At 55.2% G+C, this 140,128-nt stretch overlaps 2 protein-coding genes, 1 long non-coding RNA gene and 2 other non-coding genes across 8 annotated transcripts; 2 read left to right on the top strand and 3 right to left on the bottom strand.

Annotated features, from left to right (window-relative positions):
- The first annotated feature begins 1,024 nt into the window (after positions 1 to 1,024).
- Positions 1,025 to 1,212, top strand: LOC127491258 (U2 spliceosomal RNA). Its single transcript, XR_016217184.1, has one exon. It is a non-coding gene; the product is annotated as a U2 spliceosomal RNA (small nuclear RNA).
- Positions 1,213 to 45,483: 44,271 nt separating this feature from the next.
- Positions 45,484 to 45,551, bottom strand: LOC127491244 (small nucleolar RNA SNORD77). Its single transcript, XR_007919830.1, has one exon. It is a non-coding gene; the product is annotated as a small nucleolar RNA SNORD77 (small nucleolar RNA).
- A 17,306-nt stretch (positions 45,552 to 62,857) lies between these two features.
- Positions 62,858 to 68,723, top strand: LOC149123338 (uncharacterized). 3 transcript variants are annotated; one of them, XR_016215801.1, is made up of 3 exons: positions 62,858 to 63,492; positions 64,272 to 64,433; positions 64,872 to 68,723. It is a non-coding gene; the product is annotated as an uncharacterized LOC149123338 (long non-coding RNA). The 3 variants fall into 3 exon arrangements; XR_016215799.1 differs by having other exon boundaries at positions 64,272 to 68,723; XR_016215800.1 differs by having other exon boundaries at positions 63,764 to 68,723.
- A 151-nt stretch (positions 68,724 to 68,874) lies between these two features.
- OCSTAMP (osteoclast stimulatory transmembrane protein) lies at positions 68,875 to 75,597 on the bottom strand. Its single transcript, XM_008274788.5, has 3 exons — positions 75,405 to 75,597; positions 73,333 to 74,335; positions 68,875 to 69,800 (listed from the first exon to the last, which is right to left on the bottom strand). Exons 1-3 carry the CDS (start codon positions 75,446 to 75,448, stop codon positions 69,402 to 69,404), a joined length of 1,446 nt encoding a protein of 481 aa, XP_008273010.2. The 5' UTR covers positions 75,449 to 75,597; the 3' UTR covers positions 68,875 to 69,401.
- Positions 75,598 to 83,623: 8,026 nt separating this feature from the next.
- Positions 83,624 to 139,193, bottom strand: SLC13A3 (solute carrier family 13 member 3). Of its 2 annotated transcripts, none has more exons than XM_002721218.6 (13): positions 139,035 to 139,193; positions 122,213 to 122,478; positions 120,788 to 120,951; positions 110,946 to 111,012; positions 105,979 to 106,164; positions 104,276 to 104,401; positions 101,987 to 102,082; positions 100,409 to 100,513; positions 98,204 to 98,301; positions 95,867 to 95,979; positions 89,263 to 89,424; positions 86,659 to 86,796; positions 83,624 to 85,175 (listed from the first exon to the last, which is right to left on the bottom strand). In XM_002721218.6, exons 1-13 carry the CDS (start codon positions 139,152 to 139,154, stop codon positions 84,999 to 85,001), a joined length of 1,818 nt encoding a protein of 605 aa, XP_002721264.1. In that variant the 5' UTR covers positions 139,155 to 139,193; the 3' UTR covers positions 83,624 to 84,998. The 2 variants fall into 2 exon arrangements, with proteins under 2 accessions (XP_002721264.1, XP_051700927.1); XM_051844967.3 differs by having other exon boundaries at positions 122,213 to 122,305; positions 139,035 to 139,188.
- Between the last annotated feature and the right edge of the window lie 935 nt (positions 139,194 to 140,128).

The following is a 140,128-nucleotide window of genomic DNA, read 5'->3' as shown; positions in this document are numbered from 1 at the left end:
CTTGCACCGATTTTTTTTTTTTAAAGCACCCAAAGGTTTTGTAAATTAAAAAGGAGATTTCTGAAATTAGAAGCTCAGTAGACGAATCCAGCGCCAGCACAGTGAACGGGAAAGCGAAGCTAAGGAGTTGGGTGCTGTGCAAAGGGGGACAGGTGGAAAGGATGGAGGATGATGGGAGCCGCGCAGGGCAGGTCCAAGAATCCCGCTGTGCGATCCCTGTGACAGCAACCAGGACCACCGAGGAGGGAGGGTCTCTGGAGCAGGCAAATAGCCCAAGGGAATGTCTCAGAAGTTAGGAATACTCGTGTTGAGAACACCCAGTGACCTTTTGCGGGACGAATGTGAAATGACCCGCAGCCCAGTACACTGGGATCCGGTTTCTGGACAGCAGGGCTAAAGAGGAAACCTGAATGTTTCCAGAGTGAGAAGCGGGAAGGGCATCGGCTTCGCAGTTAAGACGCCTGCATCCCCTGTGGGAGTTTGTGCTTCCCTGGGCACCCCGGGAAGGCAGCAGGTGATGGCTCACGTGGTTGGCTCCTTGACGCCCACATGAGAGGCCTGAATTGAATTCCTGGCTTTTGGCTTCAGCCTGGCCCAGTCCCAGCCATGGTGGACATTTGGAGAGTGAATCAGCAAATGAGAGCTCTCTCTAACTCTTTGCCTCTCAGTCCCTCAAATGATTAAAAAAATTAAAGTATCTTTTTTTTAAGATTTATTTTTTATTATTTGAAAGAGCTACAGAGAGAGAGGTCTTCCATCGCTGGTTCACTCCCCAGATGGCTGCAATGGCTGGAGCTACGCCGATCCGAAGCCAGGAGCCAGGAGCTTCTTCTGGGTCTCCCACGCAGATGCAGGGGCGCAAGGACTTGGGCCATCTTCTACTGCTTTCCCTGGCCACAGCAGAGAGCTAGATTGGAAGAGGAGCTGCTGGGACTAGAACCGGCGCCCATATGGTATGCCAGCGCTTCAGGCCAGGGCTTTAACCTGCTGCACCACAGCGCTGGCCCGTAAAGTATCTTTTTGTATCGCTTCTCAGCCTTTTGGCTAAGATCAAGTGTAGCATCTGTTCTTATCAGTTTAAAGTATCTTTTAAAAAATTACCAGGGATGGAATAAGAATACACTGACTTCAGACTTTTCGTTTGTGTAAGAAAATAACAGAATGACATCTTCAAAGTGTCCTGGTGTCCTACTGTGATGGAGGATGCTGTACCCAGTCAATGTCTCATAAGGACACTTGAAAACATGACCAAATGCCGAAAGGTTAGCACTCACAGTCCACGTGCAATGACGTCTCTCAACAGGGCGCTGTTGAGACTTGGGGCGGAACAGCCCTTTGCGGCGTGTGGCTGAGCCCTTGACCCACCGTTACCCGCCAGGGGCATTTTTCCTCACCCTGACTGTAAGACACCCCCATTGGGGGGGGGGCGCTGTACACCTCTGGTGGAGAACTCGCAGGAATAGAGGCAGAAAAGGAATCTTGGAAGAAATCGTGGGCCACGGGGAGCACAGGGGAGCAAGGAAGTCAGCAACACTCATTTCAAAGTCTACGTATCTCTGCTTACGTAATGAACCAAGACGGGAGATGAGGGGCCGGCGCTGTGGCGTAGCAGGTGAAGCTGCTGCCTGCAGTGCCAGCATCCCATTCCAGCACCGGTTCACGTTCCGGCTGCTCCACTTCCGGTCCAGCTCCCTGCTAATGCACCTGAGGGAGCAGCAGAGGGTGGCCCGAGTCCTTGGGCCCCTGCCATTCACGTGGGAGACCGGAAGAAGCTCCTGGCTCCTGGCTCAGGTCTGGCCCAGCTCAGACTCTTGCAGCCATTTGGGGAGTGAACCAGCAGATAGAAGATTTCTCTTTCTCTCTCTCTCTCTGTCTCTCCTTCTGTGTAACTCTGACTTTAAAATAAATTTTTTAAAAAATGCCTGGAGATGAGAATGTGGGATGGAGAGTCTGGAAGGGAGGCAGGAGAGCAGGAAAAGTGTGCTGAAAGTCTCATTTCTATTTAGAGAGAAAACCCAGATATTAATCGAGCCTAGAAGCTGATTAATAATATGTTTAACCAAGTGTGAGCACAAAATGTAAAGATAATAGAACAAATCATATATTTTACGAGTCATTAGAAGGAAAATTAATTGGGAAGCAAATAAAATGCTATCAACCAACCAACAAGCAGGGGCAAAAAAGAAATACAAAAACAGCATGTAAACTAGAAGGTGCAAGGTAAATGGGCAGAAAACGTGCTTACACATGAACTTGTGAAGTTCACTGTACAAAGAGAGAGACTAGGGGTCGGCACTGTGGCATAGCGGGTAAGGCCACCACCTGAAGTGCCAGCATCCCGTATGGGAGTCTCCGCTGCTCCACTTCCGATCCAGCTCTCTGCTGTGGCCTGGGAAAGCAGCAGAAGATGGCCCAAGTCCTTGGGCCCCTGCACCCGCGTGGGAGACCCGGAAGAAGCTCCTGGCTCCTGGCTTCGGATCGGCGTAGCTCCAGCCGTTGTGGCCATCTGGGGAGTGAACTAGCAGATGGAAGATCTCTCTCTCTCTCTCTCTCTCTCTCTCTCTCTGCCTCTCCTTCTCTCTCTGTGTAACTCTGACTTTCAAATAAATAAATCAATCTTAAAAAAAAAAAAAAGGAGAAAGACTCGAGTTTTAGAAAGCCACACTGGATGTTGTTGTATAAGAGACAGAACAGAGTAACATAGAAGCAGAGACGCGGAAAAAGGCTCATCAGGCAAACACCGCTGTCGAGACAGCAAGGGGCCCGTGCGGTCTTTGCGACAGGCCAAATGGATTCCAAGGCCCCAGCCAACAACATCATCTAAAAGACAACGGCCTTTCACAGCCGTCTTCAGCCTGCAATCAGGTTGGCCGTTTTGCTCTTCTGTGCGGGGTACTGTAGGGCTGAACTCTGTAAGACTGACGTGCTCCTAGCACGGCAAGGAGAGGACAACAAATGCATAGGCTTTAGATGGCTACAGGACACGTGGTCCAGAAAATCAAGTAAGGCACACAGGGGGTTTGAACACGAAGATTGATGAGCTTTATCGAGTAGATTTATATAGAGATACAGGCTGGCCCTTTTCAAACACACCTGACAACTTTGCAGAGCCTGTCCTTGGTTTTTCCCTCCATCAGTACCACCTGCCTTCCCAGGTAACCTTGCGAGCAGTGATTACAGCCTCCCATATTGTCGCTCCCCGTCTTTGTGGAGGAACGACACAGGACCCTGCGCTGTTCTTTTGTCTGCTCGGCCCTCCCCGGGTTTGCTGCTGGTTCTTCCCGGGTTGGCTACCGTCCCTTCCGCCTCCGTGGAAGGGCGGTTCCCCCTGCCACTTTCCCCACTTCCCCCGGGGAGCGGCACACCGCCGGCCGGCTCTCTCGGGGGCTGCACAGGTGTTCCTTCAGATAGATGTTCCCCTTAGATGTTCCTGGTGCATGTTGTCTCCCTCCTCCTTTATAGTCCTCTTCCACCAATCCCAACTCTGCTACCCACACACCGAGTACGCTGCTCTCCTCCAATCAGGAGCAGGTCCTACAGTTTATTGGTTGAACTGGAGGCAGCTGTGTAGAAGCTGTTTCTCCCTTCTCAGCGCCATATTGTGGGAGAGCAGATGCATAGAATAAGTCTTAATTCCAGTAACTTAGTCTAGTCCGAGTTGCTCCCCACACCATATCTTTCTTCTGGTTTATAAAACCATATCTAAATATCTATTTCTATATCTATCTATCCATCCATCCATCCATCCATCCATGCAGGGTTCTCTCCCCTCCTCCTAAGAAATGGAATCGTAGTTTATAAATGTCTCTGCGTCTTTCAGAAAGTGCCCCGAGTGAGCAGAGGTTTAGGTTTTTCTCGTTTAACGACTGCATAATACGCCGTGATGCAAATGCACCACGATGTATTCAACCCTCGTCTCCCAAGAGCATTCACTTTGTTTTCAGGGTTTTTCCCCCTACAGCGGTCAGTATCACCATGGATGTGAACATCCACACCCACATCCCTCCTGGGGCTTTGGTTCCTCCGGGACGGATCGCAGGGGGAGCGACCATGTGGAGTTGTTTCACTTCCATAGCTGTGGTCAGACTGCTGTGCGACAAGGTCAGGGCTGCAGGCCTGGAGGAGAGTGCCCCCCCACCCCAGGCTGCAGCAGGTGTTACTGTGAGGGCGTCGGGGAGAGTGCCCCCTCCCCACCCGCAGCAGGTGTTACTGTGAGGGCGTGGGGGAAGAGCGTCTCCCCCCCCAGGCTGCAGCAGGTGTTACTGTGAGGGTGTGGGGAGAGCGTCTCCCCCCACCCGCAGCAGGTGTTACTGTGAGGGCGTGGGGGAGAGTGCCCCCCTCCCCCAGGCTGCAGCAGGTGTTACTGTGAGGACATGGGGGAGAGTGCCCCCTCCCCACCCACAGCAGGTGTTACCGTGCTCCTGACTTGCTGGGCTGGTGTCAGTGAACTGATGTCTCAGCATCGCTAAATTTGCATTTCCGTACCTCCTAGGGCAGCTGAACATCTTTCTGCATTTATTTGCCTTTTGGGTTTGCTCCTCTACGAGTTGTCTAATGATGGCTTTGGACTGTTTGTATTCCAACACCAGCGTGGAAGAGCTCTCTGTGGGTGTAGACATCAACTCTTCATCTGCTGTCCAACTTGCAGATGGCCAGAAAGAGCTCACTGTATGCTCAGGCGACACGATGCCAGCTATTTTTCTGAAATCATAATGGTTTTATGCTTCACAGTTAAATCTTTAGCTCGTCTGGAACTTGCTTTTGTTTAAATGACATGAAATAGAGCCCCAGTTTTATCGTTTTTTCTCTGCAGTGTCCAATCTAGTAGCCACAAGCTACATGTAGTTGTTGAGCACTTGAAATGTCACTTGTCTCAGTTGAAATGGGCTGTAAGTCTAAAATATATACTGGACTTCCAGGGCTTAGCAATGAAAAAATAAAATAAAAAAAAGCCAGAAGGTAAAAGATCTCATTTATAACTTTTATATTGACTGTATGTTGAAATGATAATGTTATTGATGCTTTGGATTAAATAAAGTATCGCAGGCCAGCGCCGCGGCTCACTAGGCTAATCCTCCGCCTAGCGGCGCCGGCACACCGGGTTCTAGTCCCGGTCGGGGCGCCGGATTCTGTCCCGGTTGCCCCTCTTCCAGGCCAGCCCTCTGCTGTGGCCAGGGAGTGCAGTGGAGGATGGCCCAGGTGCTTGGGCCCTGCACCCCATGGGAGACCAGGAAAAGCACCTGGCTCCTGGCTCCTGCCATCGGATCAGCGCGGTGCGCCGGCCGCAGCGCGCTGGCCGCGGCGGCCATTGGAGGGTGAACCAACGGCAAAAGGAAGACCTTTCTCTCTGTCTCTCTCTCTCACTGTCCACTCTGCCTGTCAAAAAAATAAAAAATAAAAAAAAAATAAAATAAAGTATCGCTAAAATTAACTTCACCTATTTCTTCTTCACTCTTTCAAGTGTGGCTACTAGAATAATTAATTAATTATGTAGCATACATTATATTTGTATCAGACAGTTCTATTCCAGGTAATCAGCTTTGCCAGAATTATTGCTTAGACCTTTTGTTCTCTTTCACTTATTTTTATCTGCCTCACGGTGGATATATCTATTTTACTGCCTAGAGCAGACATCTGTCTTACCCGGCACTTGCCTTCATCTTTCGAATAGACCTTTTCTATCGGGGGAAATTCACAATCATGAGTTTTGCCTCTCGAGGGTAGGAGTCGGGCTTCGAATTCCCAGCCGCCTGCGCAGTTAAGATGTGCATATCTGACCTTGGTGGAGTGAATTGTCAGGGGGCTACCCGAGGCGTCAGGTTCGGTGTGGAGTTTCCACTTTCACAGGCTGGGGGAGCGGTGGCTGCCCCAGGAGGGGTTGTGAGGTCAAGGTGCTCCCGCTGGGGAATGGTGACAGCGGTTCTTCATCAGGCCCGCACCGGGCAGGGTTCCGGGCGTTGCTTAACCTTGAGTCCGGCTTTGCAGCCCTTCCGACAACGCGCCGAGCGTGTCAGTATCTTTTTTAATAAACTTGCTTTCTGCTTACTCGTCTGAATCAGCTTCTATTGCTTGCACCATAGAACCCTGACTGATGTATTATGGCTCCCCTCCCCCTCAAAGAAATGGATTTTGGATTTATTTTTCTGGCTATCTTTCCCTCCTACTTCTAAAATCTCATCTCCTATTTTCCTGAGTTCCCTCTTTCATGTCTTTTTTTCTTGTTCTTTTCCTGCCGCCCCAGGAGAGTGTTAGCAGCCTTAGCCTGCGAACTTCAGGAGGCAGAGCCTGCAGGGGTGTTTCCTGTGTCCAGAACCCAGGCAGGTGAGAGAACGGCGAGGTGGGAAGCAGGGGGCCACGCTAGGGGGCAGTACTGAGGCGTCAGGAGTTCTGCAGCCGGAGCAGCTCCCTCTCAGGCTCACAGCTGAGGTTCGGGGACAGCCTGCCCGTCAGCACCCTCAGGGGGAGAGGCGGCTGCACCTGATCCCTGGCTCCTTCCTGTCCACGTTGGCATCTCCTTTGGCCCAGCGTCAGCCCCACAAGGCGTTAACCCTAGCATTAACGTGTGGAGGCTGCATTACCCAGCACCCCAGCCTGCAGCTGGCAAAGCCAGAGCCTCCGAGGCCGTTCCGACAGTGGTCTCCTTCTTCCTTTCCTACACTGCCACCAGGACGTCCCTCAGCTTTACTGGAGTCAGCGACTGTATTTGAAAACAAATATTTATTTTTCTGAGTTTAAGGATTTGTTTGCTTTTAATTCTTTTATGCACCAGTTTTCTCTATCAGAGTTACTGATTTTGAAAGATGTAGAAGTTCCCCACTCAAGTGATATTTTGTGAGATTCTCTGTGTTTCTAATACTTTCTGCTTTCTCTATTGACCTGCGGTGTTATCTGGTGCAGCAGGTTTTCCGCGCATTGCATCATAAATCAGGTAGCAGTACTGGCCCTCTCTGTCCAGTCTGGAGCTTGAATCTTGAAATCCGGCACGTCTGACGTGACATCGCTATTCATGCTCTGGGTCCCAACCACACTGAATGACAGGAGCATCCTTGTGACCCAGGGACCAGCTGTACCCACAGGGCTTGTAGTTCGTCTGATTTCCCCCAAGGAGGGTGCCCCCTGGAATCCCGGGCTTGTAGCTCCTGGAGTCTAACTGAGGAAGTGGTAAAGGAACTGCCGTGGACACCTGCCACGCTGTGCAGACCCCTCTGAGAGCGGATGGCTCAGTCCTGCGGCTGCCGCGGTCCTCAGCACGGTCCTTCAGAACGTGCCTGGGCTGAGGACTTCCACTTCAGCCAAGGTCACATCCTTTCTCAAGGTGGTCCAAGCCCCGTTATTGTTAGGCTCGGCCTCCCCTCTCTCCAACTTGGGACTATTCTGAAGTCCCACCACAGCTCCTCGGGGAGCTGGCACTTGCTGTTGTAGCCTTGAGATCACAGCATCGAGATCACAGCCCTCTGCCTCGCCCTGCCCGCTCCTTCTTCCTTCCCTTCTGCAGAAATCGACCTCAAGAGGCTTCCTGGTACGTCTCCCACTCTGTGTCAGTCTCCTCCAGGGAAGCCAGTGACAGGAGATAGCCCCGGGGGATGCATGCGTACCAGCACCATGTCCTAACACAGGTTACTTATTTCCAGGTGATTCTGAAACAAAGTGCATGTGTGTACAGATAAACCAGAGCCAGAGAGGTAACTAAGGGTGCAAACTCTGAATGCTGAATCTGGATGGCTCATCCAGAGCTGTTTATTGGAGCCTTCCTCTGGCTTCTCCAGGGACTTGACATTTTACAAAACACAAAGGTGGAAGCAAAATCCCTTTGCTCTGTTTTGATAGGTGCGTCGGTGAGAACAAGGTTAGACTTGTTGGTTCAGTCTGCTGGCACTACTTGGACCAGTTTCAGTCTCCCACTTGGATTTTCTAATCCAGTTATTTGAATCTGTGTATCTTCCTTTGAATTCGTCCTTGGCTGCATCTCACAGTTTAAGGTTTTGTGTCCTTTTTGTTCATTAGAAATAATTCATTTTCCGTTTTGATTTTCTCTTTAACCCAATAGGTAGTTGAAAGAGCAAGTGCTGGATATCGGTGCGTCCGGGGTTTTGTTGGCCGTAAGGCTGCTGGCGGCTTCTTGCTTCCTTGCACTGTGGGCTGTGAAATGGCCTATAATTTTTCTGCCTTTTGGAACGCAGTGAATTTTCCTCTGAGAATTCCAGGGACATGCCTGCTCACTGCCCTCATCCTTCCACTTAAAACCGGCTACTGAGCCTTTCCTGAGCCAGGCAGCTTTGAGGCTTAGAGGGGAACAGAGGCAGTGCCTCTCCGCAGTCCCGGTGGAAGGCAGGCAGCAGAGCGACTTTCCGCCTCTGAACCCAGTGGAAGCCCAGGGACCAGAGGCACAGGACCCAGGAGCAATGGCGGGAGGAAAGGAGGTGAAATCCAGGGACCCGCGACTTAGGGAAATCCGGGGACCTCCCGTGGAGAGGCTGCACCTGCCTCCGTGGACATCCTTGGGCACATCGCTCCAGCACTCAAAAGGCCGCGAGGTGTAAACAGTGGACAGATCCTCCCCTCCCCAGGAAGACGCCAGGCTCTGCAGCTGGGGAAACTGGAGAGCAGAGGGAGACTCTGGGGCCCAGCCACCTGCCGGCCGGGGCACGGACACCTAGCGAGGCAGAGGTCGCTGGGTGTCTGGGACTCGAGAGATGAGCCCTTCTGTGGGCAGCTGAACGCGGGCCTTGTGTGCCAGCACAGGGAAACAGCAGGGTCTCCGGAGGGCCCAAGCTCCGAGGCCACCTGCACTGTAGCTCTTTCGGCTCTGGGTGCCTTTGTGCTCCCCAGGTATTTGGGACAGAGCCGTGTTCCCAGGGTCTCTAGGACCCCACCCCCTTCTATCAACCAGGCAGGATGGGAGAAGAAACAAGAGGTCGCTTTCTCCTTCCTTTGGAGGGGATGTCCTAGCATGTTGGTTGGAATCCTGCCCTCTCCGGATTGGGCAGCCCCGCATCTTTTTTTTTTTTTTGACAGGTAGAGTTAGAGACAGTGAGAGAGAGACAGAGAGAAAGGTCTTCCTTCTGTTGGTTCACTCCCCTAATGGCCGCTACAGCCAGCGCTGCGCCGATCCAAAGCCAGGAGCCAGGTACTTCCTCCTGGTCTCCCATGCAGGTGCAGGGCCCAAGTACTTGGGCCATCCTCCACTGCCTTCCCAGGCCACAGCAGAGAGCTGGACTGGAAGAGGAGCAACCAGGACAGAATCCGGCGCCCCAACTGGGACTAGAACCCGGGGTGCCGGTGCTGCAGGCAGAGAATTAGCCAAGTGAGCCACGGTACCGGCCAGCCCCACATCTTTGAAGAGCTTATCTCACACCCTTGGAGTGCTGTGTCTTAGCAGACCTTCACATCCTGGCCACATCATCCTGTGTGATTGACACGTGTCATCCACAGCCATCAGCAACATGCCATCTGTGATCAGCAGACCCGTGTGACGTCCTGTGGATGGCCGGCCAGCCCAGGTCTCTCTAGATTCCATCATGAGCGAGAGCTAACACAGCCCTGCGGCAAGGCCATTCATGGACACGCCCACTCCATCACCACGTGACTGGTTGCTGCTGCTCTTTCTTGATGGTGGTGAGAAAGCTCACCTGAGCCAGAGCAGTGTCTGCGTACAATGGGCCTGTGTCACACACCCTACACTTCAGGCCTGGGACAAGGAAGCCCCCTCTTCATTCATCCTCCCCATCTTGTTCAGTGTTTCTCAATCTTTATTTTATTCAATATTTATTTATCTGTTTGAAAGACAGAGTTACAGAGAGGGAGAGACAAAGAGACCTTCCATCCTCTGGTTCATTCCCCAAATGGTCACAAAAGTTGGGGACTGAGCCAGGAGCCAGGAACTCCATCTGGGTCTCCCACACGGGTGGCACAAGTCCAAGCTGTTGGGCCATCTTCCGTTGCTTTTCCAGATGCACTGGCAGGGAGCTGGACAGGAAGTGGAGCAGACAAGACTCCAACTGGCGCTCTGATGTGGGATGCTGGCATTGCAAGCATTGGATTAACCTGCTGCTCTACATTGCTGTGCTCTCTCTCTCTCTCTCAAGATTTATTTTATTTATTTGAAAGACAGAGACAGAGGTAGAGTCAGAGAGAGAGAGAGAGGGAGAGAGAGAGAGAGAGAGGTCTTCCATTCTGTTGGCTCACTCCCCAAATGACCACAATGGCCGGAGCTGAGCTAATCAAAAGCCAGGAACCAGGAGGTTCCTCTGGGTCTCCAACATGGGCACAGGGGCCCAAGCACTTGGGCCATCTTCTACTGCTTTCCCAGGCCATAGCAGAGAGCTGGATAGGAAGAGGAGCAGCAGGGACTTGAACTGGTGCCCATATGGTATGCCGGCGCTGCAGGCTGGGGCTTTAACCCACTGTGCCACAGCGCCAGCCCCCACTGGCCCCTCTTAGTCTTTATTTTCAAAGTACTAGCTCCTCCAGGGAGTCTTCAGTATTTCCTCCCTAACTGTCCCTTTCTCCATCACATTTCAGTATCATAAACGTCTGTGCACATCTGTGCACTTGTGTCCTGTGGTTCTGCAGAGGGCCACAAACCCACATCATGGATAGCTTCTGGGGGTCAGGATCTGAGACCCTACTTTTGAGGGGCCGTGACTCCTATTGCTGCTTCCCTTCAGAAAAAAGCAGGTCTGTGATTAAGGTGTGAGGCTCCCCGATTTCATTCTCTCCCAGAAGCGCAGAGACGCATGTAACTGGAAAGTGTGTGCCCTGCAGGGCGCTGGTGAGGAAGAGTGGGGGCTGTCCAAGCGGCATAGGCTGGGCTGCGAGGTGGCTCCGGCATTCACAAGCGACCAGAGCCCTCTGCTGGGCACATGGGGAACACCCTCCCATTGATCAAAGGCGGCTCATTCTTCAGCAGCGTCTGACCTGGGCCGTGCGCTGCCAGCCAGGCTAGGACTTGAGGCTCAGCGAGGCTCAGCCATGGAGTCAGAACCACCCAGTGTGAGCAGCAACCCCGCCCGAGCCCTGCTCTCACCCTCGCCTTGGGGACAGGAAGGAGGATCAGGGACAGGCAGGAGGGGATTCGTGAAGTTTGGGGCATTGGGCATGATCGCCTGCTCCCTCTTCTCCTGGAAGACGGAGCAGGAGAGGCTGAGGATGGGTCAGCTCCTGCCCAGCTGGCTTTCTGCACAGGACTGTTCTACAGAGATCGGCAAAACCCAGGTAGGGGCGGTGGAGGAGAGCCTGCAGACCAGCACGTGCTAGATCCCCAGGTGGGGCTAAACCAGATGAGAGGAACTTGGGGCTGGGGTCTGGTGAGTCCAGGAGGAATAGCTCAAGAGGGCTGATTCCCTCGGGGAACCGTCCCTTTTTCTTGGAGCAGTGTAGCCAGGTGTTAGGGAAGAGCCCAGCCTCCCAGGGGCTGACTCTAGTTGCCCAAAGCAGACTATGGATGAGAGCCAGTTCATCCCTCTAAGCACAGCCAGCAGCAGGTGCCTCTCAGAGCTGTGCAGCTCCCTTGCCGTCAGGTCCCTTGGGGCAATGCCCAGGCTCATGCGGATGCTGCCCGCACAGTGGGCTACCACAAAGCAGAGGAAATCAATGCCAACAGCTCACCTTCTGTGCGGCAGGCAGGAAACCCTGTGGCAGGCAGCAAGCAAGCCTTCCCAGCAAGCAGTACACAGCAATCAGCGGAGGTCTCCTCACCTATATGGCTGCCTGCAGGACCTGATATGAGGTGTTTATTACCCCAGAGAAGTTATGGGGTTTTGTTTGCGGTAGGGGAGGAACTAGCAGTGCAGATTTAAAGGCATAGTGGAAAATAAAAATAAAGCTGATTCATAATTCTTTCCTGTTTGTCATGCACGGTCAGGGTATGGCAGAGACAGTTTCACTGATAAGTAATTGGTGATGTGGCTCCATGTCGTGGATCATTAGCTCCTGTGGCTTGAATGTGTCACCTAACAAGCCTGTGTTGGAAACCTCATCTCCAGGGCAACAGTGCTGCAACACAGGGCTCATGGGAGGTGGTTGGGTCAGGAGAACACTACCCTGCGAATGGGTTTATGTTGTTAACACAGTCTTGAGCCCGTGGGTTTGACCTCCTGGTCTCTCTGATGCCCTCTCCTGCCTTCCCACTCTCTGGGATGGGATGGTGCAGAAGGCCCTCACCAGACACCCACCCCCACTCTTGGACTTCCCAACATCCAGAACTGTAAAAAATAAATTTCCGTTCATTATAAATTACCCGGTCTCAGGTGCTCTGTTATAGCAGCACAGAATGTTCATCCAGGCACTATCCAGTGAGCATGCGCACCAGCAGGCCCAGGAGCAAGAGGCCAGATAAAGCCTGAGACAGCATCCTCTGCCCAGGCTGCCTCGGCAGTGCGTCCATGCATTGCCGCCTCCCATTCACGAACTGAGAGAGGAGCAAGTGGACAGAGAGAAAATAAACCTGAATAGGACTGAGTTCTCAGCGTGAGAGGACTGAGACGTCACAGAACTAGAATCAGTTTATTTGAATGGGATTGGGCTAGATTTTCTTTATTGAGCAGAATTCTGTTGTTATAGAAAAGAAAGTCATTTGGGGCAGGTGCACACGTGATGTTGAAAATCTGTACTCACTACAAACATCAGGTGGTGGCATTTCTCGGTCTTCCTCGTCCCTTCCCTGTCCCAGAAGGTCCTGCTATCCCATGTGCTGTGTGGATCATTCCCAAGCTCCTTTTACAAATTAAACTTTGAGGTAATTGTGGATTCCGGTCCCATCTCTCCTGCACCTCTGGCAACCATTCACCTGCTTTCCACCGCTACAATGCTGTCACTTCCAGGATGTTATGCAAGTGGAATGATGCAGCATGCAACCTCTGGGAACTGGAATTTTCCACTTAGCACAATTATCTGGGGACTCCCCCAGGCTGTTGTGTGTAACAATAGTTTATTCTCTATTATTTCTGAGTGGTCTTCTATGGCATGCGTGTCCATAGTTTGTTTAATTGTTTATCCAATGAAGGACACTTAAGTTGTTTCCAGTGTTTGGCTATTACAAATAAAGCTGCCATACACACTCATGTTCACAGTGTGGTGTGAACACAAATCTTCAAAGCTCTGGGATGAGTGCCAGGCGTGCAGTGGCTGGGTCAAATGTTAGTAGCATGTTCAGTTTATAAAGAAAATGCCACACCATTCGAGAGTGGCTGTGCCTTTTCACATTCTCGCCAGCAGTCTGTGAGCACCCCAGTTCCTCTGCATCCTCATCAGTGTCTGGTGGTGACCCCCATGTTTTAGTCCAACCATTCTGATGGGCGCACAGTGACATTTCATTGTGCTTTTAATTTGCACTTCCCTGACGGATAATGTTAAGCATCTTTCCATGTGCATATGTGCTATCTGCATATCCCCTTTTGTGAAATGTCACAACACTCCTGTGTGTTTTTTCGGACTGAGGCTATGGGTTTGGGGGAAGCAGGCCAGAGCTGATGCACCGTCTTCATCAGTGATGTCAGAGAGTACACGACATTAACACGACTTGTCACGGGTGAGACTGACTTACGCTCCACCTCCTTGTATCAGGGTGCATCAAGATCTCTTGGGTTTTTTCATCTATAAATTCTTATTCCCCCTCTCCCAATCATGTCTCCTAAATTTATTTGTTGGAGAAATTAGGTCCCTGGCCCTCCTTCCCCACAGTCCAGGTTTGCAGACTGCATCCCTGTGGCGTTTAAACCATTTCTAATCATAATCTCTGTGGGTATGGAAAGGTGCACACACTTGTGAGAAAGGAGAAATTACCTTTGAGACCAAGCAGTGTACCCAACACAGCAGACACCCTTGCGTAATCACTGGAAAAGGGGCCACAGAGGCTTATGGGAAATGGAGTCTTGCATTACCCAGAGGAAGCCACTGGGGGCAGTGCTTCAGCAGCTCTTTCTGCACCTGTGCGGGGTAACAGTTTTCCTTTGGTTTGTCTACAGCCTTATGGGGGAGGCTCTACATCTTTGTGGTGCTGGGAGCTAGACTGAAAGGGAAGTGGCTTAAAAATGACTCCTGCCATGCTTGGGGGCCAAGGTGCTCATGGGATTGATTTGTGCTCCTTTAAAGCAGAAACAAGATACTGAAGAATCTTAGTAAGTGCTTCCCAGGCTGTCTTGCATCCGGCTTTAGGGAACGGCAGACACGAGATGGTCTTGGTTCCAGATCTGCTGTTCTAGGGTTGGAGAGTGACAAGGGTTGAATGGGCTGGGCCTGCGTTTGTTTCCTCCTCTGGAGCAGACGCTGGATAGGAGCTTAGGAATCGCATCAAAGGGCACAAGAGATGATTCTAGAAACGCTGCTTTTGCCAAGTGTGGCCTGGTCAGCGTGCAGCACGGAGCTCTAGGAGATGAGTCCTTGGAAAGCAGCTCAGGAGAGAATGAATGTTATGTGCTGACCCAGCAAGGACAAGGCTGGAGCAAACGGGCAACTCAGGGTCTCCGTGGGTCCCTGACTCTAGGGATTTTAAGGAACTCCTAGAAACCTTGCTTTCCTCGTATTTAAGATGAGCACGGAAAAAGAAGCTCTCCCATAGGGCTGTTTGAGGATGAAATGTGATGACACACACCTTGCTTCATTGCTCGCTGCATGACAAGAGCCTGATAAAAGCCATTACACTCCTGCTACTACAAGTGCTTTGCTGGGGTCTTTTAATTAAGCGTAGCAATAAACCCTCCTATCTACTGGGGTGCTGCCATCCTTATTTGAATGAGAACATGGGTGCTCGGAGGAGGGAAATAAGTCATCCACCATCAAGCAATGGCTGTTGGCAGTGCTGGAGTTAAAGACCAGAACTACTTTATGAATACTTCAGATTTCATGCTTTTCCCTAAACCACACTGCACAAAACCCAGACTTGGACTTCAGCCGTTCTTCAATCTTGAGCACCGGCCCAGTGCGGTGCCCTTAAGCAATCTCAGGAAATGAATGTTGAATTAAAATGGACACCTGCCAACTGGTCCCGGAATTTCTTGGTATTTCTTCAGTGTCTGGGACAAACGACATTGCTGCAGCTTCAGGATGACTCATGGCTCCTCATCCTGTTCTCGTTCTTGGTGGGATCTGAGTTTACCAGAAGCCAGCTGGAGACTCCAGGAGCCGGCCATCGAGATGGAGTTTCCATTGACGGTCAAGTTGTTCTTGGGACTCCGTGAGGCCACATGAGTACAATCTTTGTACTTGAGGAGACTCCAGGAAGGGAAACCAACAGGGGGCGCTGCTGAGATGAGATCTTGCACTTGAGGTCTAGGCAGAAGCAGAAAGGCCCGACAGGGGGCTGGACCCAAAGCAATGCTTGAGCCTTCTGTTCAGGGCATGCGAACTGTGTGCAGTGTCTCTCTCTCTGCAGAGACTGTCAGGCTGGGCGAGCAGACAGGGTGCAGGGCAGCTTGCAGGGCAGGCGCTGAGCTGGGATCGGCAGGGGGCAGACTCCACAGGAAACGGCTTATGATGTGGACTGGCTGTGAGGGCACCATCGGGCCCAGCAGAGGAGATTCCACCTTGACCTTCTCTAAAGATGTGGTCTGTGTTTATCCTCCACTTCAGCGTTCCAGATCTGAGCTGACCCCACACTCATACCATGTTCCTCACTGCCTCTGGCCTCTAACGATGGCTGATTGCTCTGTAGGTTGACACACAGGTTCAGAATGCTGATAATGGAAAAGCATCGTAGAATTATATAAACCTGCCTCCCCGTTGTAAATACAAGTCGGCTAGACGAGGTCGCAGAGTTGGTTAGAGGCCGCATCAAGAAGGGAAATCAAGTTGCCCCGTCCTTAATGCCCTGTGCACCATCCCAAATACAACCCAAACGAGGAAGCTTTCAAAAAGCTTCTTGGTTACAGCCAAGACAGCAGCATCAACCAAACAGCAGATGTGCCTGAAAGTCCCTCCCCCGCTCTGCCCTTTCCCAAGTTTCCTGTGGGTTCTTTGACCACGAGGGGTTAAAAATGGTAATTGAGATAGGAAAGTAGCATAACACAAACACAGTTTCACATCAGTGGATATTTTCCTACAGGACCATTTGAAAATTATTTATTTAATTAAGGAGTGAAGGGACAGAAACACACACACATGCAGAGAGAGAGAGAGAGACAGAGAGAGACAGAGAGAATGAATCAGCTTCTGTTTCAAATGCCAAATCATTGCAAGTGGGGCTTGGCCAGGCTGGCGTCAGGAGCCTGCAACTCAATCCAGGTCTCCCACAAGGGTGGTGGGAACCCAATTTCTGAGCCATCACCATGCATCCTAGAGTCTGCATTGGTAAATTATAAAGTGCGGGAGATAAAGTGCAGGACCCGGGCTGGGAATCAAGCCCGGGCATTCCAACGTGGGCCCTGGCATCTTAACTGCTCGGCTAAATGCCTGCTCCCCAAGGTCATTGTTGATGGAGGCTGGAGAAGCTAGTGGTTTATATCAGACTCCGGAACCACCTTGCCTAGAACGCAACTCCTGGCTCCGTGTTTTCCAAGGTCTATGACCTTGGGAAAAGTAACCTTTGTGCTTTGGTCATCCCATCTGTAAAATGACAACACCACCTCCTACATAAGTTGCTATGAGGATCAAATGACAGTTCAATCATGCCATGTAACATGTATGAATTACTTAGCACGGTGCCTGGCACATAGTAAACTGTACCAGCTGACTACTGATGAGTAGCAAGGCATGGTGTTCTTCGGATGTGCCAGAATTTATTTAGCCCATCTCCTGTTATTTGGTGGCTTTCAGTTTTTTGATGTTAACCACAGGGGAATAAATTCACTGGAAATAAACACCTATGTTCTCCCAGCAAGTCCTTCAGAGTTACAATGGACAGGCAGGTGCCACTTCCTGCTTGCCCCTTCTGGCGGCAAACTAGCCCATGATCACATACCTTGCTGACATTCGGTAGGGAGTTCTGCAAAAGGACAAGCGGGGACAAGGCTGCCATAGGACGATTGGCACTGGGTCACAGCTGCTATGTGACAAATGCAAGTGGAGTCTTGAATGTTCACCCCCCCCCCCAAATCATTGTTTAACCCATGGAAGTAGGGTTAAACAATAACCACAGGACTGACCCTTACACAGCCACATGCCAGCAAATGGATGTTAAAAACAACGGCTCTGCCAGCCCTTAACTTCCAAACACCCTCTGTCCTCTGTTTTACAGACACTTTCGAAACTACACAGAGTTTGGTTTTGTCACTTACCATTCAACTCCCTCTGCTCTTGATGTAGAAATCCAATTGGTTCATAATTTTACTATTGATTTTTCATGTTTACTTGATTACAGTTTATTGTACTTTGATTTTGTTTCTTTTCTGCATTCTTTACTTTTTCCATCGTGGTCAGTGTTCACTTTATTACTTAAACAAACTTGGGAGGCGAGATTTTTACTAGAAAACAAAGGGAAACACACATCAAGGAAATCCGGAAGGCTGGGTCTCGATGCCTAATGGTGTAGGCGCTTGAAAAAGTCATTAAAGAAAGGTTAGAAAAACAAAAGAAGAAAACCTTTAACTATGATTCTTACACCAAAACATCACCTTTAATGCCCTAGTGCGACTATTTTAATCCTTTTAGCAGAAATGAGTATAAATATGAGTACGTTCTCTAAAGACAAGTGAAAGAGCTACTCGCGTACCGTGACTCATTCCAGAACTGAGCCCCTGCTCCCCACACTGACTGCGCCCCTGGATTCCGTGTCACTCACTCACTTTCTCTCCGGCTGACGGCTTACGTAGGCAGCTCTACACAATGTGCTCTTTCCTCTTCTTGCACTCTGACAGATGAAATGACATGGTGTCTATACTCACATACTTCCTGTTGTTCATGCAGCATTGTTCCCAAAGCAAAGCCGCGCTGTAGTGCTTAATTAAGGGCACCTCGTCTTCACTGGTGTTGATGATTTCCTTTGTACAGCCACTGCAGCATTTACTCAGCTGGTTTACCGTTAATAGATACTTGGGTATTTTCTGTTCTAAAAATAAACCTGTTCTTATGAAATTACTCAGTGTTGCTACAAACATCCGTGGACAGGCTTGTGGGCACAGACGGACAACTTTTCTGGGGCAAAGCTTTTCTCGGTGGAGCGGCCGGCATTCCGCTTGAGACTCTACTCCCTGTCCCCGCACTGCCACACTGCACGGCAGACGGCCCCTCAGGCCCCTCCTACTCAGTGTCTCTACTGCCGATCAGAACTGGACTTCCAAACCTCTTCAGGATGTCCAGCGGGGAGCTGTTACTTCATGCTAGACAGCCAGAAGTGGACTTGTTGGGCCACAGTGATGCGACTGTTCAATTTTCATTTATATATTGCGTGGATGTGATTCAGAGACAGTGTTGTGTTCCTTTATGTAAATTCAACACTCACAATTTCTGTTACGTAGCATTCACAATGCTATATAATCTATAGGTAGCCCAAGAGATCTTGGGAGTCCTCAGATACACATATTTGACTTAAATTACTTATAAGTTCTACAAAAGACCCTTTCCCATTCTATTAGTAACATCATTTCTTCCTGCTGTCCTCTCTGTGATGAGCCTCTGTATCACATATCTGAAATGCAATTTCTAGTTAAGCAATGTTTCCACAAGAACATTTTTACCAATATTCCTTAGAATGACACATTGTCCATCAACTCTGGATGCTTGTTGAAAACTCTCACAAGTTCAAAGCAGCCACATTTCGGTCTTAGATGAACTCCCTAGTCCCTACTATCTATAACTTACCAACAAGATCTCTGATTTTCTGGCCGTTCGGTGACTTGGCCTGGGGTTGCAGGCTTCGGCACATGGACGGTGTTGGCAGGAGTTTCCTTCATGTGTGTTTTTCTTTGGTGTTTGGTGAGCGCTGACCTCTGGCTGCAGGTTCTCTGCATCCATACTTGCACAGGGTTTTCCCCAGTATGGATTCGCTCATGCTTTGTGCGGGCTGACTTGGCATAGGAGGTCTTGCCACACTCGGGACACGTGTAGGGTTTCTTTTGTGTGTGAGTTCTCTGATGCACGGTGAGGTTGGATTTCATGCAGATCAGCTTCCGCACGCGTTGCAGTGCCAGGGTTTCTCTCCTGTGGGTGTCCGGTGTTGAGTCAGGCTGGATTCCACGCAGGTTTTCCCACACTCCTTATCGCGGTCGGGTTCCTCTCCCGTGTGAGTTCTCTGATGTGCGGTGAGCGCTGACTTCTGGCAGAAGGACTTGCCACATTCACCGCATTCAAAGTGCTTCTCTAAGGTTTTGTAATTTTCGTTGTGGAGATCTTTAACGTCCTTGGTTAAGTTTATTCCAAAGCATTTGATTGTTTTTGTAGCTATTGTGAATGGGATTGATCTTAGAAGTTCTTCCTCAGCTGTGGCATTGCCTGTGTATACAAAGGCTGTTGATTTTTGTGCATTGATTTTATATCCTGCTACTTTGCCAAACTCTTCTATGAGTTCCAATAGTCTCTTAGTAGTGTTCTTTGGGTCCCCTAAATAAAGAATCATATCATCTGCAAAGAGGGATAGTTTGAGTTCTTCCTTCCCAATTTCTATCCCTTTAATTTCTTTTTCTTGCCTAATAGCTCTGGCTAAAACTTCCAGAGCTATATTGAATAGCAGTGGTGAGAGTGGGCATCCCTGTCTGGTACCAGATCTCAGTGGAAATGCTTCCAACTTTTCCCCATTCAATAGGATGCTGGCCGTGGGCTTTTCATAAATTGCTTTGATTGTATTGAGGAATGTTCCTTCCATACCCAGTTTGCTTAGAGTTTTCATCATGAAAGGGTGTTGTGTTTTATTAAATGCTTTCTCGGCGTCTATTGAGATAATCATATGGTTTTTCTTCTGCAGTCTGTTAATGTGGTGTATCACATTGCTTGTTTTGCGCACATTGAACCATCCCTGCATACCAGGGATAAATCCCACTTGGTCTGGGTGGATGATCTTTCTGATGTGTTGTTGCATTCTATTGGCCAGAATTTTATTGAGGATTTTTGCATCTATGTTCATCAGGGATATTGGTCTGTAATTCTCTTTCAATGCTGCATCTTTTTCCGGCTTAGGAATTAAGGTGATGCTGGCTTCATAGAAAGAATTTGGGAGGATTCCCTCTTTGTCAATCAAAGCGCTTCTCTCCCGTGTGGGTTCTCGGTGTTCGGCCACACTGGGCTTCACAAAGAAGGATTTTTCACACTCATTACACGCGTACAGCTTTCTCCCGGTGTGCACGCTCTGATGTGAGCCAGGTCTGTTTCCCAGCGGAGTCTCTCCACATCATCACAGTTGTAGGTCTTCTGGGCTTTGTCAGCTCTGACCGAGAACGAGGTGTCACTTCCTCCCTGAGCTCCTCCCACGTTCAGTACAGGTGTTGCTTTTTTCTCACGAGTGCGTTTTCTGAGTGCATTCTGACTCCCAGAGGAAGGGTTTCCCTCCGTGGCTACCTTCACTGTCTTCCTCTCGTGTTGATTCTCTTCTCGAGATGGACGTGTGTGACCCCTTTTTAAAGGCTCTCCTGCCACATCCCTGGGTTTCCTGCTGTGTGAGTTCTCTGATGTTCAGTAAGGCATGGCTTTTCCTGAAAAATCTCCCCCCACTTTTCACAGTGATAGATTTTTTTTTAATTTTATTTATTTATTTATTTACAGGCAGAGTGGACAGTGAGAGAGAGATACAGAGAGAAAGGTCTTCTTTTTGCCATTGGTTCACCCTCCAATGGCCGCCGCAGCTGGCGCACTGCGGCCGGTGCACCACGCTGATCCGATGGCAGGAGCCAGGTACTTATCCTGGTCTCCCATGGGGTGCAGGGCCCAAGCACTTGGGCCATCCTCCACTGCACTCCCTGGCCACAGCAGAGAGCTGGCCTGGAAGAGGGGCAACCGGGACAGAATCTGGCACCCCGACCGGGACTAGAACCCGGTGTGCTGGCGCCGCAGGTGGAGGATTAGCCTAGTGAGCCGCGGCACTGGCCCACAGTGATAGATTTTCTCTGCTGCACGAGTTGTCTCGTTCTGAGGACGGAATGGCCTCCTTAAGGTCTTCTCGCTGTCATTACACACCCCAGGTTTTCCTCGGGGTGCACTCTCTGATGTTGGGAAGGCCGGGCTTCTTGTGAAAGGACCTCCCCAACTCTTTACATTCATGGTGCTTCTCCACTGTAGGAGTTCCTGGACTGTGCGTTTTGACCTCACACAGGATTCCCGTTTTTATGGACTCGTAGCTTCCTGGGCTGGAACTGAGCTTCACCTGTGGGTGGTCCCGTCCGTGCTCACAGCCTCCAGGGGGCCTCTACTGCAGGGGCTCGCCCCTTGCAACAAGGGCCCCTCTCTGTGCAAGCCTGCCCCCCAGGGAGCAGGGTCAGGACACCGCCCCCCAGGGAGCAGGGTCAGGACGCCGCCCCCCAGGGACCAGGGTCAGGACGCCGCCCCCCAGATGTGCTCTTCTGACGCTGAACAGAGCCCTTGGTGCAACAGTGGAATTTCCCTCTTGGGTCATTTCACAGGGTTTGTTCCCTGAAGAGATGTCTCAGGCTTAGCCTCGAGGGACCCACATCCACTGAAATCATCATCAGACTTTTCCCTTTTCGATTCAATTCTGATGCACGCTTCAAGTTTGCTGCAAGTGAGTCACGTGTGTGGGCTGCTTGTCTCGTGGGCGCTTGCTTGTGGCCACAGTAAATGCTTCCCTTGAGGTTTTACGTCTCTCCTGGCCGTGCTTTGTCGCTGAGGAATGAAGCTTGCCTCCAGTGCTTGTCTTCACTTTCTTGACTTTCTTGCAAATAACTGGCTTTCTTGACTTCTAGAAATGTGAAAAAATAACTATACATTATACATCTTAACACATTTATTTTAAATATTATTTATTTATTTGAAAGAGTTACACAGAGAGAGGAGAGGCAGAGAGAGAGAGAGGTCCTCCATCATCTGCTGGTTCACTCCCCATTTGGTCACAACAGCCAGAGCTGCACCAATCCAAAGCCAGGAGCCAGGCTCCCACGCGGGTGCAGGGCATCTTCCATTGCTTTCCCAGGCCACAGCAGAGAGCTCGATTGGAAGCGGAGCAGCCGGGACTCGAACCGGCACCCATGTGGGTTGCCGGCACTGCAGGCAGCGTCTTTACCCACTACACCACAGCGCCGGCCCAAACACATTTCTTAAGGCAAGGAGTTAAACACAAGTGCCTGTGCCGAGTTGGTTCTTGAGTTTCAGGCACAGTCTCCTGGGCTGACAGAAGTCCTCGTCAAATATTCCCTCCAGTCTTTGAGTGGGAAATACAGACTCAAAGACACAGAGAGACTTAGCAGAAAGGAGGAGAGAGAGCTGAAAGTTAAGCTAAGTAGCTTTGACTTGTTACAAATATGACACAAGATAGGTCGAGGGCTTCAAATAAAGATAGGTGAGGGCTCCAAACACAAATGGTGAACTGAGAACAAAGGCTAAAGGAAAATGCTGAAGGGTGAAGGACATAAAAAAAAAAAAAGGTACTGAAAGGTGAACAAGGCTCGTAACAGACCGGGAATTAGGTTCGGAGGCAGAGCAGAGACTAAGTCCCCAACCTTAACCACTGCAGGTGATCCCTAGTCCACTCCACGTTCTCCTAATCTCTCTCTTCCCTTCACATTCTTCACGCTGACCCCCAGTTACAGTGGTGAGATGCTTTCCTTAGGTCTAAAGGTCAGTCCTATAGTTCAACCCCACTGCTCCATATCGCTCTGGTATGGAGGAGCAGTGTCCACGAGCAAGTTAAATTAGTTAAATTACACGGAAGGACAGGCCATGCTGGCCGCAGGAGCCCACAGCCACCTCCATGGCCTTGTGGGTGGTATCCCTGGGCTCTGTCAGTGTTGGCAACAATCCTACTCTCCCCTCTTCCCATCTGCTGCTTAACAACTGGTTGGGACCTGTCACAGCACTGAGTTTTTTTTTTTTTTTTTTTAATTTTAAATAGACTTTATTTTTTAGAGCAGTTTTAGAGTCATGGCAAAACTGAGTGGAAAATACAGTGAATTCTTATTCACCCTGACCCTAAATATGTGCAACCTACTCAACTATCAACAAGATATTATCTATCTATCTATCTATCTATTGTCCATTATCTGTATTTTTTCAAACCTCCATTGACATCTCATTGTCACCCAAAGCCCACAGTTTACATTAGGCTTCATTACCCTTTAAGGGTCTGGACAAATTCGAATGACATGCACCCCTATCACAGGGTCACACGGAACAGCGTCATTGCCCTAAAACTCCTCTGCGCTCTGCCTGTTTGTCCCGCCCTGCCCACGCGCCGCTAGGAACTGCGATGTTTTTACCAGAACATCATCTCCTGGAATCACACAGCACGGTGCCTTTCCAGGCCGGCTTCTTTCACCTGTTAACACACACGTGAGGGCCTGCCGTGTCACGGTGCCTTTCCAGGCCAGCTTGTTTCACCTGTTAACACACACGTGAGGGCCCGCCGTGTCTTTTCATGGCTTGATGGCTCGTTATTTTGAGCACCGGTCTGGCTGTTCCACCGTTTCGTTATCTCTTCATTGCTTCCAAGTTTTGCTAACTGTGAACAACGCTCCTGTGTGTGTGTGTGTGTGTGTGTGTGTGTATCCTTTATTTATGGACATAACTTTCCAACCAGCAACTTTAATTCTGCTGTCAGAACACGTTTCCTTCCCCTCAGGCTTCCCTTCTGTGAGAACAGGAGCACCTGGCTACTCAGCAGGACCCCAGGAGCTGCCGTCATCTTTGTCTTTATTGGCCTGAAACAATTTCGGGTTTCCCTCTATTGCTCTCAGTTTATGCATTAATGTTCACTATATGCCTAAAACATGCGTGAACTTTCTGTAGTAGACACAATAAACACGCGTCGACATAACAAAGAACACTTGAAATTCGATTTTCATGCCCAGGTTTTATGCTGGCTTTTTACACCCAGAGCCTCCATACAGGTTCAAACGATCATCTCCCCAGTCCACAGTGCAGCCAGCTCCTACCAGACCCGGCTGCTCAGCTCCCCGGGTTCTTCATCCCCAGCCACAAAGCACACGGCTTTCGCTTAGGTCTCTTCAGAGCCTCGTCTCCACAGGACAATGCTGCTGTCCTGTGGCTTAACGAAGTCTCCCGGGCACCGTGCGCGGTAAACTGTGCAAGCACGCACTGTCCAGGCAGCGAACTCTAACACCATTTCCCCGTCGCTGGCTGTGTGATGGCTCCTCTACTGCTTCCCTGAACAAGCCTGGTTTTCATCTCCTTTGGCAGCTTTTCACCTTAATTTTTCTTTTAAGATCCATCTATTTATTTGAAAGGCAGAGTTACAGAGAGGCGAAGGCAGAAGCAGAGGCAGAGGCAGAGAGAGAGAGAGAGAGGTCTTCCATCAGCTGGTCCACTCCCCAAATGGCCACAACAGCCAGAGCTGGGCTGATCTGAAGCCAGGAGCCAGGAGCCTCCTCAGGGCCCACACGGGCACAGGGACCCCAGCACTTGGGGCCCTCCTCCACTGCCCTCCCAGGCCACAGCAGAGAGCTGGACTGGAAGTGGAGACCGGAACCAGCGCTCACGTGGGATGCCGGCACTGCGGCATCACCTCCCTGTGCAGGAGCCTCTTGGCAGCGCCCAGCAGTGGCCACTCCTTCTGGCTGAAGTCCCCGTTACATCCTGGATCACCACTGAGGCCTGCAACACACCAATCCAGCTCCAGTCACACCGCTCGGGACCAGACGGCACAGGAAAAACAGAGGGCAACCAAGTCCCGCTGCGCTCACGGTTAACGAGCTCACCGGAAAACGGTACGGAGGGGTCTCGCATGCACCTTTCTCCACAGCACGCTTTGTGGGAGAGACGGCAATCACAGTGGAACTTCAGGCCGCCACACGGTCACAGGAACTCAACCCAGATCTTCTACGTGGGCAGGACCACTTCACCGGAGCCATCAGTGCCGCCTCCCGGGAGGTCCCGGGAATCCAACCTAGGCACCATGTGGGCCACGAGGGTCTCAATCTCAACCAGGGTCCCAGCCAGACGCCCACCCTGGAAACGCCTTTCAAAGGAAAGTCAGAGAGGAAGAGGACCCCGGTGTGGGAGACGACACCGACCTGGCCGTAGCAGCAGTGACTACAGGAAACGAAGCTGCAGCTGGCTGTGCAGAGGAGAACTGAGCACCCTCCCGGGTCACCCCAGAAGCAGCCAGGCCGACGCCAGTGCCATCCACTGAGACTTGTGGACAAAACGGGCAAAAGAACGCAGTGGGCAGAACAGAGAAAGGCACAAACCTGGGTGGGTTAGAGTTAAGGCACCGCGAGCCCGGCAGGTGGGGAAGCCAGGCAACTGTTGGCCACGAGCTCCGGGAGCTCAGGAGAGCGACAGGGCAAGGACGCACCTTTGGAAATCGGGCGAAACTGCGTGGAGGCTGCAGCCGGCAGAGGAGGGAACCTGCCCACAGCAACGGGGCAGGCCGCAACGGCCGGAGCTGTGCCAATCCGAAGCCAGGAGCTTCCTCCAGGTCTCCTATGTGGGTGCAGGGGCCCAAGGACTTGGGCCATCCTCCACTGCTTTCCCAGGCCATAGCAGAGAGCTGGATCGGAAGAGGAGCAGCCAGGACTAGAACTGGTGCCCATATAGGATGCTGGCACTTCAGGCCAGGGCATTAACCCACTGCACCACAGTGTTGGCTCCTAAACATTTAGATTAATGTCCCCAAGTTGATATATGAGAGTCTTACTTCCATAAAATAAGAAAAGTTGGCTAAGAAAAGAGAAAGAGGGCACAGATATTAAATATTTTGTTACTGATTCACAAGAACAAAAACCTAAAGACTCCAAGGGGAGGCTTGGAAACAAAACAGCTTGTGTGACAGATGTGAGCCAATCTCTCAAGCCCAGAGCAGACAGAAAAACGTAAGTGATGAAACAGACCACAGACGGAGGATCAAGGAGAGGGTTGGCCGGGATTTCCGGAGGTGTGAACAGAAAGAGCAGAGGGAAGGAAGCAGCAGCAGAGACACTGAGAACAGCCCCAAGCACGCGGTCTCCCCTGTGACAGGACACAGTCAGCACCAAGCAGGCCGCTTGAAGAATGACGAACGACCAGACGCCGCCTGGGGAAATACGTGGAACCCAGGGCTGGCGTCGTGGTGCAGCAGGTTAAGCTGTGCCTTGCAACGCTGCAAACCCAGCTCGGAGCCCAGGGTGGAGTCCTGGCTGTTCCGCTTCTGGTCCAGCTCCTTGGCAATGTGCCTGGGAAAGCAGCAGAAGATGACCCAAGTGTTTGGGCCGCCGCCACACATGCGGGAGACCAGGATGGTGTTCCAGGCTCCCAGCTTTAGCCTGGCCCAGCCCAGATGTTGTGGCCATCTGGGGAGTCAACCAGAGGATGGAAGATCTCTCATGCATGGTCTCTGTCACTCTGCCTTTCAAATAGAGAAAGAAATCTTTTTTAAAAAAGGAAGTACATGAAATCCAAGGCCAATGAAAAACTTGCAAGAGGAAAAACAGGAATGAGAATCAGACGGCACACAACCTCTGTCTCTCGGTGCTACAGGATATCTGCAATAGCGAGAGAGAGAGAGAGAGAGAGAGAGAGAGAGATTTCAAACCAGAACCCTCTGGCCAGCTAATCATTCATGGAGCCGAGCAGAATCAAGGCACTGCAGACATCCAGACCCAGGGGGCTCACTAACTCCTGCCATTCTGCACAGTATTGCAGAGGCTTCCGTCCAAGCATGACACAGAGTGCCGGGTGCTCGGTCTGGCAGTCAGTGTGTCGCTTGGGATGCCCCTTCCGTTTCAGAGGGCCTGGGTCTCACTCCCAGCTCTGGCTCCTGACTCCAGCTTCCTGCCAGGGTGCACCCCGGGAGGCAGCAGGTGATGGCCCAAGTAACTGGGTCCCTGCCACTCCCACGGGAGACTCAGACGAGTCCCCAGCTCCTGGGTGCGGCCTGGCCCAGCCCCAGCTGTGTGGGCATTTGTGGAGTGAACCAGTGGATGTGAGCTCTTTCTGTCCATCTGTCTGTCTCTCTTTAGAATAAATAAAAACTTTTCAAAATGTCAAGAATGCCAAATCTTCTAAGCAAAACTATTAAAAAAAAAAAAAAACTAAAACATGACATAATTGTGGTGGCTCAGACAAAAGGGACCAGTAAGAACTGTTATTTATTAGGGCTCTTGGGCAGTGTTGGTGTTTTATGTGTGTGGGCTCTGGAATGGAGCAGGTGTCGTGGGTTCCCCAGCGGGCCTTCTGGGAGGAGGTAATGAAACCGGCCACTGAAGATCAAGGTGGCCTGCTCCCCAGGGAGGGCGGGCACTGCCAGCTCTGGTGGCCAGCAGAGGGCGCCCCAACCCCTTTTCTACCTGGTGGGGACACCCAGGTAAATTTGAGCTTCAGGGAACCAACAAATCTTGAGTGTAATCATGTCCTAGGCTAGATTTGCTTGGTTTCCTGTGCTCTGTACCTAGGAGATCTGCTATTCCAAGGTCTTGGGCAGGTTGGAATATACGAAGTCAGTGATTTACTCCTCAAAATGGTAGAAAACTTGCCGTGGACTTGCACTTGGGGAGATCCCCCCCGGCCAACACCTGATGATGCATCCTTGGAACACTTCTGCTACAGGCTCCTGAGAGCTGCTTACGTAAGTATCTGTCTCACAGCGTTCTCGTCAGGACGACGTAATCCAGTGAGGGATAAACAGTGACCGGAACACAATATATAGCCCCGAATGGTAGCCACTGTCACAGCGCACCAACGATTTTACCACTCTGTCTTCAAACTCGGAACAGCAAAATAAAAAGAAAGTGCATATTTGAACTTCAGTGATTATTTTCCAAGTAGCTAGAAGGTATGATACAACTGCTAACAAAAGAAAAAGATAAATAAAGGGGCCAGTTCTATGGCAGGGGGGTTAAGCTGGCATCGCATATGAGTGCTGGTTCAAGTCCCGGCTGCTCCACTTCCAATCCAGCTCCCTGCTAATGCACCTGGGCAAGCACCAAGTGCTTGGGCCCCTGCACCCATGGGGGAGACCCCGATGGGAGCTCCTGGCTCCCGGCTTTGGCCTGGCCCAGATCTGGCCATCATGGCCATTTGAGGAATGAATGACTGGCAGATGGAAGCATGCTCTCTCTCTCTCTGTCTCCCTCTGTCACTTTACCTTTCAATAAACAATATTTTTTTTAAAAGAAATAAATGAAACAGAAAATAAAACAAGAAAAGCATTGAGAAGATTTCCACAAATATTGAGATGGGAAGGCTGCGTCTTGTTTAGATTTTCTTAGAGATGAAAAAAATTCCTGTGACCAACAGAAAAATATGTTCCATACATGTGAAATGATCGAGAATGATCAATAATGGAACAACCGTAAGACACGGGCCTTCGAACCACTGGAAAAGAAAAAAAGAGAAAGCAACAGAACAATGCAGAAGATGTCAACAGAAAAGTCAGGAAAGGAGCAGGAAGAAAAACAGTGGACAAAAGCGTCTGGTTATCGAAAGGCAAAGTGACCCTTCGAGTTCACGAGTAATAAACAAACAGTTCCCCTGGGAGGGATTCACTCTCTACTGCTCCTGGAAAAGCTGGGAGGACCGTGGAGGCAGAGCTGGACGGGGGGAAGCCAGCCCCAAGCACGGCCTCCGGTCATCCCCAGGTGGGCGTGGAAGACCGCAGCCAAGGAAGAAACGGCTGCTGAATTTACCCTGGACAAATTAAAAACCCTACTTTCGGGAAAAAAAAAAACCCAAGTGATAACACACTTGGAAAATATATGTGTTAAGTATATGAAAGAAACCATTTATTGACTTCATTTAATTACCTCTTACACATTTATAAGAAGATCATGCTACTATAAAGATGATCTATGGATAAGAAAGGCAAGCAATAAAAGGGAAAATGCAAATGAAGAATGAATATGTAAAAACAGTCCATAAACTACAAATAAAAATGCAAATGTTTGAATACATTTTTTTGGCCTTTATCATTGGCAAAGATTATGAAGAAAAATGATATGCAGGGTAGGCATAAATTTGGGGAGGTGTTCATTCTCGTAAATTTCTTTGTGGAAGATCATTTACAAAACAATTCGGAGGCTGCTCCACGGCAGGATTTGTCAGCAGCATGTACTTTACCGAGCAATTCTACTTCTAGGAAGAGGACCAAGGAACAAACGGTCCAGAGTGCACGAGGTGCATGGCTCGGTTTGTCAACAGTATACACCCTACAAAATCTAAACACACTAAAACAACTAATAGCAGTTCATCGCTCCGGATAGGAGCTGGTCATTAAAAATGATAACACCGGCTACACTAACTGATGTAGGTGGGGCTTACGATAAATTTTAAAACACAAATCTCTTTACCCGAGACTATTGGGCCCTGACTTACTCTTTGTGAAAACTATGCACATCTCCTAAGGGTTTAAAAACAAATGTAAGCCAGCGCCGCGGCTCACTAGGCTAATCATCCGCCTTATGGCATTGGCACACCGGGTTCTAGTCCCGGTCAGGGCGCTGGATTCTGTCCCGGTTGCCCCTCTTCCTCTTCCAGGCCAGCTTCTGCTGTGGCCCGGGAGTGCAGTGGAGGATGGCCCAAGTGCTTGGGCCCTGCACCCCATGGGAGACCAGGAGAAGCACCTGGCTCCTGCCTTTGGATCAGCGTGGTGCGCCGGCTGTGGCGGCCATTGGAGGGTGAACCAACGGCAAAGGAAGACCTTTCTCTCTGTCTCTCTCTCTCACTGTCCACTCTGCCTGTCAAAAAAAAAAAATGTAAATATCAAGTACAGGAACAAAACTGAATGTTTAAAAATTCCACTCTCGCACATAACAACAAAGCCGCCTGTGCAACGAGTTTGTTTCCAAAGGCCTGGAGAAAGTCAAAACTTGCCTCATGGAATGCTAATTTCCCATAGGAACCCACACGAGACAGGAAGACGCATCGTCCACGAGGGGAAGTTTGTATCCCTGGTGCGATGTATCCACTCTGACGCTGCAGTGAGCGTGCTCTGCTAAATTAGCTCTACCTTACACTGCTGTTTCTTTACACTGTTTTCTTGGGCATTAAAACATCTCGTTTCCACTTCTAAATTATTGGCCGTCATGAATTTTTAAGACCCCTAAAAGCCCTACCACTTAACAGATGAGGCTGGTGTAGCTGACAAGCATCAGAATCCACAGCATCGTTCTTTGGCAGCGTTTCGGCTGCGTCTAACTCAGCCCCTAACCTCGGGGTGGCCCGGGGTGGAGATCTGCTGGGGCTGCATTTCACAGGGAGGCGCTGAACCGCCTGGGAGTCAGACAGGAGGAACAGGTGCTGACCTGGTGACGGCACTCGGTGCTCTGGAGACGTCGCCCGCTGGCCGGGGTCAGAGCACACTGACTGCCAAGGATTTGATTTATTATCATAAAATGCATTCATTTAGTTGACACACACCATCAGGGTCTGCGGGACAATGTTCCAGTCCAACACGCTGGTGGTCCCTGCAGGCTGTCACCCTGGGGCTGAGAACTCCTACTGCCCTGCACTTTCAGGACCCTGTCTAGGTGTAGATGCAGAAGCACTTACCGCTGCCTCACAACCGCCCACAGTACTCAGTACACTAACAGGCTACCCAGGTTCCCAGCCTGGGAACAACAGATCGCACTGTACGGTTCGCGTGTGTGGCAGGCGATACCGTCGAGGTTTGTGTAGATCCGCGGTGGGACGCTGGCACGATGATCAAACAGCCCAGGACTTACTCCCACCCTAAGCAATGTGCAACGGCACATGTGGATTAACAGGTGGACCCTGGGGTCGGCAGGCCACGCCACACCACAGCTGTTCATTCACAATGTGAATGGGCCGGGAGACGAAGCTGGCCTCGCCTCTGGGCAGTGATGGCTCACAGTTCCTCCCTCCAAGCAGGGGCGATGTTCTATCCCATCTGTACGGAACACGGAGCTCGCGGTACAACGTCTCTCTGCCGCAGAACAGGTGTTTCATAAGAGACTTGGATTTCAAGTCTCCTCCTTGAACAGAGGAAAACTAGGGCCAAAAAGGGGACGTCGGTTTCCCAAGCCTCATGGTAATTTTATGAGCTGAGCAGACGCCTAGGGCTCCTGACTGGGCTGCCAATTCCCTCCCTCTGGGCAGCTCTCTCCGCCCCCACACTGCCCTCATACTGCCCCCTCCTACGTCACCCTGCACCCAAACGGCCTTCAGATGAGGCGAGCACACCTGATTCCAGGTCTCGGCTGACTCCGTCCCCGTCTGTTCCATGCCCCACTGGGGTGGCCAGTCTCGCAGTGCCAGCTGGAGCAAACACTGTACAAGGCCTGACGCCTGCACCTGCTCCGCGAGACTCCGGCTTTCTGCGGGAGAGGCAGGGAGAGCAGTTAACGGCTCCTGGAGCCCACAGCCTCATCACAGGCACGGGTTAGATGGGACTCACTGTACCCATTTTATAGGTGAGGACACGGGGCGACAAAGTGGGCTGAGACAGGTCCAAAGACAAACACCATTTTCCGACTTACGTGATAATCATATTCTTGCTTTTCTTTATACTTTTACCACCCAAGTATGCATCCATAAATATTCCACTTTAGTTTTGCCCATGTTACGTGTTTCTTGTGTCTGGCTTCTTTGGTTAATATTCTGTTTGTGGGGTTTGTGCCTGCTATTGTGTTTAGAATGCTATGTTCCACCACTGCACAGTACCTCGGTATATGAATGCAGTGCCACGTATTTATCCACTCTCTCCCGATGGATGTGGCATTTTCCAGCTTATGGATACCACAGTGCTGCTACGAACATTCTTTGTTAAAAATTTTATTTATTTATTTGAGAGATAGAGTTGCAGAGAGTGAGAGAGAGAGACAGCGAGAAAGGTCTTCCTTCTGTTGGTTCACCCCCAAAATGGCTACAATGGCTGGAGTTACAGTGCTCTGAAGCCAGGAGCCAGGAGCCTCCCCCGCCCCCCCCCCCCGGTCTCCCACGTAGGTGCAGGGGCCCAAGGACTTGGGCCATCTTCTACTGCTTCCCCAGGCCATAGCAGAGAGCTGGTTTGGAAGAGGAGCAGCCAGGACTAGAACCGGCGCCCATATAAGCTGCTGGTGCCGCAGGCAGAGGATTAATGTTCTGCACCCTGGCGCTGGCCCCCAAAATTCTTAATTTTAATGTATTCCAACTAATCAATCTTTTGGATTCTAAAGTGAGGTTTTTCATTATTGCATTTTTGAACATTTTAAGATTCCTTCCCTACTTTGAATTCATGTAAATATCATGTCATCTACATGCCCTATTATTTTACTTTTCACAATTAGACCTAAATCCACAAAGGACTGATTTATGTGTATAGTGAAAGACAGATCTATGCATTCATTTATTTCTCACTTGAGTGCCCAGCTGACTCAATACCATCTGTGGAAAAGACCCTGCCCTCCCCACTCCCTGTTTCACAGCGCTGTTTTTCTCACACAGTGTATGAATCCTTTTCTATATTCTGTTTCACTTGTCTATCCCTACACCAATAACACTTCAGTTTAAAAGTAAGCCTTAGGGCCCATGCTACAGCACAGTGGGTTGAGCCACTGGTTCTGACGCCAGCACCCCGTATCAAAGCGCTAGCGCAAGTCCTGGCTGCTCTACTTCTGAGACAGCTTCCTGATAGCGTGCCTGGGACAGCAGGAGATGTGGCCCCAGTAATTCTACCTCCGACACCCATGCGGAGACCTGGATGAAGCTCCTGGACCTTGGCTTTGGCCTGGACCAGTCCTGGCTGTCGCGGCCATTTAGGGAGAGAACCAGCAGATGGAAGATGGATCCCCGCCCCCCATTCTTTCTCCATCACTCTGCTTTTTGAATGAACAATCACTTTTTAAAAGGCGAGCTTTCATCTCTGCAGTCCAAGCCTTTCAACGTGGTTCTTCGAGGCTGCCTGAGCTGTTCCTGGCCCTCCGCATATTCCCTGACTTGTAGAGTTGGCTTATCCATTCCCACAGAAATCTTGCTGGGGTTTTGACAGGGATTGCATTGAACTGATCCAATATTTTGCCAATTCTTGACACTTTTACAATTTTTAGTCTCCTAACACGAACACAGTAACCTCTACCTTTCAGATCTTCCTTGGTTTTTCCACCCTTGCCATCCAGAATAAAGGCCTGCGTCCTCCCTTTGCCTGATGAAGCCCTAGGAGGCGAAGCTTCCCTGGTACCCCTGTGGACGCTGCGCCCTGCCACTCCCCCGTGCTGAATATCGGGTGGGGCGGCCTCTTTGCTACTCTAGACTCGAGGGAAAGAACAGTGAGCAAAGCTTCTGTCCTAGTGGGGAAACGAGAAAGTAAGCGGACCAACAAAAGATACAGCAAGTGAAGTGGTGCTGTGCACGGCAGGGAGGAAGAAAATGGAACAGCAGGAGGTCAAACTTCTGGACTGGGTGGCCAGGGAAGACTTAGGCAGAGAGCTCATAGGTGACATCTTAAGAAAGTCAGGGAAATAAGTCACGTGGAAGTTAGAAGAGAGTCTCTAAGTAGAGAAATCAGGACAAGGAGACCCTAAAGCAGCCTCGTTCACCTCTTGTGGTCAAGGACCACAAGAAAGCTGTAGCCGGAGCAGAAGAAGAGGCCACACGGTTAACGGGAGAAAAGCTCACCGAGGGCCTCACAGACACTGGAGCTGGGGTTCCTGGGAGCTCGGACTGGGTCTGCGGGCAAAATGAACCCGATGTAGAAGCGACCTCTGACTCGGGCCCCAGGCACAGGATCAGACTGGCCATAAGCCCTACGCAGGGGTGCTGAGGACAGATTCTATCGTTAGGAGACACCCATGTTCCTCCCTCCGAGAGGCAGTCGCCCGACGGCAAGGTGAGTGCTTTCTCCACGCTGACTTGGGAAGGACACCTCGTTGGTCGGAACACCCTCATAAACACTTCCTTTACTTCAGGCATCAACATATGGACAAGGCAATGACGTCTGGAGTGAGATAACTGAGTCTGAATCTAACAACCCCAGCCAGCAGCTACAGGGTTTCCACTTGAACTCTGGGGGCCTCGGTTTCCTTACTCACTACCGGGAGGACCGACGTCAGGATTCGGCAAGGCCCAGAGAGCACAGCCTGGGGGTGCTGCAGGGCTACTCCGAACTCCGACTGGGCCTGCCGTGCCTCTTACAGCCCAGGTCACGTGCCTGGAGCTCCCTCCGACCCTTGTTCAAGTGAGGCTCTCACTCAGCTGACGTAGGGCAGGGCACGCGGTTTGTGCATTCCTACCAGTATCCTGGTGGTTCCACGCTGCCGGTCGGTCCTCCACCACATTTTGAGTAGCAAGCTGCTAAAGCTTTGCCTTCTAATCTCACTTTATCTCCCAACATTCATTCTTCTGCGGAGGCAGCTGAGAAGTACACAGATTCAATAACTTGTTCAAGATCAGACAGTGCCGCGGCAGCAAAGCCGGACGGGAAGCCAGGTGTGTTTTGTTCCATCAATACGGACAAGCACTGCAGCCCGCCGCGAGGCCGCGCTTAGCAGAGGGGCTTCAGAGAGAACCCTTTCCAGCTGCCTTCAAACGCTTCGCTGTCAGGCACGCTGTATTTAAGGAATCAATGCTGGCAAAAAAAAAATTCTGTTTTTTCTTTACTTTTTTACATTTGTGAATCATAACGTATGTATGGAGAAGTGTGTAAAACCAACAGACACCTTACCAAACTAGTGTGACAGAAACACTGGTCTAAGCACATCACGTCGGAAATGCAGCTGTCACCCGGCCACCCACAGGGTACGCCTGGAGAAAGAAACAGGCAGGAGGGGAGCTCACCCAGCCCTGGCTGGGGCTACCTTGGTCGGTCTGCCTTTCTCTGGGGAGACTTTAGGTCAGGCCAGGACACAAAGATGTAGGGTCCTTGCTGGCATGGGACCAGCTCGGAATCCTGCCTTCCCCCCCATGGGGCCGACCTGGCCCCTGCCTCCCTGCAGCACCAGGCTGCCCCCTGCTGCTTCGGGGCGGGCTCCTCTTTCAGTGCTGTGCGCACCGGTGCGGACGCATTGCTCTGATCTTCCACACGGGCACAGACATGAGGGCAAAAACGCACCGTGTGAAAAACTCAGCATGCGGAAGGAGCCGGTCTGGGCAAAAGCCATCAGAATGAGGACGCTGTTTCCCACAAGCCTGTGCGCCCTGGCAGTCGGTCACGGGGTCTCTACTTCTCTAGGGGCCTGGTCAGCTGCTGCCCAAGGTAATTCTTCACCCCTCCTGGGGCCCAGCTCCCCACTATCTCTACAGGCGAGGGATTAGGTGCGGCACAACCGTGGGCTGCTACAAGGAGGAAGGGCTTATTTATAGCAATTTCACTTCTCCACATAGATGAGAAAGCGAAATGGAATTCAAGGCATGGAGTCCAGAAGCATATTTCAAGAAAAGGACATGGTCAGCAGGGTTTCAGTCTGAAGGTCTGCAACAATATGTAGATTTTTTTAAAACACACAAATAAAAGAGAAGCAGAGATGAATGAGAAAGATGTATCTGCCAACAAAAGAAAGCAAACATCACCCACGGACCGGCACCCACAGGGAACCTTGTTTACTCTTGGGTGAGCAGTCTTTGAGCATTTTACAAAACGACTCCTATTTCAGGAGTAATTTTACCCTTTTTTTCAGCATATGATGACAATCTTCCTCATTCAAGGTATTTTATGACAGCACCAGTATCATATGCAAAAGATACAAACAGGCAGTTAATTCCCCTTTATACTTGCAAAAGAGAAGAAACAAAGGTGAAGACCCTGCGTGAGGAGACTACACAGCTTCAGAGAGAGAGAGAGAGAGAGAGAGAGAGAGCCGTTAGCACCCACTGATAGATTTCCCGGATCTGACGCAACCCCAGCCAAGACCTCCCTGCCTGAGGGTACCAGGTTGCCTCTCCTTTCCTACAGCCGCCTTGCGAGAACAAAGACCACCAGGTGAGACTCTTCCTCCTGAAAGTCCAGTGGGGAGGGGGTCAGCAGCCCGCTGGGCTGTGCAGTATATGGATCATAACTGAGGCACATGGCCGCCTTCACTAAACACTCAGACTTTCAGATGAGCCTTGTTAATTCCCGGTCCACTGGCTCCCAACCAGCAGAAGCGGTATCACCTGGCAACTTGTTAAAAATGCAGAAAGTCTCGGAGTGGGGCCCAGAAGTCCATTTTTTAAAATATATTATTTTAGAAGATCTATTTATTTGCAAATCTGAGTTAAAAAGAGAGGTAAGGAGGAAGGGAGGGGAAAAGAGCAAGAGTGAGAGCGAGAGAGAGAGAAAGAGAGAGAGAGAGAGAGAAAGAGAGAGAGAGGGCTCTTCCATCTGCTGGTTCACTCCCCAGATGGCTGCAACAGCCGGCAGCGGGCCAAGCTCAAGCCAGGAGCCAGGAGCCTCATCCGGGTCTCCCATGTGGGTGGCAGGGGCTCAAACACTTTGGCCACCCTCTGCTGCTTTTCCTGGGCCATCAGCAGGGAGCTGGGTCAGAAGTGGAGCCGCTGGGAAGGGAACCTGCGCCCCTGTGGGGTGCTGACGGCGCAGGCGGCAGCTTTACGAGCTGTGCCGCGACGCCGGTTCCCAGGAGTCCGCGTTTTAGTAAGTGCTCCAAGTGACTGATGCACGTTTGCTTGAAAACTGCGGCCCTGATTTCCTCTTCGCAGTAACTCTGACCAGAAGGGCTGGGAGAAATGCAGGCAGGTGCCTGGCACCGGTGGAGAACCCAGATCCTGGATACGTTCATCCAAGCTCCAGGCAAGCAGGTTCAGGTGTGAGCTGGTCTTGCTGCAATACCCGGGAGAAACCTCCACCTCTGGGGAGGAAGCCCACTCCGTGTGTTAGGCACCAGAGGCAGCTTCATTCTGGGGCAGACTTGGCGAGGACAATTGCAGACTCTGCATCCCTGGGCACTCCCTGCCCATCCCCACATGGCTGCCACGTGGGGCCGCTGTGAGACCTGGACAAAGGGGAACCAGGAGGTCAGAGTCGGGGGGGGGGGCTGCTGCAGTCTCAGTTTCCCCTCTGTGTGCTGGGGAGAGAGCCACGGAGCTGCTGCTCTTTTGTGATTCTGTTTTCAAGTCCAAAGTGCGATTTCTCAGAGTCCTGTGATTTTCTAGTGAGGAAACGCAGAAGAGGAGGAGGAAAGGAGAAAATGACTCTTTCCTTCTTGAAAATTATGCCCCACGTGAGGTTCCAGGCCAGTTAACTTCTTGTCTCCTGCTTTTAAAGTTTATTTTAGAAGGGAGAGAGTGAGAGCGAGAGCCAGAGCGTGCGCATGCGCATATCAAGTGCAGCGCGCTCTTATCTGTTGACTGATTCTTCCAGTGTCCTCAATGGCTGGGGTTGATACCGGGAGCTGCGGCTGCAAACCAGCTCTCCCACATGGAGGCAGGAGCCCAATCACTCGGACCATCATCTGCTGCCGCCCAGGGTCTGCATCAGCAGGAAGCTGGAGCCAGGAGCCACAGTGGGAAATCGAACCCGGGGATTCCAATCTGTGTCTTAACCTGCTAAGTCAAATGCCTGCCCCCCAATGTTTCTTCATGGGTAATTCTGAAGAAAATTATTCTAAATTCAAGGAAATAATAGTGTCAATGCCTCCTTGTTTATCATTTAAAGAATACTGGTCATGGATGCACCCCTCACCCTTCCCTGCCATACACTGCTATGTCCCAACCCACACTTCTCCCCCTTGTGTCCCCTGTGCGCACCTGCGCACAGACAGTGACCTGCAGCTATTCATATCACAATGTGAAGTCTCCCCTCTTTTTTTCTCTTATTGTCTCCCCAGTAGATGTCAATCAACTGTGGATTTTTCTCCTGACCTTGAGGAACCCACGAATGCCTTCAGATGGAAGTCACACTCGACTCTGCAGCAAAGGGGTCGCCCTGTGAAGCGGAGCCGTGAGTGTGCTGACTGTGGGACCCAGCTCTCATCTCACACTTGACATGAGACCGTCCATCCAGTAGGGAAGCCATGCAAAGATGTGGGTTTTCTTTAGGCATCCTTCACCATTGAGGACTGCCCACCGTAACAGTCACGTGTTCGAGAAGTTCTTTGAATGTGATGACTTGTAGCAATACTTTCACCACAGCTTCAGAGTTCAGGCAACTTCAGAAATGCACACAGGACCAACACTACCCAGATGTGATGCATCTGACGAGGCCTTTCAATTTTACTCCTTATTAAACATCAGAGAGTTCACACTGGAGAGAAACTCTTTCAGCGGGATCAATGCACAGGGCTTTTAGCCAAAAGGTAATCTTGAAGCAACATCAAAGAATCCAGACTACCAGGAAACACGTTACTTGTAATTTATGTGGAGATACCTTTGACAAAATTTCAAAGCTTATTGGACGTCCGGCAATTCATACTGAACCGACATTATACAAGTACAATCAATGTGAAAAGTCCTTTAAGTTTTACGCAAAATTTAGCTGCCATCAGAGAATTCATATGGGAGAGAAATCCATCAGTCGTAATCTATCTGGCCTGAAGTGGTGTACACATTCGCGCTGGAGAGAACTCTCTCCCCCACCGAGAGCTCGGATATGACTGACCGCAGGGATGAACTTAGGGAGTGTGAAAAGCCCTCCGGGTGGTACTCAGTGAAACAATGCCTGTAGAAGCACACCTAATCTCAGCTATCCTAAGAGGACTCACTGAAAAGTGAAACCCATTGCTTGTAATCAGTGCGGAAAAGCTTATGCAAGCTTATGCAACCTCGCTAAACATCAGAAAATTCACAGGGAAGTAGATTTCAAAAATAACATTGATTGGGGAAAATTCTGTGGGTATCACATCTTTTCTAAACGCCAGAGACTTCATCCAGAGAGCTCCTTTCTATAGTTAAAACCATCCCAGATAGACTATAATCCTCAATTCTTACTCATCAGAACTCATCTATATGCAGAATCTTAGAAAAAGATGGACCGTGAGATTGAAGAACATACTTGCCTATGAAACAATGTGATATGATTAGAAAGGTATTTTCTATCTACCGTGATGGTGATTTTTTGCAATATCCACCAAAAAAATGAGAAGATCCACCCTAGAGCCTGGGATAAGCTGAGGTATTGCACCTGTCATATTCCCTACATTGGGATTAGCAGGCTAAGAGGGACACTGTGGAAACATTTCCTAATTAGATTACTCAGCGAAACAGTGTTATAAATTAGGTCACAAATACTCTTTTAAAAATAATTAAAGGTGGCAGGCACCGCGGCTCACTAGGCTAATCCTCTGCCTAGCGGCGCCGGCACACCGGGTTCTAGTCCCGGTTGCGGCGCCAGATTCTGTCCCGGTTGCCCCTCTTCCAGGCCAGCTCTCTGCTGTGGCCCGGGAGTGCAGTGGAGGATGGCCCAAGTGCTTGGGCCCTGCACCCCATGGGAGACCAGGAGAAGCATCTGGCTCCTGCCTTCAGATCAGCGCGATGTGCCGGCCGCAGTGCGCCCGCCGCGGCGGCCATTGGAGGGTGAACCAATGGCAAAAGGAAGACCTTTCTCTCTGTCTCTCTCTCTCACTGTCCACTCTGCCTGTCAAAAAAAAAAATAATTAAAGGCAGTGTGATGAATTGTAAGACAATGTGTGGAAAGCTGTACAACCAATTCACACAGAGATTCTGTACTTCTGATCTCCAGGACTGTACGATAACCCCATTGAGTCAGAAATTCTTTTACCGGAATAGTTTTAAGTGAGGTCTGTGGAGATGTTTTTGCAATAATACTCTGTTCTGTATATAGGCAAAGCTAGTGTGCAGGGGCCCTGAGTCAGCCAGACCTAAGCTCAATTTAGTTTCTCTACCCATTTTATTTTTTCAAATGAATAAGAAATCTGTTTTTTTTTTTTAAATTTAACAAGGCAAATATAGATGCATGAGAAAGAGTTTCATGAAGCCCTAACCCTACTCACCACTGTCCTCACAGTTTTTGTATACAATTGCCTTCCTTTGGATTTACATAAATGAGTTATGCTGGCTCTGTGGACTGTAATTTACAATTTTCTCTTAGAATTTAGTTTGGAGACACTCCCATAGCAGTTTGCGTAGACAGCCCTTGTTCTCGGCACCTGCCAGGCAGTGCCTGGTGGGGCATCTCCTGCACTCAGACCCCTTTGCTCTGCGTTGTTTGCAGTGTTTCAGGGGTGGAAACAAGGCCGCCGTGAGACGTCTGTGTGTCCGGGAACGTGACTGCACTTCCGAGAGAACGGTGTGCTCTTTCACCGTGTTGGGTGTTGCCGAGTCGTGTGCCACAAGCGCCGGCTGACTTTCAAGTCCACTTGCTTGGCTCCCAGAGCCTGCAGACGCTGGGTATCTTCCGTGATTTACCTTTCAGGATTCTCTAGCCAGAGGGAGCAAGACTTGTTGCTACTGTAATTTGCATTGAGTTGAGAACAATTTGACAGTTTGCTCTCATGTATTGTGTGCTTGCTTTAGTGAGTTGTTCATTTATGTACTTTGTGTGTTTTTCCTTTTAAAATTCATTTGATTTATGAGAGAGATAGAGAGAGATAGAATCTTTCATCTGGTTCACTCCCCCAGATGCCTGTAACAGCCAGGGCCGGGCCAGGCCAAAGTCAGAAGCCAGGAGCTCCATCCGGGTCTCCCATGTGGGTGGCAGGGGCCCAAGCACGTGGGCCATCTTCTGCTGCCTTCCCAGTATATTAGCAGGGAACTGGATCAGAAATGGAGCAGCCGGGACTTGAACCAGCGCCAATATGAGATGCTGGCACTGCAGGAGGTGGCTAACCCACTCTGCCACAGCATCAGACCCCTGGGCACTTTTCCAATATGTGGCTTCTAGCTTTTCTCATTGATCTATAAACCTTCTGAATGTGAATCTTTTGGTCACATGCCATTAACTTCTTTAAGTCTTTCCTCTGTTCCTTTTTGTCAGAGATTTCCTTCTGTTTCATAAAGTCAATTTCATTAGATATTTCTTGTCTTCTGATACTTGAGTCTTTAAGATTTTTTTCTATTTTTCTAACAGTTTTATAATTTTCATGATTACCTTTTCTTTCACGTGGAATGTGTTCTCAGTCAGGAAGGGGCTTGCTCTCCCTCTGCTGAAGACCACCCAGTCGCTCCCCCCTTGTTTGTTGAATCCTTTCCCAACTGACTGACAGCCAACATTTCTCCCTGTAAGTCACTTCCGGCCCTTCTGTCCCATCTCCATGGTTTCTTCTTCTTTGTCCGTGGCATCCCTAGTCACTGGAGTTACCACAACTTTGTTTTACTGTAGCCAGCAAACCGCCACCTCACTCATATAATAACTTGGCCACAGGTTAATATGCTTGCCCCGTTTTCTCCTGTGCAGATGTTTTTGCGTTAATCTATCACATTTTATAAAAATAATCCTGATGGAGTTTTATTATTGGGATACCACTGAATTGATGGATAGACGTGGGAGAGAACTGGCATGGTTCTGGTGCTGATAGCTAATTCCATGCTCACACAGAGAGATTCTGTCGCATCTTTGGTTTTTCCTTTATATGTGTCTTTATATGTGTTTGCTAGAATAATCATTATTTTATCGATTATTTCATGTTACAAGTGATAACTTTGTGTTCCAGTAGTCTATTATGTAAGGAAAAGTTATGCATTTTTATCTTTTTATGTGCCTCAGTCACTTATCTCATTGATTTGGTTGGAAAATAGCATCTGTTTGATCTGTAATTTTTGCCTCAATATTCTCGCTGTATCTCTGTGTGTGTGCACATGCGCATTGATCAGCCCTTCCAATGGCAAGGTAACTTTATTTTATTTTTTTGACAGGCAGAGTGGACAGTGAGAGACAGACAGAAAGGTCTTCCTTTTTTTTCCCGTTGGTTCACCCCCCCAATGGCCACCGCAGCCAGCGCGCTGCAGCAGGCACACTGCGCTGATCCCAAGCCAGGAGCCAGGTGCTTCCTCCTGGTCTCCCATGTGGGTGCAGGACCCAAGCACTTGGGCCATCCTCCACTGCCTTCCCAGGCCACAGCAGAGAGCTGGACTGGAAGAGGAGCAACCCAGACAGAACCCGGGCCCCGACCGGGACTAGAACCCAGGGTGCCGGCGCCGCAGGTGGAGGATTAGCTTAGTGAGCTGCGGCACCAGCCAGCAAGATAACTTTTAATAGCAACTATGAGTATCCTCACCTTGTTCATGATGGGGGCCAAATGCACCCAGGATTTCATCATCATTGACATTATTTTCTACAAGCAACTTTAACTTAAAAAAAACCCTACAGGATATTTGTTTAACCTCATCTGAAGAGTTTTGTTGGAAACAATGAGTGGCTATGCAATGGTCTTTTGGTGTTTCTGGTGGTCAATTATTGACTAAACATGACACATGCTCTCACTGTCTGTTGACACAGGAAATTAGAGGAGTGGATATCCTAGTTGTGAATAATTTCTGTATTCCTAGGATGGACATGGTGTGATTATGTAGGACTGAAAAATACAGAAAGGAATTATTCCACTGACACTTTCTCAAGAGCTTGTACTTACAGGGGCTTCAACAAGGGACGCAAAGTGTACATTATCTTTTAACCCCATTACCCAAGGGTTCTTGAAGCCCCCTTGTGTGTTCAAAATGGGGGTTGGTTGTAATTTTCCTGTTATGTACTGGTTTTGTAGTTTGTTCATTTGGGTTATTTCTGACTCCTAGAACAAGCTTCCCATTGTCGCTCCCCCTCTTCGTGGAGGAACGACACTAAACCCTGCCTAGGCTTCATATCCGAGTCACGGCACCATTATGTCGCTCCCCGTCTTCGTGGAGGAACGACACAGGACCCTGCGCTGTTCTTTCGTCTGCTCGGCCCTCCCCGGGTTTGCTGCTGGTTCTTCCCGGGTTGGCTTCCCACCCTTCCACCTCCGTGGAAGGGCGGTTCCCCCAGCCACTTTCCCCACTTCCGCGGGGGAGCGGCACACCACCGGCCGGCTCTCTCGGGGGCTGCACAGGTGTTCCTTCAGATAGATGTTCCTGGTGCATGTTGTCTCTCTCCTCCTTTATAGTCCTCCTCCGCCAATCCCAACTCGGCTGCCCACACGCCGAGTACGCTGCTCTCCTCCAATCAGGAGCAGGTCCTACAGTTTATTGGTTGAACTGGAGGCAGCTGTGTAGAAGCTGTTTCCTCCTCTCCCAGCGCCATATTGTGGGAGAGCAGATGCATAGAATAAGTCTTAATTCCAGTAACTTAGTCTAATCCGAGTTGCTCCCAGTTGCTCCCCACACCCATCTCTGTTTTCTCAGAGTTCTCCCCAGGCTGAATTCTGTATCCAGGGAAGCTACGCCAGTTTTGCATCTTGGTGTTGCAGTGGAGCTGCTGTAACCAAGTTCCACCACCTGGGCAGTTTAAACCACACAAGGTGCTACCGTCTGCCGGTTCACCAGGCTGGAGGCCCACGATCAAGATGTTGGCAGAGCTGCTTCCTTCCGAGGAGGAGCCTTTCCAAGCCTCGCTCCTGGCGCCTGCGGGTTGCCCTGGTCTGCGGAGACTCCGCCCTGATCTCCGCCGTCATCCGCTCATGCTGTCCTCCTGTGTCCCTTCGCATGGCTGCCCCTTTTTACATGTCTGTCTCTACTCCAGATTTCCCTGTCAGTCATACTGGATTACAGCCTACCTGAAAAATTATCTCATTTTAACTTGATTTCCTTGGTAAAAACCTTACTCTTTTATAAAAGATTATTTATTGGAGAGACAGAATTACAGAGGGAGGGAGAGACAGAGAGAGGTCATCCATCCGCTGGTTCACTCCCCAAATGACCACAATGGCTGGAGCTGGGCTGACCCAAGGTCAGGAGCCAGGAGCTCTTCCAGGTCTCCCATGTGGGTGCAGGGGCCCACCTTCTACTGCTTTCCCAGGCCACAGCAGAGACCTAGATTGGAAGTGAGCAGCCGGGACTCGAAACGGTGCGCAAATGGGATGCTGGTGCCGCAGGCCAAAGTTTAATCTACTATGCTACAGCGCTGACACCAAAAACCTTATTTTCAAATAAGGTCACATTCTGAGGAGCTGGAGGTTAGGAATTTCAGGGAAACAACTGCTCCCTACCAGACGCAGACATAACCTTATCAAAACCCATTATTTCTTCGAGGAGACAGGTTTCTGTTTCTCCGGTGGTCACTGGCCGTTTAACTTTTCAAATCCAAATTGCTAAGTTTACACCTGCCTTTGTCTGGGAAGGATGTCTACACTGGGTGTAGAACTCCGGGTGTGTGGCCGCCACTGAATGCCCAGATATGCGGCCCTGCGTTCTGCCTGGTCTGGCACTGTATCTCCTAATGGCGCTGCACAACCCCAGCCTGTGTTCTGCTCAGCCTCCAGGCAGGGGTCCTCACCAGCTCCAGCGCCAGCTGAGGACCCACGGGGAATTCCCACCCAGGCATTCGTGGGCCCTTCTCCAGCCTCACTTCTGGTCCTCACATGCAGCTGTGTTGACAGCTCCAGATCCTGATACCCCTTCCTTCTGTCCAGCAAGACCCCTGCCCTTGCTTGGGTCCTGTGTCCCACACTGTGGCTCTAGACACGTCATCAGAGACAGTGCTGGGATGACATGCTTTTCTCCCAGCCAGGATCAAAGCTCTGAACAGGTTGCCTTCTTCAAAAGATGTATGTATGCATGTATTCTAAAATACATATTTATTATTTGAAAGGCAAAGTTTCAGAGAGAGAGATCCATCTTCCATCGACTGGGTCACTCCACAAATGGCCACAACAGCTGGGGCTAGTCCAGGTTTAATTCAGGAGCCTGGAACTCCCTCTGGGTCTCCTACGTGAGTGCCGGGACCCATGTCCACTGCTTTCCTGAGCACATTAGCAGGCAGCTGCATCAGAAGTGGAGCAGCTGGACTGGACTCGAACCAGTGCCCATATGGGATTCGAACCAGTGCCCATATGGGATGCCGGCATTGAAGCTGGAGGCCTAACCCTCATGCCACAACCCCAGCCCCTATTTATTTATTTATTTGAAAGGCAGAGTGTCAGGGAGGCAGAGAGAGAGAGAGAGAAAGAGGGAGGAAGAGACAGAGAGAGAGGAAGAGACAGAGAGAAGAAGAGAGGGAGAGAGAGAGAAATATGAATGAGTTGCTATCTGCTGGCTCACTCCCTAAATGCCTGCAACAGCCAGGGATGGGCCAGACCAAAGCCAGAAGCCAGGATCTCAATCCAGGTCTCCCGGGCGGGCGGCAGGAACCAAATGACTTGAGCTGTCACTGCTGCTTCTCAGAGTCTGAATTAGCAGGAAGCTGGAGTTGAGCCGAGTGTTGGACCCAGGTGCTCCAATACAGGCCAGGGGCTTCTCCACTAGCATCTCAAACTGCTGCCCCACAGGCCAGCCTCCAATTCCCTTCCCCTCTGAGGGTACCCTTGCTGCCTCAGCCCATAGAACTTCAACCTTGATCATCCCCTTGGTCCACACCTCGCAGCACTGAGCAAGTGATACCAGTAATCAGGCTGTCCTGAGAGACAGGCCTAGTGACGTCAGCGACAGCCAGGCGGTGTGGCCCAGGACACGGAGCAGTGCTATCTGGTGTGTGTGTGTGCACAAAGGAGATTTTGAGTATTTTCCCCCAGATATATCAGACCAATGATATATCTCTTCAGAATTCAATCTGATGAGCTATGCAGCCATCATAGTATTATGAGTATTTTTTGTTTTCAGGACTCCTATAAAGGGAGATATTTCCCTCATAATTCTCCAACTCTTCCAGTGTCTGAGTTATAGATTCTGTTTCTTCAGTCCATTTTCCTCTAAGAAAGTTCTACAACCAGGTTTTCTGTGTCTCTGTTTTGTCTTTGACTGTATAATTTTGCTATAAATGTCAACTAGTAAATTTATTTGATCATGTCTTCAAAATAATGATTTGTACCTTGTTCTCTTTTTGTTACCACCTTGTTCTATCTCATGTTGCAATGTTATTTATATCTTTGAAGACACTACTCATGCATATTATAAACTATTCCATTGTATCCTTATGTTTTCTAATTATTTTGATACCATCTCAAGGACTAGAATGAACAAGAAAAATCCATGCTTGTTTTCTACCATAATAATGGTAGATTTTTTTAATTAACATATCTGTAATATTTTGTATGTAGAAGTGCTCAAAATTTTTCTAGCAATTAAAACCTATTAATATGTAGATTTATTACCAAAAATGAGTGTTAGAACTTATGACCTCATGGTTTGATAAAGACAAGCTTGAGAGAGACTAGGGCTACAAAAATGACCAAAACACTGGGAGCTAATGGTGTGCTTATGCCATATAAAAACTTTGTTGAGTGTGATGCAGGTATGTATCAAAGATGTAACTGGGACTCCCTTTTGTTTCCAAGAATCTATGACTCCAGAGTGTTTAAGCAAATTCACAAAGATGTGTATATAAGTATGAGACTATCTTTAATGTTCTTAGCAACAAAAAAATCAACTCAGATATCCAACCAGAGCACTGACCCCATCCATAATGGCCCAGTCATCCAGTAAGATATTAAGTATCAGTACCCAGCAAAAGAGATTTACATGGATTTATATAAATATCCCCGATTTTGTTTTTCAAAGAAAAATATTTATAGTGTGATCACTTTCACACATGGCTACACCTGTACAGAGAGATTTTTTAACAACTTCAGTGAAAAGGAAACTTCAATCCATGCTCAGGATTCATGTGATTCTTTCGGCTTTTCTGTTCTGGTGGTTCAGTTTTAATGAGTCACTTTTATAATCAGAACTTTAAATAAAGTTTTAACAGCCACTGTGACCTTCGGAATTACTGCTGTACTTGGAGGAGCACTTCTCTCTTACCCACTGCCCCGACAAACTCCTCCCCCCCGTCCTGTCCCTGTAAAGTCTCCAGTCACCGAGCCTTTCTCTCGCCCACCTTAGGTTACTTTGGTCCATGTCACAGAGCTCGGTTTTAATACTGCTTTTCCTCACTCTGTTTTCCCAGCAGCATGTCAACACGGAGACCTGCCATGCTCTCAGTGAGGCTGGGATGGCTTCAGGCCAAACTTTTGGCATGTTGGGTATGAAAACCTCTTTGTCTCTGCCCAGCATCATGAATGCGATGGCTGTGGCTTGGCTTTTAGCCATAGCTCACAATTTATTGGACATCAGAAAACCCACATGGTGGAGCAATTCCACAAATATGGTGAAAAAGCGAAGGCTGGTAGGCACTGCTCACCACACCACCACCTGCAGGGCCCCAGAGAACTGGCAGTCCAGATAAACACCGAATGTAGCCAATACGGCAAACCCTTTAACAGTTTCAAAGGCTGTTCAACACCACGGTATGCACGCTGGACTGAAACCATACAAATGTGACGCATGTCAAAAGGCCCTGAGGTCTCTCTCACCCTCTAACACACGTCAGAGGCTTCGTGTTGGCAGATGAGACCAGTCTTAGCATCAGAAACGTCGTACTCAAAAGAAGCCCTTTGCCTGTAAACTTTCCACTGTATCTCACAGGCTTCCCACCACTTCTCAGGAAGCAAGCCAACACCTAATAACTCACACCACAAATATTATACACGTAATTACTGCAAAAAGTAAACTCAGTCCACACTCGCAATTTATCCCACATCAAAGAATTCACACTAGAGAGAGACCCTTTAAGAGTGATGGTTGTGAAAAAATCCTTTAAATGTCAGTCAAACTTTAACAAACACCAGAAAATTCATTCTGGAGAGGGGCCTTTTCCATCCAATGAATATGAAAACACCTTTATCTCTAACTGAAGCCTTAGTCATCCTTAAAAAAAAGAAAAACCCATACAGGAGAGAAACCCCTCGTATTTAATCAATTTGGAAAAGCTTTTAGACTAACCGCAAAACTTTCTGAACACAGAAGATCTCATAGTGGAAGAAGCCTTATGAATGCAGCGCATGTGGAAAGTGTTTTAACAAGAAGCCAAATCTCAATAAACACAAGAAAATCCATACTTGAGAGAAATCCCGCGAGTGTAGCGACTGTGAGAAGAATTTTAATGATAGTTTGTATATTAATACATAAAAATCCATACTGGAGAGAAAGTGCATGAATGTAGTGACTGTGGAAAGTGTTCTAATAAGAAGCCAAATCTTAATGAACACAGGAAAATCCATACCGGAGAGAAACCCTTTGTATATAACCAATGTGGAGAAACTTCTTAGCCTAAAATGAAGACTTTCTCAACACTGGAGAATTAATGACTAAAAAGAAATCCTAAAAAAGAAAAACGGAAGATGCAGAGGGCATGGAGAATCACTTGAACTTTTTTAGAAACAGGAAATTTAAACCCAAGAGATTGATGTAGAGGGTTTTTAGACAAAGCCTAATTTTTCTGCGGGATTCATGCTTTATCTTGGAAATACATATACGGTACAAAGTTTTTTTTCTTTTTTTTTTTAAGATTTTTTTTTTTGACAGAGTGGACAGTGAGAGAGAGAGACAGAGAGAAAGGTCTTCCTTTGCCGTTGGTTCACCCTCCAATGGCCGCTGTGGCCAGCGTGCTGCGGCCGGCGCACCGCGCTGATCCGATGGCAGGAGCCAGGTGCTTCTCCTGGTCTCCCATGGGGTGCAGGGCCCAAGCACTTGGGCCATCCTCCACTGCACTCCCTGGCCACAGCAGAGAGCTGGCCTGGAAGAGGGGCAACCGGGACAGAATCCGGCACCCCAACCAGGACTAGAACCCGGTGTGCCAGCGCTGCAAGGCAGAGGATTAGCCTAGTGAGCAGCGGCGCCAGCACAAAGTTTTTAAAAAATATTTATTTATGTCAGAGCAACAGAGAGGGAAAAACGGGGCGGGGGGGTGTTTGAGGACGAGGGCAGGGGCAGGGGGAGGGGAGGGGACGGGTAGAGGGAGAGTGTGGTTCCAGCCACTGGTTCACTCCCCAGATGACTGAGGCTGGGTCAGGCTGAGGCTGGGAGGCAGAAAGTCCATTCTGGTCTCCCACATGGATGGCAGAGGCCCGAGGACCTGGGCCATCATCTGCTGCCTTCTCAGCACATTAGCCGAAGCTGGATTAGAAGTAAAGCAAACAGGATAGGCGCTCTGATATGGGATGCCAGCATTGAAAGTGGTGCCTTGGCCGGCGCCGTGGCTCAGTAGGCTAATCCTCTGCCTGTGGCGCTGGCACACCGGGTTCTAGTCCCGGTCCGGGTGCCGGATTCTGTCCCATTTGCCCCTCTTCCAGTCCAGCTCTCTGCTATGGCCCGGGAAGGCAGTGGAGGATGGCCCAAGTGCTTGGGCCCTGCACCCCATGGGAGACCAGGAGAAGCACCTGGCTCCTGGCTTCAGATCAGCGCGATGCGCTGGCTGCAGTGTGCTGGCAGCAGCAGCCATTGGAGGGTGAACCAACGGTAAAGGAAGACCTTTCTCTCTCTCACTGTCCACTCTGCCTGTCAAAAAAAAAAAAAAAAAAAAAAAAAAAAGAAAGAAAGAAAGTGGCGCCTTAACCCAGTATGCCACAACACTGGCCCTTAAACACATATATGTTGAAGAAAAAGGGACAGGTGACCAGAAATGTGCTTTCTATTTGCATTGACTTCTTTGTGCAAAAATGGCTAAATGTATTCAACAAACATTTGCATCTGGATAGGGCAGGGATTAGCTATAAGGCATCTGGGAGACTATGGTGAGAAGAACATGTTCATTTCTATGTTTGTTCACAGCTTATTTTCACTGGATAAATAATATTTGCAACATAGATGCAACCTTTGTAGGGTCGACGATGCAGCCCTAACCTAACCTAACCTAACCTAACCTCACCTCAACCTCGGTGAAGAAAACAAAAGCCGTGTCTTTAGTATGAGAACCAGCAGAGAAAAGGAAAGAGGTAATGCAAACCAAAGTACCTGCTGTGCCTAAGAAGGAGTCAACTTTGAGTCTTCGGGCAATTACAGGACAACTGACTCGCTGCCTGGGTAAGTCCAGCCCCAGTGTTTGCCTCTTCATGCACACAGATAACCCAGAGAGTGGGAATGCCATGGACCAGCTAATCAATAACCACAACTGTGACTCTTACCCTGTAGTCCTCTGATTTTTCAATGTGATTGACAACCACACAGAAAGCTGTCTTGCCCAAACCTGGTGCAATGCATGTACCCACCCTGTAAGAAAATATAAAACCTATAACCTAACCCCAGCAGCCAACGCTGACTGCTTCCAGGTTTAAACCCACAGAGAGATGAGCAGAATAAACTTCTGATTCTTCAACCAGGCTCTGATAACTTCAGTCAATAGTGCACAGCACAAGATCAGGCATACACAATGCCATATAAACATTGTTAGGTTCAAGGGTACTCACCACAAAGTTTATGGAGGGGCCGGCGCCATGGAGCACTAGGTTAATCCTCCACCTGCAGCGCTGGCATCCCATATGGGTGCCGGGTTCTAGTCCCGGCTGCTCCTCTTCCAGGCCAGCTCTCTGCTGTGGCCCAGGAGTGCAGTGGAGGATGGCCCAAGTGCTTGGGCCCTGCACCCCATGGGAGACCAGGATAAGTACCTGGCTCCTGGCTTTGGATCAGCACAGCTCCGGCCGTTCCGGCCATTTGGGGAGTGAACCAATGGGAAGAAGACCTTTCTCTCTGTCTCTCTCACTGTCTGTAACTCTACCTATCAAATAAATAAATAAGATCTTTTAAAAAAAGTTTATGGGAAAACATACTTAAAGGCTAAGTTTATTTGGGTGCAAAGAATCTTGAAATCCAGGGCATCTGCGTGAAACCTCTGGCTTTTCTCCCCCGCCCCCTTTTTTGGTCTAAATCATTAAAGAACCCATCCAGGCTAGATTATATCACCATGGCATGTGGGAGTACTGACAAACTCTCCCCTGGCCACAGAGCCAACACAGGAATCCTGCAGATTTCTAAACCGGTCTCTGCTGTTACTTTCTGGAACCAGGGAAGTGGCCACAGATTCAGGTCCCCTCTCTTAGCTCCTGAACGTCACGTCTCCACTCTGACTGGGGAGCACGCTGGCGTGTGAGACTGTGAGACCCAGCGTGACCTTGGATCCGACGTCTAACTGCCCGTGGGGGTCTACAGAGCACGGTCCTGCTGGCGAATGGCCACAGGGGTCCCGGGGAGGCCTGGAGGAGACTCACGCCAAGCTCCCCTGCTGACACCGCAGGGACCTTCGTCAGGGGTCCTTCCACAAAGCTACCGTGGGTCTAGGAGTTGACTCAAGTCTGGGCACGGAGGAGTGTGAACTCCCTGCCTGGCGAGTCCAGCTAGGTCGCTGTCCAGAAGACCAGTGCCCCTCCCCCACCCCAAATCTTCCTTTGTACATCACAGGCAGTGCCTCTCACTTCATTGTCGGGACTCCCTCATCAATTAGTGGTCATCAGATGCCAGAACCTGGTTAGCAGCCTGGCCTACAGCCTGCTATGGTACACAGAATTCATGGGAATGCGTAGTACGAAAAAACTAAGCATGATTTCAGAATTTTTTGCACCAAAATTAAACTTGTTTTAATTCCATTTTCCATCAACTTTTTGGAGTACCCGTACCCACTCTGTCTCCCAAGTTAGACGCTGATACCCAGACTCTAATCCCTCTATAATTTCCATTTTGAGCATCTGTGTCCTGGGCCCCTTCTGCTACCGATCATGGAACCACCACATTCACGAGGAATGAATGCAGAGACTCCAAACAGAAGTGTGGGCAGGGTCTTGGGAAACCAGCCAGGGACCTCCCACATCCACCCTGAAGGGAAAACAGGAGGATGGTGCCTCTGAAATGTGTTACCTTGGTCCAGCGGATGCTGGCCCCTCACAATCCCTCCTTGGCCAGGCGGCCCTGGCCACCATCTCAACTGCAGCACCACAAAGACCCTGAGCCAGAACGACCCAGTAAGCTCCTCCCAGATTTCTAAACCACACCCACCGTGTGACGACCAGACTTCTAAACCGTACCCACCGTGTGACGACCAGACTGCTAAACCGCACCCACCGTGTGATAACCAATGTCTAAGTGTCTAAGTTTGTGGTAATTGTCACTCAGCACTAGGAAATGCATTACCTTGTGTTAAGGGTTGACTTGTCTCCCCAAAACTTGTGTTAAAGCCCTACTAACCCAGTGCCTCAGAATGTGACCTTATTCGAGAAAGAGTTCTTATAGATGTAACTAGTTAAAATGAGGTCATACTTGAGTAGGGTAGACCCCTATTCCAGTATAACTTGTCCTTATAAAAAGATAGAATTCAGACTATCCACACACACAATGAGGTCGTCCCGTGAAGAATGGTACCATAGTCCCTGATCTACCGGAAGCCAGGAGAAAGGCCTGGAACATGGCCCTTCCAACACTCTGACTTCAGTCTTCCAGCTTCCGGAGCTGTGAGATGGTGGATTTCTGTTGTTCCAGGCCAGCAGGCTTGTGGCACTTTGTTACAGCAGCCCTGAGAAACCAATATACCCCCAATCTTCTTCCTTTGGTGACTTTTAAGATTTTCTATTACACTGGTTTTGAGTTTTATGTGTTATGAAATCTTATTTTGATGTATCTTGTTTTTTTTTTTACCCTGCTTAGAGTTTCTTGAACTTCTTAAATTTGTGGATTTACATTTTTCATTTGATTCGAAAAAATATCTACAAAGTACAAAGCACTCCACCAGTTTCACTTACACTAAATAAGGCACCTTATAAGATCAATCAAAAATACTAAACCTAACGCATAAATTTTGACAAATCTGGTATAAAAACTTGTTACACCTGCAATAACAAAAGATAATAAAACTTCTCTCCACTAGCAACCAAATCTTGAAGTGACTATGAATAAATTTCACAGGAAAACACCACGAATGGTATACACATATAAATATACAACACATGCATTACCATATCCACACGTACATTACCGTATCCGCACATACATGTATATCCTTCTACTGAAGGATATAAAACAAGAACTGACTAAACGCACAGAGGTCATGTCCACGTTGGCTCACACTGGGTTCCCAGATAAACAGCACCATTTTTTCTCTACCTGAACAATCAAAAATTAAAACAAGTAGCAGACAAGGGTCAGGATGAGCCTTTTATGACTGGTGAGGACTGAGAAGTTAGATGCAACTTGGTGTGGCCATCAAATGGGCCAACTGGCCGAGGGGGGGGGATTAGGCTGTCAGCTGCTCAGCCACAGGCCAAGCCTGTGACAAGAAATCACACTTGCAGGACAGCTCACAACCAAGAAAAAGGCTGCAGTTGAGTAAATTGTTATTCTTCCCTGCCTTACCAATTAGATGAACCCACTTCACCTTCCTGGGGCAGAATGCAGTGTGACAGAGAGGCCAGAAATGAGTTTAGGGAAAATTTACTCATGGACATGAAGACTTGGGGGGAAATATTCCCCATTAATATTAACCCCATAAAAACAGCATCCTGCCCAACTGCATATATCCATGTGATCTAACTCTGATCTTTGAGAGGCAGAGACATAGAGACAGAGTTCCTACCTACTGGCTCACTCCCCAAACACCTGCAATGGCCAGGACGGGCCAGGACCATGCCACGAGTTGGGAAACTCAATCCAGGTCTCTCAGATGGACGATATGGACCCAGCTACCTGAGCCACCACATGCTGCCTCCCCAGGGTAGGCACCAGCAGGAAGCTGGAATCAGGAGCGGAGGCAGGACTGGAACCCAGGCCCTCTGAGACAGGCGTCTCAGCCAGTGCCTCAAATTGCTGGCCAAATGTATTGTGCCAAGTGCCAGCCCTTTAACTAGCATGAGAGAGGTCCCTATTTCCCCTCAGAATTTGATAAGTGAATTCTGAAGAACACCTTTATAAACTGATCTTTAAAAACGTATTGACAAATCAGATCACTGCTAAAACGAGGTAGGTGGGGCCAGTGCCGCGGCTCACTTGGCTAATCCTCCGCACTGCAGTGCCGGCACGCTGCGTTCTAGTCCCGGTTGCTCCTCTTCCAGTCCAGCTCTCTGCTGTGGCCCAGGAAGGCAGTGGAGGATGGCCCAAGTGCTTGGGTCCCTGCACCTGCATGGGAGACCAGGAGGAAGCACCTGGCTCCTGGCTTCGGATTGGCGCAGCATGCCGGCTATGGCAGCCATTTGGGGGGTGAACGAGAGGAAAGTAAGACCTTTCTCTCCGTCGCTCTCTCTAACTCTGCCTGTCCAAAAAAAAAAAAAAAAAAAGAAAGAAAAAAAAAAAAGAAAAGAGGTAGGTGGATACTAAAATACTAAACCTAGAATACCTACACCAGAGAGACCAATACCTTTCCGAATCAAATGACGTAAGAATTCCCTCTGCTGTTCAGCTAGGTTTACTTTCTTCCTGCTGCAACTGCTGTTTTCTTGACTTGGCTAGAAGGCTCAGGATCACACCACCTGCCCTGTCTCTCTCTTATTACAAAGGTCTTACGAAGGGCTTTCCCAGACCCAGCTTTATCAACGCTCATGTGTGACATAATCACCGTGAGTAGACGGGGTCCCAGGGCTAATTCTCTTGTCCCTTCACAGATAAGGGAATGGAGTCTGTAACTAGGAGACCATGGTTATAGGGTTGGAAGACAACATCCAAGCAGTCTGAGAATTTAATATAACACAGATCAGGAAATGGTGATTTACTCACCTATCCTAAGGAGGACCGGTACTGATTTGGAATGAAGTAGTTAGAGCCTCACACCTCATACACTATCAACAGTGTGGATATATTAGACTGCCAGTTCAAGTCCCGGCTGCTCTGCTTCCAATCCAGCTCCCTGCTAATGTGCCTGGGAAAGCGATGGAAGATGGCTCAAGTACTGGGGCCCCTGCCATCCAAGTGTGAGACCTGGATGGAGTTCTGGGCTCCTGGATTGGCCTGAGCCAGCCCTGGCTGTTGAGGCCATTTGGGGAGGGAATCAGTGGATGGAGCTCGCTCTCCCTCTCTCTCTCTCTGTCAAATAATCTTTCTTGAAAAGTTAACACTTTGGAAAGGAATCAACTAAGAATTTAATTTAAAGGAATCAACTAAGAATCGAATTTAACATTAGATAATGTTTGCTTCATTATTTTAAAAGGTAGGCACACTTGGCATGCTTGAATTTTGAACATTTTCCTAGTTCACACTACATTTATTAAATGAACTATTTATCTCTCGTGTAAGTTCTGTTGCTACAGTGAGGGTTGACTTATGGCAGAAAGATTCCCCACATTGATTACATTGTTAAAAATTTCACTTTTCTGTGCATAAAGTTTTAGCATTGTGTAAACTATTTGCTGCTTTGTCAAGATTTGTGGCTTTGCTGGAACTTACTCTGGGAGTTTTCCGATGTAAAAGGAAGCTTGATGTGTGGCAAAATGTTTTCCCACACTCATCACATTCATATAGGTTCTTCCTGTGTGTATTTTCTGATGCTCAGTGAGACTCCACAGGCGATGGTGGGCCTTCCCACACTCATCACATTCATGTGGGTTCCTCCTGTGTGGATTCTCCGACGAACTCTGAAGGCTGACGTACGGCAGAAGGATTTCCCACATCCATCACATTCACGCGGTCTCTCCTGTATAATTCTCCTATGTACAATGAGGTGGGAGTTTTTCTCAATGATGCGCCATGTTTACTACACTCATACAGATTCTCATTCTGTTCATTCTCTTACGCACACTGAGATTGGACTTCACAATGGATGGTCTGCTACATTTACCAAACACACCATGTTTCTCTCCCGTGTGAGTTCTCTCACGTACACTGAGTGCTGACTTTCAGCAGGAAAATTTCCCACATTCGTTACACTCGTAACACGTCCTTCCTCTACGGGGTATCTGCTGTGCAATGACGGCTGATTTGGTACATAAAAATCTGCACACTGACTGCACTCAGGGGGCTCCTCTGCTGGCTGACCTCCGATGCACACTGATAGCTGACTGAGAGAAGGCTTCCTCACCTTCACTACCTTCACAGAGTTTCCCGTGAATCCTCTGATGGCACTGAGGGCCGAGGGCCACAGGTGTTCCTGCATTCCTTACGTTCATTCGCTTTCTCCGCTCTGTGGGTTCTTTGCTATCTATACAACAAAGTCCTTTCTTGCCAAAGGTACTCCCACGTTCCTTGCATCCACAGGGTTTCTCCCGTGTGTGTGACCTGAAATGTTCTGTGCGGGCCGACTTTGGGAAGAAGTTGTTTGCACATTCACCACGCTCGTAGGGTTTCTCCCTGCCACGAATCTTCAGGTTTGTCAATGAAGGTTTTCCCGGACGCATGGCGTTCACAGGGTCACAGGGGCCTTCTCCGGTACAGATCCCTTGGTGGCGGGTGAGGCCTGTCCTCATTACACACCTAACATTCCTCCCCTGATGGACAGCGAGGGTGGACTTCCAGAAAAGCCTTCTTCACGCTCACCGCATCGCCCTGCTTCCCCTCAGCCTGTGCTCTCGGCTGGGCAGTGAAGAGCGCCCCCTTGAGGAAGGCTCCCACGTTTATGACGCTGAGAAGGTTTCCAAGTCTGACCGCTCTGGGACGGAGGAAGGTCTTCAATCTGACTTCCGGCCGGATCACATTTGTATTTTTTCATTCCAGGAAGACTAGTCTCGGGCTTAGCACGGAGAGCGGCTGCCACACTCCCTGTATTCATCAAGGGCCTGTGCACGGTCTTTGCTTTTCTTTGCAACAATCGCTTCCGAATTAGTTTCCAAACTGCTTCTACCTGAGTCACATTTAGATGGTAATTTTCTTGGAACGATGTTCATCCCCAGATTAAATGTTTCTCCAAATACATTAGGTCTCCAGTGGGGAAGGATACAGCTGCCTCGGATGCTGGTCTTGGAGTCCCTCGTCCTTTACTAAGGCATCATCCACTGCTAACAAGGAGCACAAGTCACAGGAATCTGTGAGTCTTTATACATTAGCCATGAAAAGGGAATCCCTTAAACACTCTTTGTTGTGGGGGATTAGACTTCTGGCCCAGTCTCCCAGGATTAAAGAAATTTCAAGGACAAATATCTCCTATTTGGCTAATTTGGTGTAAGCAGAAACAAACAAACAAAATCGAGAAAGGCACATCCGTCCACATGTATCAGGGTGAAAGGAAGAGAAAACCAGCAAAGAACACAGTAACTTACAGAAATGCAAATATACTACACATTGGGTGGAAAAAGTAAAATAGCACAAGGACAGTACACAAAGTCTACTAGAAGTATGGCTGACAGAGCAGTGTACAAAACAGACGAGAGTCAAATAAGAACGTACAGAACAGGTCTGATGGACTTCAGAAAGATGGTCAGTGTCATCAGAATGCACAAGAGAAAAAAAAGGGACTCAGACTGTTGCGTTAACACGCGAATTCTGGAATCTGCAGAAATAAAAGGGGGACTGGAAAGTAAGACTGCGGCTGAGGGGCCGGCGCTGCGGCTTAGCAGGTAAAGCAGCCACTCGCAGTGCCGGCATCCCATGGGGGCACCAGTTAGAGTCCCGGCTGCTCCACTTCTGATCCAGCTCTCTGCTCTGGCCTGGGAAAGCAGTGGAGGATGGCCCAAGTGCTTGGGCCCCTGCACCCACATGGGAGACCCAGAAGAAGCTCCTGGCTCCTGGCTTCAGATCAGCGCAGCACCGGCTGTTGTGGCCAATTGGGGAGTGAACCAGTGGACGGAAGACCTCCCCCAGCCTCTCTGTAACTGCTTTCAAATAAATAAATAAAAATTAAGAAGCTGTGTGATGAAGATGCCCAGAACTAGTTCAGCAAAACTAGAACATTCTGGTGACGAGTGGGGGAAGGGCAGTGAGTATGGGTATGCACACACATGTACACACTCTCATACTCTTCTACTGCCTAAAATGGTCCAATTATCCTGATACCCAAGCTAAATAATGACGTTCTAGAAATTCACCCCGTTTGTGACACAGGACAGGCATGCCCCTGGGAACTACCCAGGGAAGCCACACACACACACACACACACACACACATCCCAGAGAGCGGGCTGCTGCAGCTCTCCCGTCGCTTCCCTGTACAGCAGCCTCTGGGTGGGCTCTAGCTGGTGCCACCCCTGGACTACGGCGAGGCCGCAGGGCCAAGGACATCAAGCAGAACATTCCACCTTCACAGGGCCCCGGAGAGGCCCTGCCCTAGGTGCTGCCCCTCCGCCAGTCTCTGGATACCCGAGGGCGGGCCTCCCTCGAGAGACGCCGGGAGAGCGCGGTCCACCCTCCGCGGCCCCGGGCTGGTTCCCCGGCCCCACGGCTCCCTCCGATCCCCTGTGCTTGGAGCTTGCCACCAACTCTTCCTTTAACTTGTGGGTGCACCTGCTGCGCTTCCAACTCGCATTTCATCCAGGGAACGCAGGGGAACGGGAATCCAGAGCCTGCATCACCCTGCCCCGAAAGCGCTGGGCGACCGGAAGAGCGACCTGGCAGAGAACCGGAAGCGGCGCATGTGCAGGAGAGCGCCCCGCCCCCGGCCCGCCTTCCCAGGGTTCCCCGGGATGGCCTTGTGACCTTGCCGGGCCACAGTTCCCAGAAGGCGCCGCGGCCGCTCCGTGAGCCATGGCCGCCTTGGAGGAGCCGGCGCTTTGGCTGCATGGCTCGGTTGACGGTTATGGGTCGCTACAACGAGGAGAAAGCTTTCCTGTCCATTTCAGGAAGAGTCCAGACCGTGAAATAAATGCCAGCAGTATTTTAAGGGAGCAATGCTAGCGACCTGGAGGACTTCGCCCCGTGTAGACATCAGCGCTGGGTTTCCAAGGTGACGAGGAATGCGCGCAGACTTGTAAAACCGTGAAGGAGTTAGCCCCAGAGACACCCGGGTGGGACATCAGGGCGTCCCCTTCGGGCATCTTCGCTGAGGGGAACTCACGGACACGGGAATGGGTGACTTACTTCAGCCGCCAGTATGAGGTTGGTGTAGTCTATCTGAGAAGGGAGAGGGAGGGGCCGTCCGCTGACTCCCCCCTCCCCCAGATGCCCATCAGGTGGGAGCTGGAAGCTCCCGTGTGGCCCCCACCGGGTGGCAGGGACTGCTTCCTGCGGGGCGCATTGGCCATCGTTGGGGGGAAGCTGCGACTTGGACCCGAGCACTCAAAGTGGGATGCAGGTGTGTCAGCTGGCCTCTTCACTGCCGTATCCAATACCCACCCCCGTCACTAGATATTAGTAAGACCAGTGACCTCATATGTGTGGGGAGCAACTGGGAGCAACTCGGACTAGACTAAGTTACTGGAATTAAGACTTATTCTATGCATCTGCTCTCCCACAATATGGCGCTGGGAGAGGAGAAAACAGCTTCTACGCAGCTGCCTCTCGCCAACTTGAGTGATGACCTCCAGGAGCTGATCCTGCTCCTGATTGGAGGAGAGCAGCGTACTCGGCGTGTGGGCAGCCGAGTTGGGATTGGCGGAAGAGGACTATAAAGGAGGAGAGAGACAACATGCGCCAGGAACATCTAAGGGGAACACCTGTACAGCCCCCGAGAGAGCCGGCCGGCGGTGTGCCGCTCCCCCGCGGAAGTGGGGAATGTGGCAGGGGGAACCGCCCTTCCACGGAGGTGGAAGGGACAGTAGCCAACCCGGGAAGAACCAGCAGCAAACCCGGGGAGGGCCGAGCAGACGAAAGAACAGCGCAGGGTCCTGTGTTGCTCCTCCGCGAAGAGGGGGAGCGACAATATGTGGTGTGAATAATAGAGAAGCAGCTTTGCATCCCAAGGACGAACACCAGTGCACATATGTATGGGTATTATGTATATATTGGGTCAACAGAGCCATCCTCCTGTGCTCTCCTCATTGGGAGGCCAGAGAGCTCCCAACAGAGCTGTGCTATGTTATCATCCGTCCAAAGTGGCCCCCAGGGAACCAAACTTCCCAGGGTGCAAAGCTTGTGTGGCTTCCTCCTCCCACGTTGGCTTTGACCGAGGTCCTGATTCTCCACCTAAGCAGGCGCTGGCACGTTAGGACTTGGCAGCCAAGGGCGGAGAGGAGCCCCCTGGGCAGGCGGAGCGGCAGTGGAGCGTCCAGAGCGTGGGGGACCTTGTCAGATGCGAGCCCGTGTTCCAGGCACAGCTGGGAAGGGCGTGGTGCCCGGGGCCGCGGTGGAGATAGGGGAGCAAGTCGTATTCTCCAAAGGAATCTTTACGACATCGCCCATCTCTCCTTCTCTTCTTTCCATACCACCGCCCTGTGCCAAGGGAGACCCTGTCTCCGCCCTCTGAAGCTGGGTGGACCTGAGGGGACACGCTGGGACTGAGACTGTGAGTCACCGGCGTGGGCAGAAAGGGCAGTGCGCCTCTCTGCTCTCTGTCTCGGGAGGCTCACGCCATGTTGTGAGGAAGCCCAGGCTACATGAAGAGTCCACGTGTCTGTGTTGTGGCTGAAACCTGCGGCCGTGAATCCAGCTAACAGCAGGTACAGGTCACCAGCCTTGTGAGAAAGAGCGCCTTCAAGGTGGCCCCAGTCTCAGCCGTCTGCCTTCAGCTGCAGGGAAGACCCCGAGGGTGACTCACTTGGCACTACACCTTTGGAGCCGGGAGGCAGCATTGGCGCTGTTTATGGCACTAGCGATACAGGTGACCAAAGAGTCACCACGAAGCGGACTTCCAGGTTGGGAGTCAACCAGGTACCAGGCAGAGTTCAGGAGGAGTCCAAACACTAGGCGGGCCTGGGGCCAAGGAGGCTGAGGAGGAGGAGGAGGAGGAAGGGCCAGAAAAGACGGAGCCACAGGCAGAGGCTGGATACTGCAGTTTCCAGAAGGCCACTAGGTGGCAGCATGGGCGCGGGCCAGCGCCGGCGGACTCCCGAGGGGAACTCGGGGACCTTGGCAGGCGACTTCCCTGTGCCCTAGGCAAGGTCCAGAAGGCCTGGGTGCTGCCGACTCCCCAAGTACTGTGAATTCTCCTGCTGCTGCTAACAGGGGTCCGTTCATGTGTGCTGGGTGTCTTTTTTTTTTTTTTCCTGGGCTTCTTGACACCCATACCTCCTTTTTCTGACAACAAACTCCTCACTTTTCCTTTGGGGAACTACCCCACCCTACTCAGGTCTGCCACAAACACCCTGGAAGGCTGAGCACTGCGCAACTCCAGGTGCTGAGCGGTGGCCACTGACACTGAGCAGTGCCCAACCTGTACAGCTGCCCAAGGCGACCCCTGAGTGCTGACGAGAGCTGCCCCTCCGTACTCCTGGCCTTGGTGTGGGCGTGTGGTGCAGAGGCCAGGAGTACGGAGGGGCAGCAGTCAAGATTACATCTTGACTCATTATCCAATCACTTATTCATCCAGCAAGTATGTTGGGGGCCCCGCTGTGTGCCACGGGCTGCCCTGGACTCTGGGACGCAGGTCCACGGAGGCAGCGTTAGTGTCCGATGGAGCGGCGTGGCCTTGGGAAAGTCACTCACCTCTGAGCCACAGCGCCCCCATCGGCTGAAGAAAGGATAACAGGTGGTGAGGCACGCTGGTACTTGTGGAAGCTCCGTCACAGCAAGCATCAGTTGTGGGAGTGGCTTGTGACCTGCAGTGGGCTAAGGTCTTTACAGGGTCACAACCCACTTCTCTGGACACTCCAACCCCAGAGGCACTGACCGCGTACAGCAGAAGAGGAAGCTGACCCTCCGAAAGGCAGAAGCAACGTCTCCAAAAAACACAACTCAAGGAAGTGGAACAACAGGGATTTGAACTTCCATCCACGGTTCTGCTGGCAGGATACAGGGGGCGAGGGCAGGGGGCTCTCAAGAGCTGAGGGCGCCTTTCCTGCCCCAGGAGGAGAGAAGCTCGCTCGGCCGTGCGGGCGGCCCTGGTGCGCAGAACCTGAGCCCCGGGGTAGCCCGGAGACATCTGTGGTCTGAAGAGGACTTGCGCTATGAGCCAGTACAACTCGGTGGCCAGGCCAGGTGCTCCAGAGCGGGGGTGGAGGGCATGAGGGGGTAGGGGTGGGCAGCGCTTGGAAGGGCACGAAGTCTAGAAAGTCTACAGGCAGGAGAGAGCGCGACACTCAGTAAGATGCACTGCACCTGCAGGCCGTTGGCGTGCACCACCTCTCGCCTGTCTACCAGGAAGAGCCAGAGCATGCAGTAGGCACCGGTGCATGGCCATAGCAACACTGCGATGTGCTTGGCTCGCGCCACCGTGCGCAGCGCCTGGGCACGGAGCCGGTGGCAGAGGGCCAGGTGGCACGGCACCGTGAAAGCTGTGATGGAGCCCGTGGAGGCGTTGATGCCCGCGTCCTGCAGGTGGGTGATGCCTGGGCAGCCTGTGTGGCCAAAGACGCAAACTCTGGCCAACGGCACTTCCACCCCAGCGGGCACTCGGCCGCCAAGAGCACCAGCAGTTCCGTGGCGGCCAGGCTCTCCAGGTGGCCGTGTGGCGGCTCCGGACCACCATGGGGTTGCCCGCCACACTCACGGCGCACATGAGGGCACCAGGGTCAGAGTCGCCTCCTGCACAGTCAGCCGAGGCCGGGGCATGGTGCCCAGCGCGGATGCATTTGCGTGCTCAGAGGACCTGGTGGGGGGTCCCATGGACCCCCAGCTGCACTGCATCTTAAAGCAGCGGCCAGTGGGAACGCTCAGGACTGCAGAGGTATGCTGGGGGCTGTCTTGGGCTGAACCGGTTTCTCGGGACGCTGGGCTTCTGAAGACCCAGGAACTGGAGGCAACAGGCGTGCTGTCTCCCGGGTTGGAGTTCACTTCAGCGGTGCCCCCTGCATTGCTGGGTGGCCTCCAGCAGTCACGGGGCACCCGAATCCCACCTCCTGTGGGATCGAGTGCTCGAGCCCTCTCTGTCCTGTGCAGGCTCCCATGCTCCGCAGGGCTCTGGAGCCACCAGGTTGGGTCCAAGGAGCGCGAGGCATGGCCTCAGGCCTCCGCCTCCCGCAGGCAGCCCCCCACCCCCTCTTCGCTGCTCCTCCACCCGACTTGGCTCGTTCTCCCCGCCAACGTGGCTCAGCTGGCTCTGCTGGGCCCAGTCCAGCACCAGTTCTGCCCACCAGCTCTGGGCACCACACCCTTCACCCCGGGGGCCAGGGTCCCTGGAGCCCGCGCGCGTGCCTCGGCCTGGGGCTTTCGCTCCCTGCCATCTTCCTCTTTTCTACGGGGCGGCTCCGACGCGCGAGGAGTCGGTGACCCCCAGTCTTCCCGACTCGAGCCTGGGATCCTGGCCTGTTCTCCCCCGCGGAGACCTCCGCAGGTCCAGGTGTGCAGGAAAGGGATGAGCCCAGCTGAACTTGAGTGGGTCCTGGCTCCTGCGTTTCCCATCGCCGTGTCACCCTCCACAGTCCCCACCCGTTTCCCCCGTTTCTCTTCCTCCCGATAACGAAGAGCAGTTCCTTGTTGAGGCAGGAGCCCCGGTTCCCACGGGAACGTCTCCGTCTCTGAGAGCCGCGCCTACAGCGGCAAAGGGCGAGGAACCTTCAGTCAAGTTCCTGGCGCAGAAAAGGCGCTTCCTGGTAGTCTCTGAGAGCATACAGGCCTGTGCACCCGACTCCCTGCCTGCACACAGCAGGGGCCAGAGCTGATTCCGTCTGTCATCTCTGCCCAGCTCTCCTGTCCTAGTTGCCAGCTGCCTGCCGGTGAAGGACACAGCCGCCAGCAGTTCTGGGTTAACCTTGTCAGCCTGCACTCAGGAGGAAGAGGCAAGTTCTCCGTCCCGGAATCTCGGCATTGTTCCAGGAAAGTGCTGGCAGGTGGACAGGTCAGAACCATCATTCTCTCCCTCGGGGTGGGAAACCAGGGCTAGGGTTTGGGCAGGGGAGAGCAGCGCCCTGGTGCACAGCCCTAGTGAGTCCCTCCGGCTGGGTTGCTCTTCATGGCCTGGACAGCAGGTGGCGCTGGATGAGTGAGCTACCCAGGGCCTTAGGTTTGTGCAAGAGTGAGTGCCCCCTTAAAGTGGGGAGAGCGGTCCAGGGCGGTAAGGATAACAGGTGTCCCCTAGAAAGACTCCCTTTCTGATCCCCATTTTACAGAGCGACAGAACTGGGACCCAGACAGTGACATGAGTTGGCCAGTGTGACACCTGGAAAGGGAACTGGGGATTTCTCATTCGCGTGTCGACACAAATGATTCCAAATCTTCTTTTCGTTGCTCTGCTTGTGGTCTGGGAAAGCTTCCTGGAGGAGAATCATGGGTTAGAATTACAGGTTGTATGGTTGAAAAACCAGCTGGGAGGCAGACACGGGGGCAGGCTCAGACGAGAGGGAGGAGCGGGAGAGAGAGGGCAAGTCCACGACCCGACGGCGAGGGCCGCCGTCGGCTCCGTCCTGCAGGTGCCTTCCTCGTCTCATTTGACTCTGATCCTGGCTAGAGGAGATCTGGAGACCCCTCCACACCTCCAAGAGGGGCTCCGTGCTTCCCAACACTCGAGGTGAAGCTGTATTTGGCTTTGGGTGCCTGGGTACCAGTGCTGGGTGCCTACCCCTGTGGCCACTGCCGCTCTGGTTCATCTACAAGGGGGGCCATTGGTGCTGTCCACAGGAACTCACTGCAGCCAGGGGGAGGTGCTGGCGTCGCAAGAAGGGAAACCCCTCCCCGGGCTCCGGCTGTTACTGCACGAGGTGGCTCATGGAGAACTGAGTATGGATGGGCTGGTTGGCAATCGAGCTGCAGAGAGAGCCTTGTGCCCTTGGCTTCCATCAGGTGAGCAGTGACGAGACGGAGGCCCTGGGACGGGAGCGATGCCTTAAAGGCACCCGGGTCTCATGAGAGAGCTGAGATTTGAATCCAGCTCAGGCTGACTCAAAATAGCATTGCCCCGATATCTAGCAGGATGTCCGTTCCCTGGGGACTGCAAACGGGCAGGTGGCCTCCTCCACCCGGGCCTTCCCAGCTCGGGGCAGAACGGCTCCTGGCCTCTGCAAGCCGGAGTCTGCGTTTGGCTCCGCCCACTCTGCTAGAGCAGGTGGTGTTTCCCAAGGATGCATGTGACTGCCCATCAAGAGGTGGGCGGGGCTTTTTCTCCGCTCCCCTGAGAGGCGGGGTGGGGGAGGGGCGCTGGGACCCCTTGGGTGGAAGCCGAGTCCAGATGTGGAGGCGGTGCCGGTTCCAGGCCCTGCAGTTCCTGCTGCCCGCCCTCAGGACCCCCAGGTCGCCATGAGAGAGGTTCAGGCTGCTCTGAGGACGTAGACGCCGTCACGGATGTCCTGTCCCGTCAGCACTTGGAACAGTTCCAGCCCCTGCCACTCTCTGCCTGTATCCACATGAGAAACCCCAAGTGAGAGCTTCCCAGCCAGGCCCAGCCAACAGAGCTGACAGCCGCTGTCAGTGCCCAGCCGGCAGTGCTCCATGCCGGCAGTGCCCAGCCGGCAGAGCGGGGCGTGGAGGCCAGCACTGGCGCTTTTTTCCAGGTGGGTCACGAGGCGCCCGCAGGGCACTTGGCCTTCTCGCTTGGTCCCTTTCCTTCCTGACTCCCCTTCCAGGAAGCCGTGGGAGCCCTGCTCACACCCACTGTGCCCTGTCAGTTCCCACAGGGCCACGGCCCCCTGCTGCCAGCACTCGCAGGTGACCTGGCACCAACTCCAGCGAAGGGCAGACTGGAGAGGCCGAGGGAGGGCAGCCCTCAGCCAGTGTCCTGCTGCCGTGCTGTGGCTGTGGTGTGAGCGTCCCCAGGCTTCGTGGGCTGAACACTGATCCTCCCTGTGAGGTGCTAAGAGGATGGAAAATCAGCCCAACTGAGGCGTGTAAGGGTGGGGCCTTGGGGAGTGCTAGGGATCTGGTAAGGTAGTTAGAGAGGGGCCCCGAGATTGGATCCTGGTAGCTTTACAAACAGAGGGAGACCAGACACACACTCACACTTACATACACTCATACTCATACATACACACTCATACGATCACACACACACGCTCACATGATCACACACATATATGCACTCACACACTCATACAATCACACACTCTCACATTCAATCACACACGTATATACACTCATACACCCACACACTCATACAGTCACACATATATACACACTCATAAAATCACACACACATACATGCACTCATACACACACTCATACAATCACACATACAATCACATACATACACACACCACACACTCATACAATCACACACACTCACATTCAATCACACATGTATATACACTCATACACCCAAACACACACTCATACAATCACACATATATACACACTCATAAAATCACACACACATACATGCACTCATACACACACTCATACAATCACACATACAATCACACACACATGCACACACTCATACAGTCACACACACACTCACACAGACTCATATACTCACACACACTCATACAATCACACACTCTCACATTCAATCACACACGTATATACACTCATACACCCAAACACACTCATACAGTCACACACATACTCACACACAGACTCATACTCACACACAATCACACACACTCATACAATCACACAGTCTCACACCCACTCTCACAATCACACACACACACAGGCTCCCAGCCTCTTGCCATGTGATGCCCTGGGCTGCCCTGGGACTCTGCCAGCAAGAAGACCACCAGCAGACACAGCCCTCGACCCTGGCCCTGCAGCACCCCACGCCGAGGTAGGCCTCTGCTTTATGGAGTAGCCTGCCCCGGGCATTTTGCTAGAGTAGCAAACACAGGCTATTAGACCACCTGTCTACCATGAGTCTGTGAGGCTCGGATCAGACGGCTCTCACAGAGCTTCATGCTGAGTTCTGGTTCAGCCCGGCTGCTGAAAGTCGGCCGTGAGCCTGTCTTCCCTACCCCGCCTCCCGGGACGTCCCGTGGACAGCCTGATGTCCCGCATTGGGAGTACTTATTTATACCACGGAAATCGGAAAACTCTACAAACGAGGATTTTTTTTTTAAAGAAGCGGTTATTCACTTCTGAGCACACTCCCAGCATATCAGAAACACCCAACAAGCACTGGCCTTTATTATCTGCAATGCTCCAATTTTTAAAAATGATTTATTTATTTATTTGAAAGTCAGAGTTACACACAGGGAGAAGGAGAGACAGAGAGAAAGAGAGAGAGAGAGAGGGAGGTCTTTCATCTGCTGGGTCACTCCCCAATTGGCTGCAATGGCTGGAGCTGTACTGATCCGAAGCCAGGAGACAGGAGCTTCTTCCGGGTCTCCCACGTGGGTGCAGGGGCCCAAGGACTTGGGTCATCTTCCACTGCTTTCCCAGGCCATAGCAGAGAGCCGGACAGGAAGTAGAGCAGTCAGGACTCCAACCAGCGTCCATATGGAATGCCGGCACTGCAGGTGGTGGCTTTACTGGCTACGCCACAGCACCGGCCCCAATGCTCCAATTTGTATAAGGGAGGATTCATGTATTCCTCGTATCATTTAAAAATGTGTGGATGAATCTCTGCCTCAACAACCATGAGGGCAGCCTGAGGGAGAGGGAGCAGCACTGGGGGCACGAGTGTCGGGGAGGCTGGGGTCACCCTCAGAGACACAGGGTGGGGAGAACAGGGGCGCCCATGGCTGCTGACTCAGCCTGAAAATACCTGGGAGGTGGGGAGGCAGAGAGCAAGGGGCGCCACACCTGCCTCTCCCCATCTCCATGAACGCCCTAGCCCCTCTGGACATGGGTGCCAGTAAAGAGGTTGCGTCCAAGCGCATCAGCGCGTCCCTCCCTGCAGTCAGAGGGCTACCAGCGCACTCTGTCCTTGCAGAGGGATCCACCCCGCGGGCGTGTGGGATCCACATTCCACCCTCCTGCTCCCCGGGGCTTTCAAGGGAGTGAGGCCCTGCCAGTAGCTTCTTCAAGGAAACCGGAGAGAATACGATCCTGCATAGGTGCTTAAAGGGGAAACGGTAGAATAGGGCAGGACTGGATCGGATAGAAAACGTCACGGTGTCAGGCCGGTGCTGTGGCGTAGCAGGTAAAGCCTCCGCCTGCAGTGCCGGCATCCCATATGGACGCCGGTTCGAGTCCCGGCTGCTCCACTTCCAATCAGCTCTCCCGCATGGGAGACCCGGAAGAAGCTCCAGGCTCTTGGCTTTGGGTAGGCCCAGCTCTGGCCATTGTGGCCAGTTGGGGAGTGAGCCAACTGGAGGACCTCTCTCTTTCTCTCTCTGCCTCTCCTCTCTCTGTGTAGCTCTGATTTACAAATAAATAAATAAATCTTTAAAAAAAAATCACATGCATCACACATATTAAGACCAAGGGAGGTCAATGAAATCCTTCTTTCAGGTGTGTGCACTTGCCCTGGGTTGCAAAGCGCACCCTGTGCGTGATGGCTGAAAAGGGTCGCAGTCTGTTTGGATGCAGACTCCAGCGGCAGCGGGAGAGTTGAGTGCGACTCATTCCCGCCAGTCCGCTGTCCCTGTGTGTGCGAGATCTGGAAGGAAGCAGAGGCTTGGTGTCCCCTGCTGCTCTTTCTGTTGGCAAGCCTGACAGGAGCCTCATTTCCAAGATGTCGACACCGCTCAGGATGCCCACGTCCCAGATCTGAGGGCCTGGCTGGAGTCCTGGTTCCTCCACTTCCAATCCAGCTTCCTGCTACTGTGCGCCCTGGGAGGCAGCAGTGACGGCTCAAGGACTCGGGTCCCAGCCACCCACGAGGGACCAGGATGGAGTTCTGGGCTCCTAGATCTAACCTGGCTCAGCCCTGGCTGCTGTGGGAATTTGGGAGAGTGAACCAGTGGATGAAAGATCTCTCTCGCGCTCTCAAATAAAATGAAAACTGACAATGGATAAATAAGTAAAAGATGCGGAGCCCCAGGTACACAGTGGGTTACACGTGGCTACCCCGGGTCAGGTCACAGCTACGCTAAGCCAGTGCCCATCGCTGATCGGAAATCCGAATGGAACTGGGCGTCTTGGCTTTTCATCTGCCAACTCTGGCTGTCCCAGATGGGAAACCCTGAAGAGCCTGAAGTTGAGGAGCAATATAATCCAGTTTCAGATTTAATAAATACGTGTGTTGATAAAATCAAACTTTTAGATGACTACAAGCAAGTCCGGCGGATTCAAGGGCATATAAATAAATTCCGTGCTGCGAAGCCTTCAGCCAGCGGGTAAGGCGGCGGGCGGGAAGACGCCCGCTGGAGGAGGAGCTGTTTCTGCACCTGCCTGCCTCCTCCGCTCTCCCGGGCTTTCCCGCCCGTCTCTCTCCCACGCTGGCCACCTTCCCCCGTGGGAAGCGGCTCACACTGATTCTGATTACAGTCATCACACACAGGCACAGCCTGAGGCCCCGAGAGGTGACGGCACCTACCCGAGGTCACACAGGCAGGCAGCAGAAGGGCCAAGGCGGCAGCTCAGGTCTGGGTGGCCCCAAAGCTCTTGCTGCCGGATGTGAGGGCGATCTGGCTGCGACATCTGTCACCCCATTGATCGCCAGGGTTGATTCGGCTGATCTGACTGGCTAGGCGGGTGTCCCCTTCCTCCCTCACCGCTCCATGTGCGTCCCTCCCGAAGCTGCGCGCTCGGTCGAAGAGGACGACCATCCCCGCTAGAGGAGGACCGGTCTTCGGTCAAGGGTATACGAGTAGCTGCACTCCCCTGCTAGAACCTCCAAACAAGCTCTCAAGGTCCAAAGCTCTTGCTGCCCTCAGCCTCCGCAACCCCATCGGCCCGTGCTTCCTGGAGGCGTGCAGCTGGAGGCCAGCGCGTCTACCCACCGCTGGGGCTTGCAGGTGCGCTGAGCTGTCGGGGGCAAGAGGGAGCTTGCGGGCGCAGCTGCCGGCTTCGGCGCCCGTCGTACGTGCGCTGCAGGCGGGCGTGGAGGTGGCGGGCCCTCCTGGCCTCCTGCGCGGCGAAGAAGGCGGCGGCGGTGGCGTGTCGCAGGCGCCGCGCGTAGGCGTCCAGCAGCACCGTGCAGCCGGCCAGCAGCTGCAGCGCCCCTGCCGCCAGCGCGCCGGCCACGCGGGGGCGCTGCGCGGGCAGCAGGTGGCAGGTACGCGAGGTGAGGCTCAGCTCCCAGCGGAAGGTGTGGTCGGTGGACACCCAGAGGCTCTCCGGCGGCGGCTGGTTGAAGAGGAAGGGGACGAAGTCCAGGACGCTGAACGCAGCCTTCAAAAGGGAGCAAAGGCCAGGTCAGCAGACGGCCGCTCGAGCCACCCCCTGGACGCCAGCTCCAGTGCAGGCGGACCAAGTCTGACTTTCCCTGTTAGCATCTGAGAAATGGGCGCAGAAACAGCCCCTGCTTCTGGGGATTTGGGGAGGACCCCGTGAATCCGGAGCGAATGTCCTTACTGTCCCTACTGCAGGTTTGGAGCAGGACATTCTAGAGAAAACACATGGTGGGGGGGGGCTGAGCCCTTAGTGAATATTTTGGGTAGGCCCCTAGTGCCTCAAATGCGCACAGTGTTATGGGGCCAAGCCCACAGCCACACCCTGCCTTAGACGAGGCTGACCCAGCCAGGTGAGTCCCAGGCTCCGTAGTCCCGGAGCCAGGGAGGTCACGGGTTAACCACGGGGACTCTGGCGCCAGACTGCTGGGGTGCGTCTTGGTTCTGCCCTGGCCTGACCTCAGTAGGGTCCTGGGGACCCACAAGAAATTTTAAATTTTGCTTAAAAACAGAGAGGGAAAAAATGAGCTTTTACGTGGAAGAACATGCTTCCCTATTCTGTTAATATATTCCTGTGCGTTAGCCTGCTGTCATTCATATTTTTCATAGAGGAAAGACCCCAAAAGTCACACACACCTGGGACCCACAGAGTCACTATGCAGCCCTAGTTCTGCCCCCACAGGCTGGAAGAATCGAGGCAGCTTCCCTAAAACGGAGCTGATAATAATTCCTGCCCGGGGGCCCGCACTGTGGTGCAGTAGGCTTTGCCTCCGCCTGCAGCGCCAGCATCCCAAGTGGGCACTGGTTCGAGTCCCGGCTGCTCCTCTTCCGATCCAGCCATGTGCCAAGGCCTGGGAAAGCAGTAGAAGATGGCCGCGTCCTTGGGCCCCTGCACCTGCGTGGAGACCCTGAAGAAGCTTCTGGCTCCTGGCTTTGGATTGGCCCAGCTCTGGCTGTTATGGTCTTTTGGGGAGTGAACCAGGGGATGGAAGACACCTTTCTCTCTGTTTCTCCCTCTCCCTCTCTTTCTCAAATAAGTAAAATCTTTTTTTAAAAAATAATTCCTTCCTGCAAGGATCATGGTGGGAATGAAGTGAACTGTGTGATTTCCTGCCTCTACACAGCTTAACCTCCCTGAAGTCAGGGTGCGTCTCCGAGGCAGCACGGCCGGTAACGGCTGTCCGCAGGCGGGCGTCCCCGTGGCCTGACTGTGCGTGTCGCCGCTTCGATCGGGGAGCACTGTCAGTGCATGGGTGCAGTTTGAGTGCTATTTTCAAATGTCTTCCAAAGGTTCTGCTTTAGAAGCGAATGCTGGGTCCGGTGTTGTGGCGCAGTGGGTTAAGCTGCTACCTGCGACGCTGGCATCCCGTATCAGAGCGCCGGTTCGAATCCTGGCTGCTCTGCTTCCGATCCAGCTCCCTGCTAATGCTAAAGCATCGGAAAGTGGCCCAAGTGCTTGGGCCCCTGCACCCACGCGGGAGACCTGGAGGAAGCTCCTGGCTTCACCCTAGCCCAGCCCTGGCTGTTGTGGTCATTTGGGGGAGTGAACCAGCAGACAGAGGATCTCTCTCTCTCTCTCTCTCTGAATTGTTCCATCTTTCTAATAAATATTGAAACAGATCTTAAAAGAAGTGGATGGCTGTTGTGTCCATGGAAATCAAGGGCAGGGGATTGTGTGGTGAGTGGAGCTGCGACCTCGGCCCTCCCTACCTGTGGCTTCCACGTGCATGGAAAACACCCGGGGAAAAGTGAGACCGGTGTGAGCTGTGGCGTCAGACCTGCGAAGCTGCTCTCTGCCCTGAACACGGACGTCACGTTTTCCTGGCGTTATTCCCTACACGGAACAGTCTAGAACAGTCTAGCACCGACTCCCACGCCATCTCCATGGCATTCAGTTTTGTAAGTGACCTATGGATGATCTCAGGTATACAGGAGGACGTGCACGGGCTACGTGCAAATCCTGTACCGTTTCATAAAAGGGAGCTGCGCGGCTGTGGATCTGGGCGCCCACGGTTCTGAGGCGTGACTGACGCACTTTTTGAGCGGTGACGTTTTTGCCTGTTTCCTTGCGAAACAGTAAGCTACACAGGGGGCTCGTGCAGGACAGAGTGTGTGGTCCCTGACCCACGTGCCCACGGGTGGCCTGCCATAGCCCGAATGGGTCAGCTGAAGTAGGAGAAATCCCCAAAGCTCTCGCCAAAGATGAGCCAAGGGCAAGGCGCCGAGGAGTGGGCGTGGCCTGTGCGTGCTTCCCTGCAGGAGCAGAACGCCAGCCGAGAGGGTGCCCGCAGCTCGGGAGAAAATGCTGGAAACGGGCTGGCGTGCGGGGCACTGGTAAAGCCACCACCTATGACACCGGCATCCCATAGGAGTACCGGTTCGAGTCCCTGCTGCTCCACTTCCGATCCAGCTCCCTACTGATGCGTCTGGGAAGGCAGTGGAAGATGGCCCAAGTGCCTGGGCTCCTGCCACCCATGTAGGAGACCTGGTTGGAGTTCTAGGCTCCTGGCTTCAGCCTGCCCCAGAGAGGCAGTGTGCCCCCACAGAGCACTGCCTGCCACGCCCACCGCTGGTTCCTGCAGTGAGGAGCCCACCCCACAGCACCTTCCAAGCACACACTGGGTGTGGCTGAAGAAGAAATTCACAAACCAACGTGTACCCTCATCCCCTACCGATGATGTTCTAGTATATTCTCTCTCTCTCTCTCCCTCCCTCTCTCTCGCTCTCTCACTCTCTCTCTCTATATATATATATATACACACACACATATGGCTATGATACTCCCCACTGAGTAAGTTGAATTCATGTGGTTTGAAGACCGCTTTCCTAGTATTTAATAGGTACTTAATAAACATGTTATTAATGCTGTTACCTAAGGTATTAAACTTGGGTATACTTTTTGGCTTTTGGGTGGGATCTATTAAGATAAACAATGAAAAGAGGTGTGGCCAAAGCCACACTTTGTTGCCCTACCAGCAGGAAGATGGGAAATGTGTTGTGTGGTATCATTAGAATGGGAAGATGTTAGGGCTTGGGGGCTGCACAGTCCCTGTTGCTAGAGCTGCCAAGGGCAATACATAAATGGCGGTGCTGCGTTCCAATAAAGCTTTATTTACAAAACCAGGAAGCCAGCTGGACTTGCGCTGGGGGCTGCAGCGGGCTGAGTCATGATGGAGCCCATGCCTGGGCCTCCTGCAGTTGGACACGCACAGACACATGCCGTGAGGAATAGCCGCTGTCTACGAAACACCTGTGCTCCCCAGGGAGGTTGCTGGGTACCTGTGCAGACTCATCATCGCCTCATAGGGAGAACTGATCTGACTTGCATGAAGGAGGAAAACGAAGGTGGCACACAGTGGCCTTGAAGCGTCCGCACCACAGCTGGGGAGCACAGGCACATGGCTGTTCTAACCTGAGCCCCGGGGCCCACAGCTCTACCTGGGCCCAGCAAGCTGCCGTTGCAGTCAAGGATTCGGCAAGCCCCACCCCCTTCCTCCAAGAGCTGACTCCACCCCCAGCTTCCCATCACTTACGTCATACTTGACGCTCAGTGTGATGGGCACCGTGGACAAATTCTGGGCCCAGTCCACAGCCACCTGTGCCAGGAGGAAGGTCACGTGGTCTGTGGCCACCGTCACTGCCGTAGCCACCAGGAGCAGGGCGGGCAGCCCCAGCTTCAGGGCGCAGTGCAGCAGCTCCTCCCGGGACAGCTTTGGCCGGCCTGTCTGGAGCAGCCAGCTCGGGGGAGGGTTCAGCAGGTGCGTGGCCCCCGCCTGCGCCAGCCGCTCGGTCAGCTGGTGGGTGGCATAGGTGTTGTCGAACTGCAGGTCCGTCAGGTAGCGATGGAGGTACCAGGCTGCATCCAGCAGAAGACCCATCAGGAACAGCGCGGTGACCACCCGCTGGGTCCCCAGCATCACTGCCCGGGCCAGGGACTCCAGGCCAGCGAAGTCGTCCAGGAGCTGCTGAGTCGCCCTGAGCAGGTGAAGCCGGAAGGCAGAGCCATTGCCCTGCGCCTCCACGGTCAGGCCCCGGTCGGCCACGGCGGCTGCAGAACCCAAGGCCTTGGACGCCGCATGCAGCTGGTGAGTGACATTGAGCAGACTCTCCAGGGAGCCCTCGGTGACGCATCTTAGCACCTGCCCGGCTGCGCCTACATTGGCCAAGACGTTTGGCACCACAGCAACGGCTAAGGTGGCCGTGCTGTAGGACAGGAGGAGCCGGCGGCCCTGGCCTGTGCCCAGGGTGGGCACGCTGAGTGCAAACAGGCAGCGAAGTGGGGGCACCAGGCCCAGGCCCAGGAAGACCAGGAGGCCACACACGGTGGCCACCACGGCCGAGGGTCCCAGAGGGTAGAGCAGCGAGGTCACCAGCCAGTGATGGGCCAGACCAGCGACAGCCACAGCTAGGGAGCCACACAGGAGGAGCTGGGTCAGCAGCTGGCCACAGCTGGCTGGGATAGGCTGGGAGAATGCGCCCCAGGCGGCCGGCAGCGGGGAGAGGACCTTGCAGACCCCCAAGTGCCAGAGCCTCCACCTGCACACAAGGAAACCAGGGAGAGCCTCCATCAGGAGAGGTGGGTCGCCTACCCGCAGGCTCCACCCTTCCAGCCAAGGGGCAGGCAGTTTCCCGGGAGGGCCAATCAGGGTCATCCGCTCTACACCCATGTGACACAAGCTGAGCCAATCAGAGAGAGCCTTCCCCAGGGTGGTCCCAACTGGAGATGTTAGGGAGGAGCCCAGTTTCCATGCAGTTCCTGAGCACGTGTGGACGAAGGCCTGGCCCCACCCACAGCACGGGAGAATCACGGAGCGAGACACGCAGACGGGCGTGCTGTGTTTGCATTCACGGTCTTGGGCTCTGCGATTCAGGGTATCCCCGTCTCCTGCGGAGTGCAGGCCTCCGCTCTGACTCTAGGGTAGACCAGTTGGTCCCTGAGGAATTCTCTCTCATTCTGATGCTGTCGTCCATCAAACCCGTGGTAAGCAGCTGCTATGCACCAGCCCTTGGCGGGGCAGGAATGCCCGCTGCACACAGCCATCCCTGCCTCTGCAGAGCTGCCCTGAGGAGCGCTGGCAGGGGGCAGGGGGAGGAGGGAGGGCCAGGCCATCAAGACTCGCAGGTGGGTGGCCTGTGGAAGTCAGAGACGACCGTGGGGGGTTGTGCGTGAGCACCAGGTGCCGCTTCCTGAGGGCGAGCTCTGTGGTCGCGGCAGGGCTGAGCGGAAGTGGGAGAGGAGGCCCTCATGTTGGAACTCACAAGCTAGGATGCCAGTTCAGTTAGTGGAACAGCGCTAAGCCAGTCCCCTGTCACGTCAGGAGGCGGGCTCTGGCTGGGTACGCTAATGACAGCCAGTCAGCTGAGCTCACGCCACGCCCTGGGCCAGGGTCTTCTCATTCAAGTCTCAAGGAGACTCCGTGACATCACTGTTATTCCCATTTCACAGATGGGGAAACTGAGGCTCAGGGAAGTGAGGATTTACCCAAGGTCACACAGCCAGGTGGTGGCACAACTTGAGATCTGGTCTCAGCCATCACAACTCACTGACCCCCCCACCCCACCATTTTCTTGCCTGTGGCCCTCGGTGTGGAGTCCCCAGACCTACCCAATCCGGACGAGGTGCTCAGCGGCTCCCCGGGGGCTCTTCATGGCCGCTGGGTGGCAGTGGCTCCAGGCAGGTGGGTCCTGGCAGCCGCGGCAGGTGGAGAGGAAGTGGGGGGACGGCTGGGACTTGGGGAACCTTGCTGCTTCTGCTTTTCCACCCTTTAATGAATCCCTCCAGGCTGCCTGTTCCGCCCCGCCAGGGGCCTCCTCCCAGAGGGTGGGGCGAGCTGCCTCATCCTCTCCCCCAGGCAGGGGCGGAGGAAGGTGTGGGAGGAGAGAAAGCTCCTTCCCGAAACCTTTCTGATTCTGATAACAGGAAGGGAGACTTCACCCATTTTACAGAGCAGGAAACTGAGGCTCAGAGGAGCCGTTAGCTCATTAGCCAGAACCCCCAAGTTCTTTTTTTTAAAAAAAGATTTATTTATTTTATTTGAAAATCAGAGTTACACAGAGAGAGGAGAGGCAGAGAGAGAGAGAGAGGTCTTCCATCCAATCTTTCACTCCCCAGATGGCCACAACAGCTAGAGCTGCACCGATCCGAAGCCAGGAGCCAGGAGCTTCTTCCGGCTCTCCCACGTGGGTGCAGGGGCCCAAAGACTTGGGCCATCCTCCACTGCTTTCCCAGGCCACAGCGGAGAGCTGGATTGGAAGAGGAGCAGCCGGGACTAGAACCGGCTCCATATGGGATGCCAGCGTTTCAGGCCAGGGTGTTAACCCACTGCACCACAGTGCCGGCCTCCATGAACCCCTAAGTCCTGTGCCCCCAGGGGAGCCTGCCCCCTCGCTTGGGGTGTGGGAACAGTGGCTCTGGCCCCTCTCTCTGGCCCCTGTGTAACCTGGCTTCAGATGGCAGCCCTGCCCCACCAAGCTGGGTGCCCTTGGCCAGTGGCCTCAGCTGTCAGTGTTCCTTCCTCTGATGCAAAGGCTGAAAGAAAGGAAAATGAAGCGCCTGCGGAAAGGAATGGAGCCGCTCCTAGCAGCCCTGAGCACGCCCTGGAGGGAGCCCAGGATCTCGCGTGAGCGCGCCCTGGAGGGAGCCCAGGATCTCACCAGAGCGCGCCTTGGAGGGAGCCCAGGATCTCATGGGAGCACACCTTGGAGGGAGCCCAGGATCTCACCAGAGCGCACCCTGGAGGGAGCCCAGGATCTCGCGCGAGCGCTCCCTGGAGGGAGCCCAGGATCTCATGGGAGCACACCTTGGAGGGAGCCCAGGATCTCACGCGAGCTCACCCTGGAGGGAGCCCAGGATCTCACGCTATGAAGCCCTGATACCCAGAGCCCTTACAGCTGGTCCCAGCCCCCCACCCCCACCCCCAAGCAAGGCACCTGGGGGAATCCTCTTGCCAGCTTTTGTCTGCAGACACTGGCTAATGCAACCTGGGGAGGAAGTCCACAGCCAGCAAGCCCCCTGTCCAGGAGGAGGGGGTGGGGAAGGAGGACCAGGCGGGGAGAACTGGACTCCATTCCCTTAGGGCCACGGTCCCAGTGCAGACGGCACGCTCAGCCTGTCGCAGAACACTGGGGCGATGAGGCCGGGTTCCTGCCCTGGTGTCAGTGACGATTTACTTACGAGACCGGATATAGCAGGGAGAGCAGAAGTGGAGTTTTATTTAAGTGAGAAGAAGATTCGGAGCAAGCGCAGGTGCCAGCAGAGAGCGAGCAAGCCACTGCCGTCTCGCGGTCTGGGGGCATTTGCACGTCCTGGCCACGTTGTCTCCAAGGAGCAAAGGCCGTAGCTGCACATCGGCTCAAAGGGGCCCTTTCCAAGTGGCTTCTGTGCAAAGCCCCTCGGCAAATATTTGCTGCAAGGGCCGGCATTCTGTTCTGTTGAGCGCTGGGGAGGCGCTGCGGGGCAGCCATGGTCTGGCCTGCTCTGAGTCCCGGCTTCCTCCAGCCCCTTCCTGCACCGCCCGTCTGGCCTGCCAGGTGCATTCACTCCACTAAGCCATGTGACCTTGCCTGCCTCGGACAGAGTGACCAGAAACTCTCTCTCTCCTCCCCCCCACCCTCAATTTCCATCTGGAGAGGTGCCCAGCCCCTTTCAACCGTGCTACCTTGCTCACTGCTGTCTGTCTGCTTAAATTCTCTCTTGCACAAAGACACGCAGCCCTACACCACTCATCTCTGCTAACAGACCCCTTCCCCCCTCCACCGTGTGCCTTTCACATACGATTATGGTCACAGCTTGCAAACAGGCCCCCAGCGATGGCAGTGAGCTCTTACTGTGAGCTTACTACCAGCATATCAGGTGCACTCCGACAGTCACGGTCAGCGTCATGGAGCCCTTCCCTCCCCTGCTCCCTCTGCAGCCCAGAGAACTGAGAACCACAGAGGGAAGTCACCTGACCTCGTCACTGGCCTGGCAAGTGGCACAGCCGTGGTTCATGCCCAGCGGGCTGCCCCAGGGGACACCAGGTGGTTCCTGGGCTCCCCCTGCTCAGAGCCAGGTACCTCAGGATTCTCTGCTACCGCACACGTCCTGTGTGCGCCCCCTGCTGGGCCACTGCCCTGCAGGGCCTCCCAGGCTGTTCTGAGGAGTTCCTGCCTGGACAGCAGCTCCTTGACCCCCAGCGCCTCGGTGCCCCGTCACTGCCCGCACGCCTCCCCCTCCCCCGGGAGGTCTCCCTTGGCCCCTCGGTTCCCACACTCTGAAAAAAGGACCAGAGAGCCGCACAGCGAGGTGAACTCCAGACTGCCTGGCATCTTGCCTAATAAGGACACACTGCTCAGGCCCGGATAGAGGAAGTGACATACTGCTGGTTGCACAAGGACTGGACGAGGGAGCACCTATAGCAGAGGCCTCAGGGGGTCTAACACCCTTCCCAGCCCTCCAGCCACACCAGCCGCCAGCCAGCCACAGCTGCCTTGTCTCGGCGGAACTCGGAACTCGGACCATGGCGCAAACCACAAGTGGCAAACTCACCTGCCTGTGGGGCCCAGTGGACGCCTCCATGAGCTGCAAAGCCCTGTGCCCAGGGCAGCTGCCCCTCAGCTCCGGCCCAGAGGTCCCAGATTTTCCAAAGATGGCAGCCATCTCCCTTTCAGTGTGAAGTACCCACATTTTGGGGCCCGTGCTGTGGCATAGTGGGTAATGCCGCCATCTGCAGTGCTGGCATCCCAAATGGACCCCGGTTCAAGTCCTGACTGCTCCTCTTCTGATCCAGCTCTCTGCTATGGCCTGGGAAAGCAGTAGAAGGTGCCCCAAGTGCTTGGGCCCCTGCACCTGCCCAGGTGGGGAGGGTGCGCAGGGCCCGGGCGTCCATCTGCTGCTGGCAGGACACTCTGACACTCTGCAGACCTTGTCTTATGGCGCAGGATGCACACGTTCAGAGAGGGACAGTGTCTTGCCTAAGGTCACCCAGCATGATAGGTGGCAAAGCTAGCACTGGACCTGCTGCCTCCAGCCAGGGCCGCCGCAGCTCTGGGGAATGGCTGTGCCACTCCCTGCAGCCCCGAGGCCTCCTACAGAGGTGGCAGATGGGTGGCCCTGGCGCTCTGTGGCCTGTTAAGACCCCAGTTATCTTTCACTTATAAAAAACGCCAGCCTGAGGATGAGCCCGTAGCCTAGCAATGAGGATGCCTGTCCCACATCGCGCACCTGGGATCCGGCTCCCAACTCCAACCACTCGTCAGTGTGAACCCCGGGGGACAGCAGGTGACAGCTCAAGGGCTGGGGTCACTGATGCCCACGGGGGTACCTGGCTTCAGCCCAGTCCAGCCCCAAACTCTGCCAGCATTTTGGAGATTTCTTTCTCTCTCTCTCTTTTTGTCTGTCTCTGTCTTGAATAAATTTTAAAAATGAAGTACTGGCTTTAAACATGCGGGTTTTTAAAGATTTATTTATTTATTTGAAAGAATTACACAGAGAGAGAAGGAGAGGCAGAGAGAGAGAGAGAGAGAGAGGGAGAGAGAGAGAGAGAGAGGTCTTCCATGCGCTGGTTCACTCCCCAGATGGCCGCAACAGCTGGAGCTATGCTCATCCAAAACCAGGAGCCAGGAGCTTCTTCCTGGTCTCCCACGCGGGTGCAGGGGCCCAAGCACTTGGGGCGCCTTCTACTTCTACATCCAGATTCCGACCTGTGAATCATCAGAGACGGGCAGCCTGGCCGAGGGGGATTTCTGGGTAAAGGACTCAGAGCCATGAGACAGAGGGGAAGAGGAAGTCACAGCCCCCAGACCTCCTGCCCAGCTGGGTCTGCGAGCAGCAGGGGTCCACAGGAAATGAGTGTCACTGCCTGCTTTGCGGGGCTGTGGTCATTTGTTTTCATTTTATTTGAAAGGCAGACACGCATGCGCGCGCACACACACCCCCCCACACGCACACACACACACACACACACGGATGTTCCATTCGCTGCTTCCCTCCCCAGATGCCCACAACAGCCAGGGCTGGGCCAGGCCAAAGTCAGGAGCCAGGAGCTCCGTCCGGGTCTCCCACGTGGAAGCCAGGGGCCCCAGGACTTGAGGCTTTGCCCGCGGCTTCCCTGGGTGTGCACTGGCAGGCAGCTGGGTTGGAAGCACAAGAACCAGCACGCGCGGCCACCTGGGTGTGGGATGCAGGAGTCCCAGCCGCTGCCTTAACTGCTGCGGCCAGTGCCCGCCTCTCCGTGGACGTCGCCGCTGCCTGGGCGTCGCACACTGCAGTCGGCTGGAGGCGGCTGCGCACACTCCTGGCTGGAAGCAGGGTGTGAGCCTCCCATGTGAGCTCCGTAGTTGAAACATTTCTAAGAACCATGTTTTTTAAATTCAGTGTGCATTTTATGCTTACGGCTCATCTCAATTCGGACCAACCGCACCATGAGTGTTCCAGAGCCACACAGAGCAAGGGGCGGCTGCGTGGTCCAGGGCAGCTGTAGACCACTCCCGGCATCACAGAGAGTTCCGCGGCTCCGTGCTGCCCCAGGCAGTTAGCACTGACGACCACTACCGCGGAGATGGACCTCCCTGATGCCCTCACAGGCCAGAGAGGAAGGAAGTGGACAGACAGCGCCGGTGTGAGACATTGAGGAGCGGTGGGGACTGCGGCAAGTGACAGAATCCATGTTCCAACTAGTTAGGCCCCTCCCCCTGCCTATTCCGCTCCAAGCTGTTATCGCCACATGGCCAAGCAGCTCTGCTATTGCTTGATCTTCCAGAACCTCCTGCTCCAACAGCAGCAGACACACAGATTCGCGTGTGAAATCGGAGTGATACACATTAGCCAGAAGTTCACAGTCTACACGCCCAGGGGAGGGCAAGCGTGCCGAGGAGACAGGACGCCGGGCGGGGGCCCCATGGCAAGCTGCTGTCTGCCTCTCCAGGCCTGCTTCCCACCTGCTCCCCCTCCCACCAGGGGGGAGGCGGGCCAGGTGTGGCTGCCTCCGAGACCCCCTTGCCTCCTGGCTTCTGTTGGTGGCACCCCAAAACCTTATGTGCCAGCCTGGCTGGGCCCTGGTGCCCGGATAGTTGGTCAAACGTTATTCTGGATGTTTCTGTGAGCGTGACTCTGGATGAGATAAACCACGACATCCGCTCTCTGTGGTTTCAACTGAGGTCTGAAAATATTAAGCCAAAAATTCCAGAAATCAACGATCGACAAGCTGTAAGTGACTTATCTATTTTTTTTTTCTTTTAAGGAGAAGGTGCTCCCAGGATCCATTCACGGGAAGCTGTATGTGTTTCTTTTCTTTTATTTTCTTTTTTTTAAGATTTATTTTATTTATTTGCAAGATAGAGTTACAGAGAGAGGTAGAGCTAGAGAAAGAAGTCTTCCATCCGCTGGTTCACTCTCCTGATGGCCGCAATGGCCGGAGCTGCTCCGATTCGAAGCCAGGAGCCAGAAGCTTCTTCTGGGTCTCCCACGTGGGTGCAGGGGCCCAAGGACTTGGGCCATCTTCCACTGCTTTCCCAGGCCACAGCAGAGAGCTGGATTGGAAGAGGAGCAGCCGGGACTCGAACCGGCACCCATATGGGATGCTGGCACTTCAGGCCAAGGTGTTAACCCACTGCACCACAGCGCCAGCCCCTGTAAGTAACTTCTTATGATGGGTCTTGTTATAATCGGTCCATGTGATGATCGATGGGTCGGTGTCCGTCTCCCACTGTGCGTAATTTATAAATAAAACTTTATCACGGGTATGGGTATGGGTGAGGGCCTTGGTGTCAGATACCTGCTGAGGGGGGTGCTGGATAAGGAGGTGCTGCTGTGTGCACCCACATCCTGGCTGCCTCCAGCAGGAGGGTGGAGGGAGGGGCGAGGCCGACCCAGGGGGCTCCTTCCCGTGTGCCTGGCTGGTTGCTGTCTGGGGCTCCTCCCTGGGTCTCAGGCCCTGCCCGGTCCACGTCCCGGGGTCTCCCCCCACTGCCATTCTCTGTAGCAAGCTCCGCCCCCGGGGGCCAGGCCGTGTGCTCCTTCCTGGTGTTGTCCTTGGTCAGACGAAACCACCACAGAAAGCAGTGCACAGGGTGGCTGTCGTGACCCTGTTGGGGCCCCGGCCAGGCGCCACCACGGCTCTCTGGAGTCCATCCTTTCTTTAGCCACCGTCACTGCCTCCGTGCCTCTGCCCCTGACTCCGTTGCTCACCCACGATGGCCCACGCGTGAGGTGACCCAGCTGTAGCCATGGCCTCTCCCGCTACCCCACCCCCGACATTCTACCCAAAACTCCCAGATGCCACAGCGGCTCTTGGGGAACGTGGAGAGCAAGCCCTGGGGACCGTGCAGTGGCCTGCCCCGTACCAGCAGAGCCCGGGCCACACCCCCCGCCCCCAGCCCTCCTTGCCCCTGCCCAGGTCCGGCCAGTCTTCTCGGCTGTGCCTGATCCTAAGCCAGCAGGCGTCGGTGCGTCCTCGCAACCTCCACAGCCGATGGCTTCCAGAAATGGCGCAGACCACTCCTGCCCTCCCCAAGGGGTGGAGTCTCTTTCCCTCCCCTTGCACCCGCTGCACCCCGACGCTGGCTTTGACTGGCAGAATGTGGCCAAGTCGCCGCTCCTCGGCTTCTGCGTCCAGGCCCTCGGCCCCACCTTCTGTCCCCCTTGACGCTGACTGTCCCAGGAAGAGGTCCAGGCTAGACCCCTGGGCGAGCCCCGCAAGGAGGGGTCCTGGAGGGGCACCAGCATGGTGGGCATCCCAGCTCAGGGACCCTGGCTGCACCCCCAGAGCAGGCTCCGAGCCAGCGCTGCGGAGCTGTGTTCGGGAGCGGCCCCGTGCACCGACGCCGCGCTGGGTCTCCAGGTTGTCTCGCAGCCATGGGTGACATAAACAGGTCTCTCTGGCTCCTGTGGCTTCGACACCCGCTCGTCTGCCTCCACTGACCCTGGGCGGCCTGCCGGCTCCCTCACTTCCAGCCTCTGGGAGCACCCGTGCCTCCTTCCCTGAGAGCGGCCAGAGCTCTCCGGGGTCCAGGAGGGAGGGACCCTGGCCGGGTCACTGTGCGGGAGAGGACAGGGTGGGGGTGCTGCTTCTAAAGCGCTCAGCAGAGTCTACCAAGGCCCCGGACAGAGAGCTGCCTGGAGGCACTCCCCAGAACACCCCCCCACACACACACACACACAGCCCGCCCCTGCTGCCACCCACATTGCCATGAGCATCTGGGTGACTTCCGGTCTCAGGCCAAGACCGCCTCCTCAGGGAAGCCCTCCCTGACCACCGGCCAAGTGGCCTCTGAGTCACTTAATCACAGGCTTCATCTTCGTGGCCCGCAGCTGACTCAGAGTCAGCGCGTGCCTTTGTTTACCTCCCGCGGCCGGGGCCGGGGCCAGCGCGGAACAGCGTCTAAATAAACCGCGGAGTGGGCTGCCCGCTCCTGAATCTTCACTCAGCACCTGCTGTGCCCAGAACTGTTCCAGGTTCTGGCGTGACAGCACGGGACAGAATATTGTTTGTCTTTTCGTAAGTTTAGATTCTAGAGGAAGTGAAAGTAAAAATAAGAAAATAAGTAACGCAGTGGTCTAAGTACTAAGAAGAAGCGGAGGAGGAGAGCGAGAGGGCTGCAGAGTAACGAGGGTGACAGAGAGGACGCAGGGGAGGTACCCGGGCAGGGACTGGGGTGGGAGCCAGGCACACCCTTGGGAGTGGTCCAGGCAGCAGGGACAGCATGTGTAAAGGCCCTGGGGCAGAGTTTGAGTCTGTGGCTAGTGGGAAGTCAGAGAGGTCGAGCTGGAGGCACCCCCGCCCCAGGAATTTGGGGCTTTGGCGCTCTCCTGTGTTCGGAGCAGCAAGCACTCTGCGGGGCCAAGGCTGATTATTAACAATCTTTATTTCTTAGCAGTTTTGATCAGAAGTGTTTGAAATCACGAGTCAGCTGTCACAGACCCCGTGGGTTCCTCTGCTGAGCGTGAGCGGAACGGAAGCTCTCCCCTCCCCGCCGCACCACGCCCGGACGGCAGCAGCTGGAACACACCCAGGCCCCCAACACTGTCGCTTCCCACGGACACTGCGTGACCCCCGCCCCCGGGCCCTGGGCCTGCTCTCAGGGAACCGCCCTGACTGTGCCCTTCCGTCCCCGGGTGCTCCTCCTCGGGGAATGTCAGCGCCCCGGGGCGAAGGAAGGGGAAGTGAGGGGTGGGGGGCCTCAGCTGGGGCCTGCCAGACGCTGGTGACTTCCCGAGGGCCTGCAGGTCAGACCCTGGGCTGGTGCCAGGCGCTGTGGGGAGCTCGGGCTTGAGACAGAAGGGATGAGCCCCCAGATCTGCCCAGCTCCAAGCCCTGGGCGCAGGAAGCCGCCCCTGGTTCCTGTCTGGAGAAGGGGGGTCACAATTTGCCAGCCTGAGCCATTGTGTGTCGTGTGCTGTTTCTCTCAATCCTGAAAGAAACGGGGTCCTTGCTAATTAATCCTGCTTAGCACTCGGAGCGCTGGGGGAGGTGCAGGCCAGCGGCTGGGACAAGAAGCAAGCGGCCACCGGCAGGCCACCGCAGGAGGGACCTGGCCGCGGGAGCCACAGGTCACCCGCAAGGCAGCAGGACCCTGGCTTCACCCTAATACCAGGATTATGGCCGCACAGAAGCAGGTGAACAGAACGCCAACCTCATGAGTGGAGACGTCAGCTGGCAGGCGTGGGAGCTCGGAGACCCAGCAAAGAGGTTTGGCACTGTCTCCGCGACCCCAGGAAGCCGCCTCTCCCTCCCCGCTCCCAGGGGTCCCAGCAGGAGTGGAGCCCCACGGCGGCTGCAGAACGGGCACTGAGCACGTGGTGCGGACAGCTGGCGCTCCTGGGCCGGGCATCCAGCCCCACGCCTCTCTCAGGAAGACGCCCTAAGTGGCCAGTGGGGACGCAGCTGTGCCCAGCAGCATGGGTGTCCCCCCCCCATCCCAAGTGTACGAGACGAACGCCCTTCCAGATCCACTGGGCTCAGCTCCGTCCACACCACCTGCGGCTAGAGGCGCTCATTTGCAGGCAGCAGCTCTGGGGGGGATCTGGGCCTGGGACTGCATGAGCAAGGCAGAGAGGTGTCACAGACGATGATCCCGCGGACCCAAGTGGACCCCTGCTGGCCACCCTCGTTTGCTGTGCGCTGGATGACAGAAAAGCATCATCACCCCGCAGGGTCCCAGCAGCAAGGGCGGGGACAGCCCTCTGGGAGGGCCCAGCCCCAAGGGGACTCAGCGGGGGGCCTCAGAGGGTCCGAAAGGTGCTGTTGGCCACGGTGGGCGGCAGCGCCGTGATGTTGGCCACATGGGCGTCTGCCCAGTCTGGGAAGGTGCCCAGCTGGAAGACGGCCTGGGCCCAGGTGTTCATGGCGAGGCTGAGCAGCAGGACGCCCATCACGTTCATCAGGAATCCCGTCCGCACCTGCAACGGAGCCCAGACCCATTGTACAGACGGGGAAACCGAGGCACAGCTCACGGTTCACCCGAGCTCCCACTCTGGGAAATAATGTAGCAGAGCCAGCCAGGCAGGCCGCTCAGTGCCCGGGATCCTCCTGTCTACTCAGCCGAGGCTGTCCCGTCAAGCATGGGGGCCAGGCACTGTGCTGAGAGGTGTCACGGGGCCACGGCATTTAACCACCGGGGCAGCCTCACCAGCACATCATCAACACCTGCTTTACAGAGCGGAGAGCTGAGGCTCAGAGCGGTGGGTTGCAGAGGTCATGCAGGCTGGGGATGACCCTGCTGGGTCAGCAAACCCCGCCCCCGCCCACGCCCACCCTGCAGGTGCCCAGGTGGCCATCCTCGCCTGGGGCAGTGGCATTCTCTTCCGGAAACGCTCACCTCTGTGAGCGGTTGGGAGGAGCCTGCCTGGTCGCCCTCACGCTGCCTTCTGTCCCCCGCGGGCTAACACGCCCCTGCCCTCTGGCTCCTTCCGGTGTGGCAGCTTAGCCCTCCCTGGCCTTGAGCCCACAGGGATGAAGCCGAGCCCTCCTCCCGCCCCGTCTGCTCCTCCCAGGGAACTCTCCCTCCGGTGCTGACCCGCACGCGGGGCCTTGCACCAAGCCCATGGGCACAGCCTCATCCCCGCCACCTGTCGGTGGGAGAATGGAATTGTCCTGCTCACTTCGCAAGGATCTTAGACTCCCTTCCGCGGGGTGCCAGACGGGTCTCTGTGTGCAGAGTGCTGGCAGTTTTTCTCTTTAAATACTCGTGAATTTTTGTTTTCAATCTGAGGTGGACCGAGTAAAACTGTTAAATCAATCTTGCATGGAGGGGCACACCCCGAGGGGAGGCAGGACACCACCGGGAAAGGCGGGGACTGAAGGGGCAGGGGAGTGAGGGCCTCCGCCCCTCCACCCCTCCGCCCGCCCCCTGTGCCAGCCCTGGGCGCCTCTCACCGCCTCTCTTGCTCTTGCTCTCGCTCTTGCTCTCTGCCTCCACCTGTCCCACTGGGCTCTCGCGCCCACATCGTGACCTGGTCAAACTGATCGCCCTTCTCCCGGCACCAGCTCTCTGCAAGCGGGGTTCTCTACATTCATTCCCTGAGCGGCCAGCGGGGAGGGAGGAGGCTGCTGGGGAGGGGGCCAGAGAGGGAGGAGACCTTGTGCTGGCAGCGCTGCGGGGAGGGGCAGGGTCCCCACTCCCTAACTCCCCACATGCGCCTGCTGCTCCTGGTTCTCAAGGCTCTGGGTGCAGAGCCATTGGCCGGATCAGCAGGCAGAGACCAGGGCCTGGGAAAGCATCACTACGGCCAGGTTTGTCTAAGAACCATCCCGGTGCTGGCTCGAAGGAAGGATCCTGTTCACAGATGGGGCAGGGGAGGAACACAGGAGGCCCCCAGATGCCTTGCCCCCAGCAGTGCCCACCCCACCTCACCTGCTGCGGCCAGCAACGCCCACACTCACCATGTCTTTGACCAGCAGGTGTCCCGAGGAGAAGGCGATAGAGTTGGGGGGTGTGGAGACCGGGAGCATGAAGGCGTAGGAGCAGCCGACGGTGCCGGGGATCATCAGGTAGAGTGGGTTCACCCTCAGGCGGATAGCCTGGGCCCAGGGTCGCCACCGGGCGGAGCGATGGACACCCACGCAGGGAGACCCCCACGGGAGAGGGGGACAGTCGGAGAGAGAGCGACACGAGACGCAGAGCCAGAGACAAGAGAGATGGGCAGAGGGACGGAGAGCCACGGAGACAGGGGGTGGGGTGGGGAGAGTGAGCGAGCAGTCAGCAGGGCGACACCAGCAGAGAGAGAGAGAAGCGGGCGAGAAGAGAAGCGAGCAGAGAGAATTTCTGGAGGTTAGCGACACTCGGGGCTGCAGCGCAGTCTGATCGGGGCTGGGCGGGAATGCTTCACCCGGAACCCTGCATGCAAATTGCCAGCAGGGCTCCTGCAACCCCAGATGGCCCCGCGGGCCCCGCCCACTACTGCTGGCTGGCAGGTGCGCATGGTGGGTGGTGACCCCCCAGGTGCGCAGGTCCAAGGAGCGCTCAGAGAACAGGGTTGGGGGCCGGGCTCCCAGTCACAACTCCCCTGCCTGGCCCTTCCGTCAGCCGCACAACCTCACAACCTCACCACCTCAACAGTTGCCTTGGCCTTCTCCTGGGGCCTCGGTGAACGTCAGAGACAGGGTGAGCTCGGGCGAGCGCCCTGTGGCTGCCTTTCCAAGGACTAAGGACGGAGTGGCCCCCTGTCGGCTCCCCGCAGCCGCCCACCTGCTGTTGTGACCTTGCCCAAGGGACAGGCTGACTCCCAGGTCCCGGCGACCGTGTCGCCAGCGCTTCACTCAGACGGGAACGTGGTGGCCCCTCCAGGGAGCGGCCGCAGCCCAAAGTGGGCACATTTTTTCTAGGTGCTCGAGAATACCCTCGTCCTGTGTGAAGTGTGCTGATTCGATGATAAGCAAAACGTACAAGAACGCACCCGTGGCAAATGTCTGTTCTAAAAAGCGGTCCCTTCCAGACTGAAGGGGTGCTGCGCTCCCCGCCCCGCTGGGCCCCTCAGCACCCCCACTTCTCTCAGTGCCCAGGTCCATGTGGCCTTGGGAAAGAATCTGATGAAGTCAATCAGACTTAGAGCCAGCCGCCCAGGGGGCAACGTGCTCACCGCCGAGGACACAGTCAAGGCCCCGGGCTATGCAGCAAGGGCCAGGTGGCACTGTCCTGCAACAGCTAAGTCTGTCCACCCGGAGGAGGTAAAACTTAAGAAGTTCAGCACTGGGCCGGCGCTGTGGCCTAACAGGTAAAGCTGCCACCTGCGGTGCCGGCATCCCATCTGGGCACCAGTTCTAGTCCTTGCTGCTCCACTTCCGATCCAGTTCTCTGCTATGACCTGGGAAAGCAGTAGAAGACAGCCCAAGTCCTTGGGCCCCTGCACCCATGTGGGAGACCAGGAAGAAGCTCCTGGCTCTTGGCTTTGGATCAGCGCAGCTCCAGCCATTGGGGCCAATTGGGGAGTGAACCAGCGGCTGGAAGATCTCTCTCTCTGCCTCTCCTCTCTCTCTCTGTATAACTCTGACTTTCAAATAAACAAATAAATCTTTTTAAAAAGAAAAAAAAAAAGTTTAGCAACTGCCTACTTATAATCGAATGTTCTCCAGTCAGTGAGAAACAGTAAAGTGTGCATCTCCGTGTGCCAACGGTGTGATCTCCTTTACCCAACTGATGCACAAATAAGCAAAGGAAACAGGAGGTGGGGCAGGGAAGCCGGCGGCTGCATCACTGTCTGTGCACTTGCAACATTGACTGGGTTTTATCAGTCTGGAGTTATGTTGAGATAATCGGTAGTTTGGTACCCGGGCTCTGTTTAAATATAACTCTGTTCCGACAGTTCCCAATGTTAACCTTTCTTAATCTTCTTGGGAGACCATCTGCCTGACCATGATTTATTGCTCTTTTCCTGTAAGCCTGGATTCACTTTGGTATTTGCATCCTGGTTGAGAGGTGACTTTGAACTGCTGCTTGGCCGGCCTTTGCTCTCCTTGTCTGCGCTGAGTTCCTGTTTTGCTTATCTTACCCGTAGACCAAGCGGCTGTCTCTCTCTATGTGCGGTGACACTTTCCCACCCAGGGCTGATTTGGGGGAGGGGGGTGCTCTCCATTAGAGACACTTGGCAGTGACTGTGAGACATTCTGGATTGTCACCACTGGGGGGCGCTCCTGCCTTCAAAGTGGCTAGAGGCCAGGGCTGCTCTGAACACCCTACTAGACAGGGATGGCCCCCACCACAAAGAACTGTGGCCCCACCCTGGATCTCTCGCGACCCTGTTTTTCCGCCCAGCTGCTCCACTTCCTAATCCAAACCGGGCAACTCCAGTGACCCTAGAAAGTGTCCCTTGTCACCAGGGGCTCATTTTCAAAAATACTCTCTGTCCATGCACTTCCTAAAGAAACCCAGAATTTACAACAACTGCGCAGCTGTCCTGACGCTTCCTGATTTTAGAAGCGAGTGGTGGCAGGCAAAGGCCCTGGTCCTCAGGGAGGGGTCTCCGCCCCCGCCCCCCAAGGGACTCTCACCAGCTCCGCCAGGACGGGCAGGAAGATGATGATGGTGGCCGTGTTGCTGGCAAACTCGGTGAAGAAGGCGATGACCACGGTGATGAGCAGCACAGCCAGCACGGGCGGCACGTTCTCCAGGGGGTGCAGCTGCCCCCCGATCCACACTGACAGCCCCGACTCCTGCGGGGAGGGAGGTCAGCCCTTCAACCCCAGCCCAGCCCACAGCTGCCACGGGGGGCAGGGGGGCGGGCTGGGCCCGAGCGCCGCCTCCTTCACAGTTGGTGGGACCGGGTGCAGAGCGGGCTGGAGGCGTGCCAGGTGCCCATGCTCGGGCTGTATCCTCTCTGCTTGTGGCACTGCCCCCTGGCCCCCCAGTCATCCCCCTGGTTCTAGCACCCTGAAGCTCCAACTTGTGTGCGACGGGGGAATCGAACCCTCCATGGGAAATCTCCGTTTATACTACATATTAGTCATGTAACATACCCATGTACTTTATATGTAAGATCTCATATTTGATATAAAACACGCATCAGATACACATCACGTGCAGTGCCATCCAGTTATTAACAGAGATCATCCATGACTGGTGACGAGGATGACAGTGACGGTGACAACGCAGACAGCACCACCATGGACTTCATTATCCGCTGTCATGAGAATCGTCACCATGGAGCCTCTGGGGGGGGGGGGCAGGCACCTGCAGGCGTCACCCGGTTCCTCCCCCCAGCCATCCTGTGCCATTTGTCTGTTTCACTCAGGACTAACTGGAGCTGGAAAAGTTTCTGTGACATGCCCGAGGCCCCCAAGGCAATGACCAAGACCCACCTGCACCTGCCTGGGCTCAGGGGCTTCTGCGAGCTCCCGGCTGCCCGGCACCCTCCTCTGGGCACCCACGTCTGCTCCTTTGCCTCTCACTTAAGAGCAGTGCCCAGAGCCGACCACGGGCCTCCAGGACAGGGAAGGCTGGCTGGGACTCCCCCCTCCAGGCTGCAGAGTTATTGGGTGCTGTCTCTGTTGACACTAACCCTAACCCTCTGCTAATGTCACAGGGTCACCATGGGTACCGGTACACACAACGCCCTCTCCCCACCCTGCACCCCAAAGGCGCCCCTCGGTGACCCTGCCCAACACACCCTGATCTGCTCAACTGAGGATGTCAAATCGCTCGCTATGCTGCCCCCTGGTGGCAATCCTATAGGTTGCCTTTTTTTTTTTTTAACAGCAAAGCCCAGGAGCTGACCAAGGACTGGATAGCCATGTCCCTGACATTGACAATCAGCCGCATGCTGACCACAGACCTAGCTTTTATCAACCCAGGCCCTTTTTTATCAACACAAGATCCTATGGAAAATTCCCATCATTTTGCCACAGCAACTCTGTATTTTCTTTTACGTTTCATAGAAAACGTGCTGCGGATACAGAACTTATCTTTCCGATGGGTTCCAGAATCCAGTACGCCATTTAGACACCCATAAAAGAGCCCGGCTGCGGTGCGGGCCCTGTGGTGCCTGGAGGAACGGCCTGGCAGATGTGGTGCACTGTAAGGCAGGGGCTGCCCAGCCAGTTCCCTGGCCCAGGGAGTGCTGCTGGGGGTGCGGGGGGTGGGGGAAGGAGCCCTGGGTTTCCCTGTAGGCTGAGAGACTGGCAGCAGAATGGGCAAGGAGAGACAGTGGCTGGTGACGGAATTTTAATGACTTGAGCGAGTGAGGTGCCAAGAGCTTCCCCAAGGCTGGGCCGCAGAGCGGCGGGCATCCCGCCGAGGTCCCGGCAGCCACTCAGGCCTTGGCTCGGCGACCACGCTGCTGGGAAATCCGGAGGCTTTAGGGACAGGAACGCCCCAGCCGCCTGGGGTTCAGTGGAGGACACTAAAGGGACTTCACCACGCTTTGCCGTTCTTCGAGGGATTGGAAGCCGCAGTTCCTTGGAAGCGCACAGCCTCAGATTCCCGGGGCCACAAGGGTGGGCCCCAGCCCCAGGCAGGACGGGGCGGGGCGGGATGGCCAGAGGGTGAGGGTGGGCCCTGCAGTAGGGCTGACTGCCTCCTAGCTCCATCCTTCCGCGCTGGTCTCCTGGGCCAGCAACTTAGCGGCTCTGCACCTCTATTGCCTCATCTGCAAACTGGGGATGACAACAGCACCCCCGGCCCCCTGGGGGTTTCTGTTAGGGGGACCGCTGATCTACAAAGCGCCTAGGAGAGGGGCCGGGCCCCTGCGAAGTGCCCAGAGAGCGCCGGCTAAAGGCGTGGCATGAGGCCGAGAGGCCGGGAGTGGCAGAAGCGAGAAAGCGAGATGCGCTGGGTGCCCGGCTGCTTCCGCAGGAGCACAGAGACCAGAGGCGGCCTCGCTGGAGGCGGGGAGGGAGGCTGCGCCTGGGGGTGGAGCTCCCTCTTCTTCCTCCCTCCCTGCCGGGCCAGGCCCCTTCTTGATCTCTTCGTTGTATCGTAGGCTCAGGTCCTAAAAGGTAGGTGCCATGGTATTGGTTCAATTTCTGAAGTCAAAACCCCTTGTGGCCAAAAACGCCCTTGAAAATGGCTCGGAAGATTCCCGAGGCCCAGCGCTGGCCTGTGTGCCTGCAGCTCTGGGCAGCGATCCTGGGGGGCGGGCAGGAGCCGGGGACTGGGTCAGAGCGGGAAGAAAGGAGGAGGGGGAACATTCACACCATCGCCTCCCGCGCCGGCTCGGTGCCCCGGCACAAATCAGTCAACATCTCTGCTCCTTGTTGTGCTCAGGCCTAAAAGAATACATACGAAAGCGGGCCCTGCCCTTAGCACCTGCAATGCATTCCTGGGGCTTCTTAAGTTTAAACTGAACCTGGGGCCCGCACTGTGGCATAGCCGGTGAGGCCGCCACCTATACTGCCGGCATCCCGTATGGGCATGGGTTCAAGTCCCGGCTGCTCCACTTCCAATCTGGCTCTCTGCTGTGGCCTGGGAAAGCAGGAGAAGATGGCCCAGGTCCTTGGGCCCCTGCACCCATGTGGGAGACCCGGAAGAGGCTCCTGGCTCCTGGCTTCAGATCGGTGCAGCTCCAGCCATTGAGGCCAATTGGGGAGTGAACCAGCAGAGGCAAGATATATTCTCTCTCTCTCTCTCTCTCTGCCTCTCCTTCTCTCTGACTTTCAAATAAATAAATCAGTCTTTAAAACAAACAAAGAAACTGGGCCTGGGCTGTCTCTTCTAAGGCCTTGGCGATTGCTCCTTCGTTTCTCTTCCTCACGCTGCCCAGGAAGCAGGCACTAGGATCCCCGGCGCGGCTGAAGAAACCAAGGCCAGCACACCAAGGCTGAGCCGCTTGCCTGAGCCGTCACACGACTCAAGCCAGCGATGGGGCACTGGGGACCTGGCGTGGAACCAGCTCAGCAGCTTCCTGGCCAGGTGGGGGCGTGGGGAGGAAGAGAGCTTTGTGCTGCCCTCCGAGGCTGGTGGCACCCGGGACACTGCGGCGTGCAGGTGTCCGGCCGTGATGGAGGGCACCCACCTGGCCATGTGAACTTGGTCCGACCTTTTCAGCTACTGCCTGTGACTGGGGGTGTATCAGGTAAGACTTCCTGGAGGAAGCGCCTCCCCTTCTTACTGAGTCATCTGTGTGGCTCTGAAGGCACTAGGACAGACCAGTCTTGTGTCCAGGAGATGGTAAAATACACCAGCAGGGACTGCAGGGAGACGCGAGCCCCTGCTGGCCGTGGCACCTGGCAGCTGCCAGCCCCTTCCGAGGAGCCCTGCGCGCTCTGTACCACCCGCCCCCAGCAGCCCAGCTCCAGGTCACTCCAGCAAACACCCAGGGGGCGCCAGTTACGTCCTAGGACTCTTCCAGGGGCTGGAACCGTGCTGGAGAAGACGGCTGGGGTCCCCGTCCTCGTGGGCTTTCTCTCCAGGAAGACAATCAGTGCAGAAGTGAGCGGGGGCCGCAGGGTGGATGTGGTGCGGGGCACAGGAGCACGGTGGTGATGGGATGGGGAGCAGGGGCGGGGCAGCCCCGGACGCGGTGGCATGAGGAGCTGAGATCCGCAGGGTGAGCGCTCGGCGGGCTCAGAAGGATTTTCGACAGACACAGAGATGCAAAGGTCCTGGGGTGCAAATGAGTGTGTAGAGGAGCAGCCAAGGGCCAGAGGGCCTGGTGGGGGAGGCAGTGCCTAGGTCAGGGCGGCGGGCCAGGGCTCAGCTGTGCGTGGCCTCGTGTGCAGGCCCAGGGAAGCCTGAAGATCACAGAGTCATGAGCGGAGGGTCCCCCAGCAGGAGGACAGCGTGGGCTCCAGCGAGCTGCCCGAGCCCAGTGCCACCAAGCTGGGCATCCATCCTTGGGACCAATAATGGGGAGCCCACGGCCCCTTCAAGGACCCCCAGGCCGCAGGGGGCCTGGCTATGGGGCCTGGCCAAGGGGCTGGGCAGGGGCCCGGGGCCAGGCACCAGGCTGTGCACCAAGCATTCTGGTCGCGCCGGGGCCAGGCTGCGGCTGCCTGGGCAGGAGATGGTCCCGGCAGAGGCTGGGCACAGGGGCAGCAGCTACACAAAGCCTCCGTTGAACAGAGAGCCCGGCCAGCTGCCCCGGGCTGGGCTAAGAGCCAGGCTGCCTCCCGGCATGCTCCGCGGACCTACAGCCCAGCCCCCCAGCGCATGCTCTGAGGAGCCTCTGGGCCCAGGGCTGCCTCTCCAGGCCCACGCCGGACTGTTTGCGGTGACCTTCCCAGGCCAGGAGCCCCCGTGTCACTCTGGATTCGACCTTCCCTGTCCCCAACATCCAGTCACAGTCACCTGTGCAGCTGTGACCTCTGGGCTCCCATACATGGCTCAGGGACCCGGAAAACTCCCCGGGGGGCTGCCACTGTGCCTCCTATTTCACAGATGAGGGGACTGAGGCCCGGAGGGGTTCAGCAAGAAGGGGAGGCACTTTGATTCCAGCCCCCTTGAAGACCTGGATAGCAGGCACTTCCTCCAGGAAGTCTCCCCTGATATACCCTCCTCCCCAGTCACAGGCAGTGGCTTCAAAGGTTGGACCAAGTTCACAACCTCGCTCTGCTACCTTGAGCTGTGTTACCTGGAATCAGTCACTTAACCTCTCTGGGCCACAGAGTTCTGAAAACGGAGACAAAAAACCGTGCTCTGCTTGCCTCTCCTTGTTCCCTTGGAAGTCTGTGCTCTTGTTCACGCATTATTGCTTTAATGAACAAAATAAAAACAGAATTCGTTCATGAAGGGAGCACCCGTTAGAAAAGCCGAGTCTCCATCCAGCCCGCCCTTGGCGGAGGCCCTGTCACCAGCCCCGGGGGCACGGACACCTGTCTCGGATGGAGGGGCTGAGAGACCCACGGACGGGTGCTGGCGGGGCACGGCCAGCTCAGCCGGCCTCACAGCCCCCTTCTCCCTCCGCCCCGTCCCGCGCCTCTTCTCCTGCCGCGGTGACCCCAGGGCCGTAACCTCACGACCTCTGCTCCCTGATCTCCGCGGGTCCCGGAGCCCGGCCCACAGACACATCGGGGAGCAGCCGAGGCGTGACCACGCGTGCCGCTCTGACGGCTTCTAACTGGCTGTCCGGGAGTCAGCTCCTTCCAGAACCACCCCCACCCCCGCGCCCCATTTAATCCTCAACTCACAGATGAGAGAACAGCAGTGCGGGGATCAGGGACCCTGTGCGGAGAGACCGAGAGAGGCGGGCGGAGCCGGAGCCTGATCCCACCCCCACGCCCCACCCCCACCCCGGGGCGTCCGCCCGCTGAGTCAGCACCGCTCACATCCAGATGAACGAAGCAGAGAACTCTCAGGCCCCCGGACCTGCATCTCCGACAGCCCTTAGCTGGTTCTGGCTCCAAACGCCCGGGTGCACCGGGGCGATTTCCCGGTGAGGGCCGAGGCCCGCGCCATGAGCTCTGGCTTCGGATCCCGGCTCTGCCACCTGGTGACGCCGGTCACTGAGCGCTCCCTCGCCCCTGCTGTAGAATGGGCTCAGCAGCAGCGTCTACGCAGGTGGTGCTCACGCAGACGAGCCGGGCCAGCGTGGACTATGAGGGGCCAGGCTCTAAAGCCAGAGTTCAAATCCAGCCCCTGACTAAGCAGGGGGCATAGCCTGACCCTTCCAGGCCTCAGCTTTCCTCCCTGTAAAATGGGGCTAAAAGCATCCTCCCGCTCTTAGGGGTCTTGTGAGGATTAGATAATGCATCCACACACTTCCTCTGGGTGGGACCAGAGCCCCAGGGCCCCGCCCGAGAGCCTCTGCCCCCTGGCGCCTCCGCCCCGCACAACACCAACCCGGAGCTCTGTGTCTCAGTGGCTGAGCGCGCAGACTCAACCAGGCAAGCGGCCTGGGGTGCTAACGCGGGCAAAGCGCATTGAACGGTGACCGGCAGGAGGCGCGCGCGAGCCCCTCTTCTTCCTGCGGCCTTGGGTTGGGGTGGGGGCGGGGTCCGGCCTTGCTAGGGTTAGGATTAGCCTTACGCCCACACCTTGTTCCTCTCTCTGCAGCGCCAGCGACAAGTGTGGCTACCCCACCCCCCACCCCGCCCGGCACCCGAGGAGGCCGGCGGCTCCCAGACACTGCGAGCGGCCCCTGCCTCCTGCTGGCACTGGGGCCGGGGCGCCCGCAGCCCCACTCCCACCACCCTCCCCACCCCGCCCCGCGCGCGCTCTTACCTCGCAGCCCTTGGCCATGGCGAAGCCGCCTCCCAGGAGGAGGATGATGTTCCAGGGCACCGTGTCCTGCGCCTTCTTCCACGTCAGCAGGGGCTCTGTCTCCGTGTTGGGGGCTGAGCAGAGAGAGAGGGGCCCCGCCCCCACTCAGCACCAGCCCCCGGCCCCCAGCCCCGTCCATGTGGGGACACCCAGGTTCCCAGGAAGCCAAGGCCTGGCTCCAACACTGAGTGAACATCCCGCAACGTGAGAAGTTTCTGGAACAAGGCAATGTGCGTGCAGGACACTGTTTAAATCCCCAACCGACCTCTGCTCATTCACACACACACACACACACACACACGGCTTTCTTTGTTTTTGAGTGTGTACAGAGAGGGCAAAAAGAAGAAGGAAATTCAGAGAAGTGGAAACACAGGGCATCTCTGGCCCCTGCATTATGGGATGGCCTTGTTTCCTGAAAAGCAGCAGCGGGGAGACCAGCCAACCTTCCCTGGCCAGGCTAGCAGTGGCTGACTCAGATGGAGCAGGCCACACGGATGCTCTCTGCTGTGGCTGCTCCGGCTCTGCTGTGTGGAGGCAGCCAGGGACAATCCAGAAACAAGGGGCATCGTGGTGTTCCCATAAAACTTTATGTAAAAAGGCAGGTGGTGGGCCGGGAGCCTAGGCCCAGAGACAGATCTGAGCTGTGGCTCACTGCGTGCCCCTGGAAAGTGACGGGGCCTCTCTGAGCCACAGTCCCTCAGGGACACATGGCACAGTGACACCGAGAGTGACACAGGAGGGCTGCTTTTCCAGCTGGCGCAGTCAGGGAGGGCTTCCCTGGGGAGGCAGCATCGGGACAGGGTCCTGAACGAGGTGACGGAGTGAGCCATACTGATTTCTGGCAGAGAGGAATTGGGAGTGGTTACCACCTTCATCGTCAACCACTTGTCAATAACACACACAGTGGGCCGGTGCCGCGGCTCACTAGGCTAATCCTCCGCCTAGCGGCGCCGGCACACCGGGTTCTAGTCCCGGTCGGGGCGCCGGATTCTGTCCCGGTTGCCCCTCTTCCAGGCCAGCTCTCTGCTGTGGCCAGGGAGTGCAGTGGAGGATGGCCCAGGTGCTTGGGCCCTGAACCCCATGGGAGACCAGGAGAAGCACCTGGCTCCTGCCATCGGATCAGCGCGGTGCGCCGGCCGCAGCGCACCGGCCGCGGCGGCCATTGGAGGGTGAACCAGTGGCAAAAGGAAGACCTTTCTCTCTGTCTCTCTCTCTCACTGTCCACTCTGCCTGTCAAAAAATAAATAAATAAAAATAAATAAATAAAAAAAATAAAAAAATAAAAAAAAAATAACACACACAGTGCCTGGCACGCCGCAGGCCTGGATCGACCATAGAGTGACCACCAACAGAGAGAGGCAGGCACAACTCTGCGCACAGAAAAGTGGAAGACGGAGGGACAGGTGGGCTAAGAAAAACAACCTTGGCCTCTCTCTAACTGCGACCATGAGAAGAAGCCCACGTGCGAGGAAGTGGACAGTGCGCAAGGAAGTGACCCCCGCGGGCCTGACAGCTGGGGAGGGCGAGAAGGAGCAGACGGCGGCCCGGAGCAGGGGCAAGCGCCAAAGCACCACGAGGCAGCGGAGGCTGTGGAAAAGCAGCGAGGACAATGAAGCGGAAGCTCTGGAGACCTCCAGACTAGGCGGGGGGGAGTGGCGGAGAGGCCGAGGGAGCGGCAGGTGGGGCCGGCGGAAGGGAAGACAGCGGCCTGGGAGAGGAGCGCGGGCCACGAAACCGCAGAGCCCCGCCTCCTGGGGGCCCAGCCCCGCCTCCTGGGGTCCAGTTCCCGCCTTCTGGGGGCCCACCCCTGCCTCCTGGGTTTTTAAATTTTTTTTAAAGATTTATTTATTTGAAGGACAGAGTTAGAGACAGAGAGGTCAGCCATCCACTGGTTCACTCCCCAAATGGCCACAGCACCCAGGTCTGGGCCAGGCTGAAGCCAGGAGCCATGAGCATCATCCAGGTCTCCTACGTGGGTGACAGGCACCCAAGGACTCTGCCCATCTTCTGCTGCTTTCCCAGGAGCATTAGCAGGGAGCTGGATTGGAAGAGGAGCAGCTGGGTCTCGAACCGGTGCCCGTATGGGATGACGACATTGCAGGCAGTGGCTTAACCTGCTACACCACATTGCTGGCCCCCTAAGCCCTGACCTTGGTGATGACCTTGGGCAGCCCTCAGTCTCCAGCCCGGGTAACTGCTCAGGTCATGTGGGAGGTATAGTGGCGAGGCCCCAGCCCCCAATAACCGAGTCTCAGGCCCAGGCCCAGACCCAGGAGAACCCAACCTTGACCATCTTACCTTTGAAGTCAAACCACCACTTGAGGGAGGGCTTTTGGGACGGGAAGAAGAACAAGATGGTGACAATGGCCACACCGGTGACAGCATCCGAAAGAAACCTACAATGAAAAGGCCCCAAACTATGTGACCCTGGGCATCTCAGCAGGCCGTGTGCGGGCAGATTCGCAGATGCGGACTGGGGACCCGGCTGTTGGAGGCCGGGCCACTGCACTCTGTCCTCGCTGCTCTCGGCAGGAGCGCGGTGCCCAGGGGTGCGAGCCTGTGACCCCCAGGCGCCCAGGGCATCTGGGGGCTGCTAATGGGGCTCATCCTCCCCATTCAGCCCCTAGGAAGAGGGGCTGCCCCACAGAGGGGAGAACGGAAGGTCACAGAATCTGGGGGCCAATACCACCCCCATACGTCACCCTAACCTGAGCTTTGTGGGACCCCTATTTGTCAGCTTGTGCTTGATTCCTCCTGGGGTGGCCAGCTTACTCACTGGACGTGCAGCCATTCCTGCCACCCCGCCTCACAGCCCGACCGGCACCTTCCACACACCCACAGCGTGGCCCTCAAGGGAGCTTGGCGGACAAGACGCTCTGGGGCAGGCGCCTTCCATCTCAGATCAGGAATTGAGGTCAGAGAGCAGAAACGAGCTACTCAAGGCCAGACCATGGCCTGGGAGGAGACGAACTTGAACCCAGAGTTCAACGAAGCTCAGAGCCCAGTGCTGACGGAGGCCCTTGCAGCTCACACGTTTGGAGAAAAGACCAGGAAGGACAGGTAACGCCCTCATGGAAAACGGGGACCGAGCCGGAGCGGCGCTGGGCTCACAGCACCCAGCGCCGGGTTTCAGAACTCCCTTGGACATCCTTGGTCTGGCTACTCTGCCTCTAGGAGTGCGCCCTCAGGAAACCAGCAGCTCTTGTTCACAGACTATGTGCAGGAACGTGCCTTAACAGCAAGGGTTAAAAAAAAAAAAAAAAGGCAGAGGGGGTGGGCGGGACTTGTTCTAGGGACGAGGTTCATTGAATTCTGTCCCATTCATATTATGAAGCACCCTGTGTCTGCCTTAAAAAAAATAAAGATAGAAGATAACATCAGTCTTTCTGGCCTGACATAGAACTACAACCTAGACACCTCGTAAGTTCTTTAAAAGGCAGTTTTATTTGCGCTGTGGGATACCTCCTCATGGGGCAATTCCAACAAGGAACTGGTTAAATACTGTGGGGCGCCCATTCTACAGAACACAGTGCAGGGTTTGAAAGGAATGGAACCAGAAATAGCAAGTTGTCTATGACCATAGCAGTGTATTTTCTTTTTTTTTTTTTTATTTTTTTTATTTATTTGACAGGTAGAGTTACAGACAGTGAGAGAGAGACAGAGAGAAAGGCCTTCCTTCCGTTGGTTCATTCCCCAAATGGCCACTACAGCTGGCGCTGTGCTGATCCGAAGCCAGGAGCCAGGAGCTTCTTCCCAGTCTCCCATGTGGGTGCAAGGGCTCAAGCACTTGGGCCATCCTCCACTGCCTTCCTGGGCCACAGCAGAGAGCTGGACTGGAAGAGGAGCAGCCAGGACTATAACCCGGCGCCCATACGGGATGCCGGCGCAGCAGGTGGAAGATTAGCCAAGTGAGCCATGGCATCAGCCCCATAGCAGTGTATTTTCCAATCTTTTGTTACATGTTAAAAACTTGGTGTTTTGATGTGATTCTTTCTAGCTGATACGTGTGCATTTTATTGAGGTATAATTAAAAGGCCTACGACAGAGCCAGGACTGGGCCAGACTGAAGCCAGGAGCCCGGAGCTCCATCAGGGTCTCCCATGTGGGTCAGGGGGACCGAAGCACTTGAGCCATCATTGGCTGCCTCCCAGGACGCACTGACAGGACGCGGGTGCAAACAGAGGAGCTGGGACTGGAACCGGCACTCCCGTTTGGGATGTGGGTGTCCCAAGTGATGGCTTGACCCACTAAACCACATCACCTGGCAACCACGACATTCCTAAATACACGCGTGGCCCACGCCGTGTTTCTCTTGGATGGTGCGCGGGGAAATCTGGGATCGGCCCAAATCCAGCAGACACAGCCCCCATCAAATCTTGCTCCAGCCACAACAGCAGAATTTGACGTAGTTGCCCACCCACTCGTTCTCAATACCTCCCCGCCCCCCAGCAGCCAAGGGCTGGAGCCGAGTCTTCCGCAGGCCCCCGTCCCCCCGAGTCTCACCCGGGGGTGAAGAAGCTGGCCCAGCCTGGGATGAACTTCGGGTCCCGGGAGAACAGCAGGATGGCGAACATGCAGAACAGTGTGAACACGGCCTGCTCGGCAAACCTGTGGCACGGATGCAGGGGAGTAGGTGAGCAGACGCGGCCTGGGCAGGGCTCGGGCAGGTGCTCCTGGGCGTGGTGGGGCCCAGGCCCCGCCTCCGGGAAACTGAACCAGGTCAGTCGGTCAGTGCCCAGCGAGCCTCCAGCGTGAGGGTGGGGGTGTGCGAGGGAGTGACTCACAGCCTGGGACCCCCCTCCCCCAGGGCCCTTCCTGGGCACCAAGCCATCCCCTTCCACAAACCAAATCATAACTACCAGGGCTCTCTCAGGGGCCTGTGGAAAACCGGGAGACAGAAAACAAGAAACAAAGAGAGACGGAAAAGCAGAAAGACAGGGGAACAGACCGACAATAGGAAGGCAGGGAGACAGGCACAGTTACACGGAGGGAGCCACATACACACACGGGGACAGACAGGGACAGCAGGTGGCGGAGGTGGGACAGAGGCACTGAGGGGCAGACAGGGACAGCAGGTGGCAGAGGTGGGACAGAGGCACTGAGGGGCAGACAGGGACAGCAGGTGGTGGAGGTGGGACAGAGGCACTGAGAGGGGCAGACAGGGACAGCAGGTGGCAGAGGTGGGACAGAGGCACTGAGGGGCAGACAGGGACAGCAGGTGGTGGAGGTGGGACAGAGGCACTGAGAGGGGCAGACAGGGACAGCAGGTGGCAGAGGTGGGACAGAGGCACTGAGGGGCAGACAGGGACAGCAGGTGGTGGAGGTGGGACAGAGGCACTGAGAGGGGCAGACAGGGACAGCAGGTGGCAGAGGTGGGACAGAGGCACTGAGGGGCAGACAGGGACAGCAGGTGGTGGAGGTGGGACAGAGGCACTGAGAGGGGCAGACAGGGACAGCAGGTGGCGGAGGTGGGACAGAGGCACTGAGGGGCAGACAGGGACAGCAGGTGGCAGAGGAGGGGCAGACAGACTGAGGGGCAGACATGGACAGCAGGTGGCAGAGGTGGGACAGAGGCACTGAGGGGGCAGACAGGGACAGCAGGTGGCGGAGGTGGGAGCACTCAGGTGGTGGAGGCCCTGCCCATCTCACACTGAGCAGGGGCCCACAGAGCATCAGCGTCTTGCCCAAGGCCACAGAGGAAGTTGTGGCAGAGCCAGAACTTGAACCCAGGCCTGCTGAAGCCGGGTCTTTCCGCCACCTGGGAAACATGTTAAATGAGCTCCTGACAGCCACTGGCGATGGTGGCAGAGACCCCGGGGAACCAGGAGGGAAAGGCTGCCGTGGGTGGGGAGGTGGTGGCAGGTCTCCGCCTCGGGCACACACCTCCAGGGGCTTTAGGCTCCTCAGAGCGACCACCCCAGCACCCAGGCAAGAAACAGGCCAATCGTATCAGCCCCCACCCAGCCGCCATCTCCAGGCCCTTGGGCCATTGGTCTTGAAATTCCCCAGGGAATGAACCTCTGTGGGTCCCAGGCCAGGCCAGCAGGTAGCTCTCTCCCTGCCCCCAGGACCCCCACGCACTTGATCGGCCCCAGGTTCTGGAATTCTTCCCGAATCACAGCCCGAGCCTTGTCTTCTGCATCAGCTCTTATATCAGACTTCTTCTTCCTCCAGCTCCTGAAAGAGAACAGGCAGGGTGGGGTGGCCGCTGCGGGTGGGACCAGCTTCTCACCTGCTGGCCGAGCCTGTCCTCCCTGATCTGGGCGGCCCAGCAGGCCGAGGGCCAGTCCCCTGCCCGGCTCCTTTCTCACTGCATTCTCCCCTCTGCAGCCTGGTTGATCTCTTACGATAGAAATGGGATCCGTCACAGACTCCTGCCTCATCCTGCACACAAAATTTCATTCCAAATCTGTTGAAGGCCTGCACACAGGAGCTAAGCCACAAAACTCTTAGAAGAAAAATAGGGGTAAACGGGATCCTGGGATGGCGACCGCTGTCCCACCTGACACCAAAAACTCAGGCCACTTGAGGCAGGTGAATCGGACTCTGGGAAAACTTTAAAGCGCTGGGTGTTGACCAATGGTGCTAGGACAGTTGGGTGGCCACCTGGACCAGGGGCTGAGGTCGCATCCATACCTCACCTGAGGATGAAACCCAAATATACAGAAGCACTAGAAGACAATATGTGGTTTGTAAACTAACTCCTATACTAGGAAAATGTTTCAGAACCGTAAAGGACATTTCGGAAGCCAGATGAGAAAAAATGATAACTTCACCTACAGAAACTTTTTTTTAAGAAGAATTCTGCCAGAGGCCGGTGCCGCAGGTGCCCCGGGTGTTGTGGGATGCTCACTGGCACCCCTGGTCGCGGCTCGCTAGACACCTATAGCACTTCCTTAGCTGGGACAAACAAAACGGCTCCAACCGTTGTCAGGTGTGCGTAGGTGTGGAGGCTAGAGCAGAATAATCCCCAGTAGAAAGCCTCTGTCTCCTTCCCTGGCCTCATCAAGCCCCTCACCCAGTCGCTGTACCTCCTCTCAGTTCCAGAACACCCCCTGCTGCCTCTGGCCCCAGGGCCTTGGCCTTGAGAACCTGCGGCTCTGTCCCCCTGGAGTGCCCGTCCTCACTCCCCTCTCCCTCCTCCCCGTGCTGAGTTGAGTCAACTCATGCGTGACCCAGTTCAAAAGTCAGTTCCCCAGAAGGTGTTCCTGACTCCCCGGACACACTGCCCCCTGCACTCTCCTCTTCCTGTCCAGCACCACGTGGCTGGCGATTCCTGGGTGTCAGCTGCTCACGGTCAGCCCTCACCCCCACCCCCACATCCCCAGAGGAGCCCACGTGCAAGGACGTGCACGCAGCAGGTGCCTGTGGATACGGCTGAGTGAAGACGGGCTCCTGGCCTGAGACCGCCTGTCACCCAGCAGAAACACTCTCCCTAGGTCTCCCTCTGCCAGCATCGTCTCCTCCACTGCTTCCTTTGTGGCCGCAAGTGCAGAGCAGGTAGATGAGACAAAGGCCTGCTATTTCAGCCCCAGTCCCGAAGCTTTACCTGCCTGCCCTCATTCGGCCTTTAGTCTGGCCAGAGCTAAATTCTGTCCTCAATCAGCAAGATCACATGGGGGCTGGCATCTACCCCCGAGACTGAAACACCTGCATCCTCTCTCAGAGGACGTGGGTTCAATTCCCAGCTCCTGACTCCAGCTTCCTGCTAATGCAGAGCCTGGAGGCCGCAGGTGATGGCTCAAGCCGTCGGTTCCTACTGCCCACATGGGAGACCTGGATTGAATTCCAGGCTCCTGGCTTTGACCTGGCCTAGCCCTGGCCAGTGCAGGCATTTGGGGAGCAAACTGGTAGATGGAAGAGCCTCTCTCTCTTTCTCTCTCTCTCCACCTGTCTGGCTCTGTACTTCTCAGATTATTCAGAAAATTAAGGCTCATCTGGGGCTGTCGGAGAGACATTAGCTCTTCCCTGCCCCCCCCCCCCCCCCCCCGCTAAAACTTCCTGGTCATGAGGGTCGGCTACCATCTGGTCCTCAGGCCACCCCGGATCACCTGCTGGCTGGGGCCCTGGGAAACCAGAAACGTGGCCCTGCCCAGACCTCTGGGCCGGAGTGGCTGCCGTAAAGACCAACGCTACTCCTAAGGATGAGTGTCAGGGACACTGACTGAGGGCCAGGGTGTGGCGGGCAGAACAGGACGCGAAAGGGTGACCAGCAGCCCCTGAGCTCCCGGGAGGAGAGTGGGACTGAGGGAAGCCACTCACCAGTGAGCAAGGATGCCTGGGAGCCGGCACCGGGGAGACCGACTCTGAAGTTCACGGTTTTCTGCTCCCTCCCCCGCCCCCACCTCCCAAGGAGAACGCGAGTGGTACCTCAAGCTCATCCCCCCGTACAGGAAGGAGATCCAGAGCCAGCCCAGAAGCAGGAACAGCACCACAAGAGGAAAGGCGAAAATGAACCAGGAGCCGAAATTCACCACGTCGCACTGTGGGAAGAAACTGGAGTGGGGGAGGCTGGGTCAGCCGCGTTCATCTAGGGATGGGGTCAGCGGCAGGGGCACCAGCAGCATGAATCAAAGGGGAGCCAGAGTCTGGCAACAGTTGTAACCTGTGCTCTCCCCTGGGGGATGCTAGATGCTGAGCTGGGGGTGTGTGACAGCGGGCGTGATGCTCTACAGCGCCCCCTGGGGGCAACACAGGCCCCGGAGGGAAGCAGGCCAGGTTGGGTGATGGTGAATGGACCTGGGGTCAGCCGCCACTGGCTCCCCACTGGTCACCACTCATGAGTGCAGGCCCAGTAAGCCCAGGTCTGAGTTTTCACTTGCAATTATGGAATTCTTAAGTGTTGACAATGCACTGAAATGTTTTGCACGCATGTGGGAGCCAAACAAGACACGTGTTCAAGCCGCAACCCCTGCCTTCGGCTCAGTGTAGCCTCGTAGGCACGGGAAGCTGTGGGTGAGCAGCAGGCACAGCCGTGGGGTCGCTCTTTGCCACGCAGAGTTTGATCTCAGTTTTGTTAAGACACCAGCAAGCCTCAGAGGACGACGAGCGACAAGGCTCGATGCTGGCGCAGGTGCGGGCAAACGAGCAGACCCCTGGCGCTTGCCCGCCAGAGTGATCTTGCATAGTGGAGGATTTGGTGAACACGCATCGAGCACTAGGGATACACACGCCCTTCTACCCAGACCCCCCACCACGGGAAATGCACCTTCACAAAACCTCAGCTGGAATCCGGTGGGGAATGTGTGTGCTGGACTGCAGCGGGGGAAAGTGAGTTACAAAATAATGTCTAAGAAAGCGTGGGCAAAGCCACGCACAGACATTCCAAAGAAGTAACTAAAGCAAACGTAGTAGCAGTTATTGCGCCAGAAGCAGGCAAACGAGCGAAAACATTCATAAAGTGTCTCGTGAGATTCTGAGAGACATTTACTGCCTTCTTTGTCCTTTCTACAGTACAGAAGTATGCCTCTGTACTAGACAACTAGCAAATTAGAATAGCTGTTTTAAAAATATTACAACATCAGATATGTGGTCAGTGACATTCCTCACAACAGAGGAATAATAATCTTCAAATGGAAATAATTTAGTGAGCCCCCGACTTACCCAAAAGAGGAGAATCTATAGTCATTAAAAATTATGTTTTCTGCAACATGTCAGTGCCAAAGTCAGACTATAAAACTCTAAGCAGTATGATGACAATAAGGTGAAATATTTACACGTTTGATGGACATAGAAAAGACCAGGAGGAGGCCCAGAAGAACGTTAGTGGTGGAACTGAAGGCATTTTCTCCCTATATTTTCCGAGTGTCCCGAATTTCTCCCCATCATTTTATAATCGGAGTAAACTCGTTTAGGAACTGATGTCCCACAGACGTTCTTTGGCATCTATGGTGCGCCCTCCCCATCAGCCTAGAGATTTCTGAAGGGCAGGGTGCTTGCTGGGTGCTGTGCCTCCCGTGTCCCCAGGGAGACACCCGGGGCTCGTGCCCCAGATGCTGAGGGAGTGAGGGGAGGAGGAAGCTGAGGGGCCCTGGGGGCGGCGGGGAAGCCGGCGGCGAGGACCCTGGCTTTACCTCTTGAGCTGGCCGAGCAGGATGAGGTTGGGGGCGGTGCCCGTGAGGGTGGTGGTGCCGCCGATGCTGGCCGAGTAGGGGATGCAGATGAGGAAGCCCTTCCAGATGTTCCTGCGGTACTCCTCCTCCCGCTTGGAGTCGGCCGGCAGCTCGGGGGGAGCCTCTGCCTCCTCGGGCCGCTCTTTGCTTGAAACAAACCCAGAGAGAAGCCCCTGAGACCCGGGTTGAGCTCCTGGCCTGGCCCCACGGAGAAACAGGCAAGCACGGGGCAGGGGAGGCGGCGGCGGCGGGGCGGGGGGGGCTTTCTGGAAGGCAGTTTGGCAGAGCGACCAGCAACCCTAAACGGTGCCATCCTTCAGCTCCGATATTCTGCCGAGGTGAATCCCAGAGAGATCAGCAGACAGTGCTCCGGGGGCGGGTGCCTGGGAGGCCTCTCTGGCGTCAAACAGGCACTGAATGGAATACAATCGAGACGCCCACCGAAAGCAGATGGGCTCAGGAAGGCCTTGCTGGCTGGGACAGCAATGAAGCCTGAAAACAATGGTCTGGGGGCAGGCACTTGGCACGATGATGAAGCCATTGCTTGGGATGCCTGCGGCGCAGCGTGGCTCCACACTGTAGCTCGCGCAGGCCCTGGGAGGAAGCAGTGACGCCTCCGAAGGCTGAGTCCCTGCCACCCACACGGGAGGCCCAGACCGAGTTCCTGGCTCCTAACTCTCAGGTCTGACTGTTGCAGACATTGGGGAGTGAACCAGCGGAAGGGAGATGGATCTCTCTCTCTCTCTCTCTGCCTTTCAAAATAATAACATTTTTTAATTTTTAGAAAAGATTTATTTATTTATTGAAAGGCAGAGTTACAGAGAGGCAGAGGCAGAGAGGGAGAGAGAGGTCTTCCATCCGCTGGTTCGCTCCCCAGATGGCTGCCACGGCCGGAGCTGTGCCCATCCAAAGCCAAGAGCCTCTTTCTGGGTCTCCCACATGGGTGCAGGATCCCAAGGACTTGGGCTATCTTCTACTGCTTTCCCAGGCCATAGCAGAGAGCTGGATTGGAAGTGGAGCAGCCGGGACTAGAACCAGCACCCATTTGGGATGTCGGCACTGCAGGCAGTGGCTTTACCCGCTATACCACAGCACTGGCCCGATAAATAATATTTTTAAATGATGATTTAGATAGGTGGTTATTAAGATGAGAGATGTCCCTCATACAAAGTAGAGTGAGCAAGCAGGTAACTATTTAGGCTTTTGCTGTTGGAAGTTCACCTATGCCACGTCCTCATGTGGACGATTTCATGGACACACGGGCGGTACGAAAGTCTCCCGCCATCTGCACCAAGTCGTTTGGTGCTCTTCTCTGGGATGCAGTTACGGATTTCCCCCCCTCTTTCCTCCTTATTTGCATGTTCTGGGCTGTTTTCCTCGTGGGGTAATAGGGTTTGGGAAAGGACGAGATGCAGGGTGCTCACTGTATAATTAAAAGAGGACACTGACACGAACAGCTACATTGAAAAGACCAACAACACACTTCCCCAGGCGGAGCAGCTTACAGAACCGCACACGTGGCGCTACCAATTGCTTATTTTCAAAAATGCATTTGTGACTTCTGGGAGACGTGGGGAAACAGTCGAGAATGGTTTTCCCTTAACTGCTCTAATCTCTCTGGAAGTGAGAGGCTGGGAACAGCCTTTTTGTTTAAGGGCACTTTTTGATGGTGCTATGAGAAACGCTTACACGCAAGTAAAACTAGAGTAGCCCTCTGTGATGTCGCGAGTTTCTCAGTTAGCTTGACTGCCCCATCATCTCACAGGGCACATGGATCTCAAACACCCTGCGAACACCTTCAAATATATCCAATGTTTTCTCATCAATTACACCTCAGTAAATCTGGAAAAGAAATTAGAAATTTCAAAAAGAACAGCTCCTATGCAGCAAGACCATATTTTAAATTTTTAGAGAACTTATTTATTTATTTTGCAAGTCAGAGTTACAGAGAGAGAATCTTCCATCCACTGGTTCACGCCCCAGATGGCTGCAATGGCCGGCACTGGGCCAGGCTGAAGCCAGGAGCCAGGAGCCTCACCCAGGTCCCCCACGTGAGTGGCAGGGGCCCAGATACTTGGACCATCTTCTGCTGCTTTCCCAGGCCGTTATCTGGGAGAGCTGGATCGGAAATGGACAGCAGAGACTTGAAATGGCTCCCATATGGGATGCTGGTGGTGCAGGCAGCAGCCTTACCCACTATGCCACAATGCCAGCCCCTAACTTATGTTTTAAATAAAAAAACATTTTTTTCTTGAAGAATGAGAGGTCACTCAAATAGCCCCTGGCCTGAATTACGGCATAAAGGACTTGTTCCCCAGAGGGCACGGGGACACATTCTGGGGTCCGAGGACTTGGTTTCCAGCGTGACCATAAGTCAAAGTCCAGAACCCAGTGGCACAGTCTGACTTCTCCAGGGTGAGAGACCCCAGCAGGAACTGTGGCCTCCCTCAGACCTGGGGACCGCAACCAGCCTGAGCCTCAGATGGAGGACCAGAGAGGAGACAGAGCCCATGTCTGGCCAGTGTAACCCCTTCTTCATCCAGGGGGAGAAACCGGGGCCCAGAGAGGGGGAGGGGTTTGCATCCAAGGGATGTGGACTCCCAGAGGGTGGGGCCTGGGTTTTCCAACAGACCCAGCATCAGCTCTGCACGGCGAGGGTATGGGATGCACGCCCAGGCGGCACACACGCTCCGGGCGGGGCCAGGCACAGAGCCCACGTCTCAGTCGGGCTCGGAGCCCCTGCACACTTCCAAGAAGAAACACAGGCCGTGGAAGGGAACAGACCTGAGATCATGCCCCTCCTCTGCGGACACCCTCCAGCTGCTCTCGCCTCATCCAGAGTCAAAGCTCCAGGGCCAGGGTTGCAGCGCAGCCGGGTAAAGACGCTGCTGCAATGCCAGCATCCCACCTGAGTGCCGGTTCGAGTCCCGCTGCTTTGCTTCCAATCCAGCTCCCTGCTAATGGCCTGGAAAGGCAGCAGAGGTTGGCCCAAATGCTTGGGCCCCTGCCACCCACATGGGAGACCCGGATGGAGTTCCTGGCTCTTGGCTTTTTTGGCCTGGCCCAGCTCTGGACATGGTAAGTATTTGAGGAGTGAATGAGTGGATGGAAGAGTTCTCTTTTTGTCTGCCTCTCCCTATCTCTATCACTGTGCCTTTCAAATAATAAACAAATACAAATTTTTAAAGATTTATTTATTTGAAAGGCAGAGATACAGGGAGGAAGGAGGGGGGAGAGAGAGGGAGGGGAGGAGGGAGGGAGGGAGGGAGAGAAAGGAGAGAGAGATAAATCTTCCATCCACTGGTTCAGTGTCCAAATGGCCATAATGGCCACAGGTGGGCCAAGCCAAAGCCAGGAGCCTGGAGCTTCTTTCAGGTCTCCCACATGGGTACAGGGCCCAAGCACTTGCCCCAACTTCTACTGGCTTTCCCAGGCCATAAAGAGAGATGGATCAGAAGTGGAGTGGCCAGAACTTGAACCAGTGCCCACATGGGATTCCAGCACCGCAGGCAGACTCTTAACCTTCTGTGCCACAGCACTGGCTCCTAAATAAATATTTTTAAAAAACAAAGTTTGTGCAGCCGGCGCCGCGGCTCACTAGGCTAATCCTCCGCCTTGTGGCACCGGCATACTGGGTTCTAGTCCCTGTCGGGGCGCCGGATTCTGTCCCGCTTGCCCCTCTTCCAGGCCAGCTCTCTGCTGTGGCCAGGGAGTGCAGTGGAGGATGGCCCAAGTCCTTGGGCCCTGCACCCCATGGGAGATCAGGAGAAGCACCTGGCTCCTGCCATGGGATCAGCGCGGTGCGCCGGCCACAGCGCGCCAGCCGCGGCAGCCATTGGAGGGTGAACCAACGGCAAAGGAAGACCTTTCTCTCTGTCTCTCTCTCTCACTGTCCACTCTGCCTGTCAAAAAAAAAAAAAAAAAAAAAAAAAAAAGTTTGTGCCCATGTTGTGGAGTAGCAGGTAAAGTCATTGCCTGTGATGCCAGCATCCCATATGGACTCTGGTTCTAGTCCCGGCTGCTCCACTTCTGACCCAGCTCCTTGGGTTGGGAAAAGCAGCAGAAGATGACCCAAGTGCTTGGGCTCCTGCACCCATGTGGGAGACCTGGATGAAGCTCCCGGTTCCTGGCTTTGGCCTGGCCCAGCCCCAGCCATTGTGGCCACAGGGAGCGTAAACCAGCGGATGGAAGATCTGCTTTCTCTCTCTATCCTTCTCTCTCTGTAACTCTTTCAAAATAAACTAAGAAATCTTAAAAAAAGATTTAAAAAAAATCACCACCAAATGGCAATAACATAGCCTTAGCACCTTGGGCCTGGGCAAATTGCTGCATCAATACTGTCAGGGAAGATTCCGAAACAACCCCATCCGCTGGGCTCCTAGACCGTGTCCGGCTGGTGAGTGAGGACCAACAGAGGCTCAGAGTGGCCAGGGGTTCATCCAAGTCACACAGGAAGTGGCAAAGCCACCGTCCCAAGTCAGGTTTGTGTGACTCCCAACTTCACGCCCTTGACTTTGCTACCCTGATGAGCAGGATACGCATGGCTGAGTGTGCTGTGTGTGGACCACATTCTATGCCATGTGGATGGGAAGGGCCACTACGCCTGCACAGGACACACATGACCCTCGCCTGTCCCTCCTGCTCAGTGACCATGTGACCCACACTCTCCTGCTCTCCATAGCCCCTCCCTTCAGGAGCTCCCCAGCTCCTAGGGGCTGAGTGTGCGCACCTCCCCTACCCACAGCTGCCTTTATAGAAAGAGGCCATCCAAGTCCACACCGAAGCCACGGGCAAGGACAGTGGAGACAGGCACTGGGCTGCTCGGGAGGACCTGGGGATGGGAGGGGACGGCTGGCAGCACTGGATTCTCATTCGCCGTCCCCTTGCGTCCAGCACAGGCTCCTCTGGGAGTGTCCCTGGGAACTTACTCTTCTGTGCTGGCGAGAAATTGCATCTCCGTGGGCACAGTGTGCAGGCCGTTCCTCCGCGCCGCAGCTAGGAGGCAAACACGAGGTCTTTAGTGCAGTGTCGCGAGTGGGACAGCAGCGTCCTATTCTCACGTCGTCCACCAAGTACGCGTCTCCTCGCTGCCCAGGAGCCTGCGCCGTTCACCGATTAAAGCAGCGAGAGGAAGAGGAAGAGGAAGGAAGGGGGAGGGGAGAATGGAGAAAGAGAGGGAGGGAGGGGAGAGGCGGGGAGGGGAGGGAAGGGAAGAGGGAAGGGGGAAAGAAGGCAGGCAGGCCCTCACCATTGCACCCTGCTGTCCCACCACCCATCTCTGCAGATGGCACCAGAGGGCAGGGCGTTAGCCACGGCAGCTCCACAGGCCATAACTCAGCCTGGGCTTGCCTGAGCAGCCATCACCAAAGGGTGACTTGGGAAAGGCCAGCTACGGATGGTAACGGGTCAGCAATGGGTGGGTGACCCCAATCACCCACCGCTCACCCAAACGCTATGTATCAAGCACCTACTATGAGCTGTGAACTATGAGCTCAGGGTACTAAGTGCACAACATAGAACAAGGGCCCCTCTCCCACGGAGGTTATGTTCTAGAAAACAAGAACATTTCAGGCAGCCACGGATGTTACGGAGGGAGCAAAACGGGGCGAAGTGAGGAAAGAGAGGGCCAAGCTGCAGGGGAGCAGGTGGGCTGATGTGTTCCGGGGAATGCGAGGGCGGCTGCCCAGGCTGGGGCAGGGGTCGCAGAGACACTGAGCAAGCATGGGAGGTGGTTATGTTTCAGGTCCTCTTCTGAGATAAGAGCCTGGTGCCGCTCTGGTACTGTGCTCTCGGCCCACGAACCTGGCCAGCATCTGCCCGTCAGCAAATCTTTCCGAGACACTTCCAGTGTGCCTGGCACTGAGTGCTAGGACACGGCCCCCACGTCCTGGGAAGTCCCTGTCTGGTCGAGGGGACAGGTCGTGGTAGCTGGGGTCTACCAGGGGAGGGTTGATGTGGAGAACCAGAAAGCAGGGAGGGCACAGTCATTCTAGGGTGAGACACTCTTCAGCAAAGTCCCCCGTTGAACAGGCACCCAAAGAAGGCAAAGGGGAGACCAGGCAGGTACCTGGGGCCGTGAAGAGCAGGTGCAAGGGCCCTGAGGTGGGCGTGTGCCTGGTGCTAGGGATGCAGAAGGCCAGCAGGGCTGGAGGGAGGAAGAGAGTGAGAGGAGGTGTGTGACAGAGATGGCGATGGGGTAGGGGTGGCAGGAAGGGGAGTGGACCGCATAGGGGTCTGGGGAGTGGACCGCGCAGGGGTCTCTGGGCTCACAGTGAGGACTTGGGCTTCTCCTTTGAGCCAGTCAGAGTCAGGCAGTGTTTGTGCCGGAGGGGGTCAGGTGACGACCTGACTTTCGTTTTGGAGTTGCCCCTCTGCTTCCCAGGGGCCTCTGACAATGTTTGGGGGATAAGAGAAAAGGGATGAACTCGAAGTCCCTCCAGCCGGAACCACTTTGAAGGGCCGAGGCTGTCTGTGTGGCTGCTCGGCGGCCTGTGTTCCCATTACAGCTCCATCACGTACTCGGGGCCCTTGGGTCAGTGGCTTCCAACAGAGGCCGGTGCTGTCCCCGGGAGGCAAGGAGCAATGTCCGCAGACAATGTCCCTGGTTATTACCAAGAGGGAAGCTGGCGCTGCTGCTGGCACCTGCTGGCTAGAGACCAGGATGCGGCTGAACACCCTACAACCGACAAAGAGCCATCCCCATCCAAAGTGCCAATAGGGCTCCAGCCGAGGGGCTGGGCATAGAGGCCCCGTTCTTTAAATCCTAACATGGAAGGAATGACTCTCCTCGGGAAGAATTCACTCGGGAATGGAAGAGTTAACTTAGGCAGGGAGCAGCAAACCCGCTGTGTAAGAGCCAGAGAGCAAAGCGTTGAGGCTTTGGGAGCCCAAGGGTCTCAGTTGCATCCACACAGCTCTGCCATTGTGCAGGAAAGCCACCGAGGGTGGCCACACTGTTATCTTTGGACGCTGACATCTGACTTTGATGTGGCACAAAAGAGTTCTTTTGATCTATTTACAAATATTGACAATGTATCCTTAGCTCACACAGGGCACCAGAGCGGAGAGCTGGGTGATCAGGTGGCCCTGGTGCACCAACCCCCAAGGCAAAGATCTTCACAGGGGGTCCAGCAGGAGCAGGGGGTCAGGAAGGCTGGCGACCCTCACAGAGAGCTCCAAGGTGGCCCCTGATGCCTTGGCTGGAGTGACGCGCATGGCCAGGCTGGGTGGCCCTCCTGGTGGGCCTCCGCCATCCATCAGGACACCCACCCAGGGAGGGTCACTCTGTGGCTGTGGGAAAACCGGACAAAGCAAGGCCATCTCACAGGCTCGGCCAAGTGCAAGGTCACTCTGCCACCAAACACCGAGCGGCCCTTGCTTGCTGACAGGGTGACCGCTGCTTCTGGGTCCAGCCCCAGGGCAGCCTCAGGTGGCCGATGGCAGTAAACCTGAATGCGGCGTGGCTTCCTCAGGCCCCATCCCCCAGATGACCACCTGCGAGCGTGCATCCGCTCGTGGGTTCTCTGCCACCCCCTCTGACTGGGGCATCAGGGGAGTGTCTGGGGTCTGCTCCTGGGCCTCAGCCAGAGGGCCCGGTCCTCCTAAAGGACCTCTGTCAGGAAAAAGAACCCTGTGAGTTTCCCTTTCTACCAGGGTTCCCCTTCACCGTGGTGGTCGGGCCCCCAGCCTAGGCCCCTTCCCTGCCAACCCCCACTTCGCCCTGCCCAAGGCTGTTCCTCCCCTGTGCATATTAGGAGAGAACAGGACCCCAGGGCCACTGGCGATCCCTTACAGTGCCTCAATCTCCCCTGTTGACCCCCAGTGGGGGTCTGAAGGGTGCGCATCAAGTCAGCTCCCCCGGGCTGCGGGTAACAAAGGTGGTGGGAGGCACGGGGCCAAGTGCAGGGCAGTGAAGCGGGCAGTGGGGGATGTTAACCAGACGCTGACGGGGGTAGGAGCAAAGTCACTCTGCAGGGGACGGCCAGGCAGGGGAGCTCCGACCCAGTGCCCCCAGCCCCCGCCGTGGCCAGCGCACTCTGTACCTGCCCTCCCGGGGCCCTGCCCACGGCCACACACAGCATCAGGCCCTGGAGTGCCCGGGGCCCCGCTGAGAGTCTGTTTCCTGGTTCTGCCATGCGCGAGGGCGCCCCTATCTGAAACGTCCTGCAGCACAGGCCTGAAGTCACAGCTGGGGCTCAGGTCCCCAGCGGCTGCCCAGGCCCGGGGTGGGGACTGGGGGCATGTGCACCCACGTTTTCCCTGGTCCCCCCGGGCTTCTCCCACTCCCTTGCAGGACCTCCCACTCGGGGCTGGCATCTGAGCCGAGCCAAGAGCCTGGCAACAAGGCTGCCGTGCTGTAGCCAGGGCGGAGGCTGAGGCGTGCCGGGACTGACAGCGGCGTGCGCTTTGGCGGGAGGACCACGAGGGCCCCGCTTCCCCTCCGTGCACATCAGTCACGGGAGAGGATTTCAGAGCAGGCACGAGGTGGCTCTCGTGATGACAAAGAGAAGGAAGACGAAATTGGAAATAAGAAGATAGGAAGACCGTGGGGTGAGCACTTGTAGCCATTCCCCCAGGTCCACTCGGTGGCCCAGGAGGCCCCATGCAGACACAGCATGGGCCACAGTCTCCCACGGGACTGTCCTGGGCCCCCAAATCCCTGGTCAGCTGGGAGCTGGGTGCTTACAGAGGGGGGTCCGCAAGTGCTGAGGGAGGGGGCAGCACGGGAGGGCCAGGCAAGGTTCGCTGCCCTCCTCCTTGTATCTAGGGAAACTGAGGCCCAGAACAGCGCGTCATGATTGGGATCCAGGGGACTTTGGGTCGTGGTGGAACTGGGCTCCTACCTAGGGTGGGTTTGGCACATGGAAGGCCCTCATGTCAGATTCTGCACAGAGAGCCGCAGGGAGGGTCCCGAGTGGCCAAGTCAGGCAGGCTAACACCATGACTTCATTCCGTGCCCACAGCCACCTGGGGTGAGGCCTGTTACCCCCAGTTTGTGTCTGAGCACAGTGAGGCTTCTCTTGTCTGTGCATTAGTTCCACGCGTTTATTGAACAACTACTACACGCTGAGCGTGCCTTATGGAAACACCAGAACAATGTGCTGGGAGCCTCTGTCCTACTGCACAGGTGGGGAAGGACTCTCAGCAGGCCGGCGGCAGCACCAGGATGAAGAGCAGGGGGCAGTGGGCAGCACTTAAGCCAACCTAAGAGGCTGCCTGGTGGGCGGGGGCATCTTGGCCATCTCATCAGGAAAGACATGGGTGGCACATTGGCCACCTTTGGGCAGCCAAAAGGAGAGGAAAGAACACAGACTCCAAGGCGAGGTGAGCCTCTTTCTGGCTGAGGGGCATTGGGCAAATCACTACCGCCTGCCTCAGTTTCCTTCCCTGTAAATGCAGTGGTAGCCACGCCTGTCTGCAGGGCTCTTGTTGGGGGGATGCTGCACAGGCCACACCCCCAGACAGGTAAGGGAACTGGACAGAGCAGAGGCCCTCTGGGGTCTTGTCCAATGAGCCCACCCTGCCCCAGCTCCCATCTGTCCAGGCCCCATGGCACAGTGCTCACAAGCCCGGATTCTGGACGACGCAGCTCACGCAGCGTGTTAGTCTGGGCAAATCATCTGCCTCTCTGAACCTCTGTCTCTTCAGTCTGTCAAATAGGGATCGTCACCTTAGTGCAGATAAGGAGGGTGCACGAGTGGAGGTGCGTGACAAATTGAGCCCTGAGGCTGGCATACGGCGGGCGGTCCCCCGGAAATGAAGGCTCGTGTGACCATTGCTGCCCTGGCTGCCACAGATGTCCTTGCAGACCCTGAAGCCCCTGGGAGCCTCCTCGGCCCTTTCCCGGCCCATAAACACGACTTCCACGCCGGCCACCTGGGCAAAGCACAGGAACTAGGGGAAAGGGGACAGCCCTCCTCACACTGGAATCAGCGCTGCTTTAGGAGGCTGATCATTAACCAGTCCCTGCTCTCTGATCCTCAGCCCCTGGAAGCAGGAGTCTGCCACCCACAGCGTGGAGGAGAAAGAGTGGATTCAGCCACACCACCGCCCCTCGGGCAAATCCCCCCCCCCTTTCCTGGGTCTCTCGTTTCTCATCTCTACAAGGGACTTGGCTTTCTTTTCTTTTTCTTTTTTTTTTTTTAATTTTGTTTTTAGACAGGCAGAGTGGACAGTGAGAGAGAGAGACAGAGAGAAAGGTCTTCCTTTTGCCATTGGTTTACCCTCTAATGGCCGCCATGGCCGGCATGCTGCGGCCGGCGCACCGTGCTGATCCGAAGGCAGGAGCCAGGTGCTTATCCTGGTCTCCCATGGGGTGCAGGGCCCAAGCACCTGGGCCATCCTCCACTGCACTCCCTGGCCACAGCAGAGAGCTGGCCTGGAAGAGGGGCAAGTGGGACAGAATCCGGCGCCCCAACCGGGACTAGAACCCGGTGTGCCGGCGCCGCTAGGTGGAGGATTAGCCTAGTGAGCCGCGGCGCTGGCCAGGACTTGGCTTTCAAGCATTTGCTTGGCCATGTTGAAAAAACTGATCTTTTGGCCGGTGCTGCAGCTCACTCGGCTAATCCTCCGCCTAGCGGCGCCGGCACACCGGGTTCTAGTCCCGGTTGGGGCGCCGGATTCTGTCCCGCTTGCCCCTCTTCCAGGCCAGCTCTCTGCTGTGGCCAGGGAGTGCAGTGGAGGATGGCCCAAGTGCTTGGGCCCTGCACCCCATGGGAGACCAGGAAAAGCACCTGGCTCCTGGCTCCTGCCATCGGATCAGCGCGGTGCGCCGGCTGCAGCGCGCTGGCCGTGGCGGCCATTGGAGGGTGAGCCAACGGCAAAGGAAGACCTTTCTCTCTGTCTCTCTCTCTCACTGTCCACTCTGCCTGTCCAAAAAAAAAAAAAAAAAAAAAAAAAAAAACTGATCTTTTGCATGAGATAGAACAGTGGACAGTGAGTACACGGGCTCTGAAGTCAACCTGCCCGAATGGAAGACACTAACTGCCAATCTCCCCACCTCAAAGTGAAGTCAAGGCCAGCTCGTCTCATTCGGGACCTTCGGGAGAGTCCTGGCATAAAGTGCTCCGCAAGCAGCCCTCCATGTAACTTAGAACCCCAGTGCACTGCACAGATACAGTGCGGTTGATACAGGGGTAGGATAGAGTCCCAGCTGCTTGCTTGGAGCCCCAAGACTTGGAGGAAACAGTTCAAAAGCCAACGTGGCTGACGCCGTAGAGCAGGCGGGTGCCCGACGGTACATGAGCTGTGTCCGGCCCACTGCTTGGTTTCGGAGAGCCTGCCAACTCAGAGTGGTCTTGCATTTGCGTGATCGATAGAATACCACTCACGGGTTGTGATGTGAAAGTCACGTGCAATTTCAATTTCAGCACCCATCCTAAAGTGCTACTGGCACACAGCCCCACCCATCGGCACCCTGCTGTCTCCCAGGGCGGGGCCGAGGGATTGCAACGGTGAGGCTGCAAGCCTGAAACAGTGACAGGGCGAGACTGCCGGCCCCTGCTATAGAGCACCCCCCCTTCCACGTGGAGGACTCAGCCCCAGCCCAGACCCTGGCTCTGCTGATTATCAGCAGTGAGATCCTGGACGCACACTTTCCCTTCTCCGAGCTGCATCTGTGGGTGCTGAGAATCACTTCTAGCTTTCAGGGCTGTGCAGAAACAAAATAAGCAGGACCCCAAGTGCATGATGGGAAAATCCGCATGCTGCTGGCAGTGAGTGAGGCTGACTTATGTGGCAGGGGACCAACGCTTATGGTTGTTTGTTTTTTATTTTAAAGTCAGAGATACACAGAGAGAGAAGGAGATGCAGAGAGAGACAGAGAGAGAGAGAGGTCATCCATCCACTAGTGCACTTCCTAATCGGCTGCAATGGCTGGAGCTGCGCCGATCCGAAGCCAGGTCCCTGACTCGGGTGCAGGGGCCCAAGGACTTGAGCCATTTCTACTGCTTTCCTAGGCCACAGCAGAGAGCTGGGTCAGGAGTGGAGCAGCCGGGACTGGAGCCAGCGCTCATGTGGGATGCTGGCACTGCAGGCAGCGGCCTCACCTGCCACACCACAGCGCCGGCCCCAACACTTCCGTTTTAATGGATACATGTTTATTTGGATGCAGATTTTAAAACATGACTAGCTACAACATCCGCCGTTTTGTGGGTGATGCGTGGTTGTTCGCTGGTGGCACACGATGCAGAACTCCTGGATCTACCTTCTGTCTCTCAAGATGCGGCTTCAGCTTTGGGTCCGAGGTGGCTTCCTCGGCTCCTGCCCTCACCCTGCACTCCACCCAATAGGAAGTGCAGAAGCCAGAGTTGCCCACACTGTTTCCACTCCAACCCCATTGGTCAAACATAGTCACCTGACCGCAGCCAACTGCAAGGCAAGATGGGAAAGCTGCCCTTCTGTCTGCACAGCCACATAGGCAGATGCGGGGTTGGATCACTAAAAGACTTTTGCTAAGGCTAAACTAGCAACACATGCCCACATACGTACTGACTTAAAGCTTCTTTTTTTTTTTATTTTTGACAGGCAGAGTGGACAGTGAGAGAGAGAGACAGAGACAAAGGTCTTCCTTTACCATTGGTTCACCCTCCAGTGGCCACTGAGGCTGGCGCACCGCTCTGATCCGAAGCCGGGAGCCAGGTGCTTCCTCCTGGTCTCCCATGGGGTGCAGGGCCCAAGCACTTGGGCCATCCTCCACTGCACTCCCTGGCCACAGCAGAGAGCTGGACTGGAAGAGGGGCAACCGAGACAGAATCTGGCACCCACACCGGGACTAGAACCCGGGGTGCCAGCGCCGCAGGCAGAGGATTAGCCCATTGAGCCGCGGCGCCGGCCTAAAGCTTCCTTTTAAGACATACTAACATAAACCCAAAGTAAGCCATTTTACAGCAGATGTGACGTGGCAGCCTCTTTGCAAACACGAGGAGGCCAAAGAAATCCCGGAGCTGCCTGGAGTCCTACCACTGTGCTCTGAATTGGTCCTGGGACTGCCTTCCTCTGGCTTCGTCACATCTGGGGAAAATAAGCCCCTTTCCTTGAAACCCTTTGTGGCCAAGCACTTGCTGCGGGCAGCTAAAGGAGGCCTCCCTGACACAGCTGCGATTGCAGGCTCCAGAGCCTGGCTCCAGAGTCAGGCCCGGCCGTTCGCCTGCTGTGTGCTATCCGGAAGCCCCTGCCCCTCTCTGCACCCTTACAGAGTCATCTAAGAGCCAGCAGCTACCTGCGCGATGCTTTGCTAAGAACTTGACCCTCCCAGGCCCTTTGTCTATCTGTTTGTTTTAGTCCCACAGAGGGAGCTCCCACTTCCTACTCCCGCTCCTCCTGGAGCAGCCATTTTGACGTTTCGTGTGTAGCTTTTTGATTGTTTATGTTCTTGCAAAATGGTTTGCTGTTTGGAATTTTGGATCTAGGATTGTTCAAGTCTCTTATATAAAATGGCATGGCAGGCTTGGAGTTGTGGTCTAGCCAGTAAAGCTGCCACCTGCAGTGCTGGCATCCAATATGGACACCGGTTTGTGTCCTGGCTGCTGCACTTCTGATTCAGCTCCCTGCTATGCACCTGGGAAGGCAGTGGAGGATGGCCAAGTGCTTGGACCCTGCACCCACGTGGGAGACCTAGAGGAAGCTCCTGGCTCCTGGCTTTGGCCCAACCCAGTGCTGGCTGTTACAGCCATTTGGGGAGTGAACCAGCAGATGGAAGTGCGCTCGCTCCCTCGCTCTCTCTCTCTCTCTCTCTGCCTCTCCCTCTCTCTCTGTAATTCTGTCTTTTAAATAAAGAAGATCTGTTTTTAAAATAGCATGGTTTTTAAATAGCATATAAGCTGCACACATCCTCCTGTACGCATCAATCGTCTCTTACTTACAGTGCCTAACTCAGCTGAAATGCCACATAAAGAGTCGCCACACTATCGGTTAGGAAATCACTACAAAGAAAAAAAGCCTGCGCGTGTTCAGTACAGACCCAGTTGCTTCCAGGTGTTTCCCGTCCACAGCTGGTTGACTCCGTGAACGCAAAGCCCGTGGGTGTGAGGAGCCACTGCATTCAGTTCCCTTGGTACTGCGCTGTCCAGCTCGCTCTGGACCTCTCCCCAGCCCTGCTGGACGGAGCCCATCTGCAGAACCACGTGGGTCACTGACTCTCTTAAGAACAGCATGGTGCTCCATGGCGTGCCTCCAGCCCACCTACCTACACGGTGCCAGCCGGGGAGGCCCCGTGGCCCCGGCCCCTGCGCTACTGAGACTTGCTGTGACCGCCGCCCGTGGGCCTGTCTGAGGAAGCCTCTGACATCTGCACTGGGAGCAGCACTGGGTCCTGGAGTTCGTGCGGACCGGAATCCTGCCGGGTTCCCTTTAGAAGGGCAGACCCGCTGCCAGTGTGTGCGTTCTCGTGGCCCCACTCCTCCAGGACTTCTTTCGCCAGTCTCAGTGTTTCAACTGGTATCTCTCTGGGAATTAGGGATCTTACACATCTTTTCAAATGCTTGGAATAGTCCCTACTTCACAGGGCTATTGTGAGAGTTAAAAGACACACTTGTAAACTGGTGGACTCCTGGCTTGCACATAAGCGCTCAATCAAGGCAGACTGCTAAAAGCCAAGGTAACAGGTAACATGATTTGACTATTACTATTAAGATACCTGGCACATAGCAGGTGCTCAACAGGTGCCATCCCCTTGGCCGTCCCCCACATCCTTGGCCGTCCTCACCCGATCCCCCACAGCAGCTGAGCCGGTCCCAGCCCCTCCAGCCTCCCCCAGCCCCCCTCCACGCACCTGTGTTCTCGTCACTCTCCCGGCCGGGGTCCTTCTGAGCCTCCCTGTTGCCAAAGAGGCTTTTGAGGATGGCGTTGGCGATCGGCAGCATCATGGCGGTGGAGGCCGTGTTGCTCAGCCACATGGACAGGAACGAGGTGGTCACCATCATCCCCAGGATGAGCCTGAGGAACAGGGGGCGTCCCGAGTGGGTGCAGAGCCCTGAGCCCCACAGGGCCTCTGAACGCAGCTTGCCAGCCCCAAGGAACCCCCCCAACTCCGCTGTCTCCCAGACAGGAAGCTGAGACCCAGAGCGGCTGAAGGGGGGACTGGCAACCCAGGCTTATTGTAGATCTGAGCAAAGCTGGGCTTGGTGTGTGTTAGGGAACCAACTGCAAGTGCTCCCGGCTCTGAGGACAGCCCGAGCCGCCATTGTCTCTCCCTGGTCTTAAACCCTCGATGGTACCAATTTCAGAAAGTTGTCGGGGCATTAAGACTCTGCCATCTCGCCCTGATGCCGCCAGCCCCCTCTCCTGCGGCCGCCCGGCTCCCACCAGCTCCCGCCCCCTCTCTGCCAAACCTCTCACTGCTCAGAAACCTGGGTGTCATGAGGCCCACTACTCGTCCTTGGCACCTGCTGTGTTAACGAGGCAGTGCACGAGGGTATAAGTGTAATTTGGGGCACTGCATTTGCAGGGGTGGGGCTTGTTGGAAACCCTATGTGTTGTATTTAGGTATTTACAGACATGATTCTAGGAAGGCCCTTAAGACTCAACAAACTGCCAAAGGGGTTCATGGAACCAAAAAAAAAGAGGGAGATTAAAACAATCTGAGTTGCGCACCCCGTCCTCTGAGAGTAAAAGTCTGAATTCCACAAGACCTCAGGCAGGACTGCACCCTGCCTCCCTCTGTCTCCCACACCATCTTCCCTCCACCCCCATCCCCCCTCCACCTCCATCACCGGGGCAGGTAAATCACAAATCAGGGCAATACGGCCGGCATCTACTGCTCAGGTCTACGTGAGTCTCCTGCCTTCACTTATCCCCCATAATAACGCTTGGAAGCAGGTGCAATGACACTGTCACTTCACAGGCAGAGAGAGGCTCACGTCGGTCTCCAGGACAGGTATCCGAGACTCAGCACGGGGCCGGCGGCCTCCTACTGCTAACACGGCCGCCTCTAAGATTAGGGGACTTGAGTCCCTGACTGTAGCCTGGGGGCGGCTGGGGATTGTCAGATTTCAACTCTCCTCCAGGGGGTTCCTGTGCACCTGGGAGCGCACTTGCCCCAGGTGGGCCTGGCACACAGCTGCTGTTTACGAGAGGGCTGAAGACTGGATAAATGGCAGGTGGCAGGAAGTGGCTGAAGCAGGACAAGCGGGTTTGGGCGGCGAGGGGCGGTCCCCCAGCTCCACCCCGCGGCGCTGGCCCCGCTCCCTGGCCTTACCTGGCCGGCTGGACCCCAACGAGCATCAGGATCTTGAGGGCGATTCTGCGGTGCAGGTTCCACTCCTCGATGGCCGTGGCCATGATCAGACCGCTGAGGAAGAGGAAGTTGGTGTCGAGGAAGTACTGGGGGCAGACCTTGTGGGAGGGCAGGATGCCCATGAAGGGGAAGAGGACGATGGGCAGCAGCGCTGTCACCGACAGGGGCAGGGCCTCCGTGCACCAGTACACGGCCATGAGCAGGATGACAAACAGGCAGCGGCCTTCCTGCAGGGAGACGCACACTCAGAGCGTCCGGGAGCTCGCAAGGAGGGAGGTGGAGCCCTGCGCCACGCCCGCCACGCCCTCTGCTGGGGCCCGCAGGGGAGCGCGCAGGTGGCCGAGGCTCGGGCCTGCAGCGCGTGCCTTCACCCTCCTGAGCCTCATTTTTCTCAACTGTGGGATGGAGGAGCTCTTGCCGTCCCCCTCCTAGGACGCTGGGAAATGAAGTGACTACAAGAAGAAATACTCCATTGTCTTAGAAGTAAGGCCTGAGACAAGGATGAGAATGGAAGATTCTAGAAAGTTCCAGAAGGCTAGTGGGGTAGAGAACGAGCAGGAAGCCAAGACAGAGTGTGTTTAGGGGCGACGGGAGCTCAGTCCTGGTGGGAAGCCCGAGGAGAGAGTGGAACTCGCCTCACGGCTGCCCCGCCAGGCGGCGAGGGAGCTGGAGATCTGTCGGCCTCCCTGGGCCATCAGTGGCCGAGAGCAGCTCCTGGGAACGTGAACTCTGAGCACTCTGGCCTCCCCACATGCAGGCCGAGCACAGCCGTGCAGCCAGAGGAAACATCCCCGCAGAGCACGCGAGACCCGTAGGCAGGCGCGGGCGTGTGCGGGGACGGTGAGCACGGACGGGCACGTGGAGGGAGCACCGGCAGCAACCGCCACATCCCCACGCGTCACCGGCACAAGAGCGCACATGGGCACATCTGCGTGGCTATCAGCTGCCGCCGGCTCCCCGACTGCCGAGCGGATTTCTGGGCTGTGACTACACAGCAAGCAGCCTGTGTGTACTCCTGCTGGTGGATGTTTGGACACGGCGGTCACCAGCGTTGCCGTAGCTCTGCTTTGGGGGTGACCGTGTGGGTCCTTTTGTGCAATGGATCCATTCCATCTGTTCCAATAAATGGGGTGGCGTGGACGTGTCATTAAAACCTGGCCTGGGGCTGCCTTTCAAAGGCTTGGAGTCCTGGGTCTAGGGTCTCCCTCTGCCTCTCTCTCTTCCTCTTTTTTTTTTTTTGACAGGCAGAGAGAAAGGTCTTCCTTTGCCGTTGGTTCACCCTCTAATGGCCGCCATGGCCGGCGCGCTGTGGCCGGCGCACCGCGCTGATCTGATGCCAGGAGCCAGGTACTTATCCTGGTCTCCCATGGGGTGCAAGGCCCAAGCACTTGGGCCATCATCCTCCACTGCACTCCCGGGCCACAGCAGAGAGCTGGCCTGGAAGAGGGGCAACCGGGACAGAATCCGGCGCCCCGACCGGGACTAGAACCCGGTGTGCCGGCGCCGCAAGGCAGAGGATTAGCCTAGTGAGCCGCGGCGCCAGCCTCCTCTTTCTCTTTGTACCCTCTCCTTCCCTCCCTCCCTCCCTACCTCTCTCCCTCCTTCTCCTCTGTTACGCACCCCCTACTTCCTCTCCCCCCCCACCCCATCCCCTGCCTGATGCCATCAACAGCCCTTAGCTCTGGACCGAATGCAAGGGCAGTGCGCGTCCACAAGGGGGCAATCTGGGGAAATGGCAGGGGTTGGGAGTCAGCGGCTCCCCTGGTCACATGGGCTTTGCCAGTAAGTGGGTCATGAACTGGCTTGCTAGGGATTGAAGTAGGGCCCGGGTGACCCCAAGTGGCTTCCCTGCCAGGCTGAGCTTCCTGTGGGCAAATGGCTTCAGATTTGCCGGCTGGGTGCCAGGCATCTGCTGGGGAATTAATAAGTGAAACCCTGCCGGGCCGTGAGGACAGAAGAAACCTTCGGCCTGGCGGACGCCCAGCGGTGAGGCTCAGGAATCCAGCGGGCCAAGGCCCTGCCTCCTGGCCTTTGTACCTGCTGCTCCTCCTGCTGGCCGCCTGACCACGTCTGCCTGGTAGCCCCTTGCTGTTCGGCCTCCCTCCCAAGGCCCCTCATCAGGGTTCTCCCATCCCACGTCAGCTGTGGCCTGCTCCACTCCACCTTGTCTGGCTTCCTAACACAAAGCCACTGCTCACAAGTGGAAGTCTATCATTTGCTTCTTCAGTATTGTCTCTTTCTCCTCCCAGACCTGCATGCAACAGGGCCCTGGCCGGTCTGTGTTCACCTCTATCCTTGGTGTCTCATAGATTTTTATTAAATAAATGAGATGAACCAGGTGTTACAAATCAAATGCAAAGGATAATTCGAGTGAAGAGGCCTGGTGAAAGAAATCACATCATTTTCTCGAGTCAGACTTGCACTTTGGCCAGTGCTGTGAGTATGGAAAGTCATCGTTTTAATAGAGGGAAATGTCCAAGCTTGGTGACCACCTACAGCTGACAAAAGGGTTTCAGGATCATGGGGGCAATAGGGCGGGGTGGGGACTGTGGTGAAGCGGGGAGCACGGGCCCCCCTGAGGACAGCAACTGCCGCTTGGCTCCTGTAATTGTTGTGAGGGCAAAAGTGGGCCCCATAATGTCAGATCGCCTGGTTTTTCAAAAGAAGCTTCGACTTGCGCTTTTATGTGAAATCTTGCAGTTTCAAAGGTTTACTCATTACCAGTAAAGTGTGGGCCAAAATGTCACATCCAGCCCACGGTCATCAATTCATGACCGCGTCTCTAGATGGTCTAGATTGGCGCAGACACGGGCGCCTCTGGTCAGTCATGAAGACCCCCACCTACGCGCACACAGACACATGGTACCGAAGGTGGCAGCTTGGCAGGGATCACAGAACCCTGTATTGGACATCCCTGCTCCACTCGAAAACCACCATTGTGGGGCCGGCGCTGTGGCGTAGCCGGTAAAGATGCTGCCTGCAATGCCAAATCCCATATGGGCCCCAGTTCGAGTCCCAGCTGCCCCTCTTCAGATCCAGCTCTCTGCTATGGTCTGGGAAAGCAGTGGAAGATGGCCCAAGTCCTTAGGCCCCTGCACCCATGTGGGAGACCCAGAAGAAGCTCCTGGCTCCTGGCTTCGGATCGGCACAGCTCCAGCCATTGCAGCCAATCGGGGAGTGAACCAGCAGATGGAAGCCCCCCCCCCACTGTCTCTCCTTCTCTCTGTGTGTAACTCTGACTCTCAAATAAATAAATCTTAAATTTAAAAAAAAAGCCACCATTGTGCAGGTGTAACGTCTGAGGGCTGGAGAAGAGGGGAGAGTTCTTCAGGACCATGGAGAGCACAAGAGATCTCACTGCTCCGGCAACCTGGAGGGAGCCCGGGGTGGGAGGCGGGGTCCAGGCTTTTGCTCCACCCCACAGCCGCGCAGCTCCCCCTGTGCCTCTGGGCCCCGTTCTGTCAGCTCAGCGCTGCCACCCAGCCACACTGAGGCTCCGTCTGCCTGTTTGCAAAACAGAGGCCTCCCTGAGGAAGGGACTGATTAAAGTCTGAGGGTGGCGTCACATGATCCCAAGCCCGTTCCTTTGAATTTTAACTTCTGGAAGTCAGCGGCTGGGGGAGGTGGCGTAGACTCATATTCGGGGTCATCTCAGGGTAACCCTTTGCCTCCTTGTCCAGTCCACAGGCTCCACTTGGAGGGGTGGAGCAGGGAGGGGATCCGAAGGGGGGGTGCCTGGGCAGGTGGAGTAGCAGCCCCGGTGAAGTGTCTCTCACCTCTGCAGCCCGGGAATCAGCGTGACTCAGCTAAAACCTCGGGGGGCGGAGCCAAGGGCCAGGCCTCGTGCAGACTGCAGCCCAAGAACCAGGCGCCACCGCAAGAAGTCTGCACCTCGGGTCCCGCTGAGCCCAGAGGCTGGGTTTAGTAGAACTTGACATGGATGGGGTGGGGTGGCTGAAACGCGAAGTGCCCGACTGTGCAGGAGGGAAAAGAACGCCAAAGAACTCCCTGGGGCTGGGCTGCCCAGACACCGGAGGCTCCAGCCACAAGCAACTGTTCTCATTTAAATGAAGGGAACACTTGCTCAGTGACACCAGCCGCACTTCAAGCAGCACCAGGTGACTGCTGCCTGGTGTTTTGGGCAGAAGAGCGTTAGGACATTTCCATCACAGAAAGTTCCACTGGACAGCGCAGGTCTGGAGGATTCAGGGCTGGAGAAGCTGAGCACGGTGACAAGCCACCGAGAGCTCTGAGCCCGAGTTTGTCCCTCGGCAAAACGGGGAGCAACCGTATTGGGCTGTGCGCATTCCAGGTGGGACGACACCCGATGGGACCTCTCTTGGGGTGAAGCTAGGGATTAGTTGTTACTTCTCTGCACCCTTTATTTTCCAAACTTTGCATCGGCGTGAGCTACGACACAACGTGGGAAGGTCGACTTCACGGCTCCCCCTTTGCCCTGGCCCCCTCCCCGCATCCACGGGCCTGTTCCTTAGAAGGAGGCGTTCTCTGAACACGAGAGCAGCGTGGCTGTGCACCGCTTGGGTCACGCGTTCTTTCTCAGGAATTGGCAGACATGTGTCACTGCAGCCCGGACATCTGAGGCCCTCCGATCTCGTCCGCCTCAGAGTGCACTTGAATTTCTGGCCTGGAGATCCACCAGAATTTTTGCTTAACCTTCAAGTCCATTGACGTCACCACAATACAACTCCGTGTTAACTAGTCTCTGTGTTTTCTTCTGGGGGACCTTATCACTTTAAATCTGCCTACGTTTTACTTTCATTTCAAAGAAGTATTCCTTTATGAGGAGTCTTCAAATAGATCACGGAAAATGCATAGGGTTAAGAAAGTTATGCATGGATTTCAAAAAACATTTTGTACTCAAACCTATATTTTCATTCCATTTTCCTACAGACTTCTTGAAGTGCCCGTGTGTTAAAGTTTCCAACACTGTTTTCAGTTTTGTTGGTCTTTGCTCCTTCAGGAGCACCCGTGTGCACGCGTTGCACTTCCTTTGTCTTCCATATCGGTCACTTTTCATTCTCTTCTTTTCCACCTCATTCTGTGCCGTCTTCTTCAGCCTGGGTATCACGGCCTTGCCCAGGCTTTTCCTGTCTCCCCACGGTGCTCTGTCGCTCACGGCCTTTTGTAATATGGTGGCTTCATTTTTCTCTTCCACTCACTTCCTGAACACCGAGTTCCCACCCTCCTCTACCTCTTAGTGTCTCTCCTTTGACCCGTTTTTTTATTTCTTGAGATTTGGCTATTAAAGATGTCCACAAATCTTTGATTTTATATTTCACAAGAAAACGTCTGTTCAATGGAGTTTTCTGCTGCGTAGCATGATTCTTCTCGGGTTTATTCCTTTTTATGTGATGCCCCCTCCCTTCTCGCTCCTCTCACCAGCTCTTTGTGGGTCCCCTGCTCACTCCCCGTCACACAGCAGGGAGGGCTGGCTGTGCAGAGGGGCTGGGCACAGGCGTCTGCCTCAGCGCCGCTGCCCGTCTCAGAACCCTGTCCTACTCTCAAGCAGGCTGGAGCCTTACGCAGAGCCAAGACCCAATTTCTGTGACCCAAGGCCGCAGTCCTCTGGTGTCCCTGTAAGCATCTGTCTTAAGAGGAGACCAAAAGCATCACGACCATGTAGCTGGTCCCTATCCATGACCTCCCTTCCACTGCTGCTCCAGCACCCTGCACCTGGCCATGCACCGGGTTTCTGAGCCTCCTGATCCAGTCCATCTCCACCCCACCCCGCTTGGTCACATCTGTCTCAAGGACTCTCCTTCTCTTTGCCAGGAAGAAGGAGAACTCAGAAGGCTGAAGAACACTTCTGGGGGAGCCTGCACCCTGCCTGGGACCTCAGATGCACCTGCCACTCGTCTCCTTCTGCCGTTTGCTCTGAAACCCCTGCCTCTGTCAGCTCCTCTCCACAGCGGGGTGCAGCCGGACCGCGGTCTCCTCTCCTGTCACCAAGCCTGGCAGTTTGGTGCTCCACGTGGTGCTGTGTTCAGACTGCTTCAGACAGGTGAGCGAAACAGAAAAGTCTTTTTTCTACCACCCTGGACCAGAGAGCCTCCCACCTGGTAATCTCATCGTCAGGAAAATGCTGTTTCCCTTGGTGTATCTGTGTCTCCTGTTCTGCTTACAAAGAACAGACACAGCAGAAGCAGCCGGGGCTGGCGGGTCAGACAAGCCCGCGCTCCAGACCGGACGCTGCCACAGTGCCCCTGGTGAGCCTGCGCCCGCTGTCAACCCCGCACCCTCCAGTTCCATGTGTGCTGCAGGTGGGCCACAGCACGTGCCTCAGAGGGGCTGATTTGACTTAAGATGACCACCGACCTGGTGACCAGTATGGGGAACGGTTCAATAAACACAAGCTGTTGCTGTCATATCATGGTTCCTAATCACATCTTAACATTATCTTATTAATAGCAGCAGTTTAATTTCTCAAGGCTGGGCTCCAAAAACACTGTTCTTAAATCTTACCGAATGAGAGCCAGAACGGACCTGAGACCACTTAACGCCGTGATGCTCAATCGCGGGGCACTGTGTCCCCTAGAGGGCGCTTCTGCTGGCATCTGATGAACGCGGGCCACGACGGCTCTACCGTAGAGAATTCTTTGCTCCCAGTGGAGTCAGTGCCAATGGCACCGAAGTCAAGAAGCCCTGGTCAAGTCTGACCCCTCGTACACTGGAGGGAACAGCTGCCCAGAGGAGGAAGGTGTCTTTCCCGAGGTCACACAGCAAGTCCAGGGTAGACTGTGCGTGCTAGGGGTTTTATTTCATTGACAGGCTGTGGTGTCCTGAGCTTTATCAGGCAGTAGGGGGCGGGAGCAGGGCTGGTGCCTGGGTGAGGCAGGTGCGGGGCCTGGACAGTGGACCCTTTGTAAAACCCAGCTCTCTGCCTGCCTGCCTTGGCTCGCCTGGTCCTGGCCAGGACTGGGAGCAAGGAAAGAGTGGGAGAGGGGGTTGGGCACAGTCTCTGACCCAGCCCCATTCACACCACCTCAACCAGACACGCGCTCCAGGGTCCGGATTTCTCACAGCAAGCCTCATAATCCCCCCGCCAAAGAAACTCCCGTGTCTTGGGCTTAGCCAGTGCACTGCCGCTGGGATTAAAACTCTGCAGGCACAGCTCGCAGAGGTGGCTGGGAGGGTCGGAGCCGACAGGAAAACGCGGTGTCAGGGGTTAATTTTTGAGCTGAAGCATGATCTCCAGGCAGACTTCAGGGACCTTCCCTCTCACTGCCCCCAAGCCGGTCCCTCCGCCCGGGAGGCGGAAGAAGCGCAAGGCCCCATTCTCCAGGGCCGGGGGCGGTCAGTCTGCGGAATCCACCATGTCCCCTCCCCCAGCCCCCCGCGGGGCTGTAGCGGTCACTTCTGTCTGGGCACTGGGCTGTGACTGGGCTCTTGGCAGGTTCCGAGAGCCCCGTGCCAGGCCGAGAGCGCCCTGGCCAGCTGCCTGCAGTGTGCCCTCCTGCTGCCGGTACAGCCAGCTCCCCGGAGTTGTCCATGGCTGGGGCTGTGGAGCGCTGAACCCTGAATCCAGCGAGGCAGGAGCCAAGCCTTGCACCTCCAGTGTCTCCTCCCCGTCTGCAGCCCAGGGCTGGACCTCACATTATGGTCAAAGCTTGAGGGATCAAGCTATTGGTAAGTGAAGTCTCAGCCAAGTCGCTCCCAACCCTGAGCCTCAGTGGGCTGTGGACAGCGTGGGGAAGGTGGCATCACAGAATGGCCACAGAGGCCCAGCGCCCGGACGTGCCTTGGCCAACCCCCAAGAAGCAGGGGCTATCAGGATCCGTGGAAAGAACCGTGGCCAGGGAGCCAGGAGCCAGGGCCTGGAGTCTGGCCCTGATGCCCAGAAGCAGAGGAGCCTGGGGCTTATGAGTTGGCATCGGGTACCAGAGTGCCTGGGTTCGAATCCTGCCTCTGCCACTTCCAAGAGCAAGTGACTCGACTCTGCTTCCTTGTCTGGAAAACGGGGATGGTGACCATCATGGTGAAACGACTTTCAACCTCATGGAGTCCTGGCTGTGGGGACTAAACCAGGCCACCCTGCCCAAATGCTGGCAGCGTGCACAGCATCCAGTTAATTGCCAGCTGCTGTCGGCTCTGTCGCCAGAGCACCTGTCTCACCTCTTTCCACTGCATCCTGGGGACCCCAAGGCCCTTGGTTCTGCCACTGAGGAGGGACAGCAGCGATTCTAGGGGGGACGCAGGTGCAGCCACAGCAGGGGAGGAAGATTGGCGCACACGCTGCAGGCCCGGGGAAAAGACCCGGCCCGGCAAGGGCCAGAGAGAAGCCGGGGGAAACTGAGTCTGCCAGGGCCGGAAGCCCCTTGGTATGAGGCCTGTGCTCAGCAAGAAGGGGTGGGCAGCTCTGCGGAGGCTCTGGGGACGAGGCCACGCGCAGTCATGCGGTCCTGGGTGCACACCCGCTGCGCCGGAGCAGCAGGCCTGAGCGCCTGTCCCCTGCATAGTGAGGATGCGCCGCGGGCACTGGGCCAGCATCAGAGGAAAGGCCGGAGGGCGAGGAAGAGGCACAGGGACTTTGACAGGTGCACAACTCCCGAGGCGTTTCTCGGCCACTCCCCGTCTTCGCCTCAGTGCCCCGCTCCTGGGAGCACTCGCTGCCTGCCAGGCAGGGTTCTGCAGAGGCGCCTGGGAGGCCCCTGGAGGCAGCTGGGACTCTGGCCTCCTGTTTGCCGGGGCTCAGGGAGTTCAAGCGACGTGCCGAAGGTCGCTCTGCCTCAGCGCGAACGGCTGATGAGAACGACAATGCTACTGTTCAGTGAGAGCTCACCACGTGCCAGGCACCAGGACACGCTTGTCACGTGCGTTCGCTCACCTGCTCACCAGTGACCCTGGTTAGAAACAAGGAGCACTAAGACACAGAGCGGCCCAGCCACCTCTCCGTCCCGCGTGCCCCTCTGGCAAGGGTCGAGGCCGTAGCCTCCCTGTGGGGTTGGAGCTAGGGCTCCAGTCTCGGGCTCGGAGGTGAGGGTTTACGGTGTGGCTGCCAGCCAGTGTTTGCTGAGCACTGACTCTGCGCAGATGTTAGTGTGCCTTTAGCTCCTCCCACACTCTGGAAGGTTCTACAGGACATGGAAAGACAGACACTCAGTACAAAGTGCTTTCCAGGCATTTTCACATCCTCTGGGTCTGCTCAGCCTTGCGGACAGGCAGAGCCGGCTTCGGTGTGCCCACTTTGCAGAGGGACAGACTAAGGTGTGAGGGCTAGGTCAGAAACCAGCCCAGGAGGATGAGATGGAAGCGGTGGAGGCAGCAGGAAGCCCGACCTCTGGTTCCCAACCAGATTGCCCCCCTGCCTGCTCATGTGCCTGCAGAACGCTGGGCAGAGCAGTCAGGGGTCGCCCACGGCCCATGGGCCCGTGACTCCGTGGAGGGACAAGGAGAGGGTGGAGGGGCACCTGGCTCAGGAGACCTCTGAGCCCAGCCAGCCCATCCGGAGCAGAGGGCCTCAGACTCCTGGACTCATTAGCGGATGTGGTGCCAAGTTCAAGCTCTCGGAGCTGTTCATTCAGAGTGTTCCTGGGGCAGCTCTCACCCCAGGCTCTGTTGTGGCTGCCCGGGCCTCACTAATCATTCACAAGCCGGGCGGGCAGGTGGGGAGGGGAGAGGCGCTGTCCTGGACCTAAGCCCCCAGGTCCTGAGTCCCCTGGAGGAGGGTGGGACCTGTGGTGGGTTGGGGGAAGGAGCTGACTCACGGTGCGACCTTGGGCAGGCAGCTCCTTCCCCTCCCAGGGTTCCGTCAGCTCCCAGCATGGAGCAGGGGAAGGGGGGTGCATGTCGAGCTCCCCTTAGGCCTCCTCCACCTGCCTATGCACCGGAGAGCCCTTGCACACCTGTGAAGGCCTGAACAAACAGGGTGGAGGTGAAACCCCGCATGCAGGTGTTGGGGTGGGGGGTTGTGCCTTTAAATCCTGCCTCGGCCCTGCATCTCAGCTCCTGGGGGCTGGGGGGAGCCCAGGGGCCATGGCCTCCTTCCCAGGGCTGCCCGAGGCCTGAGGAAGAGCAGTCTTCATTCCTGCCACCTCAGGACCCCTGCACCTGCTGTTCCCGCTGCCTGGAAGGCTCTCCCTTTGTCGGGGCTCAGGGCTGCCTCCTTCACCGCCTTCGGCCCTGGCTCATTCGGCACCTCCTCTGAGTGTGGGTTCCAATGCTGCCTTTCCAAAAACCCCTTTCTGACGGCACCCCCCCATCCTGACCCCTTCCCTTCTTTCTCCACAGACGCCATGACCCCCACTTTCTCATCCAGGTGGTGTCTTGGCCTTGAGAGCTTTTTAGAAATATTTTTAAAAAATACTTTTAAAGCATTTTAGTTGACACATAGTATTTGTGCCTATTTATGGGGTGCAGGGTGAGGCTTCTGTTCATGTCACCCCTCTACAAGGACTTATGCCCGGCTGACGGCCAGGTACCCCCGGAGGGTGAACACCTGTCGACTGACTACATGGAGGTACTTCGTGGCAGTGCAGATTATGAAACAAAGTTTTGCGTGGAGTTTGTGTTACTTGCATCACAACAGACTTATCTTCTAATCTGATTTGTCTGCAGGCTTTTCGGAGTGCAATTGTGTTAGTTACTGGTGGATTGTGCCCGGCACACGGGAAGCCCCGGAAAAACAGTCATTTTGATTCTGTTTTCATTTAGGGTTATTAGGCACGGACTGGGCGCCAGGCGCTGGGTGCTGGTGGGCAACACAGACACTCCCTGCAGCCTCCTGGGGGGCAGCAGGTGCGGGGGGGGGGGGCTGGGACACAGACATGAGCCCGGCCTGTGGATCTGGCTCCCACAGGAGAGCAGAGCACAAGGACGTGCAGGGGACCCTCCCCCTGGCTGGCCAGCAGGGCAGCGGCGCGCTGCCCTCCCGGGCCCTTTCCCAGTGTTTACCCAGCTGGGATCACAGCACTGATCCATGCGTGGGTGACCCCACCCCCACCACGGGCACAGCCCCCCTGCTGCCTTTCACGTGACCCTCAGAGATGAGGAGACAGAGCAGCGGGCCTGCGATCCCCGCTCTGCAGACAACGGCGGCAGCAGAAGCTGCTACTGAGCACCTGCTAGGCGGCAGGCACCCGCAGGCCTCCCCACCTCGCCCGCTCTGCAGGTACAAAAATCCAGGCTCATAGAGGGAAAGGCTCACCGGGGATGGTGTGACCTAGAGCTCTTCCCAAGGCCCCCCATGGACGCCTTGCAGCTGGAGAGAGCAATTGGGATGCACTGTGTGACTCGCTGCAGGCCGGGCCCCACCTAGGGCCGACTCTCAGGTGCCAGAGTCCTGCTCATCAGTGCAGAGGGCGCTGTCCCATGGGGTCGGGTCAGGAAACTCGATCCGGCTCCCCAGCGCCTGTTTACACACCTGGCGGGAGGGCCAGTGAAGTGGAAACTTGGCCGGGCCTCAGAGAAGCGGGTCTGAGGCCAAGGGGTCTGTGTGCCCACTCGGGGGATGGACGGGGCAGGCGGCGGGTCAGAGCTGGCGGGAGAGCAGAGAGGGGCAGAGATGTGGGCCCTGGGGCCACCACTGGGCCCCGTTTTCCCGGCTGAAAAACAGAACTGGAAATCCTGATTCCAGCGCAAACATTGTGCAAGTCAGGCGCAGGATGGGGTCTCGGGACAGCAGCGCACAGCGAACACAGAAGGAACCAGAACCCGGGGCTCAAGCCCAGGTTCATTCTTTCGGCGCCTGTCCCTGAGCACCTACTGTGGGTCAGACCCTCAGACACTGGGGACGCCGCTGGACGTGATGGCCATGAACCCTGCCCTTAGGTTGCTCATGCCCAGTGGGAAAGGCAGGTACTGAATAAAGAATGATCGTTTCAGACTGGGATGGGCGCAATGCAGGGAGTAAAACAGGAAACTGTGTCTGAGCGTGGTGCGTGGGGCGCGGAAGCCAAGTGTTCCGCAGAAGGGGCTCTCAGGAGGCCTGCTTGGAGGAGTTGCCATGGGAGCTAAGACCAAAATGACCGGGAGGAGCCAGGGGACAGCATGCGCAAAGGCCCTGAGGCAGGAGCAAGCTTGGCAATTGTGAAAATGAAAAGAAGGCCTTGAGGCTGGAAAAAGTGAGAAGAGATTAGGTCATCACAGCCCGAGTTCGAGTTCTTGTCTCTGTATTTGCTGCTCTGACACCTGGCAGGTGTGTCTCCCAGCACTAGCCAATTCCTAGAGGCTAGAAAGGACTAGCCACAGGCAATCACATCTTACGCAAGACCACCAACAGCTGGGCCTCTGCCCACCTGCCCTAATCACCCCAAGGCCAAGAACCACAGACCTGGGCTCAGCCTCTCCGCCCAGGGGCTGCTGGGCGCCTGCCCACTCTGCCTCGCCCGTGCCTTCCTGGGGAAACACAAGAAAGGCTCTGGCCCGCCTGGTCTCACTCCCTCTGCTCCCCGCCCGGGTGCCCTGTGTGCTGCGCCCTGCCTCCTCCCTTCCAGGGGTCTGCAGGATTCGCTTCGTGCTCCGTGGCAGTCACATCGCATCTGCCCATCAGTGAGTTCATTCCCAAACGGCCGCAACAGGAGGACGCCAGGAGCATGGAACTCCATCTGGGTCTCCCACGTGGGTGCAGGAGCCCAAATACTTGGGCCGTTTTCCACTGCTTTCCCAGGTGCATTAGCAGGGAGCTGGATCGGAAGTGGAGCAGCTGGGACTTGAACCGGTGCTGAAATGCGGTGCCGGCACTGCAGGCAGCAGCTTAACCCGCTGTGCCGCAGCGCCAGCCCCACAATCAGCATCCTTATGCAGGAGGCAGATGGCCTGGGAGCAGAGCGGGAGAGCAAGGGTTTGGAGTCAGGTTCAGGGAGGCAGCCTGCGGCCAGAGGTAACCAACGCTGCACGGTACTGGCTGATTGCTATTGCTTCTGCCGATCATTCCCGATCCTGGGCTCCCACCCAGGGGACAGCATAAGGTCTCCTTTTAAAGCTACAGTATCTACATTTGTTAAGAAGGAGTGGAGAGCAGTAGGCACCACCATAAAACAAGGGGTGCGTAAAGCAACGTGATGCGGGCAACAGCACCGCATGGTAAGGGGTCCGGTGACCACGATGCAGGTGGGATTAGGATGACAGAAGCCAAGTCAGACCCACGCCCTTTGGGGAGCCTGTGGGAAAATTCCCAGCCTGAGCGCTTCGGGCTCAGTGAGGCGAAGCTGAAAGCTTCGGGCGGCGCGTGGCCAGGGCAGGTGCTCCATCCACCGAACCGCACGCCCTGCTTGTTCTGGGAAACCAGAACCTTCCCAGGAAGGAAGAGCCGAGGGCCTCCCAGACCCTGGCCACCCTGGCTGCCACCCTGGCCGGGAGAGCGTGGGGATGACAGAGGACAGTTAGCAGCTCACACAGCTGTTCGGCCCTGGGAACGCACCTTACCGCCTCTGTGCTTCCCTTTGGTCAGCTGGGAAGGAACATCGCTGTTCCCGCATCCCAGGCGGGTGTGCAGGGACAACGCGGGGACGATGAGCTGCATTGAAAGGCATGTAAAGCAGCGTGCAGCCAACGTGGGGTAACGTCACTGCTCTGTGACCACGGTACATCTGGCTGTGTTGCACACTGCACAATCCCTGCAGCTCCATTCTGTAACAGCTCTTGTGAGGCCCTGCCACCTCCGCCAGTTTCACAGATGGGGCAACTGAGCCTCCACCCCCGAGTCACTCAAAACCCAGACCCAGGTCCACCTGCTTCTCAGGCTCGTGCCCTTTCCAGCGCTTTAACTTCTCTGAGGCTCAGTGTTCCCATCTACAGAATGGGAGCGCTGAATCTCACCTCGAATGTTGACTTTAATGAGTGAGAATTGGTGTCGGCACAATGCTATTCCACGGAGCCCCAGGAATGACCAGGAAGGGGGTGGCACCGTGGCTGTGGTATAAATGATGACACTGAGACCCCGAGCAGCACACAGACTTGCCCTGGGTCACGGAGCAGGTGTGTGCGGAATGAGCTCCTAAGCTGCGAATCTGAAGTGACCATTTTCCTGGCCACTCGCCTGCTCAATAATTCGGCAAATGTAACGGTACTGGCTGAGCCGCCGACCCCACAGGCGGACCGTCTGTCACCCCCCGAGAAGATCCCCGACCACAGCAAGTCTGCTGCTGGCCCAAGGACGCCTTTGTGAAAGTTAGCAAAAGAGACCGCTCCTTGGCTGGACGCAGCTCTGCAGCGGGGTGCATGGCCTCCCGAGACCCTTCCAGGCCCCCTGTGCAAGGCACACCCCCACCCCACTGCACAGCAGATTGCTCGGAACAGCGCCCGACTCCCCCTCCTCCGAGCCTCCTTGGAGTCACCCGTGGGCACCCACAGTCAAGACCTCATCTCTGGCTCCCTGGGCTCCCTGTGGATCCAGGCAGGAGAAGAGCCGAGACTCCTCCGCACGCGCACAGAGCTGGGGCTCCTTGTGGGGCCGCCGTACCAGTCTGTCCTCGCCCCGCCAGCCGGCCCGGGCCAGTGTCCAGCGTGGCCCTCCTTGGAAAACGCTGAGGCTGTCCTGGCAGTGGCCTGACTTCCTGGACCTCGGGCACTCTTGACAGCCAGAGCCGGGATCCCCAGTGGGGCGGAAATTCCAGCGCCGTGTTCCAGGACTGCGTCCCACTTCTCTGCACCCCCGCTGACAGCGTTCACGGGCCAGAGGACGGAATGCAAGAACTGTTTCCCGTGGTGCGGCTCAGCCTCCCCGCCAGGGCGCAGGTGCATGGGAGCCAACGCTCTCAGCCGCACAGACTCCTGGATTCTCAGCAGTGGCGGCCTGGAGATGTCACTGTGCTGGAAAACCAGGCCCTGGCAAGGACAGCCCCGCACTCAGGACCACCCGGCCAGTGCCTGGTGCGCAAGCACCTCCAGCTGATGCCTGCACCTTCACAAGCAGGTTCTAGGAGCCCAGGTGCACCCAACCACTGCACTGGTGGCTTCAGGGCTCCTGTTCGGCTCAGATGCTTAGAAGAGACTGACTTCAGGGCTGGGAGTGAGCCCCAGGCACGGCCGTCTGGAAGCCGTGGTGCACAGCAGGCGCGTCTTTAAATTACACTGTCAACCCTGGTGAGGGAAGGCTCTCACGGGCAGTGTCCGGTTAGCTCCTGGGAGGAGTCTCCCTGTCTATCGGCCACTTCAAGAGGCAGTGGCATTTAGGGCCACGCAAAGGGTCCCCAACAGGGAACCACAGGGAAGAGGCGTGCTCGTCCCTGAACGCAGGCGGCTGGCTACGCAGAGCAGGTCTCGCGCAGCGGTCAGCAGCACGGACTCCACCTGCTGCCCGGGTCAGCCTTGACCGTGGGAGTCCCCTACCCTGGCGGAGCCTCCGTTCCTCACCTGTCGAGGGGGGACGATGTCACAGGACAATGCCCAAGACACTCCCAGCGCGCCGCCCAGCAGGAGGAAGAGCCACACTCTGAGCACGGCCCATGGCCCAGCAGGCTCAGCGCTCCAGGGGTGCACAGCCGGCTTCAGCGGGCAGGGTCCCCGCGAAGCTAATGAAAGTCAAGTTTCCGAGCCTCCCTCAAGTCCTGTGCTGCACTTTGTAAATCGGACTCCTCTCTCTTAAAGAGACCTCCTCAGCCATAGATGGTCCAGGCCCCAAAACACTTTCACCGTCTTGCTAGAGGCCAGAGTGGAAGCCGCAGCCCCAGCCCGGAGGGACGCATGCCTGTGGCCCCACAGACAGCAACCCCCCGGGCCCACCCACACAGCCTTCCACCAAGACTGACCACTCCTCGCATCAGTGTCCTGCAGCTGGCACAGGCCCCTCCCAGTCCCATTTTACAGACGGGAACGTGAGGCTGAAAGAAGAAAGGTGGTTGGTCTGAGGCCCTGAGGTCAGCAGGTGGCCCAGGCCGGCCTGGATTTTCAGGAAGTGACCTATTCCCTATTCCAGCACTCGCCGTTCCTCCCTCCCATGTCAGGATAGTCTAATCGTTTGGATAATTTCACACACACACACACACACACACACAAGAAAGAAAAGAAAAAAATCGCTGTGCACTAGCCCAGGGTCTCCCTGGCCCCGCCTGGTCCTGCCTCCTCACTCCCTGTGCCTGGGGAGGGCCCCTTTCTCCGGCATCTCCCCCCCCCCACCCCCGGTCTCGGCCGACCCAGGCTGGGGAACACGCCTCTACATCACACCTACTCTCCGCTTTCATCTTTGCGAGTCTGGAAGAAGCTAGGGTTCTGGGTTCCAACAAGCCCAGGATCCAACCCCTCTTCAGTCACTTGCTGTGCGACTCTGAGCTCTGGAGAAGGGAGGGCTCAGAAAGAAAGGGTTAAGGAAAGCAATGCGCAAGGGTGGAGCCTGGCCCCCAGGAAGTGCCAGGTAAGTGCCCCCACCGCGTAAGGACCAGGTGCACTTGCACTGCACGCACCTGGTTGCAAGTAGCTTAGGTGTGAATGTGTCTGCATTCAGTGCGCTAGCAGTCCGCGCTACACCCGGACAGGCGCTACACCCGGACAGGCGCTACCGTGCCTCCAGTTTGCTTGAGTAAGCCCAAGTTCAGAGAGGTCCAGCGACTTGCCCCAGGCCTCAGGACTTGGCTCTCGCTCAATCACAAATGTGCGACGCAGCACCAAGCGTGCAGAGCTCCAAAGAGCGGTCTTTCCGGCAGAAATCCGAGAAACCAGGAGGTGGCTGGGCCCCGGGGGAGCAGGTGCAAGGGGAGAAGTTTGCGGGGCTTCTGGCGGGACCTGGCTAGACTGGGACCTCGGCGGTCTCGCCCTGAGATCTGGGGGCTGCGGGACTGTCCCGCGATAGGCGGGCGGGGAGGGGGCGCAGCGGCGGCGGAGGCGTTACCTTTGGCGGCAGCGCGAAGACCACCGGCAGCAGGGCGAGCGGCGTCAAGAGCAGCACCAGCGGCCGCCGGGCGCTCCATACCTTCTTAGCCAGCGCCGCCAGCGCGGCCAGCACGGCCATTAGCGCGATCGCCCGCGCAGCGGCGCCTGGGACTGGCCCGTCGTGGCCGGCGCCGGCTTAAAGCCCGGGGGAGGGTCTGGGGAGGGGACTGCGCTGCGGAGCCCGCCCTCGGGCCGCTCCTCCCTGGGACCGCGTGCAAGGGGCCACAGGAGGTTGGGGAAAGTCCAGCGCGGGAACCAGGGGGCCGGACGAGCCAGGCCAGCTTACAAGGCGGCGTGGCCTTGGGGTCACGCATCGCTGTAGCCCGGGGTAGGCCCGGGGCAGCTGGCTTAACCTCTCCTCGCCACTGTTGACTCGCTTGTGAAACGGGTGAGGGGAGGATTAGCGATTACTCACTTGGATCACCCGCATTCAAAGCCCGCTCTGCCTTCGCAAACTGGCTGTGCCCACTGCAGCGACCGCCGCCTCCGGCCTCAGTTCACGAGAGCGGGGTGACAGCGGCCACAGCCTCCACGGGACACGAGGTTTGCCCGGGCGAGCTGGTGCTCAGGGTCGGTGCTCCGCGGTGAGCGAGTCACCTGCAGAGCCCGGGGAGCCTCTTGGTTCCCCTGGAATAAGGGACAGGCGTGCACTCCCCAGGTCGCCAGGCCGGTTGCATGCCTCATTGTTTAGGAACCGTCAAACCAAATACCGAAGCACTGTTTCACACTTCCACCGGTGAGGTACAATAACCAGTTTCTGCACATCCGGGCCGGCACCGGGTGTTGTCGCAATTTTTTTTTTTTTTTTTTTTTTTTTTTACTTTGGCTCCTCTGCCAGGGTGACATCTCACTGCGGTCTGGATCCCCAGGGCCCCACTGGGGAAACATGTCACCCGCGTGTGCTGATTTGTCATCTGTGCATTCTCTCTGGTGAATTGTCTGTTCTTCTTCTTTGCCTATTTTCTAATCAGCCCGTTTGGCACTTCGCTGTTGAGTTTTTGCGAGTTCTTTATGGATATGTATGCCAGAGAACAGTCCTTTATCAGACACGGT

This window comes from Oryctolagus cuniculus, chromosome 11, assembly GCF_051225735.1.
Source record: "Oryctolagus cuniculus isolate XC-2025 breed Fujian yellow rabbit chromosome 11, ASM5122573v1, whole genome shotgun sequence".
NCBI classification, from domain to species: Eukaryota; Metazoa; Chordata; class Mammalia; order Lagomorpha; family Leporidae; genus Oryctolagus; species Oryctolagus cuniculus.
Note: the sequence above shows the minus strand (reverse complement) of the source record. Positions and strands in the feature narration are given on the sequence as shown.

Coding starts and splice junctions, on each gene's coding strand:
- OCSTAMP (XM_008274788.5), bottom strand. CDS start 75,448: ATGAAGAGCCCCCGGGGAGCCGCTGAGCACCTCGTCCGGATTGG. Junction 74,336..75,404: donor GAGCACCTCGTCCGGATTGG/GTAGGTCTGGGG, acceptor CCTTGTGTGCAG/GTGGAGGCTCTGGCACTTGG. Junction 69,801..73,332: donor CACTGAGCGTCAAGTATGAC/GTAAGTGATGGG, acceptor TCCCTTTTGAAG/GCTGCGTTCAGCGTCCTGGA.
- SLC13A3 (XM_002721218.6), bottom strand. CDS start 139,154: ATGGCCGTGCTGGCCGCGCTGGCGGCGCTGGCTAAGAAGGTATGGAGC. Junction 98,302..100,408: donor GCCAGCTTCTTCACCCCCGG/GTGAGACTCGGG, acceptor TTTTCATTGTAG/GTTTCTTTCGGATGCTGTCA. Junction 86,797..89,262: donor TGCCCGTCCTGGCGGAGCTG/GTGAGAGTCCCT, acceptor CCCTGGGCCCAG/GCTATCCGCCTGAGGGTGAA.